This window comes from Botryllus schlosseri, chromosome 3 (assembly GCF_051294905.1).
Source record: "Botryllus schlosseri isolate E-star chromosome 3, Bs_hap1, whole genome shotgun sequence".
In the NCBI taxonomy this organism is placed as follows: domain Eukaryota; kingdom Metazoa; phylum Chordata; class Ascidiacea; order Stolidobranchia; family Styelidae; genus Botryllus; species Botryllus schlosseri.
Window position 1 is genome coordinate 4,057,330 of NC_137238.1, and position 119,685 is coordinate 4,177,014.

General features: G+C 40.1%; 3 protein-coding genes and 2 long non-coding RNA genes across 9 annotated transcripts; 3 read left to right on the top strand and 2 right to left on the bottom strand.

Moving 5' to 3' along the window:
• The first annotated feature begins 26,220 nt into the window (after nucleotides 1–26,220).
• Nucleotides 26,221–114,820, top strand: LOC145436595 (uncharacterized). Of its 3 annotated transcripts, XR_013914323.1 has the most exons (8): nucleotides 26,387–26,465; nucleotides 37,547–37,605; nucleotides 37,903–38,409; nucleotides 39,562–39,648; nucleotides 106,177–106,299; nucleotides 106,380–106,502; nucleotides 110,704–111,894; nucleotides 112,799–114,820. XR_013914323.1 is itself a non-coding variant. In XM_080313978.1 (7 exons), the coding sequence occupies exons 1-7, from the start codon at nucleotides 26,393–26,395 to the stop codon at nucleotides 110,961–110,963; spliced, it is 804 nt and encodes a 267-aa protein (XP_080170104.1). In that variant the 5' UTR covers nucleotides 26,221–26,392; the 3' UTR covers nucleotides 110,964–114,820. The 3 variants fall into 3 exon arrangements, 2 of the variants coding, with proteins under 2 accessions (XP_080170104.1, XP_080170103.1); XM_080313978.1 differs by having other exon boundaries at nucleotides 26,221–26,465; nucleotides 38,331–38,409; nucleotides 110,704–114,820; XM_080313977.1 differs by having other exon boundaries at nucleotides 110,704–114,820.
• Nucleotides 27,202–32,355, bottom strand: LOC145436597 (uncharacterized). Of its 3 annotated transcripts, none has more exons than XM_080313981.1 (7): nucleotides 32,125–32,355; nucleotides 31,301–31,403; nucleotides 31,050–31,217; nucleotides 30,776–30,991; nucleotides 29,754–29,898; nucleotides 29,619–29,689; nucleotides 27,202–28,440 (listed from the first exon to the last, which is right to left on the bottom strand). In XM_080313981.1, the coding sequence occupies exons 3-7, from the start codon at nucleotides 31,137–31,139 to the stop codon at nucleotides 28,234–28,236; spliced, it is 729 nt and encodes a 242-aa protein (XP_080170107.1). In that variant the 5' UTR covers nucleotides 31,140–31,217; nucleotides 31,301–31,403; nucleotides 32,125–32,355; the 3' UTR covers nucleotides 27,202–28,233. The 3 variants fall into 3 exon arrangements, with proteins under 3 accessions (XP_080170107.1, XP_080170106.1, XP_080170109.1); XM_080313980.1 differs by having other exon boundaries at nucleotides 31,468–32,355; XM_080313983.1 differs by lacking the exon at nucleotides 29,619–29,689 and having other exon boundaries at nucleotides 28,291–28,440; nucleotides 31,301–32,354.
• Nucleotides 37,817–104,006, bottom strand: LOC145436628 (uncharacterized). Its single transcript, XR_013914357.1, has 3 exons — nucleotides 103,910–104,006; nucleotides 39,622–39,967; nucleotides 37,817–37,951 (listed from the first exon to the last, which is right to left on the bottom strand). It is a non-coding gene; the product is annotated as an uncharacterized LOC145436628 (long non-coding RNA).
• On the top strand, nucleotides 41,074–53,013 carry LOC145436589 (uncharacterized). Its single transcript, XM_080313969.1, has 3 exons — nucleotides 41,074–41,463; nucleotides 41,534–41,656; nucleotides 47,620–53,013. Exons 1-3 carry the CDS (start codon nucleotides 41,193–41,195, stop codon nucleotides 48,261–48,263), a joined length of 1,038 nt encoding a protein of 345 aa, XP_080170095.1. The 5' UTR covers nucleotides 41,074–41,192; the 3' UTR covers nucleotides 48,264–53,013.
• On the top strand, nucleotides 90,559–100,988 carry LOC145435351 (uncharacterized). Its single transcript, XR_013913824.1, has 3 exons — nucleotides 90,559–90,983; nucleotides 100,050–100,108; nucleotides 100,835–100,988. It is a non-coding gene; the product is annotated as an uncharacterized LOC145435351 (long non-coding RNA).
• Nucleotides 114,821–119,685: the final 4,865 nt, after the last annotated feature.

Below are 119,685 nucleotides of genomic sequence, written 5' to 3' on the forward strand. Positions count from 1 at the left end.
AAATTACCTCTCAGTGGATTGCTGATTGATTGCAAAGCAATAATCCTGCACTTTTCGCTTTTGAACAACTCGTTATGAAGGAATTGAGGCCGAAGTTACGAACAATATGCACCCAACTGCGTATAGAGGGGGCGAATCCACACAACACACGCGCAAAATGGTTTTTCCAAGTACAACACTGAAAGTCGGAGTTCTAACCCAAAATCACAATTGTATATCCGAACTATTAGATTTCCGTTTTTCGTTTCTTGGATGTTTATCAACTGAAACGTTCAATATGAGTGGGTCCCGATCCGAGATCTGGCTACTGCGCCAACAATAAAATCAAAAAATGAAATATGAAGATTATAACTCAATCAATATCATGATGAAATATCTTTAACCCAGTCGTCTCTCTAGAAATTAGATTTGTATTGCGCATTGCATCAATATTTTTATTACATTTCTTGATGCCGTCGCGGGCCGAACAAAATGTCTTCACGGGCCGTATGCGGCGCGCTGGGCGTAGTTTGCCCATCCCTGGCTTAGGCCATCAGGTGCCTCATTATAAAGGCAACTCTTTTCTCTCGTCTCGATTTCAACTATTGCAGTAAAACCCTAATCGGCCAAACAAGTTGTTGGTTTTTGTACAAGAACGTATTTTTCTAGTGCTTGGAAGGTATCAAGAGGTGTTAAGAACTGTTCAGCACTTCCTATCCAAAATACAACGTATTTTCCGCGAGTGAAAAATGCTTGCTCGCAGAAATCGATTTTGAGAGATGACACAAAGGTCACGGAGGCTGCAGTTCGTCGCAAGGGTCAAAACCCACATGTTTGTGTTTAGGTATTTGCCTGATGGCTTGGAAAATAAGGTTCAAAACGATTAAGGTGAGCAGGCTCATTAGAGCTCGCAACCGTATGAAACGTTGCTACCACTTGTGTTCTGTTTTTTATTCGATTTCTCATTTCTGTCTCGCAAGTAACTGAGAAGAGCAAAGAAAATCACGACACCGGTGTACTTGGTACTCAGGGTACTTTATATCCTCGATCCTCCTATACCTATACGCGATGTTCGTTTTCTCGCATTGTGTCTTTATGTGTATCACATGTATCGGGTGGATGAAAAGAATGAGAACCGCTAATTATGACTACATGGCTGTGTAACGTTATGATTACGGTCTTTATGTGAATTTGAAGGCTGAAAAAATCAGTAAATTGAGGAATAAAATGCAGAGCGAAATAATATGCCATGCTGGATAACCAGTGCCGTTAATATGTTCATCAAAAACACATTTCATACAACTACAACTGAGGCTTCTGCGGTTGGAATATAGTCACTAGTAGGCTTGCAATGCGTTGACAAAATGGTTATATATTGCTCGCCACCTCATCCGCATAAGCTGTGTCCTTTGCAAGCCTGGAAGTAGGCCGTGCTACAATTCGGCAGCTACGGAATAAAGATGAAGAACATTGGTCTGGTGCAAGTGACCATAGAAGTCGACACACACTAAGAATACATCAAAGCATACTTATATCAACCGCCAGTGGGCGGTCAAGTACGCTCCTCATCTCTATTCTTCTCTGTTCACACACCAGACTGATTCTGATTCACTCGATGTATCATGTTTTTATTACGTGGGCCTAATATATTCTATGGTACTTTGCTGTAGTAATTTCACAATATGACAGTAGAGATAAGGACCAGCGTCAGACAGTATCGATGCAAATAGTCACGACAAACCGAGCCTCATCTTCCACTATATAAACCTAAAATTGAATCTTTATGTCTACAGGATATAACTGGTGAGACACGGAGTACAGTACTGATTGCCAAGAGCCGTCGGTGGCTGTAGTCGTCCTATGGAGAAGACAGTGCATCGCATGAATAACTCTCAATTTCAGACGAGGAAAGCATACAGCGCTTGAAAAAGTTTATTGAACTTGAGGAAGGGAGAATCATTTCAGTTGGGACGGTTATCAACAAACAAGATAAATCTACTACAGTTTCACCAACGACAGATCGCACAACCACCGGCACGACTTTCGATTACACAAGTAAGCACTATAAAGCACGCTATTGTTTGTGGTGTTCATGCGGTGCTTATCGACTACAAAGGTCATTTACACAACGCCGATATTCCGTGTTTTTATTCCGCTGCTGCCAACTTGTAGCACGGCCCACTCAAGCTTTTCAAAGACACCGCGTAGATAAACCTTCAACAGTTAGGTAGGAGTTCTCGAGACAACGTCGAACCCGCAACCCATAGGTGTTGCAGCTGGGGATTATACCACTACGCTATCTCGCCACCCTCTATAACAGGGGCGGGCAACATACGGCCCGCGGGCGGGATCCGGCCCGCGAAGGGATTTTGTCTGGCCCACGGACAGTTTTCCATCTTACATGATAGTGTGGCCCGCGGCCCCAGTCTTCCGAGATTCCCAACTACTTGGTTACATACGTCAACGTTGAGTGACTGTATGTCATTATACACATGTATGCACAGCGAGCGAGGGTAGAGCTTACGCGTAAGTTCGTCGAAGCGAGAAGACTTATTGCATTATCGGCATTTACGATGTACTCAACCCTGATGACATTCGTGGTTATCATGTTGTTTGTCGACTACAATGACCATGCTAATATTTCTTCTATTTGATTCCGTAACCGTCGACTTGTAGCACGACACACTTCCAGGCTTCAGTAAGACACCGCTTATGCCAGGGGTCGCCAACTCAAAACGGGTCGGGGCCACTTTCAAATTCCGTAGAGGCGGCGGGCCGCATGAATTCAATATCGAGATAAAATAGGCCACATATTTGTAGTTGTCACCTACTAAACCCTGACGAATTGATATCTTGGTAAATTTGGGGTAGGCTACTGGGCTTATCGAACGCCTTGAAATCTTAATTAAGAATTGCACCGTGTGTTGATTGATCAGAGAGAAGCGGACATGGGGGTGTGACCATAGGCGCCGACTTTTATGTTTGCACGGGGTGGCGGCAGGCACGTAGCCAGGGGGTGTCGAAACTCCCCCCTTTTGAAACACAAAAATGATCATTCTAACGCTATAATATTCAGTTGCAATTCAACGAGTCGTTTTATCAGTGTTACGCGGGGCCGCGACCAATTAGCGAGATTCGTCTGTGCACGCATATAGCATCGCACAATGCAACGCGAAGCGATCTCCCGCTGAGATATGCGATATTAGGTCATTGATTGCCGCGTGGTCGGCATTCGTCGCTGGACTGAGCAAGACAGCGCGACAATTCAGGAACACGAAAGACAGACAAGAATTATGATTACAAACGCGAGCGGCCAATCAGTAATCCCTTACCGCCAACACAAGGGTTTTTTACTTGGTATTGAGTTGCTCCCATCGCGACAATTGGTTGCTGATTAAACCATCGATTTTGACTGCATTGCTGCATTTCCCGATTTACGTTCGCAAAGCATAATTGTATTAATATTATGGGCACTGGAGTAAATTCCAACTAGCAGGCACACACAATAAAACACTGTTCAACTTTGCGCTCCGAGAATATTTATCACAAAAATGGTTCACAAAATATTTTAAACGCGGCGTGCGGCCTTCATCGTTGAAAATAATGCACTTTAATTTGTAGAAGGTGGACGTTAGGGTTGTTCAGAATTGACCGACTTTCAAAAAGTCTAGGTTTTCAGTCCGTTTCCCATGCCTTATACCTTAAAAACAAATCCTGGCAACTTTTTTTTGTAATTCATCCCCTGCATCCGTGTGCACATTGAGCTGGAAGAATAGCAGCTGAAAATAGGGGATTCCCCTAAAATCTGAGTGTCACGATTTTACCTAGCCTAGTTAAAGTGACATATAACATGGATTTATGCAGCTGTTGCGGTTTGGAGTGCTACAAAACCCCACTATATAAGGCATGCCTAGTTCAGGATATCATTTCCATGTCCCACCCAGCCTTAGAACTGCTCAAAACTACCTAAAACTGATAGTCATTTTGTTGGATCACATATCCTACACCCCTCAAACCTACCCGGCACTGTTCATCAATTTCCTGGATCCCCATGTGCAAGAATACAACTGTAAATGTAACATCCACTCACAGCCACATAATAAACATCACAGGAAACGAAAAAATAAGGCAAAGAAAGAGATCAACTTGGCAAAATATTACATAAATCAGGTGGATGAAATGGTTGCTTTCGAGAAATCTGTATATCTGTTTCAGTGATCTTCCACAGCTTGTAGGAGGCTCGCTCGCTGTTTTTTGTCATCCGTTATGAACGCAGCATAGTCGGTATTCAATTTTACCATACGCTCTGCTGCATCATTAACTACTTCAACAGTATTCACAAATTCTTGAGCAGTCACGAAATCCAGATCAGCATGCCATTCCGAAACTGGAAGACTCAACCAATCATGTTCCACATGTATAGCATCAAATAGAAACCCCGATTATGGCCCAATCAAATCGACCATACTCATTGACTCAGAGACAGAGTCAGAGATCAGACTGAGAGGCATACATCTGCGATATTTTTCAGGGATTGGCATTTTCAGCAATTTAGCAGCCATCGCTTCCTTCAGTTTGTCACGAATTGTTGGATTAGCAGAGAACGTGGTAAATACCACCTTTTCCTCAGTTAGATACCAATGATGTTTTCGCAATTTCTTGTATGCCACATCAGCAACAGTGAGATCGCATAATGAAAAGTTTTTCATCTCATGAATGAATTTGAGATCATTCCAAGGTGCGTCACATGCAATACCAGTTTTCAACCAAGCTGGAACATAAAACAAAGCAATGAATGTATTGATTCGTTCGAACTTTTCAATGAACTCTTCAGAATAGTCCATTTGCTCACTCCACATGAACATTTTTTGACAGTACAGGACTTGACTCATCCATGTAGCGCTATGAGTAGCACCAGGCTTGCGAAAACGATGATCAACATATTTGTCATCCAAAATCGCCAAGGTGCCTGTTGCACATTCTCTGTAGTCATCTCTTATCAAGACTTCTTTCTGCTTTCCATCATTGGGTTTCATCAGTGGAATTATTTCTTGCTTTGCTTCATCAGCTTTCATCGCCAACCAGCTGCCTTCAATAAACTTGAGCGTTTTATAGCTTCTTGATTTATCAATATGTTTCCACTTCTTCTTGAAGGTATTAAAATCCGTGTTTTCAGGGCCTGTGGTTGTCGAGCCAAACAAACACTTCCAAACCTCTCGAATGACCAGTTCATAAATATGATGGCGACAGGCATTGTAGAAAACTTTCCTGTTAATCAATTCATCAAGTAACGGAACCGCACCTTTGATTTTACCAGTGTTTGAGGATGTTGTGTCAAACACAAGAGCTCTACCAGATTTTGTTAAATTCCAAAGTTCCAGCAGTTCAAATGATGCATCAGCCTGTGCTTTTCCTGTAGCACTTTCCAGAGTTTGAATGCCAAGAAGTTTCCCTTTCTTAAATGCGCCGGAATACGCAGACGATGCGAGCACTGACAAGGCCTCAAATTGATATCCTAGACGACTCTTAGTGCGCTTTCCATCCCAGTGCAATGCAATGTGCTCTGGGGATTGGTGGATATTTTTTCAAAGATAGATTCGGAAATTTTCAAACGATTTGCAATGCGTCGTCGATAGGTCCCAGATCTTGAAAGATGGAAGTCATTAGGGTTGCCATCGCAAGCTTTAATCAGTGCTGCAGTTATCATGGTAGCGGCATTATCACTGACTTTCAAGCGATCAAAAACCTGGCATAGGTCTTCGTCGCTGAATAGGTTTACAGGAGCTTTTAGAGTCACAAATTTAGCGGAATGACCAGATGTCGACTGTGCAAGTTCAAAATCAGTGCTGTGAGAAGTGTCAGCTACCTGTGAAGATATAGATGAGCTCTCTGTAAATTCACCTTCGCTACTTGATGCTGGTGCAGACTCTCTTGCACTCATGGTCCGTCTCTTTTGTTGCATGATTTTCGCTTGCAACACTTTATCTTTGCCACCGATCGTTGCTAATCTCGGACCCCTTTGATCCTGATAAAATGCTATGTCTTCACGTTTTTTATCGTCAGAAAGAAGTCTACTTGCTTCAATTGTCGCTATCGCGTCAGGGGCTCCTATATCCCATAGCTTACTCAGTTTGGCTTCAAAGTCGCTTTGTTTTTTTGATACATATTGCCGGCCTGCAGTTTTCTTTAGTGACAGCCATTGTTTCCATACTGTTTCCAATCTTTTGGTGGCATTGACTTTTGTGATAGTCTTTATGCCAGCAAGTAACCAAAAACCGATCACTTCATCTACTGCGATCTGGATGTGTGACTTGACTGGTTCATTTTTTAAAAATGAATGCTCTCTCAGGTGTAGCACATATTGCATAACTTGCCTCAGAGCAGGCAACTTCGATCCCGTAATGGCTTCCTCAGATGGCCCAACTAAGAAATGCTGTGTCTGCGATCGTGTTCTTCTAGCTTTCTTCGGTACTGCTGCACTAGATGACGATTTTCTTTTTTTTCAGACATTTCGCACTACAGCTAATCCTAGAAAAACAGATATACATAAACTCAGTCAAGCAACAAAGAATAGTGGAAAACATTTCAGTTCTTTTAGAGTTTTAGGTCGAACACATACTGCATAACTTGCACAGGAGTTAGCCAGATTAGATCTAGTTATAGATTATCGAAGATAGTTATTCCTAAATTGGAAAAACTCATACCAGTATATTGATATCTTGGGATAAAACAAAAAATTTAGAGCAACCGACTGGCGGTTTTCCCCAGTCACTGGAATAGACATTTGCAAGCTTTGTTTCTATCCCAGTAGAAAGGAAAAGAGTATCAGGTCTATTATATCAAATAGTTGTATACTGCTATAATACTATGTTCACTAATCACGCGCTAAACTCGCTAATAGCATGAGTCAAAACGCCGCCTGATAAGTCCTGCACCTCAATCGTAAACACAGTCCATCAACAACAAAGCAGCAAGGCCCCTGATTAATCAATGATCCCCGTTTCACAGCCGTGCTCAGCGCTTCATCAGCGCTAGAACATACGCGTCACGTCAGTGAGAACACACGCCATTCCTGTCGAGTCACTGACAACGGGGGAATCCCCTAATTCCGAAGAAATTTTTAGGTGCATGAAAAAACGGCAATGTGCACACGGATGCAGGGGGTGAATTACAAAAAAAAGTTGCCAGAATTTGTTTTTAAGGTATAAGGCATGGGAAACGGACTGAAAACCTAGACTTTTTGAAAGTCGGTCAATTCTGAACAACCCTAGTGGACGTATACATGGTCGTCAAATTGCGATAGGAGATGGTGTTTCTCAGAGCGCGCGATGAAATATACGTTTCTAACGATGAGGTCGAATTTGTACATCTAATAAGGATCGTTAGTTTGCTGAAATCAGCATCAGTACGCTGTGCGAAATACATAGTAGTGATCAATTTTATCGGACTGTACAATCGACCGGCAAAGTTGCGCTGATAACGAAATTGCAGACATGCCGCAAACCTGCAATAATTACAATTACAGGATGCGCTAGTCACACGTAAATACCCAGATTCGGCAATGGCAACGAGCACAATTTGTTCAGACACGGTCATAAGTTTTAATCAAAAAGATACATAAACACAAACAATATTACACTCAGAGATTGTTACTGTTCGGCGAAAGTGTTTCTGCGGACGGTAGCAGGCCTGCATGCGGACGCGCTAAAACAAACCTCCTACGGTAGTGCAAATGAGATATCGATGACCCATTTCGCATACAAATGTTTCTCGCTAATTGGCAGTACGCAGCATCGCTAATACGAATTAGTGAATTGGCATTTTAAAAGGAAGGAATTTCTTGTTATAAATGAGAAACTCCCTGGCTACGCACCTGGGGTTTTTATACCGACAACGCGCTGGTTAATATCAGCCCGGGGCCTACGGCAGTCGAGTTTGACCGTAAAGTGGTGCGCCACGTGTTATTGCAGAGCAATATGGGCGCATGCCGTGACCTTATCAATAGAAATACATGTCCCAAAGGTTTGAAATTCGATCCGCTATATGGCTGTGCTCGATAGTGTCCATCCAGCAATGAAGTTTACTGGAACATAGAAGGTTCCAGTTCAAACTAATTGAATAAATTCAGAATTTGCGCCACCGAGAATTTCGTGTTGCATTAATTTTTGACAACGTAATTCAACGCCGTGCACAGCACAATGTGCAGTATTAATAACAAATCAAACACTGACAAGCTATGTTCCCTCTAAGCTGCGCACGTGCGCAAATGCGCAGTGCTGACACGGTCTCTGCGCACAGAAAATCTAGGTTGCGCACAAAAAATCCGAAATGATGACCTTTTTAAAAGTCGTTTCGCACTGTCTTCCAAGGGTCAGCGCAGTGAGTTGGTGAGTGTGCGCAGACTCGTTCAAAATTAGATGGAACATTGCTGACAAGTTGATCCCGCATGCGGCCCGCAACACCGTTCTGTGCGGCTCGCGAGAGTCTAAAGAAACTTATTAAAAATATTACTAAATTGCGTACTAAAATCGAATGAATGCAGGGTTTGATTAAACTTTTTTTTGGTATATTTCACCATGATAATTCTAAGACAGTGGTTTTCAAACTGGAGGCCTCAGCAGGGGGACGCGAAGCTGAGCTCATTTTTTTTTCGCGCTCCGCGGGACTTACACCCACTTCATCAGTATTGCCCTGTATTTAGTCTGAATTTCACAATCTCTTGTAGACAGTCGTAACTTTCCATGTCATTAAACTATCCGTTAGATTTGCTAGCATCCTGGTTGCATTTGTGATATTACGATAAGGGGGCGAAATCTTTCACCATCATAAGGGGGCGCGGGGGGGGGGGGGGGTCGTATCTTAAAAAGTTTGAGAACCACTGTTCTAAGGTAAACACTTCCTATGTTATATTTTATGTTTAATTTCTGGCGCGACAGCTCGATCTCAAGGGACACGCAGTTTGATAGGTTTCAACTGCTAAATATCGCAGAAATCCTGAATGAGATTGATATATTTCGGATCACGAGTGTGACTTCAGACTGGCCTCTTCATTTTTAATTATTTCTGTGATGAGCTTATAAAAAACGTTTCGCGCGTGTCTTAGGGAAATTCGGTCTCTGTATGCGTAGAATTAGGGTATATATATTTTATCTACACATAGTAGAAGCGTGAGCGTATTTGAAGCGAACATTATTATGATGCTGTCAGCATTGTCTGTCCTGGAATTGAACCAAAAGTGGATTTAGTAATTTTATGAACAGATCGCTGCTGACAGATTTAAATTTCAATCCTGTTCTAAGAATGGAGACAACCGACTTTCATATCTCTATAGTTTTGACAAATTGGTTATTTAGGTCGACCAAACTATAAAATCTTGCCACTGTTTCTGACGCGTGCACGATATCATCAAATAATTGTTTGGTTGGTTTAAATAAGCATGTATATTATATATCTTCATGTCGTCACTATACTCAAATACCAATATTGCGTTTGGTTTATGATCCAAATTTTATATAGTGCGGCCTGCGAATGGATTCAGATGTTGAATGCGGCCCGCGAGCTCAAAAGTTTGCCCACCCCTGTCCTAAACTGTACGTATAAACAGGAAATGGTGAAAGCAGGTGTTGTATTTCAGACAGACTTATGTAACGACCTCTGAATCATCGCATAGGCTACACATAGCAGTTCATATGCATCGAACCGAAAAGCTATATAGTATAGGCCTACTGCAGTTATTGTTCAGTACTCATCGTAATTCGACATCGATATTCAATATTATCGGGCCCAAAACAGACCGAAATTATTTTGTATCATTGATTCCTGAGCTGCCGACTTGTCACGACCCAATTTCGCTGTAGTTTTTTGTAAGACATTAATTCCGCGTATCGGATTGCTAGGAGGGGCCGAGATAAACGTCCAACACTTTGGAATAAGTGAGTTGGCTTGCCTTTTGATCGTTTTGAATCTGGATTGCCTTCATAAAGTTGTTTTCAATGTGTACGGCTGTTTTTGCCTATGGTTCCTCGCGACCGTGGTGATTTTACAAAAATTTCTAACACTCAACCCGCTGCCAAACATCGGGGTATAGGCGCAACACAAAATGGAAATCGAGAGCTCATCATAATATTTGAGTTTTTACATTTTTATTCACGTTACTTAATGTAGTTAGTAACACTGTAAATCTAAATTGCATCGCAATATGTTTATAGATCAAAACGGTGCATTGAGTTACATTGAATCGTGCGCCGTTGCTATTAAGCGTAACTTATTTATGTTTCGATATTGCAATATTGCCCCCGCAGCGCCGATCAAGTTGAAAATGGCACTTAACCCTCACTCTTAACGAAAATATTGGGTACTCATACTCCAAAAGTGATGCGCGGAAACAGAACTTTCCTCAGAATTCAGAATCACAGATACCGCGGTGTCACCCTATCCGTTAGCGATCGAACATGACTAGGTGACCTCTGTATTGAAAGGCCCACACGATTGTAATGCCGGTTCCCACAATTGTGACGTCAACGCCGAATGCAGAGCCGACGGCGGATCGTTCACCTGCTCCTGTATCTCGGGATATACCGGAAATGGGACATCGTGCGCAGGTAAAATGCCATCAGTTGAATTTATCATTGACATGCCGAAGAGGAAGCTGTAATACGTGGTCTATAAAGTAAAGCGTACGATATAATCCATACTATGTACTTGTTCGAATATGAGATTCCGAGATGAACGAATACAACATCGGTTCTTATATATGCCCATTGCTCATACATTTCCGGTGCATGAAAGTGCGTGAAATTGCTTTTAACACTGTCCAGTTCGATTTTATTCATCATGTTCGTTCGGCGCAACTTCGTCAAATCTTACAGTATTTTGACGGGTGACGCATGCATAGATTGACTTATCAAATTTTACTTATTTGTATCAGTGTTTTTGTTGTTGGTTTAGTATTCGTACTGTTTCTGTTACATAGGTCATTTTATACCGGATCGATATCAATTGTCATACGTTCTGAGCTGCCAACATTTAGCACGGTCAACTTTCGGTGTAGCCTTTTGTGAGATACTATAATTATGGCCAATAAATATCAACAAGTGCTGAGTCTTATTTCTTTATAATTCCCAACGTTTTTTTCATCGTTCCACCTTGGCGTATTTTGGAACCTTTAATTCCCCATACCTACGACGAAAAAATAGTTATGTTGAAAGACGACTTCACCTTTTTCAAAAGTTACTTGGGCCTGTTTTCCTTTTGCTGGTAGAATTGTCACACCAACCACGTGTATACTAGACACTAGATCACGATAGCAAAATATAATTTCATAAAGTGAACCCCTTATGTCGTCATTAGTAATTTTGCCGTGTGGTAAAGCTCAATTCACATTTCAAATTAGAAATATGTCACTGGCATGTTTGATGACAGCTGGTTACAGTATAATCATATTTCTTACATCTTCGCAGGTATAAACCTTAAAATGTAGTTTATTATTATGTAGTTCTTTGGTCATTTAAACGTATTTCGTAAATGGGGGTTGGGTATATTTAATACAAGTTAATGCAATCTTATAGTGTATAGTATAGGGTTACCATATCTTTGTGACACCAATTCCGGACGCTCGTTAGCGCCCACTAGTGGATTTTTAAATGATGTATGAGTTCATTGTCGATCAATATGACGTCACACCAGCAACGCTTTGTCTATCGACTAAAGGTGGTCACGATCCGGTTCAGGAGTATGTTGTTGTGTGTTAAAAGTTGTAACCAGGGCCAAAGTCCCATTTTTTCAGCCCATCCCGCTCAAATAAACACTAATTTTGGGCCCACCGTAGGGGAATCGATGCAACGTCTGGGAGCTTACTATATGCATCTGGTCGGTAAGTGATTTGAATAAATTATGTCAATAATACTGGTTCTTCCACATATTACTTTACAATTTTGGTCCTTTTCTCCGCCCACATGGTCAGAGTTAGCGGTATAGAGCTGGTGGTATAGGATGATGACTTCGAAAATGCAAGGAGCGTAATTGTACATCGTTAAGTCATGTTTGTGTCACACCGACAAGATTATTTATCCGCCTAATGCCGGTGCGCACTGCACCACTGAGCTATATAAACACCGCACTTCCGGTGGCTCCCAACCTTTTATTGCCGTGACCCAGGTCAAAATTTGATAAGCTGATTACTAATTAAAGGTCTGCAAATTTGCCCAGACTTACTCACATCCTATTTTGGAAGTTGATTACGTTCAACAACTTCGCAAACTTCAGAATAAACACAAACTACCCCCAGGTTTCGAACCACTATTTTTAAACAAAGCATCAAAACGGTCTAAACCGACTCAATGAATATACCGTTATCTTGTAATTGCGGTTATAATTAGACTCATTTCTGTACATGAATGCTATTTTTATTTATTTTTGATCGCAGTTGTTGCGGGAGCGGTAGTCCCCATACTAAAACCAATATAGGTGATGCGAAATCGCGCACAGCGCGAAGAAAAATTTCACTTAGCAGAAATCTGGCCAAAATAATGTTGTTTATGTTGATTTACGAGAAAATTAAAATTTAACTTCAAGCCTTCAAAATTCCGGACATTAGTCATATTTTAGAAATTCCTCCCGGACGCATTTTTAACAGTGAAATTCCGGACATGTCCGGGAAATTCCGGACGTATGGCAACCCTAGTATAGTAGATGTAATTGATATTTTATTACGGAACCGTCTGTCTACTTCTTCACAGCGGGCCAGTGCTTACTGCTCAGTGACGTGGTTAATGAATTGACAGTATAGTATCATGCCTAATATAGTTCCTGCTTCAATCGTGCCCAATGACACTGTACGTTTTAAACGCAAACTTGTAATATTACGATCAGTATATATGTTCGATGCTCATATTACCATTAGTATAACTACAAAATGTTTCTGCACCCAGACGAAGACGAATGCGACAACGGTACGGATACATGCGACAAGAACGCCACTTGTCACAACACTCCCGGATCCTTCCATTGCACCTGTGATACTGGATTCACCGGAAATGGAACTGCATGTTTTGGTTAGTAGTGATACAAAAGTGGTACGGACTTGATCCTTCCGTAAACTACTGCCATATCTCACTATCTCAGATATTGGCGAATGCGACATAGAACTACATGATTGTGATGCGAATGCCATCTGTCATAACACCGATGGGTCTTACACGTGTACCTGCAAGTTTGGCTTCACCGGGAATGGGAGAAACTGCACAAGTTCGTTTCTTTTTTTTCTTCAGTTTGATGGCTTTGAAGGGGCACTGCACTCTAAATATGGCGTGCTTAATTTAAAGTTGTAAGCGAGAAAACATTATTGGCACCAATCACTTTCAGCAGAAATTTATCGCATTTATAGTGCATCGAAAATATTTGCACAAGTGGTTCAAATGAGCTCCAGCAATCTCTGTCATGTATCGAGATCAGTCGCCATCAGGCATCCTCACTCAACCCTTCGCGAAATCTTTGACACGTATATCTGTTAAGTGCTACAATTTCCGGGCGCCAACTACGCCTACGTTCCATGTATTTAGGAACTATGTCTAAAATGTGTGATGCGTCACCCATTTTACTAGCTCAGTGCACAGACGCTCATTGCAACTGGCAAACAATTAGTTGTAGGGTTAAGGGTGCAGCTGCTGAGTACCCACGTACGCCCACAACCTCCGATCCGTTGACCACCGGATATACGTTATAGTAACCAGTTGTAGGGTGAGCCGCGGTTCGAACGCGGCGGTTGCATATTGCAATACGATAGATAACTTTTAACTTTAAATGTTCCTATCGTTAAATCACAATTATATGCCGTTTCACGGAATGCCGTACAAACCCACATATTCCCGCATATCAGATATGGATGCAATCGACGAACCATTCTGCAGCACAAAGGTAATAGTATTCATTTCCGTTTACGCGTGTAGGAAGAATCATGTATGAACTTTGCAGTTACGGTATATAACCAGCGCTCATTGTTAGGAAAACGATGCATGTTTGCGGCACCAAGTGTTCATCGTTAGGGGTATATTCTACTACGGGACCTAATAATCTCGATCAAAGGCAGCGACCTAAGATACATGATTCAAGAATTGGTGTCGATGAACATATTGAAGTTGAATGTGTCAGGTAGGACTATGTCGTGTAATTGGGACATTGCCCGCGCTGTAACACATACTATAATACAGAGGTCTCAAACGTACTCGCGGGCCTATTTCCTAGTTTTTGCTGATGTCACGGGCCGCATCATCAATAATAGGGTTATTCAATGTATAATTTCCAAGTAGGCCTTATTTGGCGGGACCTTATAGACTGGCATTCCAGAAACATCGTGGAAATGTAAATTGTAAATTACTATTTTACTAATCACGCTTGACACGGAAAAAATCACATTTACAAATATTTGAATTAAATTGTGTTCCAGGCATAATTTGTTTAAATAATGAGTTACAGTCATCATGCGAGAGGTTGCATCATGACATCGTAAAACTGTAGGGTTATAATGTTGCGGCTAGGGAACTTTTGACATGCCACAATTTTATGTAAATCTACTGAAGATTGATCTGATATCAGAGCATTTGAGCGGTGTAGCCTAATCATGGATTCTATAAAGTCGTGTTGTTACTGTCATTGTCAAAGTCAAATTAAATCAGCGTTAGATTACGCCTTCTAACAATACTGGAACATATCAATAACAACTTAAATATAATCATTATCGAGTCATAGTAATAACATTGCTTCGTAACCTTTTTAGCGATCGTACCCCTTGTGCTTTCAATAAGATTTCTCGTAGCCCTGTCCATTTTCAACACAATTTCTGACGGTACCTACATTGAAATCAGAAACCCCATTAACATAAAATCGCGTGCAGCGCGAAGACTATTTGACAGTTGAATGAATTCACCAGGAAAATATTTCATGGCATGATGTAGTGAATCGTACCCTGATGGGGTCTACGCACCCTGGTTAAGAAGAACCTCTGGAATAGAAATGTCCAATCGCCGATGAATTCATTGGTATTACAGCTATAGAGCGTGGTATTACCTTACTTGCCACCGATAATAACATGGATAAAGAGAGAAAACAACACCTAGCATGTAACCAACTATACGTCACGGGGGTTAGAGAATACCAATGATCGCCATACTGACCTGATTAGATAGCTATATACACTCCGCAACGCAAGCCTACCTTTTAATATATTACTATTCCCCATGAAAGATTCATAGATTGTTGCGTCCGTAGGATTACCAAGTCACTGTTCTGAGTCACAAGTCCTCTGATTTTAACGTTTTACCCCAGTCATTCATTATTTAATCACGCAGTTAATCCGAAATCTATAAATTTTGCGAGAGGTGGGGACCAAACCCAATCACAATTTTCCGTCACGAATCTTTACCGGGCCATGTTTTATCATAATGAATTAGGAATGTGACATATGAGATAATCTTCTACCGCATGGGAACTTTTAAAAGTGATTTGATAGTGAAGTTTGTTGAGGTTTCAGTGATTTTCATAGTAGGCTATTTTTAGCGTGTACTTCAATTTCTTATGTCTAAAAAAGATATATGACACTTGCATAGATTTTGAATCCTTGAAATTCCGACATACCGTCGTGGGTCACACAAAATGCTTTCGCAGGCCGCTTGTTTGTGACCTCTTCTATAATAAGTTTCACAAACTATACCGTTTGTTCGTCATACTGAATCAGTTCTGTTGCGTATTAGGCACGGGTCACGATTACAATGCGTTGAATGCAGTAGGTGAATCCTGGCCATTTCATACGCAGAGAATGCCTAACTTTGTGTACGGAAACAACTATTCACTATATGACTATATGCTGCTTTGTACTATTATAAAATTGCAAATGACGCCATTTGTTTGGATTTCAGAATGATTGTTACCATTTATATACTGTATGTGCTTGTGCAACGGTGGAAAGCGGTGAAATTGTGGATTTACAGATATTCACCATGGCGTGGGGTGGGGTGTGGATCGGGTTTGTGGCACTTTTTGTTACAGCATGAAACTTTCACGACAGTACCCATATCGAATACATCGTGGGTGCGGAGCAATTCGCAGACGCATTTTAGTTGTAAGTCGGTCTCCAAACATATACCCGTTGGTTTACATCAGTGCTCCCCCAACTTTTTGTTTGCTTTTACCGTTTCGAGCATTTTACTGAGCTAACGTACCGCCTCGTTATATCGACCGGAACAGAGGCTGATATCCCGAAAGTGCTGAAAGCCGAGATCGGTTTGGCGCGAGTTGCATGACGTGAAGGCAAGATTTGGTAGGCTGATTTGATGGTAACCTTTTGAAATCGTGACAAGACTTGATAATTTTATCTACTTTTTAAGGAATTATATTTGCTCATAAAAGTTCGTCCATTGTAATAAAATAAGCTCTGCGAGGGTTTGAGGGTATATGAAGCTCTCTTGGCTTGACTCGCGGTTGAGCAATGGTCACCATCGATGCACGTCTGATAAATTTCAACCACGGGCCATAGTCGAGAATACGAAGCGAACAATCGAACGTACTAGATTGTTTGTGGAATCAGGTCATTGCTACATCGATGATACTCAGTAGCCGGGACCACGAAACCCAACGTTACTCGGATGCAAAGCAAATTAAAAATTGTGATCTAAATAATTTTTCAGTTCATAAATGTATAGGTTGACGTGCCATCACCTGAGATGTTCCCTTGCACAACTAGTATTTAATGATCCAAATAAACCCTCATTCACTGTTCCCCCTATGCTGTGCGCGTGCGCGGCCGCGCACTGAAAGTCGAAATGATGACTTTGTTTTAGTCGTTGCTCACTGTTGTAAAAGGGACCGCGCAGTGAGTTTATATATGCGTGCAGACTCGTGAAAAATTAGAGGAAACATTGCTCTCATTCCCAGATATAGACTGAGGTGACGTCTGTGTGGAGAAGAGTGTATGGCTGGTAATATATGTAAACATAACCCACCCATCCCATGTATATTGCCAATAGAGGATATGTGCCAGGTATGTCCCAGACAGAAGTATAAATTTGAACATTATTCATTTCCTATACTGTTGCTGCATTTAGGTTTTTTCGAAGTTGGAAATTGAAACATTTTTTTCGACACCGGGCCAAATTGGATAATATAGGACACCAGGAAAATGTGTAGTTTGGAGCCTTTCCGAATAATTAAAAAATTAATTGATTCATAGTTCACGTTGCCGCGTCTGCATCTACTTGCGTGTAACTATATTGACTATTTTGGCACCCTATGGATATCACATGATTAGGATTTAGTTGAAATACATTTATGTCATTTCAGCATGCAACAATTCTGTCGTCATCTTTCCGAATGAAGATCACGAAGACTACGTTCTGTATCAACGTACTCTGCCGGGTATGGCGTCCTCAACCGTTTGTTTCTGGATACGATCAGTACATAAAATCAAGCCGGCAAAGGGATCAATTCTAAGTTACTGCACGTCGGGGGCGCCAGCCTGCAATACCATCGCAGCTTTTTTGGAGGGGACAAAAATCAGAATGATTATAAATGGCGAAACGAAGAACTTTGATATGACTAGAAAAATTATTGATAGGACATACACGTGTTTAGTCATGTCCAATAATTCGGCAAGAATCTACATCAATGGTACCAAGATCGAAAACATATATGATATTCCAGCAGCAGTTGCTGAAGATGGGGTGCTCATATTTGGGCAAAATCAAGATGGTAATATCAATGGTGATACTCCTGGGAAACCGGTAGATTCTGACCAGGGTTTTTACGGCGAGATCGGTGGGATCCATATCTGGGATAGAGTTCTCAACGAATCTCAGATTAACCGTGCGACGAGCTCCATACGGTGTGGCCCTGTGGATGATGCGTTCGCGATTATCAGCCAATCGAATGCATGTGTGAAAGGTCAAGTGACAACTGACTTTATAGAAACTTGCTCGAATGTGTAATTCAATACACATCGGTTCAAATCTACGTAGAAATACTTGTAGTTGTTTGTTTTGTCTCGCCGAACACACTTCAGGGAATTTCAGATGTCAGTGCGATTCAGCTGTTTGCAATGATGATTTATATTAGCCTAATCGAGAAGAGCCGTTCTCAAACACTTTTAGTCATCCCTCCTTGATAACAGTGAAAAATGTCCCCCTTTTTTCGTGCAACCAAAATGTTTGTAATCCTAATAAATAGTTTGATGGCATATAAAGTTAAGACTGTTGAGAGACTTCCCAAATATGAAATTCGGCTACACACAGAGCAGTATTGACGAGAATGATTCAATGGAGTACTTTTGGGCTGTCATTAAATGCGCTTCATAAGAGTGACTTACGACAGAATGTGCCCTAAATGAGTATACTTGGAGTGGTTACTTCGATATTGTAACCACTCTGATTTAATCAGGGGTGGGCAAACTTTTTGCCATTCACGGCCGCATTTCGATTTCTGATGACGGCCGCATTCCAAGACATAGCGGTAATGAACTAGCTGGCCGACAACTACCCATGGTAACGTGTTCATGTCCAATTCCGGTGAAGTCCGGATTAATGTGCTTTTTATATAGGCTTACTATATGCACCCAAATCGCTAGTGGTCGTCTAATGAATAGCTAGTGGAATGCGGCGTTTTCGCGCGAACCGGGATATTTTTTTCGGATTCACGAATGAATTTCGTGATAAATATTAGCAGATTCACATATTACTATCAAATATCTATTCTTTCTCAGCCCATATAATCAGATTCACTGATACAGATGATGGAGGAAGTATTTTTGAAAATTCCGGGCAAGGTATAAATTATGATGGATATTCGGGTGGGCTGATTGTTATTGGTCACTTTGTTGCATGATGTTGCTTCTTGACCTCACATCAGGATGTCTGTATCGCCCAAATCACCCAAACGTACCAGGCAAATTTCTTCCGTGATTAGCACACGATTCCAAGTTCATATTTATATATATATTTCATAATTTCCCCAGCTGCTGTTTGCATCTGTACTGTGAGCTCAAATTGGAAAGGGCGATATCATATTAAGGTCGAAAAACGAAGAGTTTGATTGAACGACATTGAATCGCGCACGGCGCGAAGAAAATTTTAAGATTTGTCAAAACTTTCAAATATTCGACAGTCAATTCGCAAATTCCATTTACCTGTCGACGGGCGCCAGCGCATACTAATTAAATTACTTGTAACGGCCACACAATCTGCGTTCCACGGTCGTAGGTTACCCATCCTTGATTTACATCCTTGTTTGTTGGATTCAAAAGGCATACTATAAAATACATGTGACATGCCCTTATAAGGGAATATCTTATTTCTCCATGACTTTGCACTTTACGCACTATACACGAATGCTTGACAACCATACCATAAAGACATTAGCTAATAGCAACACCTATCGCCAGTTATCATAATGCAGATACATATTCTGATCGGTGCCAGCTCCGACATCAGTCTAAAATATAAATCTAACGTCTGTGTAGGGATTGTGCCACGCACTTATAGCATTTGGAATCGTGATATAATTTGGATTTTTGCCGTTGTTGAAAATCGGCAGTTTCATTACATATTTAACTCCTTCCTAGTTCAAGAATCATCATTCTTCTCAGGCGGCTTGGCGTCTCTCTCAGATGCTTCCACTCATCCCCCCGTTTGACAACCACTGCTGTTGAATTTTGTTTAATTTCCGAAAATAATTCTAATTTTGCCGTGATTTGGAATGATTATATATAGGCCTACGAATTTTCAAGTTTTCTCTAAACTGAAATAGAATATATGCTTCGTATTTACTGATTCCATGAAGTCATATATTACTGTTACTGTACATTATAAAATCATAAAGCATATCGGTCATTTCTTTTCTGCATTTTTCTTATATTAAGTAATTGTAGCGCTTATCTATCGCCTTATCAGTTTTCTTTTGCGTCATGATAATGAATGTTGTAATGTTAATTGGTGTTTGACTTTGGTACTCTTTTCGGACAACTTCCAGTCACGCATCTATTTATCATCTAAATCTCTCTCGCTGGCATGTGTCCTCATCAGTGTCTTTTGCTGCATATTTAAGGGGCTAGCCAGTGCTTCTCAACTTTTTTCAGTTCGCGTCCCAATTTTCATCCAAATTTCATTGCGCGGCCCACCAGACACCCTTTCGCGACACACATTCAAACCACTGCTCCTGGGCGCCAGTTTTTATGTTTTCAGTGCGCTACAGTTATCTCGTCGCGCCTAGTAGTACAAAAACACCATGAATACCACATACAAAAACAGACAATAAAGCGATTATTCAATCAGCAATTCGTCTATTACGTCAAATTAACGGGTTATGAGGAACTTGATTTGCGATAATTGGGCTGGATTGCTGCATTTCCCGATCTACGTTCGTAAAGACTTTGAAGAAAGAATGAATTTCAATCTCACGCATCCACAATAACGCACTGTCGGATTTCACGCTCCAATCAATATGATTGTGACGAAAATCTGATTGACGAAAGTCAAATCCATCGTTGTGTAGATGATCTTGGGTAAAAGGCATTGGTTTACTCTGAATTCGTAATAATGTTGAGGAGTCGGTGTTAATGTATTTTCTACAACATATACTATTGCCCTCTTCATCTTCCACTACACCTTATATCGTAGCATCATTCGAAATCAGATCAGGCAGGGACGTAAAGCTGCAACTGGAATTCCAGGGGAGTGGATAATTGGCTGTAAAGCAGAGTCAATGTTGAGGAAGTGCTTTGACTTTTTTTTCAACCTTACATCTCATTCATGTAAAAACATAAATCACCATGGTGGCTCTTTAGCTCCCACAAAACCACGGGGATTACAAATTAAATCATTTTGACCCGTGGTTCTCAAACTTTTTGTCCTCGCGGACCCATTTTGGAGCGTCACGGACACCCGCGGACCCCCCAAAATTTAGTTCAAATTAAGCTCTATATTACCGTGGAACCGGCATGATGTCCTGTGCAAATATCAGCTGTGGGCTAGTGATAAACAGCCACAAAATGACCATTCTTGAAAATAACGTCACAGGCTATGATTCATAGCCTACTACTTGCAGATATTGAGAATACTTTTATCATTTCAAATCTAATTCTGAAGCTACATTTCTCGAAATACCAGGTCGTGTCTGGGAAATACGCGTCGTGTATTAGATATGAACGAGTCCCGAAAGTCCATTGCCACAAAGACAGGTGGCGGCGAATGAAATAATAACGCGCAACCCCTCCGACGACACCTTTGGGTATGATCGCGACTTAAATGCCATCGAAATTGAGAAACATATTTTTAGTGAACATACAACGTATACCATAGTCATTTCTATCCAGCAGCTCCTCTTATTGTTATTCTGGAATAGCGGTTAGGCATATTACAGTTGAAAATGGATTTTTGCAAACAAATTTTATCCAAAACATCTCTGAACACCAATATGTTTGTATTAGCAGGCTATTGGCCATTTGGAAATTAAAATGTGTTTGCACAGCAGAGTTGGATCAATTGTAATTTGTAATTGTAATTGAATGTAATTAATTACATTTTTCAATGTAATTGTAATGTAATTGTAATTGAAGCATTTTTATTTTGTGTAATTGTAATTGTAATTGTAATTTGACAAAAATTTTGCTCAATTACAATTTCAATTACATTAAATTGCTATTGAGACCTGACAAGCACAACATAAAACAATTGACTTATAATGCATTCTCTTTAAATGTCGACAAGGAATTTGGTGGATCCATTCTCGGAAGCCCTTGACTGCGCCCTTGCGGGCGAAGTTTTTTTTTATTTTCACCGCCATGCTGGCCTCGGCTACCATTGTATACAATTTTTAGATTACTAACCAACGGATGGATTCGCAACACGTGAATCACGATTGAATACGCCGAGAAGCAAACTGCTGAGCCGGCTAAAAGCAGCAGAATTGATATTCCCATAGCTGGCGATCCAAGCGTCGAAATTTGATATTTATGGTCCTAATCGAAAGCTAGTGTCGCACTGATTCCGCAATAAAAGTATATTTCCAGGCAATGGTACCATCCCAAAATAGTCGTGAAAGTCTGGGAATCGGCATTGTTCTGAACAATCGCTGGGCGTAATTGGTAATTGCTGTGGTCATGCTGCTGCAGCGCTCTCACTTTTCAGAACAGTCGGCCTTAAACGGCTAATTTGGAGCAGTTACATTGCCCTGACTAGATTTTATTTTGTATTTTCGGAATTAGTACATCAATAGCTTACGATAAAGACCAGATGCATCAAATTTGGACACATGTATCGCCAGCTCTAGGACTACAAAGTTTGCTGCTTTTAGCCGGCTCTGCAGTATGTTTGTCGGTGCATTCATCCGTGACTCACATCTTGCGCATCTATCAGTGGGTTGGCAATCTACATTACGATTTCAGATCACGATGCTGCATCGTTATTTCGTCTGGCTAACTAACCAGACCACTGGATATTATATAACGTCTTATCTGACAAAGCACGGTTTTGTTTTCACTCCTCATCCTAATTCCTACGTCCCTCGATAAAAATAATATTATTTCTTTAATTATATACTATAGACGCAAATCCAACACGTGCATATATTATAATACTTTTTCAACGACATACTGCACCCTATCCTTAATCCTAACCCATAGGAAATTAGGCAAATAACATTTTACATTTCCAAAGACGTGAGCCATAATTACCGAGCATTCAAAACACGCTTATATTACGCCATAATGACATCTCACATAGCATACTATGTACGCACATAAACGCATTTATTACTACACAATCTGAACTAGACTTGAATTGTTGTTAAATACAACGCTACGGTTGTCAAGGAGCACGGTTGAATTTATGATTATTAAATTACATGTTCAACATCAGCAATTGTAATTGTAATTGTAATGTAATTGAAGCATGCAAGGAGTAATTGTAATTGTAATTGTAATTTGATATTTTTAGCATGGAGTAATTGTAATTGTAATGTAATTTAAACATTCATGAAAGTAATTGTAATTGTAATTGTAATTGAACTGAAATAATGTAATTGATCCAACTCTGTTGCACAGTAGAATATTTCATCTCAGACGGCTATTCTAATTATACGAGTTGAGATTTTAGCAATTATGAGGTGAAGCGAAACTATCATGTGATTAAAAAAAAATACAAATCAAGTTATCAACGATTTTGCAAATTTGGAGGCTTCGCGGACCCGTAGGGGTCCGCAGACCCCCGGTTGAGAACCGCTGATTTAGACTTTACCTTGCGTCCGTATAAGCGCGAAGTTGCAGCCTATACTGGTGAACCGTTTGCGGTGCCCGGCGATTATTTTGATCTGCCACCGCTATGCCAAAGTACTCCTTGTAAGTGCACTTGGTTACATTTCACATATTGACTCGCTTCATGTTCAGCGTGTTCTCGTAACATATGTAGCAAAACAAATCCAGGTCATTACGACACTTTCTCTGTTTAGCTTTATCACTCATTTTTTTACATAGATTACTTAAAACACCCATGAATTGTAATTTCTGAATATGATAGCAAGTGAGAGTATCTAATATTACAGAGCGTCAGAAAGCGTTTTAAATTTGAGCCCACTAATCATCGATGATGAGATAAGTGTCATTTGACACATTTCTGTAGCTCAAATCAGGGGTTGGTAATTGACGTAATCTGTTGGAAAAATAGTCTCTGAATGATAATTTTCTGGATAAAACTATCTGTTACTTTACCAGTGCACTAGAACGCACATGTTAGTACTAGATGGGAGATGATATAAACTGATCTAAGCACATACTCCCCTCCTTGAGCACTAGTTAACCTGTATTACCCACACACATACTATTTGTCATGGCATATGTAAGAAGAGGCAATATCTCAAAAAATAAAGCAAATTCGGTAAAAGTAATGTCATTTTCGACTCATCGCCCCTGATATACCCCTATCCTACATGTGTACACGTGCATCACGCTCGGCGTAAAGCTCACCCTTAACTCATCCGCTCAAGCTTGATGCTGAGCCATCAAAGGCCATATATTCTACCATCCGCAAACATCTGTTCGATAATCCGACTTGTGCGAATAATTATGGAGCCGACAGATTTCGCGTCGTCGGAAGGGCCGTTCACACTTTTATTTCTGTGCCTTGGAGTCGATTTTCATCAAAATGCACCAACCAAAACTCTGTCAACAAAAGGAGTTCGTGTACCACCTAAAACTTGTACATTGAACGTTTTCATATTCGAAATGACAAGTGAAATGTAGTGTTGATGTCATATTCTGTGATACGATTGTTGATATGCAATGTTAATTATAATTCTCTACTAATTGCTGACGATTACCCCTGCCGAGTGTCAGCCGGAAATATTGGGGTTCATTTCAATGTGAAAATACTATTGAATTGTATATTGCAGTTCTGTACCTCCAAGAAGCTCTTCAAAAATAATCTATATTTTATCTTGATTCACTAAATAATTTTGAGCCCCCTTCGAGCTCGGCCCCTCCAATTGGAGGGTTTGGGGTGCGGCAGTTACGGTCCTGGCCCCAATATTAAAATAAAGAATATAGTCCTGGTGTAAATGATCGTTGCAGTCGAAAACACCATGAATACCACAAACCAACCAACCAAGAGTATAATAATATCTCAATTCCAAAGTGTAGGAAGTTTGCGCTTGTCCATCAATTAAGTAAATGAAACATCAACTTTTACATTGATTTAGAAAGTTGGAACGTATATTGCTGTATGGTATCGAAAAAGAGAGTTTATGGTCTACTTTGGCTCAAGTCTGGCACGAAAGTATTTATAAGTTTAAGTATAGCCTACTACTCTTACGGATACTTTTTATGTAAAAACAACGTAGACTTTTAGACAAACATGCTTCAATTCCTACGATACAATTAAGCGACATTTAGCTCTATAATAGTTACTATATAGCAAAAAGTCAGTCCGTTTTAGCCAGATCTGCCCGAGTTGATTTTCCGTTTTTCAAGTGGAGATGCCAGCTATCGTTAATGCCCTATCGTGGATAATCAATCATGGCAGTCGAACCGATAAATATGTTATTCTGACAGACTGTCTTAGTTTTCTTAATACAATCGTTACCCCGAACCGCACACCGAGCAGAACGTTCAATAAGATTTTCCCTCTATTCCTGCAGTTGGTAGGAAGTGGCATCGACGTTGCCTTCTCCGGGGTTCCAGGACATAGTGGCATTCTCGGCAATGAGGTTGCAGATGAACTTGCACGTTCCACTGCCGATTTTGCATTTGACAGTCAAGAAGTAGGCTACCTCAAATTACCTATAGGGATGTTAAAAACGAAGTACGCAAATACGTCCGAACTGAGTGGCAGACCGAGCATCGTTCCACAGAGACGGAAACTACTACAAACGTTTCCACCAAACGGTACAAACGACGTTTCCCTCAATGCACAGATCGCGTTTTTATGAAACGATAATATTCCGTCTCCGATCCGGCCATTGTCGCCTGAAAGGACATTTATTTAAAATAGGATGCAGCGACACGCCATTGTGTGACTTATGCCTCGTACCCGAGAATGAGGATCACTTCCTCCTCGCATGCCCAAAATATGATTTGAACCGAGCATATTTAATTGATTTCTGCTTGACCTTGAAAGTTGAGTTCACCACAGATAACCTTCTCGTACGGCCAGAGCTTCTATCGCCTCTCGTTGAGTTCGTCCTGGCCAGCAATGTGCTGATTTAGGCAAATTTCTTTTTAGGTAAACGATTTGCGACACGTAATACGAAATTTCCTGCCGAGGCGCACCAGACCGATAAGGTGATGAGCGCCGCAATGTTTCATTTTCACAATTAATATTAACAATATTAATATAGCACAAAGTCGCATTTCCGTCAAAGAATACCGGACAATCACAATAGAGGTATTGATCTTTCTCAGGACTATGCGAACCCCACCAACCATTCTGAAACTTCAATAGAATCTCGTACCTGATATCCAAAAGGCAGCACTAAATGAAGTTTGTATTGTTACATTTGAGTTCCATACGTTTGTTGTAATTTGATTTCGGTCTAATTTTGAGTTATGAAGGTCCACCGGTCCGCGAGGTCAAATATCTTGCGGACACTGATCTAAACTCTAAATAGTCTTTCGACACTTGTATGTGATGGCGTCGGGCGAAATTCCGACGAGGAAACAATTTGCTCTCAAACTAAAAGCAGTGTGTTTAAAGTAACGACTGCGTGGAACCTGTATTTATGATTGCCAGTACGACAGCCTTTTCCGTAAACAGTCGATTCGCAGAAATCATCGGCGGTAATTATTTTAAACTCATGATGACGCGTATTCAAAATATAATCTCCTCATTCGATAACTGTTGTTAGCAGCAACTTTTAATAAGACAGATACTTTCGTACAGACAGGATGGCCACGTTTCGATTGTTCTTGGCGGCTTTGAAATTGACTGCAATGTTTATGGCAGTTGCAAGTTCATCTGGTGAGTGGTATGATTATAACGGTATTTTGCCATTCTGTTGAATGTCTGTCCGTCTCCAGTTATAATATTTACATTTTAGCACCACCATGGTTGATAAGGAACACAAGTATAGCACGTAATGAAATTACAATAATAATAATACATCTTCGCACAAATGCTCGCCCGTTGTTAGTTGTTGTAATCGCATAAAATTATTCATCGACATTTGTGACTATCGTTCCCTAATACCAGAATGCCATGGTGTATAGGCATGGTTTACCGAAAAGATGCACTTTTAGCAGTTCAGATTCATCCTTCGTTTGCAGAGTGTGTTATTTTTCGAGTTTCCATTAGTACAGGGATGGTTAACCCGCGGCCGTAGAAGGAGATTGTGCGGCTATGGACACGCAATCCAATTAGTATGTGTTGGCGGCCGCCGACATGCAAATTAAATTTACGAATTGACTTCCGAATTTTAGAGAGATTTCAAATAATCTTGAAGTTTTCTTCGCGCTGCGCGCGATTCAACGTTACTTCAATTTTAGATCTCCATACACTGTAAATAAAAAAGGTGTACCTCCACACCTCCAGCGGTGGTACAAGCAAAAACACCCCATACACCCGTGGGGGTGATTTTCAACATAACTCACCCACATCCTAAGGTGACCAAGACGCCTTTACATCCCTTAGCATCGCCGCCTATATGGGTGTATTTTTAGCTACCTCACCTTTGCTGGGCGCTACAGATTCCACAAAATTGGCTCAGTTTTCAACCATATATTATTACAGCAACAATTGAATTTTGGCAATAAATAAATAAACGGAAATAACTCGATATAGCATAACAGAAGTGGCAGTATTAAAGGACTCCAATCAGATCATGCCTGCTACATCAATTGTTTCGAATTCAGACTGCTTCTACTTCTTGAATTGTTAAGCACCGCTAGGTCGATACTTTTCACTCACTTGAAAAACTACTACTACTTGTTAGTTACGGTTTGCTGAGCTAAACTAGGCCTATATCTTTTCACTTATTTGAAAATGCGACTTATACTACTATACTGGTGAATAGAGATCAAACTCTACTTCTACTTGATACTTTTCAGTTTGTCAGGCAAAACTTGGGCTAAAATACCAACTTTGAAATCGCTACTCCTACTTCAGTGAAAATCTACGTCGCAGATTCTACTTTATTACTAATCGAGACAGGTTTGATCACCTCAAATCAAAGGACAGTAAGAAGCTTTATCGCTCTCAAGGGTACCTTTATGGTCGATACTTTTTACTTACTTGAAAACTACTGCTACTTGTTAGTTTACGGTTTGTTAAGCTTAACTAGGCCTATATTTTTTCACTTATTTGAAAATGCGACTTCTACTTGATACTTTTCAGTTTGTCAGGCAAAACTAGGCCTAAAATACTAACTTTGGAATCGCTACTTCTACTTCAGTAAAAATCTACTTTGCTGCTTCTACTTTATTCACTTACTTGAAAAACTACTGCTACTTGTTAGTTTACGGTTTGTTAAGCTAAACTAGGCCTATAATTTTTCACTTATTTGAAAATGCGACTTATACTACTATACTCGTGAATAGAGATCAAACTCTACTTCTACTTGATACTTTTCAGTATGTCAGGCAAAACTAGGCCAAAAATACTAACTTTGGAATCGTTACTTCTACTTCACTGAAAATCTACATCGCTGCTTCTACTTTAGTACTAATCGAGACTAGTTTGATCACCTCAAATCAAGCGACATTAAGAAGATTTATCGCTCTCAAGGGTACCTTTATGGTGGGAAATTTAAGCACATGCCCGCACAATAATTGCATGAAGCAATTGTTAGCGGGGAAAATGAAATATTGAATACCCAATAAATGGCCACCAATACAGCAACAGCCTGCAGCAAGTCACTGCAGGGGATGACAATTCCATCAAACGACACCTTCACTTCACTGCAGTAGAGTAACGTCGGGGAAGGCGTAGTTGCCTTTTCCTGTAAAGTAATGTATATTAGCATCAATTCCAACCAAGGAAATAATCTCTGCATTATATGATACATCAGGGGCGGGCAACTTCTCGCGCCGGCGGGCCGGATATAGGAAAAGTAAGTACTTTGCGGGCCGGGTTGCTGAATTGATACATTATTCGCCCATTTATCCACATATACAAGGAATAAATCGTATTTAATGAATGTATTTCAACGACAGTAATGTCACTTCAAAGCCATTTCTCGCCGATAATGGCGAATACAATGTGGATTTGAGAATAAAATTGTCATACAGGCACCGCCATGTCTGCTTCTCTCTGATCAATCAACACAAGTGCATTCCCTAATTAAGATTTCAAGGAGTTCGATAAGCTTGGTAGCGGTAACCCTATTTGCCAAGATCTTAATTCATTAGGGTTGAGTAGGTGACGAGATAGCGTCGTTGCTCAACTGTGTGGCCTAATTAATTTCGATATTGAATTCATGTGGGCCTCGTGCTCTACGATATTCAAAAAGTGGCCTGCTACCCGTTTTGAGTCGGCAACCCCTGACATAAGCGGTGCCTTACAAAACCCTAGAAGTGTGCAGTGCTACATGTCAGCGGTTACCGAATCAAACATAAGAAATATCAGCCTGGTGTAAATGACCATTGTAGTCGACAAAAATCATGATTACCACAGACGACACATTAGAGTTGAGTGCATCGTAAATGCCGATAATGCAAGTCTTCTCGCTTCGACGAACTTACGCGTGAGCTCCACTCTCGCAACGCTGAGCATACACGTTATAATAACATACAGTCACTAAAATTTGACATAGTAAGCCAGTAGTGCGGATTCCCGACAGACTGGGGCGGCGGGCCACATTATCATGCAAGACGAAAATCTGTCCGCTAGCCGGACAAAATCCCTTCGAAGGCCGGATCCGGCCCGCGGGCCGTATGTTGCCCGCCCCTGTGATACATCATGCTATACACTAGAAACCAATGTAATTTGGTACTACTGTCTGTGACCCATGCATCACAATCCCTAATTTCGAAAAGTGATTAGAAATGTCATTTTGCAGTGGGCTAATAACGTATGAACTAAACTAGTAGTTACATTGGACTTTTCATTAAATAGACGTATATCATTTAGCTTGCTATTGAATGAAAATTTAGGAGACAGTCTAATTTCTTTTGTTACCTGAAGTACAACTAGATCAGTCCCTTTGAGCAACGGTACCATCCCGATTAGCCACGAAACATCATCTTTGCCTGCAAATCAACGAATTCTACATTTAGTCAAGAGTCAAACGAAAGGAGGATAATTCTCACTCACCATGTAACAATTTTATGTCATCGGGTAACTTTGTCCATTTCGATATTACAAGGCGTTTATTTTTTTCAAGTTTGCCGCTTTCCTTGTAAACCTGAAGTGTTTGTGTGATGACACACCCAACAAGATGCTTCATATCTTCAAGGATCTAGAAATTAAAGTAAATTCAATAATCATATAAATATATCAGATACATACTGCTGACTGTGATCAGTATTAAAGGGGCACTGCCCTCTAAAAATGATGCGGTCTCAAATTGAAGGGCAAGACGAAAGAAAAATGTTGGCCGCAGCCGTTTTCTTCAGAACGCCACTGTAATGGAGCTGTAATGTATTGAAATTTCCAGAGTTGCAGCACGCTCCGGCAGTCACGTAGAGATCAGCCGATGTTATGAAGGAAATACAATACACTAGGCCCGATTTTGACATAAATCTCCTGACTGGACATCTTCCGTTGAACGCGGTATCTAAACCACCATGGCGTGTACGACATATTTCCTTCGTAACATCGGCTGACAACTATATAAAGTTCGATCTCTGCGTGACTGCTGGAGCGTGCTGCAACTCTGGAAATTTCAATACATTACAGCTCCATTACGGTGGCGTTCTGAAGAGAACGGCTGCGGCCAAAATTTTTCTTTCGTTTTGCCGTTCAATTTGAGACCACATCATTTTTAGAGCGCAGTGCCCCTTTAAGGGGTGCAATTTGAAATCGTATGTATTGGTCATGCAGGCAATATTTTGAAATTACGATTGTGGCAGTTTTGCAAGCAGTTCTTAAAAACCGCATCCAATATGGGAGAATGGGCCATTGTTCGTATGTGTTAATGGTAAAGACGCATATCTCAGTTTTCAGAAGCGGATACAATCATTAAAGAGCCACCAAGTGTGGTTTCAAATTCAAGGTGAACGTGCGTAAGATATCTTGCTAGATTTGGCATGCTTTGAAATTCACTGGAACTACTTTGCCCAACTCTTATTTTCACTCTATATTTGGAAAACAAGTTTTCACCTAACATCTCTTACCCAGCAGGCCTCAGATAGAACTGGACATTCTGCCAGGATGCTTCCAGTGTTGGCGCCGCGCAAAATATTTTTTCTTCGGTGCCGAAACGTCCTCGCCAGTCTGTCGCCTATAATTTGTGCAGACGGTTTGTTCTTTTTTGCTTCGATGTTCAACAGCTTCAGATGAGAATTGATGCTGAATTCATCTTCTCCGTCCTCCTTCAAAATCGTACTATCCTGAAGAGTTGCATTTCTAGTCACCTAGGCAGAATGTGAATGTGCTTCATCATCTTACTTCGGATACGCGTTGCTGCTTACAGGGCTCTAAATGTTCTGCAGTTGACTTCCTTTTAGAGTTATTCGGATGGCCATACTTCTTGCGCATTGCATCCTTATGTCCGCGAGATTCCGTACGCCTATGTAGCTCTTTAAAACGGTCCCTCAAGAAGGACTTCCATGTTTACTGTATAATGAAAAATGATTTAAATGGAAGCATGAAAATCGGCATTCTGAGCGAAACAGCATTATTTAGTGAAGAACACTCACATATCCAGAATGAGCAGCGACACTATGACCCTTGTCCATTAAGACTGGATATTTCTGCACCAGTTTCTTGCATAAATTATCGTAGCCGGACGAACCTGGGTATCTACAAAAATAGAATGTTTAGTGTAGGTAGATAATCTTTCTTTGAATATATTTGCAGAACCTACAATGTGACTTGCTTCAGTTGATTAAATAAGATACTAATGATCTCTCTGCGGAATTGCGGTGAGAGTGGCAAAACTCTATTTTTGGCTATATCCGTCAGTTGATGCTCCAGGTATTGGATTATCAATGAACCAGCTTCAATTCTATGTTAAGATCAAAATGCAAATTAGATTAAAATTAGATTACCGTACTGGCATTTCACTCAGATTTAATGAAAATAGACTACTAGAATTATCTAGTTGTCTAAATCTGCAACTGACAGCCAATAACGCGTTTTCGCGGATAACGCCACCTGGTTGAAAACTCGGGACATCTTGACTAATCATCGCGCATACCGTTTTCCTACATTATGCGTCGCGTTTAGCAGTATTTAATCACACGATTAGCATTCTTCCGGATCAGCTAACTACATTAACCACGCCTAAAATGCATCGCGATTAGCAGTATTTAATCACACGATTGGCATTCTTCCGGATCAGCTAACTTCATTATCTCCGCCCTAAGAACTGCACCATGATCATTGAACTGACGTAATCTTCAGGTTACAACTTACGTTCAACATATGGCCACCTTACTCCGTGGCTTCCAGTAGCACTCGTACCGGTACTTTCGTTGAATAGAATATGAATCAAGAATAAAAAACTAATCGAGCCACTTACCAATACTAGCCGATCAGAAAAGCTCGAGAATATCTTCGCATCTATTCGTTCAGCAATGGCGACGGCGGAGTTTCCAAACAAAAAGAACGCAACAACCTACGCGATAGCTATTCGCTCGGAGCTTGGATAGTGCGCATGCGCGCACGGGTTAGCATTGTGACGTAACATCGGTGTCAGACAGCCTTTTTCCCTTATCAAATGCGTGCACAAGTTCGTTCAACACAGTGGTTCCCAACCTTTTTCGTCTCGTGCCCCCCTTGGCCGATATTTGAGCTAAAATTCCCCCCTATGAAAAAGTTGCCTGTGACTAAAAAATGTGCTTTTTAACGAGCAACCATGTGTTGACTAAGCAATTAATGGCCAAATATATTCAGATATGTCCGAACTATGGCGAATGCGGACCGCACTAAACTTTGGTAAAGTACAATCAAATTGGACGTGTTTTTGACCGATCAGGTAGCCGCTGACGAAAAATAAATCACCAAGTCCGCTTGCTATGGACTTGAGTTGAATCGATGAATTTGGTACGCTATGTTTTTCACGTTAGCTGATGTTGGCTTAAAAAGTTGAACAATTCCACTAGCGGTCTTGCGCTGAATTCGGCTTGACGTTTTCCTGCTTAGTAGCAATTTGGTCGAGAGGCTGTCGCCGACCCAACGAAATCGTCTCGTGAGCCTCACTTTATCATGGGCTGTAATAACTTCGGAAGGCATTTAAACATATATACCTGGCTTGAAATCCGCCAAAGAAACAGACAATTGTAAAGAACTAATTTCTACTTAACAGTTCTAAACCTTGTGAACCCACCGTATCTTTCGATACAATGCCAAAGCCAGATTTCTCCCAAAAAATTAAGCCAGATTCCCCCCTAAAAATTTCAAAATCCCCCCAAGGGGGGAATTCCCCCCTGGTTGGGAACCACTGGTTTAACAGGTAATGGAGCCATATGCCCACAGCCACACGAACGGTATTTGAATAAAATAGGATGTCCGACACGATCGACCTGAACTACATATTGAGGCATTGCCAAATGCTGACTTGAAATCCCGATTGGATGGTTTCTAGGGACAATTTCCACATTCGCGTAATAATCATGTTCCCTTCTACATATCTGGTACTGGTACAGGTAATATTCCTACTATTCGATATACCCTATTATAGGATACGGGTAGCCTACTGATAAGGTACCATAAGCATTCGGCTTGGGCACGTAGAAAATCAACCCACCTCATTACATATGAATGACTGTAGACTGTGTAGATGTAGAGCAATTTACAATTTCGGGTGCAAATTTATCTGCAACGTCTCAAATAATAACTGAAAATAAACTCGACTTCATCACATCTCAGGTTTCAATCGCGATGCGCCCGTCACGTGATATAATATGTACCAATTTATCTACCAGTTTTTATCATATATTGATCTGAATGCAGAGTGAAACCGATATGTATACCAGTGGTCGGGAACCTATGGCTCGCGAGCCATATATGGCTCTTTTGGGAATAAAATATGGCTCTTTTCCAAATACTTATTTTTGTATTGAATTGATCAAGGAGAATAGCAGACATGACGATGCCCATAATGCAACGCATTTCAAATACACATAATCATCATGATCTACGGCGCGAAATGAACTGCCGTGAGCGTTACATTCACAATTACAAACTCGAATTACAAACACTGTAGGCCTAATAGGCGTGTAACGCATCTATTACCGCCGAATACTTTGAGAACGGAGAATTCGATCAGTTTGTAGATTTTCGGAATCAGTCCGACAGTTAGATTCGATTAATATTGACAGTGTAAGTAGAATCATAATAAAGTACATGACTCGTGCGACATCAGGGGTCGTTTATATGCCAATCAATCAATTATTCAATCAATCGTCGGATTATATTTTTATCAGCCCAACGCACGCACACACAATGCAATAAGGCAACCAGCATGATTAGTACGAGTTTTTACAGCAAATGTGGCGCACATGACGAATCCCATGTAGTGAGTTCGAATTAGTGCAACCATATGCCACTGATTTAAATTTTGACGTAACAGTTGATTGACATGTATGGCTCTTTTAGAGTTAAAATGAAAAAATAGGTCCAATATGGCTGTTCGGACATAAAAGGTTCCCGACCACTCGTGTCTAACGTAGTCGGGTGTTTTTGGACGAAGCACACCTCCTCCATACAGGTGATAATATACACCCCGTGGGGCGTGGCCCTACACCCGAGGCCATCCTTTTCCGTTTATGGGTGTATTCTGGGAATTATCGCCTGATATTTTGAGGTGAAATTGCAAAAAGTTACACCCAGAACGTGTATCGACTGCAAATCCACCCCTTCACGTGGATAAGTGGGGTGTGATACCCCGAAACTACACTTATTTCGTTTACAGTGTATAGTAGCGCCACTTGCAATCTCATTCCAACAGTACAGATGTGAACAGCAGATGAAAACGATGCGCCCCATATTGAATTGCCAACTTTAAATCGTGTGTTACTCATGAAAGAAATTTGTTTCTGGTAAATATGGGCGATTCCAATATCTTTTCACTATATTCCGACAATCTTGATGGTAGGTCAAGAGATAACAGCACGCAACAAAGTGACTAACAACATTTGGCCCACCCGAAATTCCATTACCATTTATAACTTGCCATAAATTTTCGAAAACACGCCCTTCATCAACTCTACCGGTGAACTGTTCACGTGGGCTGAGAAAGGATAAATGCTTGATAGGGATATATGGAACTGCTTATATTTGTGACGAAATTCATTCGTGAATCTGAAAAACTTTCGCGACCATAACGAGTCCCAGAAACTATATTCATAACATGACCGCTCGTTGTTTCGGTGCGTATAGTAGGCAAACGGACATGGACGGTTTAACATGGGTATTTGGCTAGTTCATTACGACTATTATGCCCTGGAATGCGGCCTTAGGCCACCTGAGTAATAGAAAAGTGGCCGTGAATAGCAAAAAGGTTGGCCACCCCTGACTAGTACAACGCGTCTGATCACAGTCGGCCTATTAAATCCCCCAACCCTTTTTATTAGGTTGTTGACTCAAAAATGGAAGCATTCAAGTTACTAATTAGCTCTACATCAGGGGTCGCCAACTCAAAATAGGTCGCGGGCCACTTTTCCAAATTCCTGGAGTCCGCGGGCCGCATGACATCAATATCGATATAAAAGTAGGCAACGCAGTTCAACAACCACGTCTGATAATTCTACGTTATTACAACGCTGTGCTTTCTAACATAGGCGACGGTTATAGTCACCCCAAAAGAACTAATATTTTATTGAACAAACACAAATACAACAAAAGGTATCATGATCATCAATGTCATTATATTTTGGACTATGAGCTGTACACGATACCTGACAATGACAACACTCTTGAGCCGCTAAAACAGGGGTGGCCAACATTTTTGTAATTCACGGCCGCATTTCGCGTACTCATGTAGCCTGCGGCCGCATACCGGTGGTTAGTCGTGATAAACTAGCTGGGGCCAAATACCCACGTTATCATGTCCATGTCCATTGCCGGTACACTCCGAACTAATCTATATGCACATATCGGCTTACTATGCGCACCAAATCGTTAGTAGTTACGTTGTAAATAGCCACAGAGAACCAATCTGTGGTCGCGCGAAGCGCGAAAAATTTTTCATGTTCATGAGTGAATTTCGTCAATAAATATTAGTATAGTTTCACATATTACTATAAAATATTTATACTTTCTCGGCCAATGTGATCAGATTCCCAGATACAGCTGATGCAGGGGGTATCTGCGAAAACTTAGGGTTGCTATTACAAGTGTCGACAGCCGCATAATTTTCCTTCTACTGCTGCAGATTGGCCACCCATGGATTGAAGAATCAATATTGGGGTTAGCTATACACGGTAGGCCTACTTGCTAGACAACTATCTCCTCGTAAAGCATTGTCTTTTGGAGCGCCCGAAGTCGTTTTGCAGGCGTCTCGGTCTTGGCAGTGGTGGGCCATTGCACGTCAAGGCAATATGCCCATTCGTACCAGCAAATTCTTCATCCATGGAATGATATTACCATGCCGAAGCCGTATCAACTAGTGAGTAATAGTGATAGTGGGCACATAGAATGGCTCACTTTGAAAAACAACAACATTATGTTTCAACTGAAATCAATTCTAGCGTTTCAACATGATTTACTAAGCGTTTTTCTGAATTTTTTTCAAATCAGGTCGCGGGCCGCAAAATAGGACCTCGCGGGCCGCATGCGGCCCGCGGGCCGCGTGTTGGAGACCCCTGCTCTACATGTAGATTATTCAATATAGCGAGATGGGGCAAATACAAAGTCACGGTATTTGGCCCGTTTGTCTATATTTGTCAATAGATATCCAATATTAGTTCAAGATCTCATTTACTCCCGACTATTTGCGAATTTGATTTTACCAGAGTGAATCATAGATTGATAACCACAGTCATAATCAATGTACGCCCTTTGGACTGGTTTGAATAGTCGACGGCCGAGTAATTTGTCTCGAGTGCCAACCTACAAGACAATGATAGCGCTAGGAAGAATGACAAATAATATTTCCCAGCATTAAATGCGCCGAATTGAATGCTTTTGCTGTGCCTAACCTTTTGGTGCACGGCACTACTGTGTACAGCATGGTATTAAGTTTATTTAGATATCGTGAGTCAATGTCCAGGTTGCCGGTTCACCGGCCCACAAAACCTGGTTCAAATGTTACCGATCCACCAAGCTAAAAAGGCTGGAACCACTACGGTTCACTCAATCATCAATATGACTTTTGCAGAGTGGACATCTTCCGATAAGGATAGAATATAGTGTGTGGGAAGATTTTGTGCGACTGGTAACGATATTTCAATTATTGACACTTACGTGCTAAAAAGTTGAAGATTTGAGTGAGATCTACATGTATCCGAATCCTAGATCAATGCATAAACAGTAGGGCTGTTCAAAAATAACTATTTTTTTCGGATTCCAGCCATTCACTGATTAAATTAAGTTATGTGAGTTTTTCGTTGATAAATCGCGGATTATCCACCGATCAAATATAATCCGAGGATTATCGTCGACAAACTCGGCATTCTGCAATTACTGTGTTCATATAAAGTTTTGACCTTATCTCTTTCCGGGTGCAGTGCGTCATGAACTCAAGCTTCTGCGAGTCTCGTTGACTTGATCTGGTCTATTCCGGTCAAAATCACAGTCAATTTCCAGGCAATTTGATGAACGTGTAGGCCCTACGTCTTTCAGGACTTCACTGCGACTGTTCTGTTCATGGTAATCTCCCGCATGCAAACCTTGATAACCTAGCCTAGACGTTCACGTTGGCGAAATAACATTAGTACATTCATGTATGTGAACGATTCCGATGACCTTGGCGCTCATCGATGAATTTCTCACACCTTCAGACCAATACTGCAGTCGGAGCTACATTAATGGACGCTGGGTCACGCATGGAAACTGCGAGGTGAGTAGTCGAAATTAGAGAGGTCGTATTTGATACAAGATTTGCTGAATATAACAGGGACTGGCGTTTGCATACCTTAAATCCATGGCAGTTATGGTATCATCTATCTGTCACATGCACACTGGTTCCCTTCTTGAAAGGCATGTCTGCAACACTCTAACCTGATGTTCTGACTTCAAACTTACAAATAATGTGTCATCATTTTACACTGCTCTACCAACAAAAGCGTCCGGTCTGGATTTTGGTGATTGATCAAGGCGGAGAATGATTTTTGATATTTGTAATCCGATATTGAAGGAGCTGTGTCCTACGAAACACTGCGGTAACTAGGCATACGGTACCGCTACTCATTGGACGACATTCATACATGAATATTTGTGTGTGAATCTTTTTTACCAGTGCCAACCCATTTCAATTGTTGTTGTTTTCCTCTACCTTGATATACATGACTGGACGTTGTACGCTGAGTACTGGTATCACCCGCCAACTTACCGTAGCTATACACCACCGTAGCATATACGTGGTGTGGTATGGTACCGCTCGTGAAAATATTTTAGAGGCTGGAATACCTTGACTTTCTGAAGAAAATGTCTGCTGCCAAAACTGCACTGCCCCTTCCACAACAGCGACGTCACAATGTCTTAGTCGAAGATTGGAGCTGCGAAGGCGACATTCACTCCTATCTGGCTACGCCAAAGTTCAACAATGTGATATCTATTTTCCAGGACGAATCATCTCTTCAAAGTATCATGAGTGACTTGACCAAACTAGCAGAAAAAGAAAATGCTCGAGCTCAGCAGTCAGGTTATATTCCATTCCACTGATATTTTAGTCCGACACCCTGGTTATACCAGTGATTCCTATGATAAAGTAGTTCTTTACCTTTTTTTCTCCCAGCGCTTCCTTTAAGATATTTACATGGTTTTGCGACCCCCCATATTTTAAATACTGTACTTAAGAGATTCCGGCTGATTTTTGCGGGTTTGGAAATATTTCGTGCATGAATCGACACCGATGACCACTCAACTAATTAACGATCTAATAATTTTTTCACTATTTTTGGGATCAAGTCAAGGTTCTTGTCACAAATGTGGGGCACGGGCTCATACCTCATACCCAATGTACACACGCCGATTCGGTGGCGTTGTATTTTGTAGCTCTCGAAGACCAGGATATTCAGTTGGTCATTTTGGTCAGAGACGTTCAAATCGTGTCTATTGTACAAATGGCTCTCGCTCTCAAAAGTTGTATATAACAACGCCTCCAGATTTCGAGACGCAGTGTGCTGCAATATCTAATACCTAGTTCAAACCATGTTGTCAGGCAAACCTCTATCTAATAAGGTGATCGAACTGTGTTAATGAGGTTTTGCTATCGGAAATTACGCGCATGAAGCGGAAAAACACATTTTAGATGAAGCATAGTAACTTTGCATTCGCGGAAACACTAAATATATAGTCGGTATATTTCGCTCAAGCCGCGTCGAAAATTTTGATGTTTGATTAAATTTGTTCGGCATGAATGAATGGATGAATTTTGCAACGATATCTCAATCATATATAGAACTATAGAACTCTGTATCCCTATAAACAACCACTACACCACCTGTGCTGTTACGTCATTTTTTCAGCGCCCCCATAACTTCCCAGCGCCACCATAGCGCCAATGAGAGGGCTGGTGACGTAGTTAAGAACCACTGATCTAGTACATCCTGATGAAATATTTCTGAAGCTAATCCATATCCCTATGCGTTAGCTTGTACTGTGAAAGTGTATACCTATCAATTCTTGCCTCGCCCACCACTTGTCATAGCTTAAGCACTGTAGCTTTGTAGTAATGTTGGCTATCCTTTATGTAATGTCAAATATATTATTCTTATAGTAATTTATTTTCATGTGTGTTATTCTGTGCTCACTGATTTCAATATGTGTTGTAAGATGGATGTTTTGACTTCAGTATCGTCGACAGCATCCTATAGCGACTCTGCCGTGACTGAATTGATTGCGGGCACATCACGAACACGAGCTGGTGACGCTAAAGTCGGTGAGTTGGCTGCATGCAGTAATTTTCATGGTAATATACAGAGGTATAATCAGTATGTGGCCGGGAAAACAATTCATTTGTGGCGAAAATTGTCGCATAATCCTGAAGAGAAGAGACAGTTGGCCTACACTTATGAGGTGGAAATCAGTATAGTAACAGTGTTTCTTGACGGTTAGAGCGCGTGCACCCCTTGAGATTTCAATATTATATCTCGCAACTAGCACTTTATCAGGCTGCAACCTAACGCAGATCGTGAGTCTTTATAGTTTTTAACGCACAACATTTGTTACGGACTATTTAATCACCATCCGTTATACAACTATTCACAAACAATCTGACAAAACAAACTCTTTCCGTATCGAATGCAACCATGGATAAAGCAATTCACTAACGCAATAATTAATTGTCTATTTATTTTCATCTACCTACCATGCATTGGGTGTCTTACCTGCGTGGATTTATTTTAAGGTTAATGCAAGAATTTTGCCAATGATATTGGTACTTGCATATAGGCCTACATTACTATTATTTTTTTTAAATCCTCTTTCAGCGCACGTGATCAGATTTACATGTTGAGCAGACGGAGGTGATAATTAGCGCGATTTGTTTTACCTAAAAAACGGAAGATTTTGACCTAAAAATTAAAATTTCTATAATATTTTATTTTAATAAATATGATTTTGACAAAATTTTGACCTCATGGATGTAAATTATGGATTTTCGCCCATAATGTTAGAATTGTGCTACTTCTCTTCCTTTCTGGTTGGAACCGTATGTTCTTCTGAAAAAAAATGACTTAGAAACTGGTATATTTTTGCATGAAAACCTTTATTCTAACAAAATCTGGACCTATGGAGAATTTCAGTAGTCACATCACGCATTATGGTCAACACCATGTCAACCTATCTGATCGTTTATGATTCACAATGAGAAGACAATGGGCCGTTAACAACGATAGGCCTGTGAAGTAGGCCACAAGCAGTAGAATGTGGAATGATAAGATCACCGATAGTGCAAACATGTACGATACAAACTAAATGCAGGTTGCAAAAAAATTGACATTGTAAACAGTTTTGACAATTTTTCGTCCTAACGCTACAAATTTGCCAATATTTTGACTTATTTTGACGTGTCAAAAACAAATAGAAATCACCCTAGTGATGATCCATATAGGAACGCACACTTCGTTTCTCCACCACCGAATCCAACTATAATACAGTCATACGAATATTAGCGCGTAGTACTATCCCGGTCGCATTGATACTCAAGCTTGACTCTATTTACGATTCACACAATTCTGCAGCAATTTATTCATTTGTTGTTATCCGGCATAGTGACTTTCCGAACAACGAAGTCTCCAGACCTAAAACATAACATGGTAAGTCTATAGGCAATATTCTGCATATTTCAGGGACAGATGCAGGTGGAATTTCTGTTATGACACCTAGCGCAACTAAAATGCTGGATCTTACGTCTCCACAGTCCAACGGAGGCGGTGAGTATAGTTTCATTATCTTGTTCTAAGAGTTTTACTCTTTAAAAAAATGATCGTATATTTTAAATCGCTCATAGATCAAAAATGGAAGGAATCAATCAAACTTTCTGCTGGCACCTTGTCTAGTGACACTTGCTGTTTTGACACTGCTTTTATAAACGCGAATAGCTTTACATTCATCAGTCATCTGTATTCAGACCCGGATGAATGCGACAACGGTACGGATACATGCGATAAGAACGCCACTTGTCAAAACACTTCCGCGTCATTCAATTGCACCTGTGATACTGGATACGCCGGAAACGAAACTCCATGTTTTGGTTAGTAGTCATACTAAAGTGGCACGGACTTAATCTTCCCGTAAAGTACTGCAATAACTCACTCTCTCAGATAATAGCGAGTGCAATACAGAACTACATGACTGTGATGCGAATGCTATCTGTCATAACACCGATGGGTCTTACACGTGCACCTGCAAGTTTGGCTTCACTGGAAATGGAATAAACTGCACAAGTTCGTATATATTTTTTCAGTTTGATAGCTTTGTAGGGGCACTGCACTCTAAATGTGACGTGGTCAATATAAAGTTGAAGCGAGAAAACATGATTGGCAATAATCACTTTCATCAGAAACTTACTGCTTTTAAATTGCAGCGAAAATATTTGCACGAGTGATTCCAATGAGCTCTAGCAATCTCAGTGGTCTATCGAGATCAGTCGCCATCAGGCATCGTCACTTCTTAACCGTTCGAGAAATCTCTGACATGTATGTGTTCAGAGTGGCTGTTTCTAGGCGTCACCTACCAGAGATGAGCGGATTTGAAATTTCTATGTCCTAATCCAATCCAAATCCGAACCTTCAAATCCAAATCCAAATCCTAATCCATAACTTTTACATATTAAAGTCCATGTCCAATCCTAATCCGATTCCTACTGGAAATTCAGAAAAAATACTAATTCATGCAATGGAGGGATTCGAAAATATTCTTTCACAACCAACGATTCACTTGATTCAAGATAACTTAGTGACCTTAAGTACAATAATAACTGATCTGAATAAAGTTTGTCGCCATTCACCACACGACATTTCAATCTCCCAGAAAATAGGTCAATCCAATCCAAATCCTAATCCGTTCTGAAAAAAATGTCTAATTCAAATCCAATCCAAATCCGAGAAAATTTCACAAATCCTGTTTTTTCAAAACCTAATCCTAATCCATGCTCATCTCTGTCACCTACGCCTCTTTAGGAACTGCGTCACCCATTTTGCTAGAGCAAACACTGTCATTGCAACTTGCTCCACCAATAAATTGTGGGGTTGGGGGTTTAACTGCTAAGTTCCCGCTTGACATTCGCGCGAAACAAATAGCACGAACCCCTGCAGCCTCTGATCCGTTGTCCACCGGTTATACGTTGTAGGAACCAGTTATAGGGTGACCCGCGGTTCGAACCCGGAGGTTGCATATTGCGAGAGTATAGAAAACTATCGCCACGTCGGCCTTTGATACGATATGCCAAAATTGATATGTTTATCAAAGGTGATCCGGCAATATTACCCAGTTAATCCGAAATCGAGAAATTTTACGAGAGGGTCGCACCAAACCAAATCACAATCGTCAGTCACGAATCATCAACGGGTCATGTTTTATCATAATGAACTAGAAATGTGACGTAATAGCTGAATATCTACCGCATGGTAGCTTTTAAAAGTGATGTGATAGTGAGGTTTGGTGAGATTTCAGTGATTTTTATAGTAGTTTTAGCGTGAACTTCAAGTTCCTATATCTAAAAAAGATATATGGCACTTGAATATATTTTGAATCCTTGAAATTCCAAAATGCCGTCGCGGGCCGCACAAAATGCTCTCGCGAGCCGCGTGTTTGAGACCTCTGCTATAATAACTTTCACGCAAACTGCCGTTTGTTCGTCATAATGAATCAGTTATGTTGCGTATTGGGCACATGGCACGACACAATGCAGTGGGTGAATCCTGGTCATTTCATACGCAGAGAATGCTTAACTTTGTATGCGGAAACAACTATCCACTATATGCTGCTTTGTACTTTATAATTAAAAAATCGCAACTCATTCCATTTGTTTAGATTTTAGAATGATTGATGCCATTTACATATGTGCTTGTGCAACGGTGGAAACCGGTGAAATTGTGGATTTACAGATTTTCATCATGGCGTGGGGTGGGGTGTAAATCGGGTTATTGGCACTTTTTGTTACAGCATGAAACTTTCACGACGATACCCATATCGAATACATCGTGGGTGCGGAGAAATTCAGAGACGCATTTTAGTTATAAGTCGGTCTCCACACATATACCCGTTGGTTTACATCAGTGCTCTCCAAATTTTTTGGATGATTTTATCATTTCGACCATTTTACTGAGCTAACGTACCGCCTCGTTATATCTACCCGAACAGAGACTGATAGCTCGAAAGTGCTGCGAGCCGAGATCAGTTTGGCACGTGTTGTATGACGCGAAGGCAAGATTTGGCAGGCTGATTTGGTAGAAACTTTTGAAATCGTGACAATGCTAGTTAATTTTATCTTTCTTTAATGAATTATTTTTGTTCAAAGCTCTCAAAGTTCGTCCATTGTTGAAAATGAGCTCTGCGAGCTTTTGAGAGTATATGAAGCTCTGTTGGCTTGACTCGCAGTTGAACGATGGCTACCATCGTTGCATGTCTGATAACTTTCAACCACGGGCCATAGTTGAGAATACGAGGCGAGCAATCGAACGTACTAGATTGTTTGTGGAATTAGGTCATTTCTACATCGATGATACTCAGTATCCGGGACCACGAAACCAAACGTTACATGGATGCAAAGCAAATTAGAAATTGTGATCTAAATATTTTTTCAATTCATGAATGTATATGCCTGGGACCTATCATATCCGAAAGATTTTCAGCTTCTGGCTTTCGTTCAACATGTGGTAATAGGTGACAAAAGTGCTCAATATGTGTCTATCAGATTGGCTGATTTCTTTTTAAGATTTCAACAATCAGCTCCAGAATAAGACTTTTTCCGGGTTTCTCACTATCGTTCTTTGAGTAGTACTTCACAAGTACGTTAGATCGTACAAATCCTGTGAGGTTAAGTTCCTCTCCGCATTCGTTTATTGAGTATAGTACTTTGGAGTACGTTTTAGTACTTGTACTAATTATGTTACATAATCCAAATTCTGTAATTAGTTTTTTTCTAATTCTAAATTAAAAAATTCGGCTCTAATTTATGCTGATGCAAGTCCTATTTCTTGCCTTCAATTTCATTGCGTTTACTTGTTGATTTCTTTGCACGTTCATTTTTCCGTTTATAATAAAATGTTCCATGCGGGATTCGAACAGTTTTAGATGTCGTCGAGTACACCAGGTGGTTTTAGTGTTATTTCGAGGACAGATTATTTAGTATTCTATATCAGGCCGCATTGAGGTATCACCTAGATCGGAAACACCTAAATACGGAAACACCTATATATGGAAACACCTAAATATAAAGCACAATCGACATCATCTAGGACATTTTTCGTGGGATCTTTTTTGACGAAAAAAGTGTTGTCTTTTCTGATTTCAATGACATGAAAAAACTTACAGTGTATAGGTTGGCGTGCCTCACCTGAGATGTTCCCTTTGTCCACTAGTGTTTATTGAACCAAATGTACTATCATAAAGGCGCCGAGTTACTGGGTGGCGGGGTGGCGCAGCCACCCCACGAAACATTTATTGTGATCCGTGATTAGTAATGAGACTATCGAAGCAACCTCGTTTACGACGTCGATTGCGACACGCTTGCGCTGAGAAACACCATCTTCTCTCTCGGCCAGACGAGTGAATTCACGTTCTCCTTCTCTTAATTAATTCGTATTTGCGCCCTATTTGTTTACAAAATTATTTTTGAGTTAGTTCCGTGAAAGTCTCTTCAATTGAAGGCATGGAGCGCGAAATATGACGGTGTGTTTGTGTATGCCTGCGAGCTGAAAGTCATTTCTGCGCAGAGTGCGCATATTCATTACTCTAACAAGGCTTTGCCAACTTTTTCGGGAAATGCAACAATGCAGCTCAAACATCGTTATAATGAGCAAACAATTGTCGCGATGTCAGAATTGGAACCCCATTGTGCTGTACGCAAGTTGAGGAATTACTGATTCGATGCGCGCTTTCTCGTTTGCTATAGTCTGTAGGCTACGAATTCTTGTCTGCTTTATACACTCGTATTCCCTCGGTGTCACTTGACAGAGTTTAATTTGTTATCAATACTGCGTATTGTGCAGTGTATGGCGTTGACTTACGTTGTCAAAAATTGATGCAACACGAGACTCTCGGTGGCGCAAATTCCTAACTTATTCGATTAGTTTGAACGGGAAACTTTTATGTTCCAATAAACTTCATTGCTGGACGGACTCTATCGAGCGCAACCGTATCGCGGATCGAATTTCAAACCTTTGGGATAAGTATTTCTATTGATAAGGTTGCGGCATGCGCCATATTGCTCTTACTGCAATAAAACTTGGATAATTAAAAGCGCACCATTTTACGATCAGATTCGACTGGCTGATCGGGGCCTACGTAGGCCGTAGGCTCCGGGTTGATATTAACCAGCGCGTTGTCGGCATAAAAACCCCAGGTGCGCAATCAGGGCCATTTATAACCAGAAATCCCGTCCTTTTGAAATGCCAATTCACTAATTCGTATTATCGATGCTGCGTACTGCAAATTAACGAGAATCATTTGTATGCGAAATAGGTCATCGATATCTCATCTACACAATCGTCGGTGGTTTGATTTAGCGCGTCCACATGCAGGCCTGCTATCGTCCGCAGAAACAGTTTCGCCAAAACAGTAACAATCTCCGAGTGTAATATTGTTTGTGTTTATGTATCTTTTTGATTCAAACTTATGCCCGTGTTTGAACAAATTGTGCTCGTTGCCATTGCCGAATCTGTGTATTTAGGTATGACTAGCGCACCCTGTAATTGTAATTAATGCAGGTTTGCGACCTGTATGCAATTTCGTTATCAGCGGAACTTTGCTGGCCGATTGTACAGTCAGATAAAATTGATCACTACTATGTATTTCGCACAGCGTACTGATGCTGATTTCAGCAAACTAACGATCCTTATTAGATGTACAAATTCGACCTCATCGTTAGAAACGTAGATATCGTCGCGCGCTCTGAGAAACACTAATCACTATCTTCTATCGCGATTTGACGACCAAATATACGTCTACCTTCTACAAATTAAAGTGCATTATTTGCATCGATGAGGGCCGTAAGCCGCATTTAAAATATTTTGTGAACCATTTTTGTGACAAGTATTCTCGGAGCGCAAGTTGAACAGTGTTTTATTGTATGGGCTTGCTCGTTGGAATTTATTCTATTGCCCATAATAATAATCCAATTATGCTTTGCGAACGTAAATCGGGAAATGCAACAATGCAGTCCGTATCAATGTGTTAATCAACAACCAATTGTTGCGATGCGAGCTACTCAATATCAAGTAAAAACCCAATGTGTTGGCGAAGGGATAATTACTGATTGGCCGCGCGCATTTGTAATTATCATTCTTGTCTGTCTTTCGTGTTCCAGAATTGTCGCGCTGTGTTACTGCTCAGTCCAGCCACGAATGCCGAGTGTGCGGCAATCAATGACCTAATTTCGCAATCATCTCAGCGTGCGACGCGATATGTGAGCACTGTGCAGTGCACACTGTGCACAGACGAATCTCGCTAATTGGTCACGGCCCGCGTTACACTGATATACGACTTGTTGAATACATCAGAATGGTCATTTCACAAGGACGGGGTTTTGCGTTTCAAAAAGGAGGGGGTTTCGACACCCTCTGGCTACACGCTTGCCGCCACCCCATGCCAAAATAAAAGTCGGTGATTAGCTCTCATTCACTGTTGCCTCTAAGCTAAGCGCGGGCGCGGCCGCGCACTGAAAGCCAAAATGATGACATTTTTTAGTCGTTGCGCACTGTTGACCAAGGGTCCGCGCAGTGAATTGGTGAGTGCGCGCAGACTCGTGAAAAATTACAGGAAACATTGCTCTCAATTCTAGGCATAAATTGAGGGGACGTATGTATGGAGGAGAAGGATGTATAGTTGGTATTATATGTAAACACAACCCAGCCATCCCATGTATGTGGCCAATAGATGGTATGTACCATGTGTCAGTGTGTCTCAGATGATAAGCATATATTTGAAAATTATTCATTTCCTACAGTGTCGCTGCATTTAGGTTTTTTGAAGTTAGACATTGAAACATTTTTCGAGACCGGAACGAATTGGGCAGTATACGAAACCAGGAAAATGTGCAGTTTGGAGCCTTTCCGAAAAAAATAGTTGACTCATAGTTCATATCGCCACACCTGCTTCTACTTACGTATCACTATATTGATTATTTTAACAGCCTATGGATATCACATGATAATGATTTAGTCGAACAACATTTATGTCATTTCAGCATGCAACAATTCTGTCTTCATCTTTCCGAAAGAAAATCACGAAGACTACGTTCTGTATCAACGTACTCTGTCGGGTATGGCGCCTTCCACCGTTTGTTTCTGGATACGATCGGTACATAAAATCAAGCCGGCAAAGGGATCAATTCTAAGTTACTGCACGCCGGATGCGCCATCCTGCAATACCATCGCAGTTTTTTTGGAGGGAACCAAAATAAAAACGATCATAAATGGCGGAATGCTGTACTTTGATATGACTCGAAGAGTTATTGATAGGACATACACGTGTTTAGTCATGTCCAAGAATGCGGCAAGAATCTACATCAACGGTACCGAGTACGAAAAGATATATAATATTCCAGCAGCCGTTGCTAGAGAAGGGGTGCTCATATTTGGTCAAAATCAAGATGGTAAGATCAATGGTGATATTCCTGGAGAACCGGTAAATCCTGAGCAGGGTTTTTACGGCCAGATCGGTGGGATCCATATCTGGGATAGAGTTCTCAACGCATCTCAGATTAACCGTACGACGAACTCCATACGATGTGGCCCTGTGGATGATGCGTTCGCGGTTATCAACCAATCGAATGCATGTGTGAAAGGACAAGTGAAGACTGACTTTATAGAAACTTGCTCGAATGTGTAACCCAATACACATCGATTGAAATCTACGTGGAAATACTTGTAGCTGATTCGGGAACCGTCTCGCCGAGCACACTTCAAGGAATTTCAGCTGTTAGTGCGATTCAGCTGTTTGCGATGATGATTTATATTAGCCTAATGGAGAACAGCGGTTCTGAAACACTTGTAGACATCCCTCCTTGATGACAGTGAAAAATTCCCCCCTTTTCTTGTGCAACCAGAATGTTTGCAATCCCAACAAATAGTTTGATGGCATGTAAGGTTGTGACTGTTGAGAGACTTCTCAAATACGAAATTCGGCTAAACACGGAGCAGTAATGACGAGAATAATTCAATTGAGTACTTTTGGGCTGTAATTAAATGCGCTTCATAACAGTGGCTTACGACAGAATGTGCCCTCAATGAGTGTACTCAGAATGGCTACTTCGAGATTGTAACCACTACGATTTAATCAGGTGTGGGCAACCGTTTTGCCATTCACGGCCTCATTTCGATTTCTGATGTAGTCCACGGCCGCATTCCAACACATAGCCGTAATGAACTAACTGGCCGCCAAATACCCATGTTAAAGTGGTCATGACCTATGCCGGCGAAGTCCGGATTAATGTGCTTTTTCATAGGATTATTATATGCACCCAAGTCGAGAATGGTCGTCTAATGAATAGCTAGTGGAATGCGACGTGGTCGCGCGATCCGGGAAAATTTATTCGGATTCACAAATGAATTTCGCCATTAATATTAGTAGATTCACATATTACCAGAGGTGGTCAGTAACGAAGTACTTCTACTTTTTCGAAGTACTCAAGTAGTTTTCTTCAACTTCTGGTACTTACACAAGTAGATCTTTTTTTCGCTACTTCTACTTCTACTTCGTAATATTTTGTGAACTACTTACTTACTTTTCGCTATTTTCAGTTTCTCAAGTAGAAGTAGTTTGATCCCCCAATAAGAAAGATAGCCGAAGGAATTTCGGAGCTGTGTTCAGGTAGTACCAACATTGAATATGCATAAAAGTCATATAATATCAGAATTTTCGTTGCGCTTCGCGCATAGTAGATATGGAGGGAAAAATATGTCTTAACGAAATTATCACTGAATATAATTTGGATACCGGGTTGGCGTGGTTCTGTTCCCACCGCATTGTCGCCTATATCAAATATTTAATCTCAGTAAGTATGCCACCCATAACGTTTGAAACTACCGTTTCGCAAACTAGCAATTACCTGTTATACCTAGCAGCCCATGACGTGCCCTATTCTGGAATTGTGAACTTTGATTATTCGTTTAACGTTAGTACTGTTTTAGCAGACCACCGTTGAAACTTTCTGGACAAAAGACATTAAATATAGTTTCCGCTTTTTAGAAGTAGTTTTTGCATTTTTATTTCAATTACGAGTATTATACGTTGCGTTCTAATTATAGTTTCAGTTCCTTTGCCTGGAGAACGTACATGTTGAAGTATAAAAGCAAGTGTAGTAATGCCTTATATTTTCCAAAAATAAAGCTATACACTATATGACATTTTCACGAACTGCCATATTTTTAATTAACGTATACTAATCGCGCAAAGTGTTAAAGCCGTGTCCGACAAAACTTCTCCGCATTGCTTTTCGACTGAACTAGGGGCCGTATAATACGGGGAGGGGGTCGCCATACCATGATATTCTCTAAATGGGGTGTTCGAGTAAATCATTCAATCAATACTATCATTTACATCCCATGATGTGGCCGACTTCTTATTCTGTCAAAAATTGACACTTCCTTGGATGCATCAATATGAATCAAGCTCTCTAAACCTTCCGCGTAGCCCAATTCGCAGCTTTTGACACTCCATGCCAGGGGCCGGCAACTTTTCCAGTCGGCGGGCCGGATATAGGAAAACTATGTACTTGGCGGGCCGGATTGCTGAATCGACACATCATTCGCCGACAACGTGGATTTGAGAACAGCATTCTCATACAGGCACCGCCATGTCTGCTCCTCTCTGATCAACACACTAATTAGGATTTCAAGGCTTTCGATAAGCCCGGTACCCCATATTTACCAAGATATCACTTCATTAGAGCTGCGTAGGTGACGAGATAGCGTCGTTGTTCAACTGTGTGGCCTATTTTATCTCGATATTGAATTCATGCGGACCGCGGCTTCTACGACATTTGAAAAGTGGCCCGCGACCCGTTTTGAGTTGGAGACCCCTGGCATAAGCGGTGTCTTACAAAAGCCTAGAAGTGTGCCGTGCTACAAGTCGGCGGCTACAGAATCAAAAATAAGAAATATCGGCCTTGGTAAATGACCATTAGTCGACAAACACCATGATTACCACAAACGATACTAGGATTGAGTACATCGTAAATGCCGATAATGCAAGCGTTCCGGCTTCGACGAACTTACGCGTAAGCTCCACTCGCGCACTGCGCAAACATGTATATAACATGATACATTCACTAAAATTTGACGTAGTAAGCAAGTAGCGGGAAATATCGACAGACTGTAGCCGCGGGCCACATTATCATATAAGACGGAAAACTGTCCGCGGGCCGGATCGGGCCCGCGTGCCGTATGTTGCCCACCCCGCTCCATGGGAACGAATTACGATCGTTTTCACAACTACTTACTTACTTGAGTAGATTTAAAGTCCGTTAATTCTACTTCTACTTCAAGTAGTTTTAGGTTGCTTATGTAAAAAGTACTTCTACTCGTACTTGAGTAGATTTTTTTCGTCGCTACTTCTTCTTCTTCTAATTGAGTAGCATTTTTGACTACTCTGATCACCTCTGCATATTACTATCAAATATCTATTCTTTCTCAGCCCATATAGTCAGATTCACTGGTAGAGTTGATGGGGGCAGTATTTTCGAAAATTTAGGGCAAGGTATAAATTATGATGCATCTTCGTGTGGGCTGATTGTTATCGGTCAATTTGTTGCATGCCGTTGTTTCTTGACCTCCCATCAGGAGGCCTGTATCGCCCAAACGTATTAGACAATTTTTTTCGTGAGAAGCACACGATTCCAAGTTTATATTTATATATATATATATATATATATTCCATAATTTCCCCTACTGTTTGAATCTATACTGTGGGCTCAGATTGGAAAGGGCGATATCATATTAAGGTCGAGAAACGAAGCATTTGATTGAATGACATTGAATCGCGTGCAGTGCGAAGAAAATTTGAATACTAGTCAAAATCTTTCAAATATTCGGAAGTCAATTCGCAAATTCCATTTGCCTGTCGACGGCCGACAAAATTTACTAATTAAATTACTTGTCACGGCCGCACAATTTGATTTCCACGGCCGCAGGTTGCCGATCCTTTTTTTAAATCCTTGCTTGTTGGATTCAAAAGGCATATTATACATGACATGTGACATCACCTTATAAGGGAATATCTTATTTCTCCATAACTTTGTACCTTTTACACACTATACGCGAATGCTTGACAACCAGACCATAAAGGCATTAGCTAATAGCAACACCTGTCACCAATTATCATATTGCAGAGACATATTATGCTAGGTGCCCGCTCCGATATCAGTCTAAAATATAAATCTGACGTCAGTGTATTGATAGTGCCACGCACTTAAGGATTTGGAATCGTGATATAATTAGGATTATTGCCGTTGTTGAAAATTGACGGTTTTTATACATATTAAACTCCTTCCTAGTTCAAGAATCATCACTTCTCTCATGCGACGTGGCGTCCCTCTCAGATGCTTTCACCCCCCTCCTGATTGAGAACCACTGCTCTTGAATTTTGTTCAGTTTCCGATCATAAATTTTTATCTGTAATTAAATTGCCGTGATTTGGAATGAATATTTATATATATGCCTACAAATTTTCAAGTTTGCTCTAAACTGAAATCGAATATATGCTACGTATTTACTGATTCCATGAGGCCATATATTACTTTTACTGTACATTCTAAAATTGTAAAGCATATCGGTCACTTCCTTACTTCATTTTTCTTTTATTGAGTAATTGTGGCGCTTATCGCTTATCGCCTTATCACTTTTATTTGCGCCACGATAATGAATGTTGTAATGATCATTGGTGTTTGGCTTTGGTACTCTTTTCGGACAACTTCCATTCACGCATCCATTTATCATCTCTAGATCTATCTCGCTTGCATGTGTACTAGGGATGGTGTGAACGTGAGGTTCACGTGCGCGTTCTGTGTGTGAACCTCGTAAATTAAAAGTTCACGTTCACAAACGAACCTTGGAAGTTCTGCACTGTGAACCATTTTAATACATTACAATTTTCACGTCATTATAACATCTTTGGTTAAAATTTATTGCATCTAAACTGCGAGTCACTCCATGCATGGCGCTGGCAGCATAAAAACCCAACACTAAACGAGCATGCACCTTGACAATTTTTACCTATTTTGTTACAAAAATTGGCTCGAAATATCCAGCTTTCTGTTTGTGAATATTTAGTGACTCTCTGCTGTGACCTTGACTCGCAATCACGGAACATCAAGAGCGAAATACGCTACATGTAGGTAGTCAGCGAATGATGCTTATTTAACCAATGAATGAAATTGATATCGTTGTCTGATGTGAAAAGTCTAACAAGCGTACTGGGTTCATCTCGACATCATAAGTTTATTGTATCATAAAAAACAAATCCGTGCGATTGGGGCGTTATTGTCTACTGCTGTATGACTTGTTAATGGGGTAAAACCCGTTCTACACTCTTCTCAATATCAACGTAGCAACACTCAGACGCCGAATACATTGTCCGGTCAGGCCTAGACCGTTGAGGCGTAAGACTATATTGCCTTGCAAGTCCTCGTCGAATTTTGTTGGTAAAGTGACTGAAGATATTGGTTTTATGGGATTATTATATAATTTCATTGCTCCAGTTGATACATTTCGCGACGCTTAAAAAGTCAGTATCTACTTCAGCAGTGTGGCATTATGTGGCCGAATCGTTGCTAAGTATCGTATACGTACAATAATATACATCACCTGACTGAAATGTACGGTTAGAATTAGCAATATGACGTCACGTTACGTCATGAAGTTCACGTTGGCGTTCACACAGAACCTTTCAAGAAGGTTCGCGTTCACACGAACCTGAACCTTTCAGAGGTTCACACCATCCCTATAATGTATACTCATCAGTGTCTTTTGCTGATGATTTAAGAAGGTCGACTTCACGCGATCAATATGGGCTTTTCTTATACGATACCGCATACGCAGTGAGATCAGAGATGAGGAGCCCGGATAAACCTCCAACACATACAACGTGGCAGAACCATGACTCGGACCTAACCATTGGTGCCGCGACGGTGTCGCTCGGCACACCGCGCCACTCGCTTCCCCTTTTGTGATTGTATTTTACGAAATACGAAAGATTTCTAAAATGCTCCTGGTCGACCGCTCCGATTTCGATGTTTAAATTTGATTTTAACCGGCTGTCAAGTAGCGCTATCACGTGAAAATATCATTATATATTGTGCATCGGTGCGCAAAATTATATAATAGTTTTGAGACGAAATAAACAGTTGACTTGCAGTCAATTTGAAATCAATTTCATTGCGCATAACATCGTGCGTCACAACATGAAGAACTATCGCTGACATTCGATCGAACATGGCGTTCTTTTTTGCAGATTGGCTCTATATTTTTCAAGAAATCACCTAGTTTGGATGTTTTAATTTTTTTCACGCTAGGTTACAATATATCCTAACGGCCTACATTAAATGTTTTAGAGTTAGTAGGTCCGTCTGCACTGAAACCACGAGAACGTGAGTAGTATATACGATCGCTGGCACATTGGTGTTTTTTGCATGGGGTATCATAGGGCCCGCTCGCATGCGGCTGGGAAACTCGTGTTGGCATGCGGCTCTTATGTCTTATGGGCCCGCTCGCATGCGGCTATTGCGTCTTATGGCCCCTCTCGCACGGTAACCCTTTTCAGTATAGGGATCGCTTGCACACGGCTTCGAAATCTCGTGTTCGCACGCCCACCCTTTTTGACCCCCTCTCGGTCGCATGCGGCTATTGTGTCTTGTGGTCGCACGGTAACCCTTTTCAGTATAGGTATCGCTTGCACGCGGCTTCGAAATCCCGTGTTCGCACGACCACCCTTTTTGACCCCCTCTCGGTCGCATGCGGCTATTGTGTCTTGTGGTCGCACGGTAATCCTTTTCAGTATAGGGATCGGTCGCACGCAGCTTCGTTGTTGGCATGTCGTACTTCGTGTTGAATATGTATCAAGTAAATAGTCATGTGAATGAACCTTTGTTAATGTGTATATCGTAAATTATTATATATGATGTCATAGTTCAGTCGCGACAAATGACCGATCGTGTTCTAACTCAAGTCTTTCCTCGCTATTGATTGCTACGTAACCTGAATAATACTTTCAGATCGGATTATTCACACCTTCCATATACCGCTGTTTCGCGCCTACAGAATAGTCTCCTGTTCACAGTCGCAACTTCATCGCGATGCCGCGATTTTCACACCTCGATCAGTAGAACAACACCGCGCTAACCCAGTTGTCGAATCACATAGGTCGAACATTGTACGCGAAAATGAATTATTGCATTGAAAGGTGTGAAAAATTTGTAAAATCCTACGATCACCCACAAGATAACACCTCAGACATAGTCATCTTTCACGACTTGGTGTCATAGCCATACCGATCGCTCACGCGGTGAAATTTTAGTAATCAGTTTGTCACAGAACTTGATTTCGCTGGTAAGATTTAATAAGTAACGACTAACAGAACCGCCAGTGTCGGTAACTTGAATAGCAACAAATTGCCACTTATTTCCGTCCTAACCCTAATCCTTTGTGAGGTTACCGCATACTCAAATAGGTGTGAAATAATTGTAAAATCCCACGATCGCTCACAAGGGTAAGGAATAACAGAACCACAACAACAGAACCCACAAATTGTCAATTATTGGTATAACTCGAATCTTTTTAAGAGTATAATCCTTTTGAAACTGAATATTACTTGACTTGACCAACTTTTAACTCCGTTTCCGGATCATTCACACATTCCACGCCTCTGTTATAACACTTATAGAATCAATACCAACTATCTCTAACCCGATAATATTCAATCATTTTGGTAATTTGCCGACTTTAAATCCGTTCGCCAGATGTACCACAGGTAAATCCAAATAATCCAGAATGAAATATTTGGACTTTGACATTGTGTGAATTGAAATATGTTTGACAAACATGACTACCAACTTTCACCCAGTCACATTTCGAGATTATACGCACATTGATTTGAAACAAGTAATGAAACATTACAACTCTATTCGCGACCTGTCTTTACGTTTGTCAAAGAGAGTTTCAGTAATTACTATGGCGATATTTTAATGTGTTACTACACACAATAGAATCAATCAATGAAATATCACCCATTGTTGTAAACATTTCCAACTTGACAACCGCTTGCACATAACACGATCGAGTTGCAATGCGATGAGTTGAATCGGAATATTTCAAACTACTACATATCGCGATTTGAAGTAGGATTGCCAGACAGGCTGGGTAAACTTTCACTCCACTGCGTTTCAGATTAATTTATTCACACGATCACCATCTCGCTGTCTTCGCACTTACACAATCGCGTACTGTTCCCACTCGCAACTTCGGTACGATATTTCAACTTGTCACAATAACTGATTATTCACATGTTGATTTGAAACAAAAGAAGCCTTGAACAAGTTATCTGGGTATTTTTTTGTCACAATTGAGTTAATGGAAATAGTATTACACCTCGAAATTTTAACATCTTACCATACTCAAAAGAGTCAATCATGAAAACCTTGTCAAGTAAATCCGTTTGTAACTTACCAGACCAACTAGACAGTACCCGTACAGAAAGAAGACAAGATTACGCGAGTACATACAATCGCTACAATCTAAAATCCATAGCAAGTTCTGTTGTATTCATATACCGCCAAATCGTTTTTTTCTGTTCAACTGTAAAAGTCGTTACTATTCTGTAAGATAAAGTAATTACTACTCGGTGTATTTTATAAACCAAAGTAAATACTACTCGGTGTGTGGTTTGAGATTAACCAATTACATTTGAGTATACGAGATTTGAATGTCTGACCAACGTAGTTGAGAATTCATTTCTTACAATCGAACGCAGGCATTATATTGAAAATTTTCACGATGTAAACATATGAATTGACACATTGATTTTGACATATGAGATTTTGTATTAGTCGATCATGACTTGATTATTAAATTATGACATTATTAGACCAGGGTCGTGTTGAAGGTTATTACGATACCAACAAACTTTTCAGAAACATTGTTATTAGCATATCGATTTGTGAAACTAGATTAACATGTCTGAAATGTTTTGATTGGGAAGATTAAGCCGTGTTCGTAAAAACCACGCAGCGTATTATGGATATCAGGAAATATTTTACAAATGTAATTGTCTCCAGTAACCAAGACTAAAGATGAAACAACAATTTCCTTTGTTGAACAATAACCGGTACAATACTTTATCGTCGTAATCTGCGGTGAGAATTGAAACACTTTCGCGCATTACCCGGTGTCAAGATATCACACTAGGTGAATTGACATACCGCCGCTTGATTAATACCTAATCCGTTCGCACCATTTCACATACTTTGATCATTACAAAAGTAAATTGGAATATGTTTGCTAGATGTATTCAATTCAGTTAGAAATGGCTGGTACACAACAATCGTAATATCAAGGAAGTACTTGCTACACTGTAATTCACTTAACGTGTTTTGCATTGTTGTTCATTTGTAGTATTGATTGTTTTTGAACCCCCTAATAATAATTCCCGACATGAAACCAAACCGCTGAAAGTCGTTACCATCACAACGAAACAATTTGTACGATGTTTGCCAAATGTATCCTATAGTTAGGTGTACTAGAATTATTTGTCTAACACAGTGGTTCCCAACCTTTTTCGACTCATCGCCCCCTTTTCAAACTCCACACCGATAATCGCCCCCCAAATATTGGGAACCTAAAAATGGGCATACAGACTTAAATCACCGTCGAGTTGACTAATAAAAAAGGTCAACTTTTCGGCTCTACCCTGAAATTACACTTTTCCAGCTAAAGTTTGGTGAGTTGACTAACAAAGAAGGTGAATTCTCCGACTTGCTTCCAAAAAGACCTTCGCACTTCGTCTCCCCCCCCCTCCCCAATAAGTTGGTCTTGACCCCCTCTCCATAGGGCGATAAAGCAAACTTCTTCAACCTTCAAACCAAACTCCCCCGATACCTCTTTACCGCTACTTCTCAGTAGAAATTGTTGGACTCCTAAGTTAGTCGGCCTAATTCGCGCAAAGCGCGAAAAATTTCTATCATTCATGATTGAATCGGTCAATATGATTGGGAATTGCATATATATATATTGCTGTCAATTTTTATCCTCTCTCTGCTCATGTATTCAGATTTACCGGTAAAGCTGAGTGAGGTGTCTTGGAAAATGTAGGGCCCGTAAATAATAATCGAACATATTCGGGCGGACCCGTCCGTATAATGACTTCATTACGTAATGGCATTTCGTGACCTGTCTGCTATGTCAAAAGATATTCAAATCGCCCATACGTACTAAACTAAAAGACGCACACAATTTCAAATTGGTATTTCTGCACTGGCAATTGATTTTTATCCAATAAGCAAGAAATATGAGACCACGAAATATCGCGCAGCGCTAATTTTTTTGAAAAAGTTGCCTAAATTTCCAAAATAATACTCTATACTTAATGTTAATTCACGAAAAAATTGTGGGCCTCCTTCGAGCTCGGGCTCCCAATTGGGGGTTTGGGTGTGGCAGTTTCGGTCATGGACGCCAATATAGCCATTTCAACGCGCCATCGCCCCCCTATCGCCCCCTTCGTCCGTTTTCGCCCCCCTATCACCCCCTTGGCTATTTTCGCCCCCCTGGACCGACAAATCGCCCGCTGGGGGGCGATATCGCCCACGTTGGGAACCACTGGTCTAACACATACACCGACAATGCAATCGAAAATTTTTCCGTTGTCATTCGCTAAAGTAAATGTCATCACAATAATCTGTCACTAAAAGACGTTACTTGTATGTGATTGAATCCCTAACAATTATCTCACTAAACCGAACTCCAAAGAAATTTTACTCACTCGATGGATATGAAACAGCGTCGCTTAATCGGTCTATATCGTTTTTCTGAAGGTAAATCATATGCATCCAATAGAAAACAATTTTCACTAGCTTGGTAATGAAACCGAAGTCTTCATTCAATATTTTGTTCGTGTCAAATACTTTGCAATAAACACACTGGAGTGGTTGAGCTTTACATCATCAGACTGTAATCTGTAAATCAAGCTTACATCCGATTTGTAACTGTATTGTTTACCTAACCGAGTTGTATGCACAGTTTGATATTTTTATCATTTAGTGATTGTTGAACATACCACTTCGAAATACTGCGTTGATCTTAATTTCCATCATCGTGATAATCGAAGTACATTTCTTTCGAATTCGTAACAACCGGCGTTTCTATGACATGATAAATTTTTGACAAGTTATGCTTAGAAGATTGGTTGCATATCGCGAAAAATAATATACCACTCATATTGATACTGTTACTCCATTGATCGATATTTGCAAACGAGTAAACTTTATTACTTGAGTTTCTCCGCTTAATGTAAATGTAAACTCAGCCGTCTTTTAACATCACAAAGACATTGATAAAAAGTAGGCAATCAAACGCTACAAGTTTAACTTTTGTAGGTTGTGTATGATTACCCCACGCAACTCATTTCTTACCAAAGGTATATGAAATATATTCATGGTACACGAAAATAATCGATATTCCCATGCTGCGAACCTGTACAATGATTGGTGGCGCTTTCAAACTGTTTCGATACCTCAAGACCTTTATTGTCTGAATGGTTGTTCAATGTTCATGTATCTTAATAATCAAATAGTTCAACACAGAACTAGTACGAACAGAAACATCAGAGTTGTTTACACAAAAGTTTGTAAGTGTACAGTATGCGAATACCATGTGTAAGTCCAGCACAATTGTGGTATCCATCCGAGTTTAGTTAACACAATTTACGACACCGAGGTCGCCTCATCTTTCGTAAGACAACAAACCAACCAAGGCTTCAGGATATGTCCATGTCATAGCAATAAATCAGCTACTCCAAACAGAGTACAAATGTTTTCTAGTTACGGTGCTTACATTTTACACACAAATCAATCTACTTTGCTAACGAAAAGTGCTGAGTCATCACATGGTTGTCCTCACAACAATACTACTAAAACATACTATCATACAAAATGGTCGTTATAGTTTGCACACCAACGGTATATCGTACAAGTAACAAGTCTCGAGAATCCAGTTATTCAAAAAACGTTAAAGTGTTTCTCCTGCGCCAAGTCGTTATGTTGACGAAAGCGTATATTGTAATATCATGATCGATTTGCATTCGTTGGTTACAAAATGTCACTACTCTAAATAATTATTTTTCACTCAAAAGCATACTTGTCACCATTCGTTTTCATCAAGCGCGAGTTCAAGAAACTTACCTACTACGACATGAATTGTTATTTTTATTTTGTGTAAATAGGTAATAATTAATTTTAGTAACACTATATCAACATCATCGAGTTGTGCGAAAAGATTTACATGTGGTCTTGTGGTTTTAATCGAAGTACACAGCACGGTCTAATGTAGAGTCATCTCTATTGTACAGCAACTCGGTAATCGAAATGCATGCATTAACATTTAAACAGCGATCTTGTTTCGTCACGCGAAAAATATGTTCACTATCGCGATACTCTGCACAGGGCGTGGAAATCCTTTTCACATTCGTAATAGTATACCAACGGATACCGGTGACAACGTTTAACAATACCAACGACACTAAACATACGATACCTACCCAAGTAAAATTTCCATTTTCACCTGGAGGTCAACCGTTACCTGAGTAAAAATACCATTGTCCTTTGGAGATTTATCGTTTACTCAGAGTAACAATATATTTTCACTTTGTGTTCTATCCTTTCCTGGAGTAACAAACCCCTTTTCCTTTGGAAATCTATTTTTTCCCTGGGTAACAAACCTTTTTCACTTGGAAATATATTATTTCTCTGGGTAACAAACCTTTTTCACTTGGAAATATATTTTTTCCCTGAGCAACAAACCTTTTTCACTTGGAAATATATTTTTATCCAACAGCAACAAACCATTTTCACTTGGAAAAATACTTTTACCTAGAGTAACTAATCATTTTGTTTTGGAAATATATTTTCTCCCTGGGTAACAAACCCTTTTCGTTTGGAAAACTATCATTTACCCGAGTACCAATACCGTTTGCACTTGGAAATCTATCTTTTCTCTGGGTAACAATACCATTTTCGTTTTGAAAACTGACAACCACACCCGACAATTTGATATTTTTGTATATTGTTACAACGGGCAGTGACAAAATATACACCAACAACGACTCCGATACATTTGTGCAATCGCATATTCACTTGTGTTGGTGCATCCCATCAAAATCATCGGTTACCCACATGCAATGTGCTCTTGTATATCGAAATGTATGTTTGGGTAATTGGACAATAGGTTTCGATAGGTCTGTGATGTCCGGGTTCGTGCTTTGGATTGTCCAGAGTCAAAATGTCTGAATAAAACACCTCCTCGACGATGGTTGGTACGTGGATAACGGTGTTCGGAAAACGGTTGGATTTATGTCACCCATCGCGATAACAATTCCAGGTCGAGTTTTCCCCCGCATGTTTACTATATTGTGTCTTTATTGGTCAATGTATGTCTCGACATTCAGTTTGAAATCAGAAACCCTGATAAAGTATGTAACCGGATCCAGATATCAACTCTGAATCGATAAACCAATGAACAATATTCAAAGTAAACATGTTACACCCTGTGTTTCCACGAAAAAATACCATCCAGACATACGTCGCGCTTGTTTGCCCACACCAGTATACGCGTAAATGGAGGTGTGTGACATTGCGTGCAATGTGTTGGTATACAAACATCGGGGAGTAAGCCTTCGATCCACAGACATTATCATAGCCGGTAATTTTAATGCAGATCGAATGTCATCAAGCACACCCGATAACAATGTCATACCAATAAGCCACATTGCAATGACTCTGAGTCCGCGCTATAACATCGATATTTCGACACCGTTCACTGATTTACTCGACGGTTTTATCGCGTTGTAACATTACAAGATAGTCATGACCCTATATCCAAACAGATCACCCAGATCGCTAGTGACTGGATACATCGGTCAATATCCGTCGTGTTGTCGACACCGAAGTTCTCTGCTGACACTGCAGCGTTTGACCAATGTGAAATATCGAAGTACGGGTGCTTGAAATGATTGCGATCAGTCTTTCAGTCACGATGCATGGATGTCGCTACTCCCACATAACGAGTCCAGATAAATATCGTGAACAGTGATTCTGCAAATCTCGGACTGATACTGTGATCCAATAAGGTATGTTTCTGTGGAATGAAGACTGCAATCGTACACCACAATAGAACACTACCTCGTGATTTCACACGCAATCATAAAACACACTTTCGTAAGGGTCCAGTTCGTCCGGCGACATTTCGAAACGGTCATCACAACAAAAGATCGGGGTTGGTCTCGTCTTATCGGAGCATTTTGAAACTGTCATCACCACAGGCTATTGACGTTGGTTTCAGTTGGTCATGTCAATCCGTTTCACAATCCACCGCTTTTCAACTCCCCACACCATAGTGTTACGACACAGACAAGATGCGATGGTGGAAATAATAAAACACGGAAGGCACACTTTGGTGTTATTTGACATGGATTTTACACCCGACGAACCTCACATTCGAGCGATGCATTGGAACGCCACTTGTATTATTGACATCGAAGGGAAAGAAATGTATCGATTCATTGGTTTCGTACATATCCAACAAAAACCAGGGTATATGATTGTGCATGTTTCGCATATTCGACTGTGAACGCTCTATTGGTATTTGTTGTACAGTTCACTTTCACCACTAATGGTAGTCGTGCGAATACCCCATGTTACGGTTCCATGTTTGTGTGTCTGTATGTCATGCTTCAGATTGACTCAGAGTCATTGCAATGTGGCTTATTGGTATGACATTGTTATCGGGTGTGCTTGATGACATTCGATCTGCATTAAAATTACCGGCTATGATAATGTCTGTGGATCGAAGGCTTACTCCCCGATGTTTGTATACCAACACATTGCACGCAATGTCACACACCTCCATTTACGCGTATACTGGTGTGGGCAAACAAGCGCGACGTATGTCTGGATGGTATTTTTTCGTGGAAACACAGGGTGTAACATGTTTACTTTGAATATTGTTCATTGGTTTATCGATTCAGAGTTGATATCTGGATCCGGTTACATACTTTATCAGGGTTTCTGATTTCAAACTGAATGTCGAGACATACATTGACCAATAAAGACACAATATAGTAAACATGCGGGGGAAAACTCGACCTGGAATTGTTATCGCGATGGGTGACATAAATCCAACCGTTTTCCGAACACCGTTATCCACGTACCAACCATCGTCGAGGAGGTGTTTTATTCAGACATTTTGACTCTGGACAATCCAAAGCACGAACCCGGACATCACAGACCTATCGAAACCTATTGTCCAATTACCCAAACATACATTTCGATATACAAGAGCACATTGCATGTGGGTAACCGATGATTTTGATGGGATGCACCAACACAAGTGAATATGCGATTGCACAAATGTATCGGAGTCGTTGTTGGTGTATATTTTGTCACTGCCCGTTGTAACAATATACAAAAATATCAAATTGTCGGGTGTGGTTGTCAGTTTTCAAAACGAAAATGGTATTGTTACCCAGAGAAAAGATAGATTTCCAAGTGCAAACGGTATTGGTACTCGGGTAAATGATAGTTTTCCAAACGAAAAGGGTTTGTTACCCAGGGAGAAAATATATTTCCAAAACAAAATGATTAGTTACTCTAGGTAAAAGTATTTTTCCAAGTGAAAATGGTTTGTTGCTGTTGGATAAAAATATATTTCCAAGTGAAAAAGGTTTGTTGCTCAGGGAAAAAATATATTTCCAAGTGAAAAAGGTTTGTTACCCAGAGAAATAATATATTTCCAAGTGAAAAAGGTTTGTTACCCAGGGAAAAAATAGATTTCCAAAGGAAAAGGGGTTTGTTACTCCAGGAAAGGATAGAACACAAAGTGAAAATATATTGTTACTCTGAGTAAACGATAAATCTCCAAAGGACAATGGTATTTTTACTCAGGTAACGGTTGACCTCCAGGTGAAAATGGAAATTTTACTTGGGTAGGTATCGTATGTTTAGTGTCGTTGGTATTGTTAAACGTTGTCACCGGTATCCGTTGGTATACTATTACGAATGTGAAAAGGATTTCCACGCCCTGTGCAGAGTATCGCGATAGTGAACATATTTTTCGCGTGACGAAACAAGATCGCTGTTTAAATGTTAATGCATGCATTTCGATTACCGAGTTGCTGTACAATAGAGATGACTCTACATTAGACCGTGCTGTGTACTTCGATTAAAACCACAAGACCACATGTAAATCTTTTCGCACAACTCGATGATGTTGATATAGTGTTACTAAAATTAATTATTACCTATTTACACAAAATAAAAATAACAATTCATGTCGTAGTAGGTAAGTTTCTTGAACTCGCGCTTGATGAAAACGAATGGTGACAAGTATGCTTTTGAGTGAAAAATAATTATTTAGAGTAGTGACATTTTGTAACCAACGAATGCAAATCGATCATGATATTACAATATACGCTTTCGTCAACATAACGACTTGGCGCAGGAGAAACACTTTAACGTTTTTTGAATAACTGGATTCTCGAGACTTGTTACTTGTACGATATACCGTTGGTGTGCAAACTATAACGACCATTTTGTATGATAGTATGTTTTAGTAGTATTGTTGTGAGGACAACCATGTGATGACTCAGCACTTTTCGTTAGCAAAGTAGATTGATTTGTGTGTAAAATGTAAGCACCGTAACTAGAAAACATTTGTACTCTGTTTGGAGTAGCTGATTTATTGCTATGACATGGACATATCCTGAAGCCTTGGTTGGTTTGTTGTCTTACGAAAGATGAGGCGACCTCGGTGTCGTAAATTGTGTTAACTAAACTCGGATGGATACCACAATTGTGCTGGACTTACACATGGTATTCGCATACTGTACACTTACAAACTTTTGTGTAAACAACTCTGATGTTTCTGTTCGTACTAGTTCTGTGTTGAACTATTTGATTATTAAGATACATGAACATTGAACAACCATTCAGACAATAAAGGTCTTGAGGTATCGAAACAGTTTGAAAGCGCCACCAATCATTGTACAGGTTCGCAGCATGGGAATATCGATTATTTTCGTGTACCATGAATATATTTCATATACCTTTGGTAAGAAATGAGTTGCGTGGGGTAATCATACACAACCTACAAAAGTTAAACTTGTAGCGTTTGATTGCCTACTTTTTATCAATGTCTTTGTGATGTTAAAAGACGGCTGAGTTTACATTTACATTAAGCGGAGAAACTCAAGTAATAAAGTTTACTCGTTTGCAAATATCGATCAATGGAGTAACAGTATCAATATGAGTGGTATATTATTTTTCGCGATATGCAACCAATCTTCTAAGCATAACTTGTCAAAAATTTATCATGTCATAGAAACGCCGGTTGTTACGAATTCGAAAGAAATGTACTTCGATTATCACGATGATGGAAATTAAGATCAACGCAGTATTTCGAAGTGGTATGTTCAACAATCACTAAATGATAAAAATATCAAACTGTGCATACAACTCGGTTAGGTAAACAATACAGTTACAAATCGGATGTAAGCTTGATTTACAGATTACAGTCTGATGATGTAAAGCTCAACCACTCCAGTGTGTTTATTGCAAAGTATTTGACACGAACAAAATATTGAATGAAGACTTCGGTTTCATTACCAAGCTAGTGAAAATTGTTTTCTATTGGATGCATATGATTTACCTTCAGAAAAACGATATAGACCGATTAAGCGACGCTGTTTCATATCCATCGAGTGAGTAAAATTTCTTTGGAGTTCGGTTTAGTGAGATAATTGTTAGGGATTCAATCACATACAAGTAACGTCTTTTAGTGACAGATTATTGTGATGACATTTACTTTAGCGAATGACAACGGAAAAATTTTCGATTGCATTGTCGGTGTATGTGTTAGACCAGTGGTTCCCAACGTGGGCGATATCGCCCCCCAGCGGGCGATTTGTCGGTCCAGGGGGGCGAAAATAGCCAAGGGGGTGATAGGGGGGCGAAAACGGACGAAGGGGGCGATAGGGGGGCGATGGCGCGTTGAAATGGCTATATTGGCGTCCATGACCGAAACTGCCACACCCAAACCCCCAATTGGGAGCCCGAGCTCGAAGGAGGCCCACAATTTTTTCGTGAATTAACATTAAGTATAGAGTATTATTTTGGAAATTTAGGCAACTTTTTCAAAAAAATTAGCGCTGCGCGATATTTCGTGGTCTCATATTTCTTGCTTATTGGATAAAAATCAATTGCCAGTGCAGAAATACCAATTTGAAATTGTGTGCGTCTTTTAGTTTAGTACGTATGGGCGATTTGAATATCTTTTGACATAGCAGACAGGTCACGAAATGCCATTACGTAATGAAGTCATTATACGGACGGGTCCGCCCGAATATGTTCGATTATTATTTACGGGCCCTACATTTTCCAAGACACCTCACTCAGCTTTACCGGTAAATCTGAATACATGAGCAGAGAGAGGATAAAAATTGACAGCAATATATATATATATGCAATTCCCAATCATATTGACCGATTCAATCATGAATGATAGAAATTTTTCGCGCTTTGCGCGAATTAGGCCGACTAACTTAGGAGTCCAACAATTTCTACTGAGAAGTAGCGGTAAAGAGGTATCGGGGGAGTTTGGTTTGAAGGTTGAAGAAGTTTGCTTTATCGCCCTATGGAGAGGGGGTCAAGACCAACTTATTGGGGAGGGGGGGGGAGACGAAGTGCGAAGGTCTTTTTGGAAGCAAGTCGGAGAATTCACCTTCTTTGTTAGTCAACTCACCAAACTTTAGCTGGAAAAGTGTAATTTCAGGGTAGAGCCGAAAAGTTGACCTTTTTTATTAGTCAACTCGACGGTGATTTAAGTCTGTATGCCCATTTTTAGGTTCCCAATATTTGGGGGGCGATTATCGGTGTGGAGTTTGAAAAGGGGGCGATGAGTCGAAAAAGGTTGGGAACCACTGTGTTAGACAAATAATTCTAGTACACCTAACTATAGGATACATTTGGCAAACATCGTACAAATTGTTTCGTTGTGATGGTAACGACTTTCAGCGGTTTGGTTTCATGTCGGGAATTATTATTAGGGGGTTCAAAAACAATCAATACTACAAATGAACAACAATGCAAAACACGTTAAGTGAATTACAGTGTAGCAAGTACTTCCTTGATATTACGATTGTTGTGTACCAGCCATTTCTAACTGAATTGAATACATCTAGCAAACATATTCCAATTTACTTTTGTAATGATCAAAGTATGTGAAATGGTGCGAACGGATTAGGTATTAATCAAGCGGCGGTATGTCAATTCACCTAGTGTGATATCTTGACACCGGGTAATGCGCGAAAGTGTTTCAATTCTCACCGCAGATTACGACGATAAAGTATTGTACCGGTTATTGTTCAACAAAGGAAATTGTTGTTTCATCTTTAGTCTTGGTTACTGGAGACAATTACATTTGTAAAATATTTCCTGATATCCATAATACGCTGCGTGGTTTTTACGAACACGGCTTAATCTTCCCAATCAAAACATTTCAGACATGTTAATCTAGTTTCACAAATCGATATGCTAATAACAATGTTTCTGAAAAGTTTGTTGGTATCGTAATAACCTTCAACACGACCCTGGTCTAATAATGTCATAATTTAATAATCAAGTCATGATCGACTATTACAAAATCTCATATGTCAAAATCAATGTGTCAATTCATATGTTTACATCGTGAAAATTTTCAATATAACGCCTGCGTTCGATTGTAAGAAATGAATTCTCAACTACGTTGGTCAGACATTCAAATCTCGTATACTCAAATGTAATTGGTTAATCTCAAACCACACACCGAGTAGTATTTACTTTGGTTTATAAAATACACCGAGTAGTAATTACTTTATCTTACAGAATAGTAACGACTTTTACAGTTGAACAAAAAAAAAACGATTTGGCGGTATATGACTACAACAGAACTTGCTATGGATTTTAGATTGTAGCGATTGTATGTACTCGCGTAATCTTGTCTTCTTTCTGTACGGGTACTGTCTAGTTGGTCTGGTAAGTTACAAACGGATTTACTTGACAAGGTTTTCATGATTGACTCTTTTGAGTATGGTAAGATGTTAAAATTTCGAGGTGTAATACTATTTCCATTAACTCAATTGTGACAAAAAAATACCCAGATAACTTGTTCAAGGCTTCTTTTGTTTCAAATCAACATGTGAATAATCAGTTATTGTGACAAGTTGAAATATCGTACCGAAGTTGCGAGTTGGAACAGTACGCGATTGTGTAAGTGCGAAGACAGCGAGATGGTGATCGTGTGAATAAATTAATCTGAAACGCAGTGGAGTGAAAGTTTACCCAGCCTGTCTGGCAATCCTACTTCAAATCGCGATATGTAGTAGTTTGAAATATTCCGATTCAACTCATCGCATTGCAACTCGATCGTGTTATGTGCAAGCGGTTGTCAAGTTGGAAATGTTTACAACAATGGGTGATATTTCATTGATTGATTCTATTGTGTGTAGTAACACATTAAAATATCGCCATAGTAATTACTGAAACTCTCTTTGACAAACGTAAAGACAGGTCGCGAATACAGTTGTAATGTTTCATTACTTGTTTCAAATCAATGTGCGTATAATCTCGAAATGTGACTGGGTGAAAGTTGGTAGTCATGTTTGTCAAACATATTTCAATTCACACAATGTCAAAGTCCAAATATTTCATTCTGGATTATTTGGATTTACCTGTGGTACATCTGGCGAACGGATTTAAAGTCGGCAAATTACCAAAATGATTGAATATTATCGGGTTAGAGATAGTTGGTATTGATTCTATAAGTGTTAAAACAGCGGCGTGGAATGTGTGAATGATCCGGAAACGGAGTTGAAAGTTGGTCAAGTCAAGTAATATTCAGTTTCAAAAGGATTATACTCTTAAAAAGATTCGAGTTATGCCAATAATTGACAATTTGTGGGTATTCAAGTCGTTGCCGTTGTGGTTCTGTTATTCCTTACCCTTGTGAGCGATCGTGGGATTTTACAATTATTTCACACCTATTTGAGTATGCGGTAACCTCACAAAGGATTAGGGTTAGGACGGAAATAAGTGGCAATTTGTTGCTATTCAAGTTACCGACACTGGCGGTTCTGTTAGTCGTTACTTATTAAATCTTACCAGCGAAATCAAGTTCTGTGACAAACTGATTACTAAAATTTCACCGCGTGAGCGATCGGTATGGCTATGACACCAAGTCGTGAAAGATGACTATGTCTGAGGTGTTATCTTGTGGGTGATCGTAGGATTTTACAAATATTTCACACCTTTCAATGCAATAATTCATTTTCGCGTACAATGTTCGACCTATGTGATTCGACAACTGGGTTAGCGCGGTGTTGTTCTACTGATCGAGGTGTGAAAATCGCGGCATCGCGATAAAGTTGCGACTGTAAACAGCAGACTATTCTGTAGGCGCGAAACAGCGGTATATGGAAGGTGTGAATAATCCGATCTGAAAGTATTATTCAGGTTACGCAGCAATCAATAGCGAGGAAAGACTTGAGTTAGAACACGATCGGTCATTTGTCGCGACTGAACTATGACATCATATATAATAATTTACGATATACACATTAACAAAGGTTCATTCACATGACTATTTACTTGATACATATTCAACACGAAGTACGACATGCCAACAACGAAGCTGCGTGCGACCGATCCCTATACTGAAAAGGGTTACCGTGCGACCACAAGACACAATAGCCGCATGCGACCGAGAGGGGGTCAAAAAGGGTGGTCGTGCGAACACGAGATTTCGAAGCCGCGTGCAAGTGATCCCTATACTGAAAAGGGTTACCGTGCGAGAGGGGCCATAAGACGCAATAGCCGCATGCGAGCGGGCCCATAAGACATAAGAGCCGCATGCCAACACGAGTTTCCCAGCCGCATGCGAGCGAACCCTATGATACCCCACGCAAAAAACACCAATGTGCCAGCGATCGTATATACTACTAACGTGACAAATGTAAAACACAATTAAATCGGCGGAACGAAACTGTGCTGCATAAATCTATTTCATTCCACATATGGAACAAGAAAATGCCCCATTTATTCGTATTGTCATCGGATTCTCCTAATATATTATAATTTGTGACAATAAGCTTCCTATACCGATAAATGTGCTTGAAGTAAACTACAAATAGCAGTAATTTGGTAATAACAAACCAAGTAGGCCTATACCTGAACCCTTAAAAGACAATAATTTCTAAACACAGACGCAATTAACAAGGAAGCAATACTTTTTGTTTACCAATGAGTATTCAAATCTTCTCGTAAAAATAAACCAATATCGGGATGTGCATTAATGAAGTTCTTAGATACAACTCCACGTCTGATTAGGTCGGCGCGGTGAACGGACGTGTTGTTGGAGCTCCTCCGCGAATCCGTTAACTCTGGCGAAAGTTCAGCGAGTATCTGCAGGCCGTGATATAGAGAAAGCTATACCTCAACGTTGCTCTGACTCTCGCATCGCGAGATGTCAGAGTCACATTCCTCACAGGAGATTGTGGATTTATCTTGGACCAAAAACACTTCAATGAAACGCAAACCTGACAGGACATCGACAGATGACGGGGATACTAATAGTCCACCAGCAAAATTGAGATCAAGCTTACAGGTAGTTGAGGAAGAGATGAAGGTTGTATTACAAGGTTTGGGTAGATCGATGAAGTTCTATCACCCAACAAAGGTGCACAGCTGCTTGCACAACACCATTGGTGATTACGAAACGATTAAAGTGATGCCGTCTGGCGATCTCCTAGTTACGTGTAAGAGTAAAAAGCAATTGACGAAGCTTCTTGAACAAGACACTTTAACCGATGCTGCTAAAAAGGTCAATATACCAGTCAAAGCGGTGATGTACAAAACGGAAAGCAAAGTCTATAACTCCAGAGCGGTTATATATGGAATCGACATTGAGACAACTGAAGACGAAATACGACAAGATCTGAAAGAGTATGGAGTGACTTTCGTCAAGAGACTGAAAACAAGGACGGACAAAGGATATGAGCCAAGCTATTGTATATTACTGGGGTTTGATTCTCCCACACCACCTGAACGAGTCTTCATCGGATACCTATCACTTAGAACAAGACCGTACAACCCTCCACCGCTTCGCTGCTACAAATGTAATAGATACGGGCATACCAGTAAGTACTGTCGAGGAAAGCAATCTTGTACTAAATGTGGTAGTCAAGAACATGAGTACAAAACATGTAACTCGTCGGTGAGAAATTGTATTAACTGCAATGGAACGCACAGTGCAGCATATGCGGGATGCCCTGCGTACAAAAGAGAAGCAAAAATCCAAGTTATCTGCGAAAGGGAAAATGTACAGTACAAAGAAGCAAAGACAAGATTTGAAACGTATGCGGATGTATGCTCAAGCCATGTTGGTAAAGATTCTAGCGAACCACAGGTTGTGAAAGAGCACAACCAAGCAAGTATCAGAACCCGCAGCTCTACGATCCCCACCCAACCACGTGGAAACGATTGCAATCCAAGTCATTTGTCGGCGAGTTCCCCCGCGTGGGAAGGCAGCGACAACGTTCCGAACTTGCAGTCACTCTTTGCGGGTGTTCATCCGCTTTTGTTTTTCGCCTTCTTAACAGATATAGTGAACGAGTCGGTACTTGCCAGTCGGTCCGACGCTGCTGTAGATATGTCTTACCTGATTTCGTCTGCTACAAAAAAATGGTTGAGCGTGGCCATTGACACTGAATCCCTGAAGAATATGCTCAGCTCAATACCTCAAAATGTTCAGCAGTGACGGAATCCATATTTTACAATGGAATTGCCGAGGAATTTATCGAAAATTGCCGGAGTTTAAGAGATACATTGTCGAGCTCGCACAACCGCCAGACATAATTGTGTTGCAAGAGACGCACTTGGTGGAAAGATATAAGCCGAAATTTGATGGATATCAGCTATACAGAAAGGACAAAACTGTACGCAGTGGTGGATTAGCAATCCTAATCAGGGAGGATATTCCGCATAGCTGCGTCGATATTGTTGCGCCTGAACGAATCGATGTTCTATGTATCGTTGTTGCTGGTAACAAGATTTGTAATGTATACATAGCCCCGGACTCTCCTTCAACAAAAAATGATTTCGTCTTTCTGAACCAACTAGCAACAAAATCTATCATAGTGGGAGACTTCAATTCCCATCACCAGGCCTGGGGATCGGATAGGGCAAATAAAAGAGGTGCTAATCTGTACGATTCATTGGATCGTTTTAACCTAGTCATCTTGAACACCACGATGCCAACTCACGTGAACATCGCTATCAACGCAATCAGGAGGTGGTCTCTCATTGACTTATGCATTGCATCATCTGACATAGCCTATAAATGTAACACATCAGTAACAGATGATCTCCTGGGAAGTGACCATCTTATCGTATCAACCTATTTTATGGCGCGTGCAGAGAGGGTAGAGTTATGGCCTCTAAACTGGTCTCTCAAGAAAGCCGACTGGTATAGCTTCAGCAGTCACTTCACGTACCCGCAGGCTGCCGACCTCTGCAGTTCCGTTGATGAAGCGGTAGCGGATTTCTCGGAGAGGATTGTGCATGCAGCAAGCCTCTCAATTCCAATGACGCGAAGCTATAGGAAGGCACCGAAATCATGGTGGAATGACAAATGTGCCAGGGCAGTCCGAAGGAAGAAAGCTGCGTTTCTCAAAATGAAAAGATCCTTCAATCCTACTGACATAATACAGTTCAAGAAAATGAGAGCCGAGTGCAGAAGAACAATTTTAGCATGCAAACGGGAATCATGGACTTCGTATTGCGATAATCTCGGTAATAAAGCGAATTTCCAACAGGTATGGAGGGTTGTTAAATCTCTCTCTGATAAATCGAATAACACGTCAGTAGCAACGTTGAAGATTGATGGTAGGAATATCACGGAAAGCAAACAGAAAGCCGATGTTCTTGCACGGACTTTTCAAAAAGTAAGCAGTTCCAGTAATTTTTCGCCAACGTTTACACGCAGTATCCCACTGGTAGTACCAGAATGTACCAGAAATACCGAAAGCAACGACAAGCTTAATGATTTATTTACCATGAAGGAGTTGTTGATGGCGATAAACGGAAAAAAGAATACGTCACCTGGAGCTGATATCTTGTGTTATTCAATGTTCAAACACCTTCCTTCTGGAGGACTGGAAAATATGCTGAATATTATCAACCTTTCATGGATAAGAGGGGATATACCGCAAGACTGGAAGCATTCCATAGTTATCCCTATACCGAAACAGAATAAGGATGTGTCGTCGCCCAATTCATACAGACCGATTTCCTTGACCAGTCACTTTTGCAAGATAATAGAAACGATGATAACGACTAGACTTAATTGGTACTTAGAGAAGAACAAACTGTTGAATTCGTCGCAATGTGGTTTCAGACGGGGAAGACGAGCACTGGACAATGTAATGCGGCTGCACGATGATGTATACAAAGCTATCAATAATGGAAGATTCGTACTCGCAGTATTCCTCGACATACAGCGCGCTTATGATATGGTCTGGCGGGAAGCAGTTGTCTTCAAACTGAAATGCATGGGTGTCGCCGGTTACATGTTGACATGGATAGCAAATTTTCTCCAAAACAGGACGTTTCAAGTGCGGGTAGGCGCGAGTCTATCCGAAAGGTATATATTAGAGAATGGCATACCGCAGGGGAGTGTAATTAGTCCAATTTTGTTTTCAATAATGATTAATGACTTACCCTCAACATTGCTTTGTCAATTTGGTTTATATGCAGACGACTGTGTTATCTGGGAGACGTCGCTAAAGATACAGGATCTCAAGAACCGAATACAGGATGACCTCAACAAGATTCAAAGATGGTGCGAAAAATGGGGATTTATCATATCTGTCGAAAAAACAGAGGCCGTCTTATTCACAAAGAAAAGAAAATACACAATGCCCGAGATCTATGTGGGGGAAAATTTAATACGGTTTGTGAACTCTTTCAAATACCTCGGTATCTATTTTGACAGTAAACTGACTTATCAACGTCATATCACCTATGTCGCTGACAAATGTATGAAGAGAATTAACTTTATGCGAATGCTTTGTGGCACATCATGGGGCGCATGTAAAGAAACCCTGTTAGTTATATATAAAACTCTTATTAGACCTGTCTTAGAATATGGTATGGAAGCGTACTTTTTCGCCCCCAAGACGCATTTAACAAAAATCGAGACATTACGTAACCAGGCACTCAGAATATGCACTGGGGCTATGAGAAGCACGCCGATATGCGTCCTAGAGGCCGAATGCAATGACATGCCTTTGAAAAATAGACATGCGTTGAAATGCTCAAAGTATCGCTACCATCTAAAAACGCAACAGGACAATCTGGCCAATGATATACTCGAAAGCTCGTGGGAAGAAACATACAGTCTGCTAAATAGACGGTTCGTCACCTTTAATATCCTATCTAGGGTTGCTGATATTGACCAACTACGGATTTGTGGAAGCGAAATCTCGACGACTCCTCCATGGACAATTTTAACAGCAAATGTGGACCTTTCTTTGTGCCACTCAATACGCAAGATATATCCCCCCGATGTCAGAAAATCAGTATCATTAGATCATATATTCTCTACATATCATGGCTACACTCAGATTTTCACAGATGGATCCAAGACTGAGACAGGGTGTGGATACGCTTATCATATTCCAAATATTACTACGTCTGCAAATTCATTGCCGCCCTATTTTTCAGTATTCTCAGCCGAACTAATCGCTATTTCAGATTCCCTATCTTGGGTGCTGAATAATATCCACAGTAGAGTGGCAATACTCAGTGATTGCTTGAGCGCATTAACGTGTATAGCAAATTTCAATTTCGCAGCTCCTCTCCTCATTACCGAGATAGTCGAGAAGATACACCAATTGAAACAACGCGAGGTCACAGTATCACTTGTGTGGATTCCAGCACACTGTGGTATTCAGCACAATGAAATCGCCGACCAATTTGCAAGAAGCGCTACAGCATCAGAAACACCGCCCCGTCAACAATTGGACTTCGTCTCCGTAGGGGATGCGTACTCGCTCCTTTGGAACTCGTGCAGAAACAACTGGGATCAACTGTACAGGACAAGCGACACCGGAAGTCAGTACAAACTCATCAAAGACACGATTTACAAGAGGTTACCAAGTTTAGCATCGAGAAAAGAGCAAATCATTCTGTTTCGGTTGAGATCAGGCCATTGTCGGCTCAACTACCACCTGCATAAGATTGGATGTAATGATTCTCCTCTATGTGAACAATGTTCGTTGCCCGAAACCGTCGATCATTATCTAATGAACTGTTTGAAGTATGTACGGCAACGTGCGAATCTGAAACGCCATATTAATAATGACAGTCTTTTTAATACAGTAGACCTATTAACTAGTGAATGCATGTTGGATCATGTCATTCAATATGTCAAGGAAACAAGGCGTTTTATTTAAATGTTTATATCTCTGAATTCGTAGTGGTTATGTCTCCGAATTGGATGTGTGCCTACAGATCACTCAAATATGCCTGTGCCTCTGTCGACGATTTATTTCTTTTTTCATCATTCTAATATTTCTTGGATGACAAGTTTGTGCATTTCTCATATGCATGCTATGGTGTGACGCAAAAGGCTTTAATGTGAAAAGCGTCACTATCTTTTCATCGTTTTTACCAATAATAATAATAATAATAAGATACAACTCCTGTTATCAGCTCAAACTAGCTTGAAGTCATCCGCAGGAAAGTCATCCTGTACGATTTTGATGGGACGGATTTGCAATAGGCAGCTGGCAGTAATCAGTCACAATGTGAGCATTCCAACTATATCGATATTTCTTTTCAATTTATATGATTTATAGGAGAAACCGTCCACCTCGTTCCTCAGTCACATTTCTCGAATTTTCGTAAAAGCGATGACACTCAACTTTTATGCTCCTAATTATCCTTGAACCAAGAACGTTCGTGAACGTCACTTCCACGTTATTCCCATAGTTTCCATTTTTGTCGTCTCATCCCATGTCAAATCCTTCGCTGTGTAGCTGATCTTGAATAAAAGTCGCTGGTTTACTCTGTATTCGTAATAATGTTGAGGATTCGGTGTTAATGCATTTTCTACAACATATACTATTGTCATCTGCATCTTACAATACATGCCATATCGTAGATCTGGCAGGGACGTAAAGCTGCAATTGGAATTTCAGGGAATTGGCTGTAAAGCAGAGTCAATGTCGAAGAAGTTCTATAACTTTTTATTTCAACCTTACATCTTATTCATTTAAAAATATAGATCACCATGGTGGCTCTTTAGCTCCACAAAACCACGGGGATTACAAATTGAATCATTTAGACCAGTGGTTCTCAACCTTTTCGTCTTCGCGGACCCCTTTTCGAGCGTCACGGACACCCGTGGACCCCCAAAGATTTTGTTCAAATTAAGCTCTATATTACCGTGGCACCGGCATCCTGTCCTGAGCAGATATCAGCTGTAGGCTAGTGATAAACAGCAACATAATGACCATTCTGGAAAATAATATCACAGGCTATGATTCATAGCCTGCTATTTATGTAGATATTGAGAATACTTTTATTATTTCAAAGCTAATTCTGCAGCTACATTTCTCGAAATACCCGATCGTGTCTGGGAAGTACGCGTCGTCTATTAGATATGAACCAAGCCATGAACTACTGCAATCTCCGGCTAAGCAAATTTGCGTTGTCACCATGTTACAGTTGCATTGTGGGGAATAGGCTGGACGACTTAGTACAGGCGCTTATGGAAAAACGTCCAGTTTTAAAATATATTTGATTCGTATTGGGTTTGTAGTATTTTATACGAATGGAGCTTTGAATGAATAATCATCGTAACATTCAGGATTTGTTTCAGCCCAATATCTCGTGTTTATATCTGTGTTATCTGCAGTGGCGGCTCGTGACAATATCGGGTGGTGGGGCAAGGGCTGCAAGCGACTTTTATCAAGATGACGTCACAATAGCGTTTTCCTACGTAAACAAGTAACTTAATGATGGTACGGTAACATGAATTTCCCGGCAACAGTGATTTTACCGTATGTGCCACGAGAGGTCTGCTGGTGAGCTGTGACTTGAAGTGTGGTAACTGCGTAAACGGCGTACGGAACAAAGATTCAACACGGTTCATGTTCGCATTAGACCTGACTAATTATCTGCAGAAATGGAAATGACTATAACTCGAGAGATAGCGTAAGCCTAATTGGAAAGGTCAACGAATTCGGACAGATACGCAATTGTTATCTCATAGATTATGCCTGTCCTATTGAATCCAAAACATCATTCTAAAGAACTAAGAATAGCAGCCTCGGAAATTTGGTCTCGGTAGTCGGTACAGCATAAGACATTTTGGCCTTGAAACTGGAGACTGTAACACGACACATACGTTTTTATTACTGTCTTATAGGTCTGCTGCGAAATCGCCTTTGGAAAATATATTACCGAATAAATACATGGATGAAAGCCTTAAACTTGGTACACTGTTACATGACATTATCGAGAAGTGGCCTCATGGCCCTTTTCGGTATGGTACACTGTCAAAATTAATGCGAACAGACCAACACCGAATTTTGCGTAAAATTTACTGAGGAATAGGCTGATCAAGTGATCAGCTGTTAGCCGCCATCGAAAACGAAATAACTATCGCGCTTGACAGGGGGTTGTAAGCAAATGGCTTGAAGGCCACAATTTCACGGTGAAATTGACATTGGAGAATATAATATCAAAGTAAATATTTGAATGCAAACTGAGAATGATATCATCATCTCTGTTAACGTTACCGCAGATACACCGGCTTTTGCGTGAAATCCGCAATGTGTTGTAGGCTAAAGTGTCAGATCGGAGCACATCTTTACCACACTCGACCTTGATAACGAAATTACTGCCCTAATCATTGAGTGTCAACCTTGAGACTTGGCACAGCGTTCGATACTAAAATCAAGACATACCGTGCAAAAGCTTATGACGGATCTAGGTAAGGAGCATCGTTAAAATCAATAGAGACCAATACCGGCTTTGCGTATAATCTGTTAGCGATAAATGACTAGTCAGCTCTCACTCGAATTAGGAAGCCAAATTACCACTAACACAGTTCAGTGACAAACTTAAAACTTGGTACAGCGTTCGATACTAACATTAAGACTTTCCGTGCCAAATGTCATAACCGATCTCGGTATTGAACATCGTCAAAACCAATGGATACCAATACCGGCTTTTGAGTAAAATCTGTTTGCGATACATGACGGATCAGCACACACTCAACTTCGGAAACGGAATTACTACCCTAAACTTTAAGTAGAAACCCTGAAACTTGGGGCAGTGTTAAATACCACCATCACGACATGACATAACAAGTTTCAAGAGTTTTCATGGTGTGAAACCCCATTAAAATCGACCTATACCAGCAAAGGTCGACTAAACGCAGATGACGGTAACAGAGTTCAGCTATAGATACGATTGTTACATCACACCTTAAGGGCACAGAGCTATCGTGCCCCGGTTGCTCGGTAATTTTATGAATAGGAGAGAGTAAATCACCGTTTCTTTATTGTGCGCGGCTTTGAGAGAATAGACAGTGAAAGCTTGTTATGAGCGCTACCGGGGCAAGCCCCGGCTAGGCATTCGCAAAGCGAAAACACAGAAGAGAATTCGATTTTCGCAGAGACTTCGCTATATATGGGCATTTACAAGCGAAAGGACAAGAAGTATACGATTTTCGCTGTGATTTCGGTTTATATAGATAGGTGTGCGTCTATAAATGGTGAAGAATTGTTATTGAACAGAATTTTAGGTGGGGCAATGCCCCAGTTGCCCTATAGGACGAGCCGCCACTGGTTATCTGTGTATTTCGACATGTCGAAGACATCTCGTTTTGGTGGTAGTGTTTGTTGCGCCTATGGGTGCAGTAAAAGGCAGAAAAAGATATCCACGGAGTCATATATGAGAAGTAATAGCGATGGTAGTAGCGATGAAGAGTCTTTGGTAAAACGTCGGCATCCAAGAACATTTCACCGGTGAGTGAATGGCAGAATATGCAGGGCAGCAAGACTATCTTAGAAGCATCAGTTTCTATTTTTAATATCTCCTGACCATCACAGTCAATCAATGTCCAGATAAGCCACAGCATTAATGAATAGGCCATGTTAAAGTGTAATTATACCAGAACATTTTGTCACAAGTATATGGATGTTGGTATGATCAGAGCAGACTATATCAGCAGTCCCAGCACCATGTCAGTTCATCAGTATACCTGTAATAGCATGACCAGCCAGGTCACTGTTTGTATTCTGTATGGGCAGTTCAGCCAATAACTAGCTTAGTACTCAATCCTTGCTTAAAATTGTCGTGAAGGTTGGAGGTAGGACTAGAAGGAGAGGTATAATTGAGGGTCACACGGTTTTGTCCAGCATATGGTTGAGTAATAATTATATATTTCTGGTGCCAGATGCTCACACTGAAGTTCAAATTGCTAATTCCCTGGTCGAGTTCATTATAGCTTTGTGTGTGCGAGACGTTCGATTTGTCTCGTAAGATGTTTTTTTTAGGTTTATAATTGGCTTTAGATTTAAAAGGTTACCTAATAGTTTATCCTTCTGGGGTAGAAAGTAACAGATATATTTAAATCAAACAAGATAATTTCACATATGTTCCTGCTACTTTTATCATCGTTCATAACAAAGAATGGTCAATTTGGTGTGCTTCGTATAATAGAATTACTTGTGAACTGATACAATGTTCTCTACAACGCAGCTTTGCTACCAATGATTCCCTGAAAGACAGATGGATAGAATGTATTAGAAGAAAAGACTGGGAGCCAGCAAGATCGTCGGTCATCTGCTCTGATCATTTTTCAGAAAGTGATATTTTATTTTCGTTTAAAGACGAATGCGGTGCCGAGAAGATTTCTGAATTTTCCAAAATATATGAGGCCAAAGGTGCGGTAGACACTAGACAGTGACTATATATTTATGAAGTTTGAGTTCCAATTACTATATCTTTATTTTAGCCCTAGTTAACATAAAATTCACAAATTTCAGGCTTCGAATAACCGACGAGTGAGACCTTCTGCAGTTCCAGATAAGAAACGGCATTATGAAGCACAAACCACTGAACCTGAAGTAGTTCTTCACGACCACAGCTACTGTGCGCACACGTCTCCTCGAAAAGTCGTTCAACAGCAACGCCGTAGGGTGGCAGAAATTAAAAAGAGGTTGGTTGCAGCCAGAATGAGAACATACCGTCTGCAAAAAAAGTGAAAACTCTGGATGAGGTCATTGCATCTCTTGAAAAGAACAATTTGATAAGCGATTCGTGTGTAGAGGTAATGTCACAAAAATTCAGTGGTCTACCAAGTGAGCTCTTGCAACGTATGAAGCTACAAGCTGGTGGAAGAGGAGTCAAATACTCCAAGGAACTGCAATCATTTGCAATAACGCTTCAGTATTATTCCACTAAGGCATACAATTTTGTGCGTCAGAACTTTCAACTTGCTCTTCCCCATCCAAGTGTGATAAGACGCTGGTATGGAAAACTTCCCGCTGAGCCTGGCTTTACTAGTATTGCCTTTTCTGCTATCAGAGGAAAAGTAGAGGCATCAGCAAATCCTGTAATATGCTCCATAATGATGGATGAAATGTGGGGTGGCCTTCAATGTGACTGTGCCCGTGCTGCGTAAGAAGAGAAGAAATTCCATTAAATTGGAACTAAGATCAGAATCGGTTCGTTTATTATACCTCGTTCGCAGATATTAAGCCCTAACTTATCCCACATTTGACTTTCAGATCACCGTTAATTACGCCGAAGGCGACGTAAAGTCGATCACAATTAATTAATTTATTTCTGTTTCTATTTTTTTATGTTGTTATTTTAATAGAAAAATTTGTTTCTCATAACTGAAGCTGGTGTTTCTGAAAACGAAAGTTCAGCATTTTGGTACAAGACAGTACAGCGCGGTATTTCGTGTGACGTGGCAGTACAGCGCGTTATTGCGTGTGACCACAGAAATGGTTGAACTAAAGCCAAGTTCGAGTGCTTCATCTAGTAGGGTAGGCAAGTATCGTGGGCAGAAAAACTGTGAACTAGAAAATCTAATCTAATTTCTGGTTTCATGAAAGTGAAAAACGAGCCAAGCTTCATGTAGGCTACACACGTATATGGGTAGCTATAGGTGTAATTATGATCAAATACATGTACGCCATTTAGATTGTATCTTGTGCCGTATTGATTCGATAAAATTAATATTTAATATGAACTCCCACAGTGCACAGATTGCTGTAACCAACATTGCCTCAATTTCACTGTGAATTGGGCAATTCTAGCTACATCTGAATAAGGACCCATGCATTTCTTGTTTCTCTCATTCAATGAACTCATTCAGTCACTTCTACACAAGTCACTACCCCATCGCTACACATAGCAGACATATCTTTACTTTCTCTTTTTTGGATTTATTTAAATACGCTGAAACAATAAATACGTAGAATAACCACAATGACATTCAATTGATTTCAGCAGTGCCTTTTGATATGTCCCATGATGCTGAATTTTCTCCATCAGCAACATTCACAGCAACAACGTAGCTGGCAGTTACAGCATTCACATCAGCTCCATTGCAGTATGAAGATTTTGAATCCAGGATAGGTAATTCTGAGGCACGCTCCGATAATAACTGCAAGGTGGCAATCGTAGATGCTTTTACTTCCTATAGATACATATATCTGAAAGATAACTGAACTGGCATTATACATCTTTCGACAGCTTGGGTATTTCTGTACACGTAAAATATGCTGGATACAACGAGTAAAGCAATCTACATCAGGAATATAACCACAAAAAATACATACGATGACACATAGACAACCTTATTTTACCACGAACAATTAAAACCACTTATATCTTCGACATGTCGAAATACACAGATAACACAGATATAAACACGAGATATTGGGCTGAAACAAATCGTGAATGTTACGATGATTATTCATTCAAATCTCCATTCGTATAAAATACTACAAACCCAATACGAATCAAATATATGTTAAAACTGGACGTTTTTCCATGAGCTCCTGTACTAAATCATCCAGCCTATTCCCCACAATGCACGTAAATATCGCGAGTAGCGCACTCCAGTTTTTATATAGCTCAGTGGATATGAACGAGTCCCGAAAATCTATTGCCATAAAGATAGGTGGTGGCGAATGTAATAATAACCAGGGATATATAGAACTCCGGGATGGCTGACTGCGTCAATTGCGTCATCGCGGTATTACCTAAGTAGGTCCAGATTCGCGCATTCAGTTTTGATGCGCGTTCTGGTCAGCCGCTTCACCTGTGTGTAATTTAAGTTTTTGAGAGCGGTAGAGGCATATGATATCCATGTTAATGTTCTTTTATAAAGCTAGAGCTTAACCAGGTTATGTGATGTTCAGGTAGTCTGAAACTTTGCGGGATTGGCCCTATCCCTTCATCAGCAATTTACCGGTATACCGGTACGGTCATTTGCTCGCCTTCGGAATATCTCTGCTTCTGTGGTATCTTATTTAACATGTTTTGCTGCGTTGATAATCGTGAGAAGATAACATAATGTAGAGAAATTTCATACGTTAACATTGATACCAGCAGTAGGATTTTGATTACGCCTTGCGGTATGTTTGTCATTACTTATGTTATGCGATATATTGCATGTCACCATCCAAGGCTGTACATTGTACAAGTCCAAGTGTACATTTACACTGTGTCATGTCGACTATGAAGGCGACCGTTAGGAGGGACTTCGTCTGTTAAGATCTTGTGCTATAGATTAATATGTAATTATACAGGTTGTGCTGGTATTGCAGGCTTATTCCAGATCATTGCTGGATTATTCCTAGTAGGAATTGGAGCCACTGAGTAGACTACTGGTATGCAAGATTCAAGAGGCATTTCCATTAAGGATAACCAAACATTTTAATCTAATACAAATACAACACGCCAAGGTCGTTGCAGTTGTAAGTGTCCATAACAACTGTTATAACAACTGTTGAATCCAATCTCGTGTTACAGATACTATTCATCAGTTACATGTCTTTTAAAACAAGGCAGGCATATGTTTGTTAATGAACGGCACCTTAATGCTACAATACTGGAAATATATTCCAACAGAAGTGCACTGTTGTGAACTGCCAATGGCTGACTCTCAGAATATGGCCACAACATTAATTGACCATTTGCTCTTACTGAAGCCTTGAAGATCAGTGTTGCCACTCTAGGTTGCCGGAAAAACACAAGATTGTGTCGTAAAAAACACTAGATTACTAAATTGCAGGAAAAATTTGCCGTTGCCAATAAGTAACCATGATGACTTAGGTACAAATCCATAGATAAGAAGTGTTAAACACATGAATACGATACATATGTATGATATACTGCATGATTAATCAACGTAAATTAATGAAACGAATTCAACAGAGTAAGAAAAAATCAGATATTGTCGATTTCGAACTGTATGGCATCATAAAAATTATTCATCTTTCGATTGTACACCATCGATCAAACAAAGTATATTTTGTGTGGCATATCTTTCTCACTGCCGCACATCTTCAACCAAACAATGGGGAGGTGACCATGTGCATTGTGCATTGTGCAGCATACTTCATTTCCATGCATACACCGGAATGTGACTATGCCAAGAGATTCATCATGAGCTTCCCCAGTAAAGGGAATTTTGATTCACCGAATCCATTGTGCACTGCACATATTTCAATTTTGCCAAAATTATGTTGGATGGCATTGACATTTCGTTCGTTAGTTTATAGTTTATTTTAATTTTCTTTTTTATTTATTAGTTATCGACTGTAAAAATTACTCCTGTCCCGGGTGGCTAGGCTCTGAAGACTATGTCATATCGAGGCTCCCGTCTACCTTGCATGTCGCATTTCACTGTTACATTTTTGAAGTGTTATGTTGATATGTAATGTATACGAATGAAGATTCTCTCTCTCTCTGATAACCTGCAGCTCATTTTGCCAATTTGCCAAAGCAGCCCATTCTTCCGACAAATCATTGAGCTTTTAAACAAATAATATCACAGAGGGAAATTGCAGAGCTAGAGGAACGATTGATTCTAAAGGCTGTTAACGGATTCAATACACTCAAGTACGAAAGTATGCTGTCCTCGGCAAATGAAAATCTTTCCCGAATCTGCAGAGTGAGTTCAACAAGAAACGACAGAGCATTTTACCGAAATCGCTCTTCATTTTTTCGATACATTCGCTCATAAATACGGATTCACAGCGCACCGCGTTACATAAATGCTTCTTACTGCACCACCACATAGAATTGTTGAAAACAAACACAGCCAGAAACACCAAATCTAGCGCCTTATTAGCGATAAATTTAGCGTATAATTTAGTTAGTATGTTAGAATATTCCTTCTTCGCACGATTGCAGAAAAACACTAGATTAGCAAAATTGTGCGACAAAAAACACTAGAACACTAGGACGACCGAAAAAAACACTAGATCTAGTGTTAAAACACTAGGAGTGGCACCACTGTTGAAGATGCCCAACAGGACTGTTCGGTGTTCATGTCACAAATTGATGTTGACCACTCCCTTGAATGGATAAGCCAATAAATCGTCAGGACAGGATACGACCCTGGGATATGGCCTGTCTTTACCATATAAACACTTATCGCCTATAGGCTATAGGCCTATACGATGAAGGAAGAGAAAACTCTGAAGATTGCTTTCAATTTGCAACGTTTCGTCAAATCGTCGCATCAAGGTATGGACCTCTCCTCAGTCGGCCTAAGGTAAGTTTGGCTGATTCTAGTGATACGGTATTAAATGAGGGATTTACAGTAATCCTGATGTGGTTCAAGTAGTCAGCATTGCTACTCTAGTAACAGTTGTATTCCCAGGGCGTACTGGTATTTAAACTTCCTCAAGTAGCAGTAGAAAGTGAAATGCCTGCAAGGTACTCAAGTTTGGAGATGGCTACTTCGAAATTACAAGATGTATCTTCGAAAATAGGCAACGCCTACTTGAGTACTGCAATGAATTAGAAGTTCTCTTCTATCATAAGTTTAAAGCTCGCTACTGCAAATTTATCTTATCCAAGTACTCAGACGAACATATCTCATGACCACAGTGATGTTGTTTTGACTGTTGTTTTGTTTCATTTTATATGTTACAATAATATTACCACTGTGTACATGGATCAATTTGTTATTTTGTGATCGCACTGTTAACAATGATACCCGTCCTTCACTAGTGTTGCTGTCTTTTATTTACTTTTTTATTTCGTTACTCGTTGCTGTGCTACTTGACTGAGAGCAGTAGTTGATTCATATTATTAATACTGCCAAATATGCTTGGGTGACTCTGGCCTAGAAGACTTCGGTCATATCGGGTTTCCCAGTCTATACCGTGTAGAATATAGCTAAGTAAATATTAAAAAAATGTGTACCTTTGGACGTGAATGTTTGTGGACATTAGGGTTGTTCAGATTTGAAAAATTATCAGGAAACTTCGATGCTTGTGACCCGAATGATGGTTTAGTACATAAAAACACTTTTATGAGCAATTTTGGTCATCTTCATCGTGATCTTCTATCCCCGAAAAGCCCCCAAAGATGCACGGGCAATTCTCCTTACTGCTTGATCTGTAGTGTTGACCATGTCACCGGTTTATAGCTTTTGTGACGTTATCATTCGAAAACGGCCACGTAGAGACGAGATATTGCAATAAAATAGATATGTTTTCAAAATTTTATTGAAATGCAGTCCTGTAAAGGCCACATGCATCTCCGTTTTGCTCAGCAAAACCTGTCTGTCATGCTCATGGGAATCATGTATTGGTTGCACCATTGACATCGGCTTTGTTTTAGATCGTACATTGAAGAAACGCCGTTGGGTTGCAATTCGTGGCCAAATACTGATATTCCCAGCTAGTTTTCAGCCATAAGGTATTATTCAAAGGTATGTAATGTCAGTAATACTTTTCTCAACTTCAAATCATCTGTAAAATACCGAGTTATCCTATTTTATGGTAGACTGCAATTTAGTTGAAGAAGAATGCCTGAAACAATGCATCAACACAATGTTCAGCGCTTTCCTTATAGCTATTCTTGTCATATTCCAAACGTTGGCAACCTCTTCAACAGTTAGAAGGACATAGTCCTGCGTTGTGCGGTAGTTTCGGCGCAATTTTGTTTCAGATATGGCGGATGTAGTAGAACCTCATCTAGAGTCGGTAGCTTGGAGTGACTAATACACTCAGATAAATATCCGACCGAATAGTGACCAGAATATCAGACCAAATAGTGGGCAGACCTGAATCTTGTTCATGGTTGGTCCGCAAAACCCATATCCACTTTGTTTCAGACATTCTTCTGCAACTAAATTGCAGTCTACCATTAAATAAGATAACTCGGTATTATGCAGATGATTTGAAGTTGAGAAAAGTATTACTGGCATTGCATACCTTTGAATAATACCTTATGGCTGCAAAGTAGCAGGTAATATCAGTATTTATTCACGAATTGCAACCCAACGGCGTTTCTTCAATGTACGATCCAAATCAAGCCGATGTCAATGGTGCAACCAATACATGATTCCCATGAGCATGATAGACAGGTTGTGCAGAGTGAAATCGATGTGCATGTGGCGTTTATAGGACTGCATTCAAGTACGATTTTGAAAATATGGCTATTTTATTGCAATATATTATCTCTACACGGCCGTTTTCAACTGATAACGTCACAAAAGCTATATACCGGTGACGTGGTCAACATTACATACCCAGTAGTAAGGAGAATTGCCCCGTGGATCTTTGGGGGGTTTTCGGGGATAGAAGATCACGATGAAGATGACCAAAATTGCGCATAAAAGTGTTTTTATGTACTATACCATCATTTTGGTCACAAGCATCCAAGTTTCCTGACAATTTTTCAAATCTGAACAACCCTAGTGGACATTGCCTACACTATATTTCATGGTTGACGAATAAAAGAATTCTCTCTCTACTGACCACCTCTGCATACATTTATATATATTCTTAAGGTTAATTTGTGTCTCTAAATACATCATTTATTCATTTTTATTGCAGATTCCAGAAAAAACGAACGCGATGTTCCAGCATTTGCATCACGTCAGCAGTGGATATCCTGATATATTATACTGGGCACATCCCATTGAAATCTTGGCAAAGATGGCCACAATCTGAATATTTGGATCTCTTGCCTCCGCACAGAGATGTTTTTTTAACATGGAATCATCTATCGCTCTATCGGAAAATCTGCAAGACAATGATACTAAATATTTCTCAACTGATAAATGGCATGAAATGCTACAGAAGCCCGATTCGTGATGTACCGTTAAGCCACTGGTGGTAATTTCTTCACTGTGGTCAAGAAACTATTTCTAGGTGAACAAAACATCAGCTGAATTCAGCAACTGGGTCTACCGAATGCATCTCAAATTGATAATAATATGTACCAAACTTCTACCCCCGAGGCTACATTTGAACCTGAAGAGAAGTATCAATGGTGTGTTGATTTCTTGATCAACTTGCATTGAGTGACGTAGAAGATGACAATGCTGCGATCACAATTTCGAGTCCTTACAGGCTGTGCTATCTTTTCGTTATTGGAAATGCTCCATGGTAGGATTGCATTTAAAAAACGGTGTTTTAAAACACTTAGTTTAAAACATGCTTTGAACAGTGTTTTAAACGAAGGCCTTTAGAAGAAATTTTTTTTTTCTAAGAATAAGCCATGATTGTGTAAATACTTTTTAAAAAACATGTTGTATGAGCCTACGGACAATTACCACCCGATATAGCCGACTCATATCGATATGGGATGGCTGGAACCCTCAAAATAGTCCGTTTACCAGCTATAGTAATTCAAAGAAGCTATATTTACCCTATATTTTCAATTGTCAATGTCAATCCAATATGACGTCACAATTGAATATTCGTGACGTCATGGCTTAAAAAAACAATAAAAACATGTTTTAAACAAGGGCCTTGCTTTAAACATGTTTGTTTTAAATTGATTTATGTTTTAAATGCAACCCTATACTCCATGGTAATTATGGATTAACGCGAATTGAAACGGTTGATTTAATCAATGCTATTACCCCCCCCCCCCCTTACCAGCTGCACGGTTTTCGACGATGGCGTGTAAATAGGTAGATGACGCTGATTTTATTCGTTATTCACTCTGTTATTTAAGGCCTGATGCAGATTATATGTGTAGAAATTAAACACATTCATGATTTACTGAAGTCCAGAGTTGTCATACTTTACTTGGTTGGCGGCTATACAGCAGTAAGGTTGAGATATGTGAAAAATGTCTAGCTTACTCACTAACTATTCTGCAAAAGGTTGAGGGTCATTATTCTAGAAACACCTGAATCGCTAGCTTGCAGAAAAGTGGATATTTCGAGGTAGATTGCCGGTAACTTTTTGGACCTACTTAGGTAAAGGCCAAAAAAAAAGTCAGCCATCCCGGAGTTCTATATATCCCTGATAATAACGCGCAACACTTCCGACGACACCTTTGGGTATGATCACAACTTAAATGCCATTAAAATTGAGAAACATATTTTAGTGAACATACAACGTATACCACAGTCATTTCTATCTCGCAGCTCCTCTTATTGTTATTTTAGAATAGCGGTTATGCACATCACAGGTGAAAATGGATTTTTGCTAACAAATTGTATCCAAAACCTCAACAAAACATCTCTAAACCGCAATATGTTTGTATTAGCAGGCTATTGGCAATTTGGAAACTAAAATGTGTTTGCACAGTAGGATATTTCATCTCAGACGGCTATTCTGATTATACGAGTTGAGATTTTAGCAGTTATGAGGTGAAGCGAAACTATCTCGTGATTAAAAAAAAATACAAATTAATTTATCAACCATTTTGCAAATCCGGAGGCTTCGCGGACCCCTGGTTGAGAACCGCTGATTTAGACTTTATCTTGAGTCCGTAAGCTCGAAGTTGCACTGGTGAACCGTTTGCGGTGCCCGGCGTTTATTTTGATTTGCCAGCGATATACCAAAGCACTCCTTGTAAGTGCACTTGGTTACATTTCACATATTGAATCGTTTCATGTTCAACGTGTTCTCGTAACATATGTAGCAAATCAAATCCAGATCATTACGACACATTCTCTATTTAGCTTTATCACTCATTTTTAACATAGCCTACTTAAAACACCAATGAATTGTAATTTCTGAATATGATAGCAAGTGAGAGTATCTAGTATTAAAGAGCGTCAGAAAGCGTGTTAAATTTGAGCCCACTAATCATCGGTGATGAGATAAGTGTCATTTGACTCTTTCTGTAGCTCAAATCAGGGGTTGGTAATTGACGTAATTTGTTGGAAAAATAGTCTCTGAATGATAATTTTCTGGATAAAACTATCTATTGCTTTACCTGTGTACTAGAACGCATATGTTAGTACTAGATGGGGGATGAGATAACCTGATCTAAGCACATATTCTCCTCCTTGAGCACTAGTTAACCTGTATTAACCACACACATACTATTTGTCATGACATAGGTAAGAAGAGACAATATCTCAAAAAATAAAGCCAATCCGCCAAAAGTAATGTCATTTTCGACTCAGCGCTCCTGATATACCCCTGCACGTGCGTCACGCTCGGTGAAAAGATCACCCATAACTCATCCGCCCAAACTTGATACTGAGCCATCAAAGACCATATATGCTGCCATCGGCAACATCTGTTCGATAATCCGATTTGTGCGAATAATCATAGAGACGACAGATTTCGTGTCGTCGGAAGGGCCGTTCACACTTTTATTTGTATGCCTTGAAGTAGACTTTCATCAAAATACACCAGCCAAAACTCTGTCAACAAAAGGAGATTGTGTAGGACCACCTAAAACTTGTAGGCTACATTGAACGTTCTCATATTCGAAATGTCATGCTGGTGAAGTGATGATGTCATATTTTGTGATACGATTGTTGATATGCAATGTTCTTTCTAATTCTCTACTAATTGTTGACGATTACCCCTGACGAGTGTCAGCCGAAAATATTCGAGTTCATTTCAATGTGAACATACTATTCAATTGTATATTGAAGTTCTGAACCTTCAAGAAGCTCTTCAAGAAATACTCTATAATTTATCCTAATTCACTAAATAATTTTGGGCCCCCTTCTAGCTAGGCCTCTCGAATTGGAGGGTTCGGGGTGCGGCAGTTACGGTCCTGGCTACAATAATAAAATAAAGAATATCGTCCAGGTGTAAATGATCGTTGCGGTCGAAAACACCATGAATACCACAAACCAACCAACCAAAATTATATTAATATCTCAATTCCAAGATGTAAGAAGTTTGCGCTTGTCCATCAATAAAAGAAATAAAACATCAACTTTTAAATTGATTTAGAAAGTTGGAACGTATTTTGTTGTATGGTATCGAAATAGAGAGTTTATGGTCAACTTTGCCTCAAGTCTTGCACGAATGTGTTTATATGTTTAAGTAGCCTACTACTCTACTCTTTTTATGAAAAAACTACGTAGACTTTTAGAGAAACATTCTTAAATTATGACGATGCAATTAAGCGACATTTAGCAGTATAATAATGACTATATAGCAAAAAGTCGCATTTTTGTCAAATAATACCGGAAAATCACAATATAGGTATTGATCTTTCTCAGGACTGTGCGAACCCCACCAACCATCCTGAAACTTCAATAGAATCTCGTACCTATTATCAAAAAGGAAGCACTAAATGAAGTTTGGATTGTTACATTTGAGCTCCATACGTTTGTTGCTATTTGATTTCGGGCTAATTTTGATTTATGAAGTCCACCGGTCCGCGAGGTCAAAAATCTTGAGGACACTGATCTAAACTCTAAATATTATATTTTAACGTGTCTGTGATGGCGTCAGGCGAAATTCCGACGCGGAAGCAGTTTGCTCCCAAACTAAAAGAAGTGTGCATCCAGTAAGGACTGCGTGGAACATGTATTTATGATTCCCAGCACGACAACCTTTTCCGTAAACAGTCAATTCGCAGAAATCATATGTGGTAATTATTTTCAACTCACGATGACGCGTATTCAAAATTTTATATTCCTTATTCGATCACTGTTGTTAGCAGCAACTTTTAATAATACAGATACTTTCGTACAGACAGGATGGCCGCGTTTCGATTGTTCTTGGCTGCTTTGAAATTGACTGCAATGTTTATGGCGGTTGAAAGTTCATTTGGTGAGTGGAATGATTATAACGGTATTTTGCCATCCTGTTGATTGTCTGTCTGTCGTCTCGCGTTATGATATTTACATTTTAGCACCACCATGGTTGATAAGGAACAAAAGTATAGCACGTAATGAAATTACAATAATAATAATACATCTTCGCACAAATGTTCGCTCGTTGTTAGTTGTTGTAGTCGTATAAAATTATTCATCGACATTGCTGACTATCGTTCCCTAATACCAAAATGCCATGGTGTATAGGCATGGTTTACCGAAAAGATGCACTTTTAGCAGTTCAGATTCATCCTTCGTTTGCAGAGTGTGTTATTTTTCGAGTTTCCATTAGTACATGGATGACCAAAAGGGCCTGGTTGTCCATCCAACAAGTCGCTGCTGAAGAGATTCGTTGTCCTAAACATATAATATATGCGGAAACTAGAAATCGCCAAGTTTATATATCAGTTCCACTGCGGATATTGCCCTGAATATTTCAACAACTTCTTTACTTCGGAATCACAAGCGCACAAGTACAACACACGCTCGTCCCCGTCGTCCAAATACCATATGATTGACCGAAAAAACCATCGCTCTATCAAATATGCCGGACCTGCTGTCCGACTGTCGACGAACATGTTCACATTCAAGTCGAATTACAAGCAATTACTACTGAATAAATACTAGTCCGTCGTCAAGATTGCCGGACGACGACCTGACCTATCGATCTCGCCTTCCAGAACATGCCAGCCTATGTTTTGTCGCTTGCTTTTATCTATACTATCTTCTTTTACTTTTCATTCAGTGTGCCTGCCTCCTTTTTACATCGCCTAGGTCAAGGTGGGTGTCTGATTCCTAAGACTACTCCAAATCGTTTCGACACCTTCCTATCTTTTCATTGCATCGCATTTTTTGCTGTATTAAACTGATAAAATTGCTAGTAAACCGAACTGTACTGAATCTGATTGAACATGAAACTTGTCCATAAATTCGTTGAGATAAATCGGCATTCTGCAATTCCTGTGTTCATATAAAGTACAGTGCGTTTCGACCTTATCTTTTTCTGGGTGCAGTGCGTCATGAATTCAAGCTTCTACGACTCTCGTTGACTTGATCTGGCCTGTTCCGGTTAAATTTACAGTCATTTTCAAGCAATTTGCTGAACGTGTTTGTATAGGCCCTACGTCTTACACGACTTTACTGCGACTGTTCTGTTCATGGTAATCTTCCGTGTGCAAACCTTGATAACCTAGCCTAGAAGTTCACGTAGGCGAAATAACATAAATCCATATATGTGAACGATTTCGAGGATCTTCCCAGTCAACAAAATGGGAAGCGATCGTCCGGCGTATTATGCGCATTCGATGTCAAAATGATGCTTCAAAAGAAACAATTTTCGCACTTCAGCCGCAGACTCATTAACCCTTTTGCTGCCGTTCATTAACCCTCTCGCTACTGCAGCTTACAACCGCTAGTAACCCTATCGCTACCTGAATCATTGTTGCTTTCTGGCAGATATATTAACCTTATCTTGAAAGACATCACAATTTGACAATATGTTTTCATTGTCGTGTCAGTTATATTAAAATCCAGCACGAGCATACATTCAAAATACCGGTCAAATACAAACAGACAGTCATATGAAACGCATAAAACGACACAGTCGAGATACAGGGAGATCTTCTTTCCTGGACCATTTTGATACAACTATTCCTGCTCTTGAATTAAAATACAGACAATAGCTGGTTTATCAAACAAGTCTGTGCTTTGGCGGGAAGAATAGGATCAAGGCAACGCGGAGCTACCATCAGCATCCAGCTCACTTTGTGGCACGCTAACTTCATTCAGAGCCCAATTGTGAATGATATATCCCAAGTATAGGCTTAGCCTGGTCTCTGATATCTCGGTAATTCCACTGGTCTCATATTCGTGCGATGTAGGCTACTGTCAGCCAGATATAATTAGTAGTGATAGACGGCTGATCATGGACATTGTCGCTGCAGGTTGAACTAATGCTTAGAGCACGATATTTTATAAACTGTTGCCTTCGCCAACGCTGCATTTTTTTCAATTCACCGTCAGACGTCTACCCACGGATATTTGGGCATATCACAATCACTTCATGGCTTCAGTCTCCAGTTGTAAAATAAAGGCTAACTATAGCAACAAAACAACTCGTAAGTTAACTGATATGAGTATCACAAATGTTAATCAGAAATTATCACAAGACATAGTAGTCGGCTGAACAGTTGAAATGCCAACTGTTGTCTTGTAACGAGCATCAGCGATTGTAAATTCAGTCACAAATATTGCAGACAGAGACAATAGATGGTTTGAGCATATCCCATGTTTCGTATAAATATACATAGCCTACATTAATGAATGCACTAACAAATGATGTCAAAGCCATAACTATAACACATCAAGATTCGGCGATGGTTAACGACACACTTCCGCGGTTTAGCAATAAAATATCAAAGGACCGGTAGTACTTATTACTTTCGGAGCACTTAACAAGTATCACGCTGTTCAATACCACCAACATGACATTTCAGGCCACGGAAAAGTCAAAGTCAGCATTTATATCAAGTCCTATTTTACAAGCCTAACGCAAGCAAGCAATTACAGCAGGGGTTCTCAGCTTTCCTTGTATAACGGGCCGCATTTTACAAGCAAAAGACGCCGCGGGCCGCAGAAGATTATTACCATGTATTGGTGCGCTACTATTAAATTTAAGCGACTGTGGCCTATCTACCAGTCGTATACGGGTATTTAGTACATTTTAATGCATTCTGAAGCATCAATGGAGAGCGTTCGTAAGTTTGCAGCTGCTGCTTTTTGTGAGAATATGCATCTTCCACCGGCGAAAGTAAATCCCTTCATGAGCGTGTATTACATTCGCTGCCAGGTCGACGTATGCACTTTCAAACCCTTCCACCAAAGAACCGAACGATCTGTTTGAATGCGTGAGCGAGCAAAAATAAAATTACGGCAACTTTCACGTTTTTTCGTCACAGAGGCCATTATCATATTGGGGTCTCAGTGATATGAGAAGAAGTATGGCCTTCGAGGTCATTTCTGAGCAAACCAATCTACTCTTCTCCTTCCTTCCATGGCGGCGGGCCCTGCACAAACAGTTACAGAAGTCAGCTTTGTTAAGTTGATGCTTTTCGCTAGTCACCTTCCCTACATTTGCCCAGCCAGCATTTCCTCTGCACATGTGTCCACTCTGATAACATGCACCCGATAATTAGCTATGCAATGCCTGTGGAGTCGGTGGATTCGTCCAATGCTAGGCTAAAGTAGTCTACGCGGCAACGTGTTTCAGAATGCGCGATAAAAGAACGATTGACATTGCTGGTCATTGGTCACTCTTCTGTTCACGGTTTAATCAGACTACTATAGCTTCGAAATTTGTTAGCTGATGAATTTCGCACACCATGTCAAGGTTTTATTGAAATCACACCTTCTCTAGCAGATTTCTTGGGTTCAGCGATATTCCAAGCAATTTTGAATGATGCGTCTGTAACGTCGTCGGCAATTATTTCAACAATGACTCGAAATATGGATTGCCGGGCTTGACACCTAACTATACCAACGTTTTTTTTCTAAAATCAGGTGATATATTAATAACTCTAGAGGAGATTGGCGTGGTATCATTTTAAGTTTCTGCGCTTCGTTACGACTTACGAAAACTGTTCTTAAACAAATATGACTCATCGGTTTTCCATTTATATCTGAGAAAGCAAATTCATTGTTCCACGCAGAGTTACAAACCCCGTTTTTGCTGTTTAATTTCCCCTTCTCTGTTCTTGTTTCTGTTCAAACCATTCGCGGTGAGTGAAACAATCCTTGAAAAATATACTATGTAGCGGGATTCTCTAAACCAGAGTCCAGCCGAATACCGAATAAAAACAATAACAATCTAAACTGAGCATATTTCATGAAACCAGAACACATCAAAGAATGAGTAATCAAACGAAACGGAGACGGTGCGATAAGATAGCCAAGTAGCTAAATTAATATGTAATAATACCTTGTCAGTAATAATCGCGCTCATAATGAAAGATGTCGCGGGCCGCAAAATAAACGTATGCGGGCCGCGGGTTGAGAACCCCCGAATTACAGTGTAATATGACTGATCTGCTATTCGAAACACCATTTGACTACCAATACACATCTATAAGCAAGCATGTAGCAAATTTCAATAATAACCTGAACTATCTCTTGCTCAACTTATATCAACCAGACTTGGACAACTAGAAAAATTTCAGCTTTTCCAAATTAGATCAGAATTAGAATTAGAGCTGCACAGTTTTTTCCAAATTAGATCAGAATTAGAATTAGAGCCGCACAGTTTTTTCCAAATTAGATTAGAATTAGAATTAGAGCCGCACAGTTTTTTCCAAATTAGATTAGAATTAGAATTAGAGCCGCACAGTTTTTTCCAAATTAGATTAGAATTAGAATTAGAGCTGCACAGTTTTTTCCAAATTAGATCAGAATTAGAATTAGAGCCGCACAGTTTTTTCCAAATTAGATTAGAATTAGAATTAGAGCCGCACAGTTTTTTCCAAATTAGATTAGAATTAGAATTAGAGCCGCACAGTTTTTTCCAAATTAGATTAGAATTAGAGCTGCACAGTTTTTTCCAAATTAGATCAGAATTAGAATTAGAGTCGCACAGTTTTTTCCAAATTAGATTAGAATTAGAATTAGAGCTGCACAGTTTTTTCCAAATTAGATCAGAATTAGAATTAGAGTCGCACAGTTTTTTTCCAAATTAGATTAGAATTAGAATTAGAGCCGCACAGTTTTTTCCAAATTAGAATAGAATTAGAATTAGAGCCGCACAGTTTTTTCCAAATTAGATTAGAATTAGAATTAGAGCTGCACAGTTTTTTCCAAATTAGATTAGAATTAGAATTAGAGCTGCACAGTTTTTTCCAAATTAGATCAGAATTAGAATTAGAGTCGCACAGTTTTTTTCCAAATTAGATTAGAATTAGAATTAGAGCTGCACAGTTTTTTCCAAATTAGATTAGAATTAGAATTAGAGCTGCACAGTTTTTTCCAAATTAGATCAGAATTAGAATTAGAGCTGCACAGTTTTTTCCAAATTAGATCAGAATTAGAATTAGAGCCGCACAGTTTTTTCCAAATTAGATTAGAATTAGAATTAGAGCCGCACAGTTTTTTCCAAATTAGATTAGAATTAGAATTAGAGCCGCACAGTTTTTTCCAAATTAGATTAGAATTAGAATTAGAGCTGCACAGTTTTTTCCAAATTAGATCAGAATTAGAATTAGAGCCGCACAGTTTTTTCCAAATTAGATTAGAATTAGAATTAGAGCCGCACAGTTTTTTCCAAATTAGATTAGAATTAGAATTAGAGCCGCACAGTTTTTTCCAAATTAGATTAGAATTAGAGCTGCACAGTTTTTTCCAAATTAGATCAGAATTAGAATTAGAGTCGCACAGTTTTTTCCAAATTAGATTAGAATTAGAATTAGAGCTGCACAGTTTTTTCCAAATTAGATCAGAATTAGAATTAGAGTCGCACAGTTTTTTTCCAAATTAGATTAGAATTAGAATTAGAGCCGCACAGTTTTTTCCAAATTAGAATAGAATTAGAATTAGAGCCGCACAGTTTTTTCCAAATTAGATCAGAATTAGAATTAGAGCTGCACAGTTTTTTCCAAATTAGATCAGAATTAGAATTAGAGCCGCACAGTTTTTTCCAAATTAGATTAGAATTAGAATTAGAGCCGCACAGTTTTTTCCAAATTAGATTAGAATTAGAATTAGAGCCGCACAGTTTTTTCCAAATTAGATTAGAATTAGAATTAGAGCTGCACAGTTTTTTCCAAATTAGATCAGAATTAGAATTAGAGCCGCACAGTTTTTTCCAAATTAGATTAGAATTAGAATTAGAGCCGCACAGTTTTTTCCAAATTAGATTAGAATTAGAATTAGAGCCGCACAGTTTTTTCCAAATTAGATTAGAATTAGAGCTGCACAGTTTTTTCCAAATTAGATCAGAATTAGAATTAGAGTCGCACAGTTTTTTCCAAATTAGATTAGAATTAGAATTAGAGCTGCACAGTTTTTTCCAAATTAGATTAGAATTAGAATTAGAGCCGCACAGTTTTTTCCAAATTAGAATAGAATTAGAATTAGAGCCGCACAGTTTTTTCCAAATTAGATTAGAATTAGAATTAGAGCCGCACAGTTTTTTCCAAATTAGATTAGAATTAGAATTAGAGCCGCACAGTTCTTTCCAAATTAGATTAGAATTAGAATTAGAGACGCACAGTTTTTTCCAAATTAGATTAGAATCAGAATTAGAGCTACGCAGTTTTTCCAAATTAGATTAGAATCAGAGTTTCATCGTTTTTCAAAATTAGATTAGAATTAGAATTACCGAATTCGTAAAAACTTTTTAATGAAATCCCGAATAAGAAAGAAAGAGAACAAAATTCACCTTCACTTCATATCAAATCAGAGTTCATTCTAATAAGCATGAGAATGGCGAATGTCTGCACACCAAGATTGGCTCGTTTCGCCTTATACAGTTCTCCCGCATGGCAGAAAACTCTTTCTGATGGAGCCGATGTTGCAGTCATGCCTAAGAGTTCACCAGCAGCAGCCCTGAGATGATGAAAACGATTTTCTTTTTTCCAGTAAGTCAAAATGTTGCAATCCATGCTTTCACGATCTGCTGCGAAATATCTTTCAACTTCATCCTCTACATTTTCTTTCTTTACATCTGCAGCAATTTTCCTCTTTTTTCTTGATTTAGTTGCGGGCATGAAAGAGAACAAGCCAATGTTAACTATCTCTTTTTCATCGGAGTCGGACGAGCCGCTGGACTGTTTGTGGTCGAAACTAGGTTGTTCGCAGTTATCGACTTCAATGGCAGCTTTTCTTTTCAGGAGTTCTTCCGTCGACTGTATTGAAGCTTCTTTCAGTAGAGCTCTCTCTTCTTCAATTTCGACCCAGTCGGCTTTAAATCGTGGGTCTAAAAACGTTGCAAGTCGAAAATCTTCTTTATTGAGATAAGGGTTCAACCTCACGCTAATCTGATCAAGTAAGATGCGAGGCAAGATTTGGCATATGTGCATTGTGCAGTTTCAATATCATCTCTTCCATCGACTTTTTCAAACCGATGACAACAGCACACACATTGCTGATTGTAACCTTGCTCTCCCCTTCAACTTCAGACATCGCGGCTTCAAATGGACTCAGCACGTCAACTAGTTCTGTAATAACAACAAGCTCTGAAATGCTTAATGTCAGTGTGCTCTTTTCCTTCTTAGTCTTAGACAATTCTCCAATGGCCGCATTCAATACATCTTTGCCTGCCTTTGCAAATGACCGGAGCATTTTCAAAGACGAATTCCATCTTGTCTGGTTTTTTTGTTAATATATAAATATTCCTCCGACGAAGAAACTCGCTTGCTGCTGTACTGGACCGCAGTGTTCTTGCTACTTTCGATACTTTAGTAATCGTAGAGTGGATCACAAGTCGTTTCGATAGTTCATCTTCTGATTCATCGGGTAACTTGCCTTTTATATCTTCCAGAGCGTGCACGATACACAGTTGCATTGTGTGAGCAAAACACGATACCCTCTTCGGCAGCAGTGCTAAAAGCGTATTGAGATCTGTTTCGGCGTGTTGGAGATTTTCCTTGCAACTAAAATCTAAGTCTTCATGAGTTGTCATCTCAGCAACTTCTTGATCAAGTTCCTTCATATCTATAAGCGTCAATTCAAATGCCTTTTTCATCGAACTAGCGTTGTCGCTTATAATGCGCCTCACTTTGCCGTCGATTTGGTATCTCATGACCACATCTTCATATCTGTTGGCTATGTTGACGGCGGTGTGTCTTTCGGCAAAATGTTCGCAGCACAAAAGACGAGACCTTAACTCAAAGTCGTTGTCAACGAAGTGTGCCGTAAATCCGATGAAAGAATGCATTTGGCGGTTGGTCCAAATATCAACGGTGACGTACACACTAGTTAAATCTTTCATTTCAGCTGTGATGCTGTTGACGATGAGCTTTTCACTAGAGGGAAGGTGGGTCTCTTTGATCGTTTGCCGATGAGGAATTGCATAATTATCATTGAGTTCCTCGATAAGCCCGCGAAAGCTTGGTTTGTCAACAATTGAGAGTGGTAGTGATGCACAAGCCATGCTCTTAAGTATAAGCCTAGTTATTTGCCTCTGCTTCGGATGCTGCTTGGAATACTTCCTTTTATGGTCACTACAAAGATGTTCAGTTATCATCGGCTGAGACTTTCCTGTTTTTGTCACAACAACGACTAACTGTCCGGTGTAAGGCGGATTGGGTCAGGTTTTCATTGCGCAAGAGGTATATTCTTGTTAACTTGCTACGAAATGTCGAAGACAAAGCGGCGTTTTCAGGACAACAATAAATTAGATTAGAATTAACATTAGAGCATAGCGGCGTTTCACAAATTAGATTAGATTTAGAATTAGAGAATAGAAACATTTCACAAACTAGATTAGAATTAGAATTAGAGCAAAGCAACATTTCACAAATTAGATTAGAATTAGATTACTGGCATTTCGCTCTAATTTAGTGTAATTAGACAACTAGAATTTTCTAGTTGTCCAAGTCTTATCTCAACGAAGAACTTCATTCATATTCCCTTCCATCGCTATAATCTCGGAAATACAATTCGACGGTTCGAGTGTGCAACGGTAAACAACATCCGATGACATATGACATCACAATGACTCCACGCCCAAGTGCTCACGAACCTGGCAAAGCTTGGCAGAAGAGACGTCACGGTGAAGCCGCGTGATAATCATGCGCAATTTGATTGGTTAATAACGCTGACACCAATCTGCCCGGCCGACCGATGGAAAGGAGACTAATCGATCTTTTGAAATCGAGAGCGATCAGTTTTTGTACATCGAAGGTGCCGCCTCACTGTAGTGTCAAAACGGTTGCGTTCACTTCTCTGCTGCACTGTCTTCGCCTGGTTCGGCATTGAATATTCACACTTTTGTTGACTGGGTTGGCGCTATCGATGAATTTGTAACGCCTTTCAGACCAATACTGCAGTCGGAGATACACCAATGGACGCTGGGTCACGCATGGAAACTGCGATGTGAGTATAGAATAGGTCGTATTTGATGCAAGATTTTCTGAATATAACAGTGACTTGCGTTTGCATACCTCGAATTCATGGCAGTTATGGAATCATCTATTTGTCACATGCACACTGGTTCCCTTCTTGAAAGGCATGTCTGCAACATTCTAACCTGATGTTCTGACTTAAAAACTTAGAAAGAATGTGTCATCGATTACACTGCTTTACATCCAAAAGCGTCCGGTTTGGATTTTGGTAATTGATCAAGGCGGAGAATGATTCTAGATATTTGTAATCCGATAATATGAAGGAGCTATTTCCTACGAAACACTGCGGTAACTAGGCATACGGTATCGCTACTTATCGGACGACATTCACACATGAATATTTATGTGCGAATATTTTTTACCAGCGCCAACCCATTTCAATTGCAGTTGTTTTCCCCTACCTTGATATAGGCTACATGCTTGGACGTCTTCCACTGAGCGCTAGTATCGCCCGCCAACTTACCGTAACAAAACAGCCGTAGCATATAGAAGGAGTGGAATGGTACCGCTCGTGAATTTTTTTTAGCGGCTTCACTACGTTGACTTCCTGAAAAAAAAAATGATTGCTGCCAAAACCGTACTGCGCCTTCAACAACATTGTCGTCAAAATGTCCTAGTCGAAGATTTGGGTTGCGAAGACGACATTCACCCCTCCCTGGCTACGCCAATGTTCAACGATCTGATATATTTTTTCCAGGACGAATCATCTCCTCAAAGTATCATGAGTGACTTGACCAAACTAGCGGACAGAGAAAATGCTCGAGCTTCGCAATCAGGTTATATTTCATTCCACTGATATTCTGTTCCGAGGCCCATGTTATAACAGTGATTCATATAGTACAGCGGTTCTCAAGTTTTGGCCCAGCGTTCCCTTTCGGATATTTCTATGGTATGGCACTCCTCATATTATATATACTGTCCTTAAGAGATGAGGTAGAGGTCCTAGTCGGGTCGAGTTATTCGGGTTTGGAAATATTTCGCGGTTGAATCGGGCCCAATTACTAGTCAACTAATTACCAATCTAATACTTTTATGCACTATTTTTGGGATCAAATCAAGGTTCTTGTAACATTTTTGGGATCAAATCAAGGTTCTTGTAACAAATGTTGGGCCCGGGCTCATACCTATCGGGTTTGAGCCCAATGTATATACCCTTATTCGGTTACGTTGTATTTTGTAGCTCTCGAAAACCAGGATATTTAGTTGATCATTTCGGCCAGAAACCTTCAAATCGTGTCTAACTGTCTATTGTACAAATGACTCTCACTCTCAAAAGTGGTATAGTACAACGTCTCCAGATTTCGAGACGCTGTGTGCTGCAATGTATAATACCTAGTTCAAAACATGTTGTCGGGAAAACCTCTATAGTGTGATCGAACTGTTTTAAGGGACACATAGTAACTAGGGATGGTGTGAACCTCTGAAAGGTTCAGGTTCGTGTGAACGCGAACCTTTTTGAAAGGTTCTGTGTGAACGCGAACGTGAACCTCGTGACGTCACGTGACGTCATATAGCTAATTCCAACCCTAGCTTTCAATGAAGTGATAGCCTATTTGTACACGATACCTAGCGACGACTCGGGCCACATAATGCCAAAATGCTGAAGTACATTTTGGCGTTTTTTACGTCGCTAAATGTATCAACTGAGGCAATCAAATGATATAATACTCCCATAAAATCAACATCATCCTTCGCTTTGCCAATAATTTCGAAGAGGAGTTGCCAGGGAATATAAGCTTACGCCTTAACGGTCTTGACCAGACCGGGCAATGTATTCGGTGTATGAGTATTGCTACATTGATATTGGGCAGAGTGTAAATCAGGTTTTTATACTTGCTACCGATATTAGGCTACCCCAAAAGTTATACAGCTGTAGCCAACACCTCAATCGCACGGATTTGGTTTTAATGATACAGTAAACATATGAAGTGAAGATAGACCCCGTACGCTAGCTATATTTGTTACATCAAAAAACGATATTAATCTCATTGATTGGTTGAATAAGCATCATTCGCTCTCTACATGTTATGTATGTCGCTCGTGATGTTGTGTGATTGCGGGTTAGCTCACATCAGAGAGTCACTAATAAATATTCACAAACGGAAAGTTGGATATTTCGAGCAAAATTTTTGTAACAAAGCAAGTAAAATCTTTGAGATTGTCAAGGTGCATGCTCGTTTCAAGTTTTTTTTTATGCTGCCGGCGTCATTCATAGAGTGGCACGCAGTTGAAATGCAATAACTTCGAACCAAAGATGTCAATATGAAGTGAAAATTGTAATATATGAAAAGGTTCACAGTGCAGAACCTACCAAGGTTCTGTTGTGAATGCGAACCTCTAAATTCCCGAGGTTCACACACAGAACGCGAACGTGAACCTCGCGTTCACACCATCCCTAATAGTAACCACTGCATTCGCAGAAAACACTAGATACCAGAGATGAGCAGATTTGAAATTTCTATGTCCTAATCCAATCCAAATCCGAACCTTCAAATCCAAATCCTAATCCATACCTTTTTCATATTCAAGTCCATGTCCAATCCTAATCCGATTGCAACTGGAAATTCAGAAAAAATACTAATTTGAGAAATGGAGGGATTCGAAAATTTTCTTTCACAACCAACGATTCATTTCATTCAAGATAACTTAGTAACCATAATTACATTAATAACTGATCTAACTTGTCGCCATTCGCCACACGACATTTCAATCTCCCAGAAAATAGGCAAATCCAATCCAAATCCTAATCCGTTCTGAAAAAAATGTCTAATCCAAATCCAATCCAAATCCGACAAAATTTCGCAAATCCTGTTTTTTCAAAACCTAATCCTAATCCATGCTCATCTCTGCTACATCGTCGGTATGTTTCGCGCAAGGCCTTTCGATTATTGATGAAATGTCTTAGGAATGAATGAATGAATTAATTCATTTTGCAACGAGATCTCACACTATAGAACTCGGTAACCCTATAACAACTACTACACCACCTGCACTATTTCGCAATTTTTCTTCGGCGCCCCCGTAACGTCCCAGTGTCCCCTCATCACCCAGAGAGCGCTGTCGAAATGGTCAAGAACCACTGATATAGTGCATCCTCATGAAAAATTCCCGAAGCTAATGCAATTCCCTATTCGCGCGCTTGTACTGTGAAAGTATGTACCTATCAATTCTCGCCTCGCTCACCACTTGTCATAAACACTGTGGCTTTGTAGTAATGTAGGCTATCATGTATATATTGTGAAAGATATATTCTTACAGTAATTTATTTTCATGTGTGTTATTCTGTGCTCACTGATTTCAATCTGTGCTGCAAGATTAAAATTTTGATTTTGGTACCGTCGACAGCATCCTATAGCGATTCTGCCGTGACTGAATCGATTGCGGGTACAGCTCCAACACGTGCTGCTGACGCGAAAGTCGGTAAGTTGGCTGCATGCAGTAATTTCCTTATTTATATATACTACTACACAGGTGGTATAATAATATATTTACCAACAAATTCGTGGTAATATGCAGAGGTATAATCAGTATGTGGTCGGGAAAGCAATTCATTTGTGAAAAAAATCTTCACATAATTCAAGAGAAAAGGGACAGTAGGCCTCCACTTATGATATAGACATCAGTATAGTTACAGTGTTTCTTGACCGTTATAGCGCGCGCACCCTCTGAGATTTCAATAATATATCTCGCAACTAGCACTTTGTCAGGCTGCAACCAAGCGCGGATCATGAATCTTTTGTTACGGACTATTTATTCACCATCCGTTATACACCTATTCACAAACAAACTGACTCTTTCGGTATCGAATGAAGCCATGGATAAAGCAATTCACAAACGCAATAATTAATTGTCTATTTATTTTCATCTACCTACCCTGCATTTGGTGTCTTACCTGCGTGGATTTATTCTAAGGTTAATTAAAGAATTTTGCCAATCATATTGGTACTTGCATATACATTACTATTAGTTTTTTGTATCCTCTTTCAGCACACGTGATCAGATTTACCGGTTGAGCAGGCGGAGGTGGTAATTAGCACGATTTGTTTTACATAAAAAATGGAAGATTTTGACCTGAAAATTAAAATTTTGATAATATTTTATTTTAATAAGCTTGATTTTGACAAAATTTTGACGTCATGGATGTAAATTATGTGTTTTCGCCCATAAAGGTAAATTGTGCTACTTTTCTCCCTTTCCGGTTGGAACCGTCGGTTCTTAAGAAGTGGTTTGATCTGAAAAAAAATTGACTTAGAAACCGGCAAATTTTTGCATGAAAACCTTTATTCTAACGAAATCCGGACCTATGAAGAATTCCAGTATAGTCACATCACGCATTACGGTCAACACGAGTGTGCACACGTCAACACGTGGGCGATATCGCTCCCCAGGGGTGATTTGGCGGTCTAGGGGGGCGAAAATGACGAAGGGGGCGACAGGGGGGCGAAAATGGACAAAGGGGGCGACGGGGGGCGAAAATAGCGAAGGGGCGATAGGGGGGCGATGACGCGTTAAAACGGCTGACCTTTCTTTTTAGTCAACCCGCCGGTGATTACAGTTTGTATGCCCAATTTTCGGTACACAAAATTTGGGGGGCGATGATCGGTGTTGGCCTTGAAAAGGGGGAGATGGGTCGAAAAAGGTTGGGAACCACTGGTCAACACCAATGTTCCCTCTAATTTTTGACGAGTCTGCGCACACTCACCAACTCACTGCGTAGACCAGTGGTTCCCAACCTTTTTTCACCCACGTACCATTTCGAGGTTTTATGCCCTTATTGTCATATCAGAAAATGCAGCCAGAATGCTAGCAATCCCAACTAATAATTTGATAGCATGGAAGGATATGACAGTTGATAAGAGAATTCTCAAATATGCACGCAGAGAAAATACAATGAGTTGGAGATAAATCGCGCGAAACGCGAAAAAAAAATTCAGTTTGCCGCAACTTAGCACCCCCCAATTTGGAGAATTATTGCACTAGCTGGTCGATGGGTGGCATGTGTTTGCTCACAGCGCATCGAAAGTCATGCATGAGCGCAACAAGTCGGTTTTGTTTCTTCAACTTGATAGTCATCAGACATCAAAATCCTTGCTTGCACTCCCACGTAGAAGGGACAATTTGCAGCTGGGGAATAGCGTGAGAAGTTAGAGTCTAGTATGAGGAGGCCATGCTAAGCCAGAAGTTTATTGGTGGACGATCTTTGTGTTCAACCCCACCTTAACTAATAACACCCTTCGGTCGAAGAAATAACAGAATCTACTCGCGTACCACCTGGAAGACCTTCGCGTACCACCTGGAAGACCTTCGCGTACCACCTGGAAGACCTTCGCGTACCACTAGTGGGTAGGTGGGTCGTGGGTTTGATCCCCGGCCGGGTCAGACCAAAGACCTGATTAGAAACACTGGTATCCATGACTTCCCTGCTTGGCGCTCATGTATTACTGGGATAGCATGGAAGGGTTGTGCAAGACTTAGAAAGCCATACAAGGCTTTATCTGCACCTTCCTTGTCCAGCAGCATATGCACATCATGCACTCATGGTATGCATATGCACAGATCGTGTTTATCGTGAGTCGGTGTATATGCCGCAAAAACATCAAGGACAAAAATAAACTACGTCCTCTCCTCCTTTCCTCCTTTCAGCTGGTTACAGTTTAATCATTTTTCTTACATATTCGGTGGTATATACCTTAAAACGTATTTTATTATTGTGAAGTTCTTTGGTCATTTAAACGTATTTCGTAAATGGGTTTTGGGTACATTTAATACAAGTTAATACACTCTTATAGTGTATAACAGATGAAATCCATATTGTGTTACGAAAGCATCTGTCTGTTTCTTCACAGCGACCAGTGCTCACTGCTCAGTGACGGGGTTAATGAATTGACAGTAAAGTATCATGCGTAATATAGTTCCTGCTTCAATCGTGCCCAATGACACTGGACATTTCAAACGCAAATTTGTAATATTACGATCTCCGATATATCTGTTCCATGCTCATATTATCATTAGTATAGCTACAAAATTTTCTGCATTCAGACAAAGACGAATGTGACAACGGTACGGATACATGCGACAAGAATGCCACTTGTCACAACACTCCCGGGTCATTCAATTGCACCTGTGATACTGGATACACCGGAAACGGAACTGCCTGTTTTGGTTAGTAGTCTTACGAAAACGGCACGGACTTGATATTCCCGTAAACTACTGCAATATCTCTCCCTCTCTCTCTCTCTCAGATATTAGCGAATGCGATACAGGACTACATGATTGTGATGCGAATGCTCTCTGTCATAACACCGATGGGTCTTACAAGTGTACCTGCAAGTTCGGCTTCACCGGGAATGGGAGAAACTGCACATGTTCGTTTGTATTTTTTTTTTTCAGTTTGATAGCTTTGAAGAGGCACTGCACTCTAAATATGACGTGGTCAATTTAAAGTTGAAAGCGAGAAAACATTATTGGCACCAATCACTTTCATCAGAAATTTATCGCATTTAAACTCCATCGAAAATGTTGCACGAGTGTTTCAAATGAGCTCTAGCAATCTCTATGGTGTATCGGGATCAGTCGCCATCAGGCATCGTCAGTCAACCCTTCGAGAAATCTCTGACACGTATCTGTTCAGTGTTGCGGTTTGTTGGCGCCAATTACGCCTCCGTTCCATGTCTTTGTGCATTGCACAGACGTCCTTCGCAACTTGCAACCAATTAATTGTAGGATTAAGGGTGCAGCTGCCGAGTTCCCACGGCCGCCCACAACCTCTGATCCGTTGACCACCGGTTATACGTCATATAAACCAGTTGTAGGGTGCGCCGCGGTTCGAACCCGGAGTTGCATATTGCGAGAGGACATATAACTCTTACCTTTAAATGTTCATATCGTCAAATTACAACTATATGCCGTTTCACGGAATGCCGTACAAGCCCACATATTCCCGCATATCAGATATGGATGCAATCGACAAACCATTCTGCAGCAAAAAAGTAGTAGTATTCAATTTCATTCACGCATGTAGGAAGAATCATGTATGAACTTTGTAGTTACGGTATATGACCAGCGCTCATTGTTAGGAAAACGATGCATGTCCGCGGCACCAAGTGTTCATCGTTTGGGTTATATTCTTTAGCAAAACATGCTTCTACTATGGGACCTAATCATCTCGATCAAAGGCAGGGACCAACGATACCTGATTCAAGAATTGGTGTTGATGAAAATATTGATGTTGAATGTGTTTGGTAGGATCATGTCGTGTAATTGGGACATTGCCCGCGCAGTAACACATACTGTAATACAGAGGTCTCAAACTCAAATGTGCTAGCGGGCCAATTTCCTAGTTTTTGATGACGTCGCGGGCGCAGCATCAATAAAAGGGTTATCCAATGTATAATTTCCAGGTAGGCCGGGACTTTGTAGACTGGTGTTCCACACACATCGTGGAAATGTAATTTACTATTTTACTTTTCACGCTTGACACAGAAAAACTCACATTTTCAAATATTTGAATAAAATTGTGTGCCGGGTATATTTTTTTAATTAATGAGTTATAGACATCGTGCGAGAGGATGCATCATGACATCGTAAAACTGTCGGGTTACAATATTGCAGCTAGGGAACCATTGACATGAAACAATTTTTGTAAATCTACTGAAGATTGATCTTCATCAGAGCATTTGAGCGGTGTAACCTAATCCTGGTTTTAATATAGTCGTGTTGTTACTTCCATTGCCAAAGTCAAATTGAATCAGCGTTGGATTATTCCTTCCATTATTATTGGAACATATCAATAACAACTTAAATATAATCATTATTGAGTCAAAGTAATAGCATTGCTTCTTAACCTTTTTAGCGATCGTACCCTTAGGATTTCTCGTAACCCTGTCTATTTTCAACACAATTTCTGATAGTACCTATATTAAAATCAGAAAGCCCATTCACATAAAATCGCGCGGAGCGCGTAGCGTAGACTATTTTCGAGTTGAATCAATTGACCAAGAAAATATTCTACAGCATGATGTGGTGATTCGTACCCCGATGAGGTCTACGCACACTGGTAAGAACCCCTGGAATAGAAATGTCCAATCGGCGAAGAATTCATTGGTATTACAGCTGTAGAGTGTGCTATTACCTTACTTGCCACCGATAACAACATGGATAAAGAGAACAAACAACACCCAGCGTGTAATCAACTATACGTCACGGGGTCTAGAGAATACCAATAGTCGCCATACTGACCTGATTAGATAGCTAAATACACTACGCAACGCAAGCTACGACCTTTTGATGTATTACTGTTCCCCATGGCAGATTCATAGATTGTTGCGTCCGTAGGATTACGAAGTCACCGTTCCGAGTCGCAAGTCCTCTGATTGTAACGTTTGACCCGACTCAACTCGAGTCATTTTTATTTATTCAACCAGTTAATCCGAAATCGAAAAATTTTACGAGAGGGTCGCACCAAACCAAATCACAATTTTCAGTCACGAATCATCAACGGGTTATGTTTTATCATAATGAACTAGAAATGTGACGTAATAGCTGATTTTCTACCGCATGGTAGCTTTTAAAAGTGATGTGATAGTGAAGTTTATTGTGATTTCAGTGAATTTTATAGTAGTTTTAGCGTGAACGTCAAGTTCCTACATCTAAGAAAGATTTATGGCACTTGAATATATTTTGAATCCTTGAAATTCCAAAATGCCGTCGCGGGCCGCACAAAATGTTCTCGCGGGTCGCGTGTTTGAGACCTCTGCTATATTAAGTTTCACGCAAACTGCCGTTTGTTCGTCATAATGAATCAGTTCTGCTGCGTATTGGGCACATGTCACGATTACAATGCAGTACGTGAATCCTGGTCATTTCATACGCAGAAAATGCTTAACTTTGTATACGGAAACAACTATCCACTATATGACTATATGCTGCTTTGTACTAATATAAAATTGCGACTCGTGCCATTTGCTTCGATTTCAGAATGATTGTTGCAATTTATATATGTGCTTGTGCAACGGTGGAAACCGGTGAAATTGTGGATTTACAGATTTCAACCATGGCGTGGAGTGGGTGTAAATTGGGTTTGTGGTACTTTTTGTTACAGCATGAAACACTCACGACAATACCCATATCGAAAACATCTCGGGGTGCGGAGCAATTCAGAGACGTATTTTAGTTGTAAGTCGGTCTCCGGACATAAACCCGTTGGTTTAAATTAGCGCTTGCCAAACATTTTGCTTGCTTGCACTATTTCGAGCATTCTCACTGATCTCATATACCACCTCGCTATATCGACCGGAACAGAGGCTGGTAGTTCGAAAGTGCTGAGAGCCACTATTTTAGCTTGATCACACGTTAATAGTACCGAGATCACTTAGGCACAAATTATATGACGCGAAGACAAGATTTGATATGCTGATGTGGTAATATGGAATATTTTGAAATCATGACAAGACTTCATAATTTTATCAATTTTTCACGGATATATTTGTTCATAAAAGTTCGTCCAGTTGTTAAAAAAGGAGCTTTGAAAGCATTGGAGACGATATGAATCTCTCTTGACTCGCGGTTGAACAATGGTGACCGTAGGTGCACGTCTGACAAATTTCAACCACGAGCCATAGTTGAGCATACGTAGCGAGCAATCGAACTACGTCGAAGATACTCAGTAACTGGGGCCGCGAAACCCAACGGTACTTGAATGCCAGGAAATTAGAAATCGTGATCTAAATATTATTTCAATTCGTGAAGGTTCAATGAAGTTACTTGTGTACCACTGAGATGTTCCTCCGCACCACTAGTGGTACGCGTATCACAGTTTTAGAACCACTGCCTTAAATGAACCAAATATACTCTTATTCCTATGATTAGGTGAGTTCTATGTGGAGAAGGATGTATAGGTGGTATTTGTAAACAGAATCCACGCATCCGATGTATGTGGCCTATCGGGTCCACGGACATATGAGCATGCGACAATACAGCATGCAACACTTCGTCATGCCACACTTGGGCATGCAGCACGTGAGCAATTGCGGGTTAGGGGTTAGTTAGGGTTGGATTTAGGTTTGAGTTAGGGTTAGGCTTGGGGTCAAGCTATATATAGCGGTTAATTTCAGGGTTATGTTTCGGATTAGGGTTAGTTTTGCGGTTATAAAGTCACATGCTTATGTGACGCATGTTAAAGTGTCCCATGCTCAACTGTCGTTTTGCAATGTGTCGCATGCTCATATGTCGGGCAACCAGCAAATGGATGGTATGTGGCATGCATGTCCCAGATAGAAGCATAAATTTAAACAGTATTTATTTCCTATAGAGTCGCTGTATTTAGGTTTTTTCGAAGTTAGAAATTGAAACATTTTTCCGAAACCTGAACGAATTGCGTATTATGCGAAACCAGGAGAATGTGCTCCTACTGGAAGTAGTTTGGAGTCTTTCCGAAAAAAATCATGAATTGACTCATATTTCACGTCGCCACGTCTTATTCTACTTGCGGAACCTTATTGACTATTTTAGCAGCCTCTGGATATCACATCATCAGTCTTTGTTCGAAATACATTTGTGTCATTTCAGCATGCAACAATTCTGTCTTCATCTTTCCGAAGGAACATCACGAAGACTACGTTCTGTATAAACGTACTCTGTCGGGTATGGCGTCCTCCACCGTTTGTTTCTGGATAGGATCGGTAGATGGAATCAAGCCGGCAAAAGGATCAATTCTAAGTTACTGCACGCCGGGTGCGCCGGGTTTGTCCTGCAATACCATCGCAGCTTTTTTGAAGGGAACCAAAATCGAAGCGATTATAAATGGCAAACGCTGTACTTTGATATGACTCGAAGAATTATTTATAGGACATACATATGTTTAGTCATGTCCAAGAATGCGGCAAGAATCTACATCAACGGTACCGAGATCGGAAACATACATGATATTCCAGCAGAAGTTGCTAAAGATGGGGTGCTCATATTTGGGCAAAATCAAGATGGTAAAATCAATGGTGATATTCCTGGGAAACCGGTAGATCCTCAACAGGGTTTTTACGGCGAGATCGGTGGGATCCATATCTGGGATAGAGTTCTTAACGCAACTCAGATTAACCGTGCGACGAACGCCATACGGTGTGGCCCTGTAGATGATGCGTTCGTGATTATCAACCAATCGAATGCATGTGTGAAAGGTAATGTGATGACTGACTTTATAGAAACTTGCTTGAATGTGTAACCCAATACGCACATCGGTTCAAATCTGCGTGGAAATACTTGTAGCTGATTCGGGAACCGTCTCGCCGAACACACTTCAAGGAATTTCAGTTGTTAGTGCGATTCTGCTGTTTGTAATGATGATTTATATTAGCATACTCAAAAACAGCGGTTCTGAAACTCTTTTAGACACCCTCCTTGATGACAGTGAAAAATCCCCGCATTTTCTTGTGCAACCAGAATGTTTGTAATCCCAACAAATAGTTTGATGGCATGTAAGGTTAAGACTGCTGAGAGACTTCTCAAATTTCTCAAATTCGATTGAGTACTTTTGTGTTGCCATTAAATGCGCTTCATAAAAGTGAATTACTACGGAATTTACCGAATGTACTTGGAGTGGCTACTTTGAGGTTGTAGCCACTTCGATTTAATCAGGGGTAGGCAACATTTTTGCCATCCAAGGTCGCATTTCGATTTTTATGTAGCTTACGGACGCATTCCAAGACATAGCCGTAATGAACTAACTGGCCGCCAGATACCCAACTTCAAGTGTTCATTGCTCATGTCCAATCCCGGGGAAGTCCAGATTAATGTGCTTTATCATATAGGCTTACTATATGCACCGAAATCGCGGGTGGTCGTCTTATGAATAGCTGGTGGAATACGACATGGTCGCGCAATGCGCGAATTTTTTTTCGGATTAACGAATGAATTTCGTCATTAATATTATTAGATTCACATACTGCTACCAATTATCTATTCTTTCTCAGCACATATGATCAGATTCACTGGTAAAGTTGATGGAGGCAGTGTTTTCGAGGGCAAGGTATAAATTATGATGCATCTTCGGGTGGACTGATTGTTATTGGTCACTTTGTTGCATGACCTTGTTTCTTGACCTCCCATCAGGATGCCTGTATCGCCCACACGTGCCAGACAAATTTCTTTCTTGAGAAGCACACGATTCTAAGTTGATATTTATATATATATTCCATAATTTCCCCTGCTGTTTGCATCTGCACTGTGGGCTCAGATTGGAAAGGGCGATATCAATTAAGGTCGAGAAACGAAGTATTTGATTGAATGACAGTGAATCGCGCGCAGTGCGAAGAAAATATAAAGATTAGTCAAAATCTTTCAAATATTCGAAAGTCAATTCGCAAAGTCCACTTGGCCGTCGACGGCCAACAAAACTTACTCATTAAATTACTTGTCACGGCCGCACAATTTGCCTTCCACGGTCGCAGGTTGCCCACCCTTGATTTAAATCCTTGCTTTTTAGCTAATAGCAACACCTATCACCAATTATCATAATCCAGAGACATATTCTGATCGGTGCCATCAGTCTAAAATAAAAATCTAACGTCAGTGTATGGATAGTGCCACGCACTTATTGCATTTGGAATCGTGATATAATTAGGAATATTACCGTTGTTGAAAATTGGCAGTTTCATTACATATTTAACAGAGGTGGTCAAAGTAGTCACCGTCGCTACTCAAGTAGAAGTAGGAGTAACACCGGAATTTCTACTCAAGTAAAAGTAGAAGCTCACAAGTAAGTAAGTAGGTATTCTACGCCTATTTTTGCCTAAAAAACTGAAAACTGTCAAGTAGAAGTAGAAGTAGTCTAAAATCGTAGCTACTTAAAAAGTAGTGCGAAAGTAGTACTTCGTTACTGACCACCTCTGATATTTAACTCCTTCCTAGTTCAAATATCCTCACTTCTCTCATGCGACCTGGTGTCCCTCTCAGATGCTTTTACCCCCCCCCCCCCTACCGATTCAGAACCACTGCTCTTGAATTTTATTTAGTTTCCGATAATAGATTTTATTTGTAAGTAAATTGCCGCGATTTAGAATGAATATCTAATAGGCCTACGAATTTACGAGTTTGCTCGAAACTGAAATCGAATATATGCTACGTATTTACTGATTCCATGAGGCCATATATTACTTTTACTGTACATCAGGGGTGTCGCGGGCCGGATTCATACCTTCAGATCGCTCGCGGGCCGAATTAGTCAAATGATTCTAAAATGTTACCTCAAAATGCATGCCCTTGTTTTTCACTTGAACACCTCACCTATACACGTGACGTGATATTATACTATATATTACTATCAAGGGGCTCCATTCTAGCAACATCTTTATTCGCAAACAATGGAATTCACGAAACTAGGATGATTGAGCGGTTGACTACAGTTATATACCCCGAAACAGTGGCTCTAGCGACGATATAAATTTACATATTCTATGCTTCCTTTGTTATAGTCGTAATCCGGCATTAGTCATTTGTATGCGTTGTGAGGAACACAAGCGATTTGACTGTAATCGCGGACGTTGGAATTGGATTCACCAGGATTAAATCGCGATTCAGGTTTCTGTGGAGGCCAGGGACCTTTTGAGCCAAAACGGTTGCAGAAGTGTGACTTCAAATATTTGAATTATATTTTATGACTATTTCAGTCCTAACCTGTAACCTGTAACCTGTAACCTGCGCATAACGGTTTTACATCATTGATGTTTGCGCTTACGTGAATAATTACTTTGTGGTCCATTTTTTCATAAATCTCTGACCCCAGTGAGCACATTTTGCCGTTGTGGAATTGGATGTCAATGCCAGCGACTTGGCTCTTAATGGTGATTAGAGTGAAACCATGACACCGCTTTCGGTTGGTCATAATGTGGCTTATGAACATGAACATACTCGACATCTGCTGTTGGAATAATTGATGGAAGTATTTCTACCCAAAAATCTAAGTATTTGTTAGATATGTGCTGAATAACTACGAGTTGTTTCATTTCCTCAGAATTGCTTCGCGGGCCGGATGAAATCATCTAACGGGCCGTATGCGGCCAGCGGGCCGTATGTTTGATACCCCTGCTGTACATTCTAAAATTGTAAAGCATATCGGTCACTTCTTTTCTACATTTTCTTTTATTGATTAATTTTGGCGCTTATCGCCTTGTTTTTACGCCATGATAATGAATGTTGTAATGTTCATTGGTGTTTGGCTTTGATACTCTTTTCGGACAACTTCCATTCACGCATCCATTTAATATCTAGATATCGCTCGCTGGCATGTGTCCTCATCAATGTCTTTTGCTGCATATTTCAGGGGCTAGGCTACAGTTCGATTTTGGAAATCATTCATATACCCATTACTTTGATACCAATGAATCAATCTTGTTGAAATTTGGACACAAGGTGCCTTGTGGGACATCCTAACTTTGCTGGAAATTTGGTGGAAAAGGGTGAACTCCACACGGCACACCGCGCAACTCGCTTCCCCTTTTGTGATTGTATTTTACACAATACGAAAGATGTTCTAGAATGCTCCTGGTCGACCGCTCCGATTTCGATGTTTAAATTTGATTTTAACCGGTTGTCAAGTAGCGATGACATGTGAAAATATCATTATATATTGTACATCAATGCGCAAAATATTATAATAGTTTTGAGAAGAAATAGACAGTTGACTTGTAGTCAATTTGAAATCAATTTCATTGTTCATAACGTCGTGCGTCACAACCTGGAGAACTATCGCTGACGTTCGATCAAGACCCTATGGGACAATGCGACAGGCTGATTCATAGGCTACAAAAGCCTCGGAGAAGTGAAATGGTGAAGGTGACCACCGTTTACCCAGATCAGGCATGGTCAGATTTGACTATGCAAATATGCTTCATAACTCGACTTGAAAATGGACAGTTCACTAGCGCCTTCAATAACACTGGACAACAAAAATATTCATCATGGTAGGTGAGAACGATTTACGGTGTATCGGGTGCGCTGAGTTACATTATATATCCAAACGGCCTACAATAAATGTTTTAGAGTTAGTAGGTCCATCTGCACTGAAACCAGGGTTGTAATGACTCGAGTCATGACTCGACTCGAGTCAGACTCGAGTCACGATTTTTTTGTGACTCGACTTGACTCGAGTCATTTTCTTGAAATGGGAAAATGACTCGACTCGACTCGAGTCAATATTTGGATTGACTCGACTTGTACTCGAGTCATTACGCATGACTCGATCCAAGTCATTGACTCGGCTTATTTTATATGACTTGAAGATGAAGAAATTTGCCAATCGTAATGGCTAGATCAACCCATTTGACGAATTCTGGCGACATCGCTATTTTTCACCACTGCTTGCGTTGCACTCGCCTGATATCAGATATGCCGCCGAAAAAACAACAGACAATGGTACATAGTAGCAATGCATTGTACAAAATCATCCAGTGATGAAGAGGTAATAGATCCTCCGCAATCAAAGTACTCAAGACTTTTCAATTATACAAGCAAACAATCGAAGCAAAGTTCAATTAGAGCCAGTGAAATGACTCAGATGGTCAAGAGACTGATAAGCTCATGTGTAGATTTGAAGGGGTTGATTCTTTGCATTTTTGGGCGACTAGAAAGAATGAGTAATCAATGCTCTTCAGTGTGGTTCAAAAATGCTTGTCAATTCCTGCATCTAGTGCCCTAGTGGAACGTGTATTCAGTAGATGTGGATTTATTCTAAGGCCATGCCGCTTTAACATATCTGAGGATCTCCTATCCTAATTAGTATTTTTGAAGTGTAATTCATTGATTTGATCTGCTGCCTGTGAAAACACACAATACCCCCGTCCATTTGACGTTTTGTTATATGTGCATTGTGCACGTCAGTAATAATGAATGCGGCTAATGTTGTGTGATGTTTGTACAATATGGCTGTTCTAAAATAACTTCATTTTTATTTTCCTGGGTGGCTACTTGATAAAATTGTTATGTTGCATAAAAAAACACTGAATTTGGCCTAATTTGAAAAAGTAGAATCAATGATGTGAGAGAAGAATATTTTAGATTTGAAAATAAATGGAGTATTTTCAGTGAGAAATTCTTTCATAATAATATAATTACATACTAGTAGAAAGCCGGCTATTTTTTCATATCCAAAATATTCCACTCTAATAACTTCGCTTCTTCTAGTTAGAATTGAGCCAAATTTGCTATGATCCATATTTTTACACAATCTAACAATATCATGAGGTAGCTGGTAAAATTCGAAAATCTCTATTTGTAATTAATCAAAAAATTTCTCTCATAGCATTGCTTTCCACTGGTTGAAATTAAGCCAAATTTTAGTTCTTCTAGGCAATTCAACAATTTTAAGAAGTAGCCTAATTTTTGAGGTTTCGTCCTATTTTATGAGCATTTTTGTTGAATGTGGGGCAAATTCGATGAAGAGACAGGGAATCAGCAATGAAGTAACGCTCCGGCGGCTATTTCGGGAGCTGAGCAGGAAAGTTAACCTTTTTTAGTCAACTACCTGATAATGTGAAAGTAAAACTGTACCCCTAGACCCTACATAAACATGCATCTGTTGATTCTCTGTCAGCTGGTATCTAGACGTGAATTCGTTGGTTCTCTATAACCAATTTGTGAGCAGTCGTCGATGTGCTCGCAATAATAACTCAATGCTTGTATTTGTGATGTATCAGACTGAGAAGACAGATATTTGATGTAAATCTCTAAGATTAGTACGATTATCATATTGGCGGCCTGTCTCGTCTATCTGTAGCTTCGGTAAATATGGCCAGGAACTGTCCGTTATCAGCCTAAATAAACATGTGCCAAGACTCTAACAGGAACAAATTAAGCATGTTTGGCAAGCAAGGAATTAGATATCACCAAAGCAGGATTGAAAACATAAGTTGAACATGACTTCAATACCGTGGCTTGGACTCGGACTCGAGTCATAACTCTATGACTCGGACTTGACCCTTTAAACGGTGACTTGGACTCGGACTCGACTCGGTGATGAATTGAAAATGACTCGACTTGACTCGAGTCAAAACCACAAAAGTAAGATTGACTCGTGACTCGAAACCATGTGACTTGGTTACAACCCTGACTGAAACCATGACAATGTGAGAAATGTAAAACACAATTAAATCGGCGGAACGGAAATGTGTTGTATAAATATATTTCATTCCACATATCGAACAAAAAAAAAATACCCCATTTATTCGTATTTTCATCGGATTTTCCTAATATATTTCAATTTGTGACAATAAGCTTTCTATACCGATAAATGTGCTTGAATTAAACAACAAACAGCAGTAATTTGGTAATAACAAACCAAGTATGCCTGAACCCACAAAAAGTCAATAATTTCTAAACCATGACGCAATAAACAAGCAAGCAATGTTTTTGTTTACCAATGAGTATTCAAATCTTCTCGTAGAAATAAATCAAAATCGGGATGTGCATTAGTGAAGGTCTTAGATACAACTTCTGTTATTAACTCAAATTAGCTTGTAGTCATCTGCAGGAAAGTCCTCTTGTACGATTTTGATGGGGACAGATTTGCAATAGGCAGCTTGCAGTAATCAGTCATAATGTGAGCATCCCACCTATATCGATATTTCTTTTCAATTTATATGCTTTATAGGAGAATCCGTCCACCTCGTTCCTCAGTCACAGTTCTAGAATTTTCGGGGAAGCGGTGATACTGAACTTTTATGCTCCTACTTATCCTTGAACCAAGAACGTTCGTGAACATCACTGCCACGTTATTCCCGTAGTTTCCTTTTTCTGTCCTCTCACCACAAGTCAAATCCATCGTTGTGTAGCTGATCTTGAGTAAAGGGCGTTGGTTTACCCTGTATTCGTAATAATGTTGAGGAGTCGTTGTTAATGCATTTTCTACAACATGTACTATTGCGATCTTCATCTTTCACTACATCCTATATCGTAGCATCATTCGAAATCAGCTGCAACTTGAATTCCAGGGGAGTGGGTAATTGGCTGTGAAGCAGAGTCAATGTTGAGGAAGTGCTATGACTTTTTGTTTTTGTTCCAACCTTACATCTTATTCATGTAAAAATATAAATGATCATGGTGGCTCTTTGGCTCGCACAAAACCACGGGGATTACAAACTGAATCATTTAGACCAGTGGTTCCCAAACGGTGGGGAATTTTGAGATTTCTGGTGAGGAATAGACTCACTTTTGAAAAAATCTTTACAGTAACATTCTCCTTTATTAAATGTCGTGCTGAAATGCCGACCCAATATTTCATAGGTCATTTGCAATTCAGCGATTCATTTTATCAGTGCGTCCAATGAGCGAGAATCGCCTGGATAGCGACACGTGATCTCCAGAAATGTTTTATTCATTTGCACACCATCATCGGTCACGAAACGTAGTGATAGAAAAATTCTGATTCGTTGTAATAAGAGCTCATATTGCTGAACATGTATTCAAGGAAGATCGTTGACTCGCTAATTGATAGCACATGCGGATTCGTTACAAATGAAATTACGTATTTATGTTATTTCAAGTTCTTTTAGTACTGTGAGAAAGTGTAGTTTACTGCGGCTTATATATATATCGCACGCATGAGTTCGTCAACATCAGGAAGTTTATCTGACCCATGTATTATTCGGCATTTACGTATGTAAATTGAAGCTACTCCGCAAGATTTGGAAAATTTTCAAACCCCTCCTATTTTTCTGTTGGCTGCGCGCCGGGGTAGATACATAGATTTACGGAGGGGGGTTTACGGTTACCAGTTCCCCGATGCGTTAATTTTATTGTGTACTGATTAATTCCGGGGATCTGAACAATCCCATTAGCACGTACTATTTACTAAGCAAAGTCTTGCAAAATTTTATTGGAGGTAGCACTTTAAAGGGTGGATATGGATATAGAGATTTTAGGTGGGGAATGAAGGCTCGGAATAAATCCGAAGTGGGGAATTAGGATAAAAAGGTTGGGAACCACTGATTTAGACTTTACCTTGAGTCCATAAGCGCGAGGTTGCAGCGTAATACTGGTGAACCGTTTGTGGTGCCGGGCGTATATTTTGATCTGCCAGCGCCATAGCCATATCAAAGTACTCCTTGTAAGTGCTTTTGGTGGCATTTCCCATATTGAATCGCTTCATGTTCAACGTGTTCTCGTAACATATGTAGCAAAAAAAATCCTGGCCATTACGACACTTTCTGTGTTTAGCTTTATCACTCATTTTTAACATAGCCTACTTAAAACACCCATGAATTGTACTTTCTGAATATGATAGCAACTGACAGTAGCTAATAATAAAAAGCGTCAGAAAGCGTGTTAAATTTGAGCACATGTCTTGATTAGTGAAAATTTTGAAGCCTCTGCACAGAGCCGAAATCAGGGGCCTGGTACCATCGACCTACCAGCTTTTTTATACGGATCGCGAGCACCAGAGCTGTAAAAACTAATGGGTATCAAAATCCACAATTAGAACTAAATTTCTTTTAAAAATCCGCAACTAACTAACTAAAACACAATGTACTAGGTGTAATTATACCGTATTGCACATGAGCTAAG

Coding starts and splice junctions, on each gene's coding strand:
- LOC145436597 (XM_080313981.1), bottom strand. CDS start 31,139: ATGCGCAAGAAGTATGGCCATCCGAATAACTCTAAAAGGAAGTCAACT. Junction 30,992..31,049: donor AGCAGCAACGCGTATCCGAA/GTAAGATGATGA, acceptor GCAACTCTTCAG/GATAGTACGATTTTGAAGGA. Junction 29,690..29,753: donor TGACATAAAATTGTTACATG/GTGAGTGAGAAT, acceptor GTTGATTTGCAG/GCAAAGATGATGTTTCGTGG.
- LOC145436595 (XM_080313977.1), top strand. CDS start 38,193: ATGTCTGCTGCCAAAACTGCACTGCCCCTTCCACAACAGCGACGTCAC. Junction 38,410..39,561: donor TGCTCGAGCTCAGCAGTCAG/GTTATATTCCAT, acceptor TTTTGACTTCAG/TATCGTCGACAGCATCCTAT. Junction 106,300..106,379: donor AAACGGAACTGCCTGTTTTG/GTTAGTAGTCTT, acceptor TCTCTCTCTCAG/ATATTAGCGAATGCGATACA.
- LOC145436589 (XM_080313969.1), top strand. CDS start 41,193: ATGATCGTATATTTTAAATCGCTCATAGATCAAAAATGGAAGGAATCA. Junction 41,464..41,533: donor AAACGAAACTCCATGTTTTG/GTTAGTAGTCAT, acceptor TCACTCTCTCAG/ATAATAGCGAGTGCAATACA. Junction 41,657..47,619: donor AAATGGAATAAACTGCACAA/GTTCGTATATAT, acceptor ATGTCATTTCAG/CATGCAACAATTCTGTCTTC.